Source organism: Dysidea avara, chromosome 6 (assembly GCF_963678975.1).
Source record: "Dysidea avara chromosome 6, odDysAvar1.4, whole genome shotgun sequence".
Lineage (NCBI taxonomy): Eukaryota > Metazoa > Porifera > Demospongiae > Dictyoceratida > Dysideidae > Dysidea > Dysidea avara.
In genome coordinates this window covers 31,225,177-31,352,325 of record NC_089277.1, presented here as the reverse complement: position 1 = coordinate 31,352,325, position 127,149 = coordinate 31,225,177, and the positions used below count along the sequence as shown (strand labels likewise).

Here is a 127,149-nt window from a genome sequence, read left to right as displayed (position 1 = left end):
AATGGTGCCAACATCACTGCTGGTATCAGTTTGCTTGGTGTTCTTCAACTACCATGTTTCAGCCATACTCTTCAGCTTGCAGTGGAGCAAGCATTGAAGTTGCCAGATATATCCTAACTTACAGGTCTATGTAAGAGGCTAGTGGCTCACTTCAATCGATCTGCTAAATCCTATGCTTTGTTACATCAGAAACAAATTGCATTGGGCCACGAGCAGCATGCACTAATCAATGATGTGGTAACTTGATGGAACAGCAGCTACTATATGGTAGCAAGAGTTTGGGAGCAACAGTAGCCACTCTATGCTACATGCACTGCTTGAGCTCAAGAAGGGTGATTTGATGCCAACCGATACGGTAGTTTCTAACATGGAGTTGTTTGTGAAAACAATGAAGCCCATTGTTGAAATTACCGAGGCCCTTGGGGCACGAAAGTATGTCACTTTTTCATTGTTACGGCCCTTGTTATACAAACTGCTCAATAAGGTTCTTTTAAACTGTGACAGTGTTGTAAAAATGATGAAACTAAAGATGAAGGAACATCTACATGATCGTTATGCTGATTCTGTCCTTGATTTATTGATTATAACTGCATTTTTGGACCCACGTTTCAAGTCCCTTACCTTTGTCACAGATTCATGTGTATTGAAGACCAGATTATTGTGGAGGCTGCTAATTGTTGTGTACTACAGACTGAAACTACTACATCTAGTAGGTCAACGTTCTGTGGAGAGAGGAAGTTGTTACATATCTTAGATGATATAGTTCAACCACAAGCTAGCAGTACAGATGCCACAGAGGGTGATGATGACAATGAGAAGGCCAGAAGAGAAGTGGCACAGTACACTGCACATGTACTCTTGAAGATGATTCATGGGATAATCTCAATCCTTTACAGTGGTGGGCTGGTTCAATGATGCATTATCCCCAACTGTCACAATTAGCCACCAAGTACCTTTCCATTCCAGCCACTTCAGTGCCTTCAGAGCAGGCCTTCGGTGCTGCAGGTAACATTGTAAACATCAAACGATCCTGTCTTTTACCAGATAACACAAGCATGCTGGTCTTTTTGGCAGCCAAATTAAAGTAAGTGCCTGACGGTATTGACACAGTAAATTTTAATCGTATGTAAAATTGATTATTGTACAATTCACTTTTGTTTTGATCATTACTTAAACAATAAACACCTGTATTGGTGTGTGTGTGTGTGTGTGTTTACATCATATACAATTATACAACTGTTTTGAAGTATATTTCATCAGCTTCATATTCCTCAGCTAGTATCATGATGGTATTCATAATCATGAATACTCTACCACACACTATCGTGAATCCTAAAAATGTCACTATCACCCAGGTTTAGCTTAGTAGGACATGCAAGCTATACAGATTTGTATATTTTCCATAGGAGAATTACCTACAAAGTACTTATACATATTATGCACAGCAAGCATTGCATAAAACACAATCAGTAATCATGTGACCTTTATTTTACAAAAGAGACTATTATATAGACCACATTTTTGTGTGTATGTATTTCATCACACCATTGTAGTGGTTGATGATTTCTTTGTAGCTGAACTCTCTACAGGGTGATTTCTTTGTAGCTGAACTCCCTACAAGGTAACTTCTTCTAACTAATCTTTCTACAGGCGATTTGTTTGTAGCTGAGTTCTCTACAGGGTGTTTGTTTGCAGCTGAACTCTCTACAAGGTGATTAATTTGCAGCTGAACTCTCTACAAGGTGACTTCTTCTAGCTGAGCTCTCTACATGGTGGTTTCTTAGTAACTGAACTCTCTACATGGTGATTTGTTTGTATCTGAACTCTCTACAGGGTGATCTGTTCGTAGCTGAACTCTCTACAAGGTAACTTCTTCTAGCTTATCTTTCTACAGGGCATATTTGCTTGTAACTGAGTTCTCTACAGGGTGATTTGTTTGCAGCTGAACTCTCTACATGGTAGTTTCTTTGTAGCTGAACTCTCTACAATGTGACTTCTTCTAGCTGATCTCTCTACAGGGTGACTTGTTTCTAGCTGATCTCTCTACAGGGTGACTTGTTTCTAGCTGAACTCTCTACAGGTGATTTGTTTGCAGCTGAACTCTCTACATGGTAGTTTCTTTGTAGCTGAACTCTCTACAATGTGACTTCTTCTAGCTGATCTCTCTACAGGGTGACTTGTTTCTAGCTGATCTCTCTACAGGGTGACTTGTTTCTAGCTGAACTCTCTACAGGTGATTTGTTTGCAGCTGAACTCTCTACATGGTAGTTTCTTTGTAGCTGAACTCTCTACAATGTGACTTCTTCTAGCTGATCTCTCTAAAAAATGACTTGTTTCTAACTGAACTCTCTACAGTGTGGTCTGTTCATAGCAGAACTTTCTACTGGGTGATTTATTTGCAGCTGAACTCTCTACAAGGTGACTTCTTCTAGCTGAACTCTCTACAGAGTGATTGATTTTTTTGCAGCTGAACTCTCTACATGGTGGTTTCTTTGTAACTGAACTCTCTACATGGTGATTTGTTTGTAGCTGAACTCTCTACAGGGTGATCTGTTCGTTGCTGAACTCTCTACAAGGTAACTTCTTCTAGCTGATCTTTCTACAGGACATATTTGTTTGTAGCTGAGTTCTCTACAAGGTGATTTGTTTGCAGCTGAACTCTCTACATGGTAGTTTCTTTGTAGCTGAACTCTCTACAATGTGACTTCTTCTAGCTGAACTCTCTACAGAGTGGCTTGTGTCTAGCTGATCTCTCTACAGGGTGACTTGTTTCTAGTTGAACTCTCTACAGGTGATTTGTTTTCAGCTGAACTCTCTACATGGTGGTTTCTTTGTAGCTGAACTCTCTACAAGATAACTTCTTCTAGCTGATCTTTCTACAGGGCATATTTGTTTGTAGCTGAGTTCTCTACAGGGTGATTTGTTTGCAGCTGAACTCTCTACAATGTGACTTCTTCTAGCTGAACTCTCTACAGGGTGACTTGTTTCTAGCTGAACTCTCTACAGGTGATTTGTTTGCAGCTGAGTGGTTTCTTTGTAGCTGAACTCTCTACAAGATGACTTCTTCTAGCTGATCTTTCTACAGGGCATATTTGTTTGTAGCTGAGTTCTCTATAGGGTGATTTGTTTGCAGCTGAACTCTCTACATGGTAGTTTCTTTGTAGCTGAACTCTCTACAATGTGACTTCTTCTAGCTGAACTCTCTACAGGGTGACTTGTTTCTAGCTGATCTCTCTACAGGGTGACTTGATTCTAGCTGAACTCTCTACAGGTGATTTATTTGCAGCTGAACTCTCTACATGGTGGTTTCTTTGTAGCTGAACTCTCTACAAGGTAACTTCTTCTAGCTGATTTTTCTACAGGGCATATTTGTTTGTAGCTGAGTTCTCTACAGGGTGATTTGTTTGCAGTTGAACTCTCTACATGGTAGTTTCTTTGTAGCTGAACTCTCTACAATGTGACTTCTTCTAGCTGAACTCTCTACAGGGTGACTTGTTTCTAGCTGATCTCTCTACAGGGTGACTTGTTTCTAGCTGAACTCTCTACATGGTGATTTGTTTGCAGCTGAACTCTCTACATGGTGGTTTCTTTGTAGCTGAACTCTCTACAAGGTAACTTCTTCTAGCTGCTCTTTCTACAGGGCATATTTGTTTGTAGCTGAGTTCTCTACAGGGTGATTTGTTTGCAGCTGAACTCTCTACAATGTGACTTCTTCTAGCTGAACTCTCTACAGGGTGACTTGTTTCTAGCTGATCTCTCTACAGGGTGACTTGTTTCTAGCTGAACTCTCTACAGGTGATTTGTTTGCAGCTGAGTGGTTTCTTTGTAGCTGAACTCTCTACAAGATGACTTCTTCTAGCTGATCTTTCTACAGGGCATATTTGTTTGTAGCTGAGTTCTCTACAGGGTGATTTGTTTGCAGCTGAACTCTCCACATGGTAGTTTCTTTGTAGCTGAACTCTCTACAATGTGACTTCTTCTAGCTGAACTCTCTACAGGGTGACTTGTTTCTAGCTGATCTCTCTACAGGGTGACTTGTTTCTAACTGAACTCTCTACAGTGTGGTCTGTTCATAGCGGAAATTTCTACTGGGTGATTTATTTGCAGCTGAACTCTCTACAAGGTGACTTCTTCTAGCTGATCTTTCTACAGGGCATATTTGTTTGTAGCTGAGTTCTCTACAGGGTGATTTGTTTGCAGCTGAACTCTCTACATGGTAGTTTCTTTGTAGCTGAACTCTCTACAATGTGACTTCTTCTAGCTGAACTCTCTACAGGGTGACTTTTTTCTAGCTGATCTCTCTACAGGTGATTTGTTTGCAGCTGAACTCTCTACATGGTGGTTTCTTTGTAGCTGAACTCTCTACAAGATAACTTCTTCTAGCTGATCTTTCTACAGGGCATATTTGTTTGTAGCTGAGTTCTCTACAGGGTGATTTGTTTGCAGCTGAACTCTCTACAATGTGACTTCTTCTAGCTGAACTCTCTACAGAGTGACTTGTTTCTAGCTGATCTCTCTAGAGGGTGACTTGTTTCTAGCTGAACTCTCTACAGGTGATTTGTTTGCAGCTGAACTCTCTAGATGGTGGTTTCTTTGTAGCTGAACTCTCTACAATGTAACTTCTTCTAGCTGATCTTTCTACAGGGCATATTTGTTTGTAGCTGAATTCTCTACAGGGTGATTTGTTTGCAGTTGAACTCTCTACATGGTAGTTTCTTTGTAGCTGAACTCTCTACAATGTGACTTCTTCTAGCTGAACTCTCTACAGGGTGGCTTGTGTCTAGCTGATCTCTCTACAGGGTGACTTTTTCTAGTTGAACTCTCTACAGGTGATTTGTTTGCAGCTGAACTCTCTACATGGTTGTTTCTTTGTAGCTGAACTGTCTACAAGATAACTTCTTCTAGCTGATCTTTCTACAGGGCATATTTGTTTGTAGCTGAGTTCTCTACAGGGTGATTTGTTTGCAGCTGAACTCTCTACAATGTGACTTCTTCTAGCTGATCTCTCTACAAGATGACTTGGTTCTAACTGAACTCTCTACAGTGTGGTCTGTTCATAGCGGAAATTTCTACTGGGTGATTTATTTGCAGCTGAACTCTCTACAAGGTGATTTCGTCTAGCTGATCTTTCTACAGGGCATATTTGTTTGTAGCTGAGTTCTCTACAGGGTGATTTGTTTGCAGCTGAACTCTCTACATGGTAGTTTCTTTGTAGCTGAACTCTCTACAATGTGACTTCTTCTAGCTGAACTCTCTACAGAGTGGCTTGTGTCTAGCTGATCTCTCTACAGGGTGACTTGTTTCTAGTTGAACTCTCTACAGGTGATTTGTTTGCAGCTGAACTCTCTACATGGTGGTTTCTTTGTAGCTGAACTCTCTACAAGATAACTTCTTCTAGCTGATCTTTCTACAGGGCATATTTGTTTGTAGCTGAGTTCTCTACAGGGTGATTTGTTTGCAGCTGAACTCTCTACAATGTGACTTCTTCTAGCTGAACTCTCTACAGGGTGACTTGTTTCTAGCTGATCTCTCTACGGGGTGACTTGTTTCTAGCTGAACTCTCTACAGGTGATTTGTTTGCAGCTGAGTGGTTTCTTTGTAGCTGAACTCTCTACAAGATGACTTCTTCTAGCTGATCTTTCTACAGGGCATATTTGTTTGTAGCTGAGTTCTCTACAGGGTGATTTGTTTGCAGCTGAACTCTCTACATGGTAGTTTCTTTGTAGCTGAACTCTCTACAATGTGACTTCTTCTAGCTGAACTCTCTACAGGGTGACTTGTTTCTAGCTGATCTCTCTACAGGGTGACTTGATTCTAGCTGAACTCTCTACAGGTGATTTGTTTGCAGCTGAACTCTCTACATGGTGGTTTCTTTGTAGCTGAACTCTCTACAAGGTAACTTCTTCTAGCTGATTTTTCTACAGGGCATATTTGTTTGTAGCTGAGTTCTCTACAGGGTGATTTGTTTGCAGCTGAACTCTCTACATGGTAGTTTCTTTGTAGCTGAACTCTCTACAATGTGACTTCTTCTAGCTGAACTCTCTACAGGGTGACTTGTTTCTAGCTGATCTCTCTACAGGGTGACTTGTTTCTAGCTGAACTCTCTACATGGTGATTTGTTTGCAGCTGAACTCTCTACATGGTGGTTTCTTTGTAGCTGAACTCTCTACAAGGTAACTTCTTCTAGCTGCTCTTTCTACAGGGCATATTTGTTTGTAGCTGAGTTCTCTACAGGGTGATTTGTTTGCAGCTGAACTCTCTACAATGTGACTTCTTCTAGCTGAACTCTCTACAGGGTGACTTGTTTCTAGCTGATCTCTCTACAGGGTGACTTGTTTCTAGCTGAACTCTCTACAGGTGATTTGTTTGCAGCTGAGTGGTTTCTTTGTAGCTGAACTCTCTACAAGATGACTTCTTCTAGCTGATCTTTCTACAGGGCATATTTGTTTGTAGCTGAGTTCTCTACAGGGTGATTTGTTTGCAGCTGGACTCTCTACATGGTAGTTTCTTTGTAGCTGAACTCTCTACAATGTGACTTCTTCTAGCTGAACTCTCTACAGGGTGACTTGTTTCTAGCTGATCTCTCTACAGGGTGACTTGATTCTAGCTGAACTCTCTAAAGGTGATTTGTTTGCAGCTGAACTCTCTACATGGTGGTTTCTTTGTAGCTGAACTCTCTACAAGGTAACTTCTTCTAGCTGATTTTTCTACAGGGCATATTTGTTTGTAGCTGAGTTCTCTACAGGGTGATTTGTTTGCAGCTGAACTCTCTACATGGTAGTTTCTTTGTAGCTGAACTCTCTACAATGTGACTTCTTCTAGCTGAACTCTCTACAGGGTGACTTGTTTCTAGCTGATCTCTCTACAGGGTGACTTGTTTCTAGCTGAACTCTCTACATAGTGATTTGTTTGCAGCTGAACTCTCTACATGGTGGTTTCTTTGTAGCTGAACTCTCTACAAGGTAACTTCTTCTAGCTGATCTTTCTACAGGGCATATTTGTTTGTAGCTGAGTTCTCTACAGGGTGATTTGTTTGCAGCTGAACGTAGTTTCTTTGTAGCTGAACTCTCTACAATGTGACTTCTTCTAGCTGATCTCTCTACAAGATGACTTGTTTCTAACTGAACTCTCTACAGTGTGGTCTGTTCATAGTAGAACTTTCTACTGGGTGATTTGTTTGCAGCTGAACTCTTTGCATGATTGTTTCTTTGTAACTGAACTCTCTACAAGGTAACTTCTTCTAGCTGATCTCTCTACAGGGCAATTTGTTTGAGCTGAACTCTCTACATGATGGTTTCTTTGTAGCTGAACTCTCTATTAGGTACATTCTTCTAGCTGATCTGACTACCGGGTGACTTGTTTGTAGTTGAATTCCCTACAGAATAACTTGCAATGTAATATAATTGAGTAAATTATAAATGCAGCTGAATACTTTATTAGGGTGACTGTTCTATTAGAGTATCTCGATCTCGCTTTTCTACACGAAGTTGTCTTTCGAATCACAACTCAGTGGTTTGTAATCCGATTCTTCTGTACTACTGCAAGGACTTTCTATGATGATTATTCCAGCTACATACTGATTTTCAGTTGCCTGGTAGACACGAAAACTAATAGTTTTTTTTATTCATAAAAATCGATCGCGTAATTTTGACACAGGTCGGGTTTTGTGTCATATCTCCATGGTCTTTATCCCGATTCCTTTCAAACCACAAAAAGGCACTCCTACGATGGTTGCTCCACCTACATATCAATTTTCAACTGATTCCTCAAAGGAGTTTACCCTGTAGGCGTGACAGACCTTCGACCTTATTTTACGCAAATAATCGGTCATAACTCCGTGAATGTTCATCGGATTCCTACTAAAGTTGGTACAGAGATCCGCCTGGCTTAATGAGCCCTTTAAGTGTGCCAAATTTCAGCCCGATCCGAGCACGCATTCGTGTTTTATGGCGGATTTTACGAAGTGACGAAATGAAGTAGAAGAAAAAAAAACGAAAAAATTAAAACGAAATTTTGTTCGCTCGTATCTCGAAACTGGCTGGAGCGATTTTCTTCAAATTTGGTGTGTAGACTCCCCTTGCTGGCTGGCACCTCTCTAGCAAATTTGGTTCCAATCGGATAAGGGATCACAGAGCTACATAGGTGTGAAAATTGCATTTTCTTTCTTCCTGTTAATATACTCACGGGTGGCACGCCGGCTTCTTGGGCCGCACGACACACTACCGTGTGTCTTGATGGAAGTAAACTGTGTATTTGCTCGGTGACTTTGTCTTTGACTTACTCGTGGCAAAGTTATGGCAATGTTTGATTTTGCTGCAATTCTGCTACTGTGCTCGAATATTCTATGAGTATACTCATCTGATTTTTCCCTCAAAGAGTTTAGGTTTCTGGATGCTTCTTCAACGTGTGCAACTCCAGATACAATATCTTGATTTTTCCCTTGAAGTTTTACTGCTACTTCTTTCAAGTAGTAAAGGGAACGTTGCAATGCTACCAAGCAAAAAATAAATTCAAACGATTCCAAGATCTTAAGGTAAGCCATGGCATTTCTTTTATCATCAGCAGTCCAATTGTCATTAAACAATTCAAAATTGTCATTACCATATATAATGACCTCACACATGTGAAGCAAGAAAGGGTGACTTAAAGCAAATCTCTCCCAGCCATCAATATTCTCTACCCAGCGAGTTATACAGACATTCAGCGGTGGAAAACGTGACTGAACAGCCCCACACTGAATTCCTTTATGATATACTGCTTTCAAGAGCTCTTCTCGCTTGGGAGAAGACTTGATTCATATTGTAATTCCCTTCACTTGGCTAATGCAGTTTTGTATTGGCGAAACAGAGCAAGAATTTATGATTGCAAGATTCAGTGAATGACCAGCACAATGAGTATATAAAGCTTTGCTCTGAATTTCTCGGATTTTTTTTTGAACACCTGATTGTTCTCCGGCCATAGTTGATGCTCCATCATAACCTTGACCTCGCAGTTCAGTCAGTGAAAGTCCAGCCCCCAACAGCATTCCTTTGATCACATTTGCAATATCTTGTGCTCTAACCCTCTCTAATTTCGCATAACCTATAAAATCCTCCCTGATTTCAAAATTGCCATCAACAAACCTAACACAAATTGGTATGTGTTCTGTATTGTGAGAAGACACTTCATCAGCAAGCACAGAATAAAATTCAGCTTTTTTAACTTCTTCAATAATGTTGGCCTGTATTATATCAATCCCTATAACATCAATGATATCATTTTGTGATCTTGGGGATATGTACGTTGCTTTTCTAGCTTGTGGATGTTGCAAATGAGCCTTTAGTATTTCATCATGCTCCACGTAGTCCTTCAATAGCGCCAAAAAATTCCCGGGATTTTTTTATGAGTTTATGTCTTCTTTGTCCCCGCGAAATGCCAAGCCTTGCTTTCCCAAAAAAAGGACAGCACGGACAATTTGTTGGAGAATATGTTTATTCTGAATTATGCAAGTTTGAAGCTGAGTATCACTGATAATGCCAATTCAACATGATGTTGGATTGACAATGGAATCCTTCAGAGAATCAGCAGCCTGCATACAGTCACGATGGTAAACAAGATGCAGGGGCGGATCTAGGATTTATAAAAGGGGGGGGCTAACTCAAGGTACTAATCTCTTGGGTAGAGATGTGTGAGGTACACTTCCCAGCATGCGAAGCATGCTGGAACTAGGGGGGTCTGGGGGCATGCCCCCCCAGGAAAATTTTGAAAAATAGATGCTAAAATACTGCAATTTGGAGACATTTCCACATAAAATTCATAATATTTTCTGCCTGTAGATATTTTATATACTGCCTTTAGATTGTAGGTATGGCTCTCTGAAGCATTTTGCTAATGGAAAAGTTTGGTAGGTACAGACAACCAAGTACATGATGCACCCCTCTCACAATTGCACAACACTGAATAGGTGCATGTTAGAATAATAATGTTGAAAGTGGAAAATTTTGAAATTTGAACAATACAAGATTGAATCTGAGAGCATTTTCAATGGAAATTGTGTACCTGAATTAAGTATTGCCATAATATAAGCACTTTAAACAGACCAATGCACTTCATTGTATGTATAGGTGCAGGCAGATTTGGAGAAATTTCATAACAGAACCAACTACATGTTTCCAGTGAATGTTCTATTAGAGTAATTAGCTGACTGCTCTATTAGAGTATCTCGATCTTGTACAACTCTAACGCTGATCCGGGTCCTTGTTGCATAAACTTTAGCATAAATCCACTGATAATACCTTGGAAAGATGTTTATAAGGTGGTTTTATGAGTATTTGTATTATTAGTGATCATATAATTATGATAAGACAAAATTTCATTATATTGATCAAGTAAAGCCTAAATATGAAGGGGGGGGGGGCTTCAGCCCCCAAAGCCCCCCCCCCCCCCCCCCCCCCTCGATCCGCCCCTGAGATGGGAGTGCTTTGTGAGAGTATCACTGATTTTGACCCAATTGTTAAATGGTTTATTTACAAGAATTCCTTTGTCATGTCGACTATTTGATGACAAGAGTATAGCACAAGGACCACAAAACACACCATCTAATTTTGTACTATACCATAACCATGGGTACTTGTTAATCCAAGCTATTTTAAACTTGCGATTGCATCCATGTGAGAAAGTAGAACTCGTAGTGGTGGATTGTGCTTAAAAATATAGGAATACTTTTCAGAATTTGATAAACTGTTGAGTGTGTGGCATTTTTCGTCTATTGACTTCGTTGGTGCTAGCAAACCACCAATATCTGTGCATGTCTCTGGAGGTAATTCAGAGGTATGACATTGCCTTAGTGGCTCTGCTATTGCAGTGGTACAGCCCTCCGTCACGGCAACATTGTGGACTGTTGATTGAGCTTCTGCTTCACCACTAGTATCTGGTTCTTCATCACTAATCACGAAGAGAGAATCGATTTCATCGGGCTCATTGTCACCGATATCATTATCACTATTATCACTACCTAGGGAAGACTGTGATGATGATGATGACAATATTTCAATTGCAGGTTGGACATCATCACCCTCGGCAAGCTGGGAACTGTCACATTGTATGTCTACAAATGAATGCATATCAATGATAGCAGCAACTCCATAACATTTTATCACTACGTTATAGAATAGTTATGTGCAAAATTACAGCAATATAGCTACATACACAGCTGCTGTATGTATAGCTGTTATGCAGCTGGCCGGCAGTACCATAGATAATAAGGACTATATTATCTATGGCAGTACTAGCTGTACAATGGCTTACCTTGATTTCCTCCATTTTCCACTGATTTCTTTGTAGTAGGAAAGTAGCTTCTTATATCAGAATCATTATTGCGAATCCGCTTCATGAAGGCACTTATATACGTGTATCACAACCACCACGTGCAGGTCATTAAAACTCTTAATTGATTAAACGCCAAAAGATATATTTATAATAATTATATTCGTGCGCGATGGATTATGGCTTCCACCTCGATCGTGGCATCTCGCGTGGCATCGTCAGGCACTGATCCAGAAATAAATGAAGGTGGGTGGCTACCCAGCCTAGCCCAGATTTTAAGTTGAGAGTCCTGAATGTCTTATTATTTACATCAGGAAGAGCTGACACTGTTATTGTTTGGCTTGTACAGTGAAGTGCATGCACAGTAGCATGTGCACTGTGCTCTTATGCACATATAATGTCTGATCATGAGTTAACACTAATGGTTAAAACAATACATCTGTAACACCTGCATGTGTACATACTACATGCACATTCCTCTCTTTTGTATGTGATATGTAGGAGTCACTAGGAGATGATAGCTTAGGTTTGCTCCATTAAATAACTTAATGTGAACTCAGTATCATCTCCTACTGATCACATGTTCCTGCTGGTATAAACATTCCTTAAAAGTTATAGCTATAATATTCCCTGTATGCTTTTCACTACTTAACCAACTTTAAAATTTTACTAATTTTCACCTGTGCACATATATATACCAATAGGAGATGCAGACACTGATCCAGAAATAAACCAAGGTAGGTGGCTGGCCCAGATTTTAAGATGAGAGTATTGAATGTCTTGGTATATAGTTACATCAGGCAGGAAGGGCTGACAATATTATCATCTATAGCTAGTACAGTGAAGCACATAGCTAGTAGCATGCCCTTGTGAACATAATAAGGCCGGGAAAACTTGATTAATTGTTTCTCATCCCCACCCACATCCCTTTTTACCCCAATGCCTCTAATTTCATTATTGCTGTTATCAATCACGTGCACACGTATTTTGATGTTAGGAAGGCTGGTTATCATTTTACAGCACAGCAAATGTCACTTGCACCTCAGAAAAGGTGGTAGCTAATACGTAAGTAATAGTTCTTAAAAGGTTTTAGTTAACCTTTATAACAGACAGCTTGATTTGGAGTATTTTCTTTACTAATGAATAATGAAAATGACCTCCCACCCACATGGAAATCTGAACTGATTTTTGTGGATGAGAAACTAGTAATCAAGTTTGCCTAGCCTAATGTAATGTATGGTTAAGACAAAGTGTAATACATCTGTAACACCTGCGCACATACTGCACATTCCTCTGTCATACGTGATATGTAGGAGATGATAGTTTAGATTTACTCCATTGAATAACTAAATGTGAACTATCATCTCCTACTAATGACATGCCCCACAAGAAGAAACATCACCTTAAAGGTTACAGCTATAATATTCTCAGTATGTTTTTCACTACTTAGCCAACTTAAAAGTTTGAGGCAGTCGCATTATTCCACATTTTAGGGTGAATTGCTGCAGACATAAAAGTAAAATTGACTCAATCCTAAAGCAGACCCCATAATATTATTTCCTTCAAGAAGTCCTCTGCCTGGTGATAGTTAATACTGCCCATGATCCGGCATAGATAAATTCATGTAGCTATACTGCTACCATCTACTGTAAGGTTATAGCCAGCTAGCATTGGAATCTGATGCAATGTAGGGATTTAGTTTATATTGATATAACGAAAGAGTGTTCATGATCAGTAATATTCGGCATTATTAAATAATGCAAATCTGAGTGGCTGCAAGGCCATGCATGGTGGGTGGCTAGCCACCCCATCCACCCCCTCTGGATCAGTCCCTGATCGTGGCGAGACGTTCCGAACCGTTCACTAGTTGCCACGTATGAATAGCGTGATGTACAGCGAATAAGGTTTTTATCAAACTTTACGCTGACCTTCCTGGTTATCTAGCTAGTTCCAGCCCCCCTAGTACCATCCCAACCAATCTTTCCTCCACCCTCAGCAGGCCTGACTTGGTATTGGTTTCTAATGATTCCATTTGTTTGTTCGAATTGACAGTACCAACTAATACCCAGCAACATCTTCTTGCTGCTAGAGCTAGAAAGGAAGATCGATATAGCTCCTTGCAATATGACCTCCAGCTTTCTGGGTTAACTGTCAATCTTGTTCCAATTGAAATTGGTTGTTTAGGCCACTTTTTGCCAGAAACAATTGCTCAAATGGCTACTGCTTGTGAAGTGCCAAAGAAAACCATAAGATCCTTGTTTGAGCAGGCAGCTCGCATTGCTGTGTCCTGTTCTTACAGAATTTTTAATTCTAGAGCCTCCCCGGGCTGGGATCTTTTAGACCACCTTAGGTAAACTTTAAGTATTACATATATGTAGATATAGTTTTTTTTGTGTATTGTAATTTAATTTACCTTTAGTTAATGTAAGTCTTGCCAGGGCTCCTGTACTGATCCATCAGCACATGGTACCCCTGTGTCTAGGCCCCTGTATGCTTGTAATGTATATTTTGTCTTAATCATTAAGACGTTTATTCTCTCATTCTCTCTTATAAACAAAGTTAATTTAAGACCACCAAAATAGGGGGTTCGGTCGAACCCCCCCTGTGTACGGGCCTGAAGGAAGAGCAGTATCAGCAGTTGTAGCTCGATAGTGGTGTCCGCGAAATACATTAGGCCCATAACAATGGAAGGTACGTCTTTTTTTAGTGGTGTCCGGAAACCCCAGCCACATAAATTTTTGACAATTTCTCAAACTACAAATTTAAACTGCTCTTTCTCCTAGTATGAATGGTTAGTCATGCAAAATACCTTGATGTGATATTGGACTCTAAGATGAACTTTAACAAACATATTACCACTATTTGCAGAAAAGCTAATAGTGTATTGGCGCTTCTTAAGCGTAATCTATATCATTGTAATTCTCAAATATGAAGCCAAGCCTATTTCTTGTATGTGAGACCAATACTAGAATACGCATCAACAGTTTGGGCACCATATACTAAGACTAACATTGAGAAGCTTGAAAGTGTTCAGCGACGTGCTGCCAGATTTGTGGTGTCTGATTATGATTTTTCAAGTAGTGTTACCAGTATCCTGAATGAGCTTAAATGGTGTAGCTTGGAGGTTAGAAGACAAGTAAGTAGACTGATGATGTTTTATAAGATATTGCAAGGTTCTGTCGCACTAGAACTACCCTATGAGATATCTCTCATCGACACTGTTACTAGAGGGCACAATAGAAGATATCAAACACCTTTTTCAAGAATTGATATAGCTACATAAATTCAGTTTCTTCCCAGCTACTGTCAGATTGTGGAATAGTTCACCCGACTCAGTTGTTAATTTGGATTCCTTTGAAGTGTTCCGTAGATCTGCTACTGATTTCTTAAACAAATTATAAATTATAATTCTTTTTATACTTAATTAACTACTTAACTTAACTACATACTACATTGCACGTATACTCTTTCAGAGTCCTGCAATTATAATAATAATAATAATAGTACCCTATACTTCACCACCCACAATTTATACCACCGATAGTCTAGTTCAATAGCTACAATTTGGCACTAAGCATTTTAAAATCCGTTATTTCTTTCGAGGAGGAATGAACAAATTTCTGATGCGTGTGCAAATTTTGTCCGGAAACGTTCGCCCCTACCTTACCCCTTGCACAAATACTGTACAAACATTTACTATTAGAGTTACGTAAAAGTCTAACCTTTCTTTTCGCCATGTTGTATGAAGCATAAGGAGAGCTGCTATTAGATACGCACCACGCCCAGCGATGAATTTCACGTGATTTACTGAAAGGGCAGGCGGAAGGATGTGATCATTGTGATGATGGAGGTTCCTCGGGTGGTTCTATGATATCACTTGTGCGCCAGGTTAGTTACGCAAGATACATGTTCACTCAATTTAAATTACAGTTGCACCGGTAAATCTGTATAATTTTTGCATAGCTAGCTGTTTTCGTAGTTAGTACTTGAAATCAATGGCGGATCTAGAAATTCCAAAGGGGGTTCAGGCTTAGGCGACAAGGGTAGATCTCAGCCTGCCAGCCCAGTAGACAGAAAAACCTCAAAACTTGGTCTTTACATCCACAGTATCTGCACATTATATAGCGGGCAGACACAGCAAATTGCCTGCAACAGCCGCCATGCCCATACAATGAGCAGGTAGGCCACCTTTACCATGCTATTATACACATGCCCATATTCATATGGCAAGTGGTAGTCACTTCCATACCGCCAGTTGATACACTTGCAACCGGAATCACAGCACTGAGAATTTTGATTGTCAAAATTTTGCCTTGATCACTTGATTTCACCTATAAAAGATCCTTGATTCTTGATAGTCTATACTGTAAAATGCTAGTAAATTCTTGTGTATGCTAAAAGTTAGCTTTCAAATGTGCTTTATCATCCCTTTTGCAGATGTCTTGATTGGTTGATTCACTGTACAAAACATCCTTGATTGCTTAATTGAATCTTGACCCAAGTCACAAGTGTTTCAGCAGACAGTATTGAAGTGACTACCCCTTGTATTAGCATTTAAAGCATGTTGTGTGTCACTAGTCTATGCTTGGAATAGCTAGACCTGCAGTAAATGTGTGCATGTGAGTCTTATTTCACCAGCTAAATGTACTTACTCGGAAGCCACTGTGTGTTGAAACAGTTACTCTTTTCATAGATAGTACTACGTAGAATATACTATATCTATGCTCTTTATGGCTGTGAAATTGTAACAAGTGACTGGATATGGAACATTCTCAATATAAGTCACTAGGTGCTGATATTATCATGTGATGATTTAGAGATGTATTAATTTCATCCTAGAGGCTAAAAGCAAATAAAATGTGACTGGGCCTGTGAAAATAGGGCATGTGGGAACATGATTTTTGCTTTTTCAATCTTTCATCACTTATAACTTTTTTACCAAAATGCCATGGCAATGCAATTTTCAGTTCTTAGTAAGCATTTATGATGCAAGTTACAGAATGCAAATATTCTGTTCCAGTACTGATCATGAGATATGACTTGTAGCACAACAAAGTGTAGCTTGTGTCCACATGCCCTGTTTTTGCAGGCCCGGTCACAATTACTAACCAAACACATAGTACCTACCATTTGTAGACTACAAACCCATGAAAACAGGTGCTGTTGCCTCTTGTGTAATGTGCAAACCAAGCACTTCAGGGTTGGTATATTCTGATCAGAGTTCTGACTGCTTAAAATCAACTCCAGTTCTCGCTCCAAATACACTCCAATTAAATAGAAGACCAAAGGTGAGTTCTTGCAACAATTCCCGCCTTTATAATCATGTGATCTTGCCTCTATTATTAGTTGTGCCACAATTACATACCCGGGAAATCTTTCAATAACTGGAACAGGTTGGAAAAGTTTTATAGTGATGATCCATGAGAATTGGAAGGCTTAACTAAAAATTTGTGAGTTTAGAGTTACTGCTTGTGGGACCTTGAGCTTGGTAGTGAAGTTGTGAGTCTCATGGTAAATCCATGAGGGTTGGCAGGCCTGAGATCTAGGATATTCTTATGTGGGAACAGGTGTGTGAAGCCAGAATTTCCAATATCTGAATAGCTTTGAGTGCATGAATCTACCCTTAACTCCCTGTAGTTAGCAAAGTGTATGCAGAGTCCACATTCATGAGGGCTCAAAAACAAGTATTCATCATACACAATTAGACTAGTATTGCATTGCCCCTAGCTAAACCTATACACTGCTGTAACTGCAGCTTATTCACTACTGGATGACTTAACTACAAACATCACAGCTACGCATCTGCCATCCTGTATGATGTCCAGTTTGCATCACGTGATGTGGATACGACTGGACTTTCACCTTATCAACTCCCCTCACCAGGTAATATTCCTGTTATGCTTTTAACACAAAGTGCTTCAGAGACTCTGTGGTCATAGCTCACACCTGCACTGTCCTTTGTTAGAATTCCTCTCAGTATTAATACTCACACAAAATCACATCAAACACAGAACAGTTGAATAATCGACCAGAATATCATCATCATAAACAACTCCCATCATTGGTACTCTGTTTAACATCTTCTCATGTGGTTGCAATTTAAACCCACAATCATATATAATAGTGTCTCATCTGATGTCTACTAGTTTCAGTAGGTCCTGAATGTTCTTATGTTTTAGAAGAAGTCTTTAGTGAGTTTCTGACTGGCATGTGGGTGATAATTCAATTATGCAGGTGGGCTGGTGAAACACCCTAAATGCTGGGTCACCTGCAGAATGCTGGGTCACCTGCAGAATGCAGGTGAGTTGGAAGGTCTGGTGAAGCACACTAGGCATGCTCTAACTAGGGGAGTTTGGGAAGATTTGGGGGCATGCCCCCACAGGAAAATTTTGTGTGTTGACTTGTGTGTGAGACTTCTTTGGTGGTATTTATTATTGTTGTTGTTAATCTAAACTTCATGTGACCTGTCAGACTACTACAAAAGTCTATATAGACCATGTGTACACAAAGGCTTGGCATGTTAACAAAGTAAGTTAGGCCACTTTTTCTTTTTCGGGCCAAATCCAGCCCAAGTACAGGGTCAGATAAATTATTTTTGCCAGCTGAAAAGTGATTTTGCGAGTCAAACAGTGGCTAAGGTACATCATGATTGCTGTATCACTTGTTAGTAGGTTTAGATATTGAGTATTACTTACTTTTATGACAGCTTAAAAGTAACTTTGCAACCCCTTCATGGCATTTTCACTACTTGCAAGGTGATCACGTGATTAACATGATTTTTGTTGCTGTGAAAAATAGGGTTGGTCAGGCCCAAGAAACAAAAGATTAGTTGAAGTGGCCTTACTATGTAAAAGTACATAACACTATACATGTTCCATGGCGAGTTATTCTACATAGAGAAGGTTTTTGCAATAGAATACTTGGTACTTTTCCCTTTCCCCCGAGATTCTGGTAGATCAGCATGAAATCTGAAGCCATAGCAACTTTTTACCAAATCATGTCTTAGTGTACACTAGTGATGCCACGGTATATTGTACATAGCGATAATTGTTATAGAAATGTGATAATCGTGATAGAAAAGAACTTATATTATTGTGATATATAAAAATGCACAAATCATTTATTGAAAAATCACTTGCTGTTTGCAAAATATGAGGATATTTCTCTGGCAACATGTAGTGATGCATAAAAAACAAGTGTCAACTTTGTCACATCACTGTTATAACTAAGTATTATGTAGAATGACTTGGTGTTAACACATTCAATTCATTAATATTTTCACTATCATGATAAATCTCATGATATCGTGATATTTCATATCATGGCATCACTAGTGTGCACAGGGTCTATAATAGTTGGACATCAAAACACAGAGTTCAAAGGAATTTAGAAACCCTAAAGACCCTTTGTTGAGGCACAAGAGTGAAGCGAGGGTGCTACTACAGGGCCTGAGGGTTTATAAATTCTGTAGAACCCTGTGTTTTGTTTTGATGTCTAACTAATTTAGACCACAACTTGTTGTTGTACCTTCGCTGCTGCTTGTTGTATCCTCACAGCTGCTTGTGACATGAGAAATGTAGCTCAATACACCTCTCCCTGTACCTTAGTCTCATGTGGCCAGACCTTATCTCGTGACCATAGACCATAGAGGTCACAAAGTTTGGCCACGCGAGACTACCTGTACCTTATAATGCTTGTTACGCATGTTATGGCACTTGCTATCCTGTTAAATGCCCATGTGTAGCCAATGTTACAGGCCGGTTAAGTGTTGCCAATGTTACAGGTGTTGCTAATGTTACAGGTCAGATTATATATATACTACGTTCCCGGGATTGGAAACGCCACGTTTTTATCCAAACTAGCTGCATTGGAGTGCACCCTTATGACAGTGAAGCACCTAGCCAGACGAGTAGTTGATTCTTTTCATTTTCTCATAGCTAGCTAATAGATATATAAGGGCTACTTAACTCAACATTTGTATTTCGTAGGTTTACTAAATGAAGGAATTATTTGGAGTTACAGTAGCTGACCACGTGAACTCAACAGGTGGGGCAGGGCGGCCAGCGGCGAGGTCACCAGTTCATTGAATTCGAGATTGAATTACTCAGATTATGCTCAGACACAATGGTACGTATATTATTGTTACAGAGCAGACAGCACAAGTGATATGGCTAGGGAAATTACAAAGCAAATTAAATTTTATGTAATTACAAAATTAGAGTGCATTTCTAGATGGAAAGTAGCCCTTAGAGTAGAAACTTTGCTGGTGTGAATAGGTAGATGAGTTTGGGAGAATGAAACAACGACATTGATGGTATAGCCTGGTGGATCTTTCCATTGTAATGAAATAGTTGAACCATCCAGTTGGTGTCTAAAGTTTTTGAAGTCTTCTGGTTATTGTTGTTTTATCAAATGTAATGTAATTTAAGCACAAGGGGTCACTAATACTGCACGCTTGTGGTGTAACTTCATGACAATTGGGGATTTGAAATAGATCATTTCTCTCCCTACCGAGTGACAAAGAAAAAAAGTGGTCTGGCCTAACAGTATGGGTACCAGTCCTAAAACAACTGCAGCATGTTCCATTGATAAGTTAACAGTAACTGTAGCTATGGTTGCAAGGCCTATCTTATAGTGCATTTCCTGTACAATTATATGTTATTGCTGAGGACAAGCTAAGTGTCCAGAATTACCTGCCCTCACTTACCTTAAAGTGAATGTACCATAGCAGGTAAGAGTAGTGGTGATAAACGTACACGGCATCTCTGCTTAGCACAGTGCAGTATATGATTACTGTGATTTCCCTCTCTTTTTGACTGTTGCATTGTGAATGCATGACATCAATGTGTTTGATGTACAGTGGAACCTGTCCTAAGCCGGTCACCTTCAGGCCAACATTTCTTGATGTTTGCTTTATTCAATTGGGCTAGTGTATAGCTGCCTCACTAAAGGGATTAAAGCTGGCCAATTTCAGAGAGGAGACCTTTTTATACAGAACAGGTTCCACTGTACATTGTACAATGTTAATGTTGCATTTGCTAAATAAATGTAGCTGAATCTTTATGTAGACTTGTTTTTGTAGGTCAACAAAACTCTTCCTGTGCTGTATCTTTCTACCACTTGTCAAGGAATACAATGACAGTGTTTTTTGCTGTGAAAGCTTCATCTCACATTGAAACTGATAGGATTTTTATAGCGGACAACTTGACTATAGAAAAATTATATAATTGCTATGCTGTACCAAGTTCAGGCTGTTCTTAGTAATAAAATGGAGAAAAGGTTTAGTCTACTGTTACAAATGACAAGTTACTGTTTATTGTTTCTTGAAGTCACTGTTTATTATTTCAGAAGTCAATGTTTGTTGTTCAGATTTATTTTCCAGTGCTGCCCTTTTTGAAGGCTACTTTTTGTCATAGTATAAATAGAGCAGTACTATAACACTTTTTCTCTGTGCTAAAGACTCTGTAAAGGTTGCTCCTAAACTCTACAAGAAGTTTTATTGATAGCTGAATTCTACAAGACGTTTTGCTGAGGACTAGCTGAAGAAGAAGTGAGGCTGAACTGTTTATTGTTGTTATCTTGGAACTAGAAATAGCTGAAGAAGAAGAGAGACTTAACTGTTTATTTGTATGCCACAAGATTATTAAAATCATTCTTAAATTAAGTTGTCTTGAAACCACACTTTCTGGTAACAGAGGATGGTCTTGATCCATCGACCTCTGGGTTATGGGCCCAGAAAGTGTGGTTTCAAGACAACTTAATTTAAGAATGATTTTAATAATCTTGTGGCATACAAAATAACAGCAATAAACAGTTAAGTCTCTCTTCTTCAGCTATTTCTAGTTCCAAGATAACAACAATAAACGGTTTAGTCTCACTTCTTCTTCAGCTAGTCCTCAGCAAAACTTCTTATAGAATTCAGCTATCAATAAAACTTATTGTAGAGTTTAGGAGCAACCTTTACAGAGTCTTTAGCAGAGAGAAAAAGTGTTATAGTACTGCTCTATTTATACTATGACAAAAGGTAACCTTCAAAAAGGGCAGCACTGGAAAATAAATCTGAACAACAAACATTGACTTTAAGAAACAATAAACAGTAACTTGTCATTTGTAACAGTAGACTAAACCTTTTCTCCAAAATTAACAACATGACAGTACGGCACAACAGTGTATCTTGCAACATATTGCTAGAGGGATGGTTGTACTTATCCAGCAATGGAGTCATCTATGACATTATGTCACTTATCTATAATCTGTATAGTTGCTGTGAATAGCACTGCTGTGAAATTGAGTATAGTGGTAGGAACCATATAACATACAAAATTCATTATGTACATATGTACACTCAAATGACTTTCTGTTCCGACACAGAAACATGCAAAACATTGTACACTTGGAGATATATGTTCTATACCATACGCATATAGTACAAAATACGCATAATTATGGTATCACTACTGGAGATTTTGTCCATGAAAATCCAATGAAAAAAATGTTCACCCTGTGAAAAGTGAAGTTTTCATTGGGTAGTCCCAATGAAATTTTATTTTTATAGCATTTTCATAGGAAAATTTATGAAAAACCAATGAAAAATTACCAATGAAAATTCCATGAAAAATAGTTTCACAGAGTTTTCAGTGGTAATTTTTCATTAAATTTTCTTATGAAAATGCTATGAAAATAAAATTTCATTGGGACCACCCAATGAAAATATCTCAATCAGTGCTCCAGGTGACTCAAATGTTAAAAATGTGTAGCTATTATTAGATCTTTGGATAAAGATTTTGACTAGCTGAAGTACTATTCAAGTTTGAGAGCTGTACAGTACCACTCTATACAGAATTGCCTATCATTTTAACTTGTGAAATTGTCAGGTTTACAAATGATTGAGACCAGAAGCACTTAAGAGTTTTACCATATTCTTGTACAGGCTACAGGCCTGGGGTAGGGGCAAAACAGCTAAGAAAGGGACATAATTACTTAGTTAGCTAGTACCACTTAGGTAACTAAACACTGATCTTGTATACATTTTTTGTGGGTTGGAAATGTTCCCACTACACTGAACACCTCCCAAAACTTTTTGAGTCCATTGGCTAAATGGTTTCAACATGAAAGAACAGTGAATTCACTAGGTATGAATTTTGGCCCCGGTAGGCGCTTAAGCAACTATTGACCTACCAGTATTAGTGGCTTTAGGCATATCTCAACCTGGATGTTAAGCCTTCTCCTTCGTCTTCTACCATACAAACACTTTGAAAAATGGGCAGTTATTTGGGGGGGTGCGCTCCAACGTGGACTGATTTGAGCAAATGTACACAAGTAATAGACAAATTTCATAATAAGGTTTTGTAGCATATAGAAGTAACTGTTGCCCGTAGCAACCTGAATTTCCCATTATTTTCTAGGTGATGATGTCTAAAGTAACTTCTCCAAATTTTGAAAGGATAGCGTATTATGTCAAAAGATATGACATTTTGAAATTTGTGGTTTTCCCATACATATCTATGTGAGAGGGCTACAGTTGCCCCTTTTGGGCAATCACAAAAATGAGGTATTTCAACATAATTATGCAAAAACCAAAAATTCAAAAGTACATATATTTCAATTTTACATAATGTAATTTGTAGGTGTGAATGTCAACAATAATCTCTCCAAGTTATATATGGATAGTGTATATAGGTCATAAGATATGACATTCTTTGAATCCCATGATTTGTGTAATTACCGAGAAGGGGCAACTGTTACCCCCTCTCATTGACAATGTATGGGAAAATTGCAACTTCAAAATGTCATCTCATGACTTATATGTGCTATCTTCTTCAAAACTTGGAGAGGTGACTTAAGACACTAACACCTACAAATAATGTAAAGTTTAGGTTGCTAGGGGCAACGATCAATTTTTTGATTATTATGAAATTTTTCCATTGGATCACATGTCTCCATTTCCAATCCTGGGTACGTAGTATATATAATAGGTGTTGCCAATGTTACAGGTGCATAATAGCCATCTTTATATCGCCCCAGAGACAGGGATCTAGTGAGACATAAACAAGGGATCTGAAGGATTTAGATACCTGTAAGTAGCCAATGAAATTCTAGCATTTCATCTTGCTGTGGTCTAAAACAGACTAGTGAATAGGATGCTTTTTAAAAATTTATTTTCTCTACTTGAAAACCTTGAAATCTGGTACCAGCAAATTGTGCATTTCATTGTCTTGTTGTTGTAGAGTAACTATATAGCTATCAGCCAAAGAACTTCATGTGGTATTGATAATTTCCTAATATCAGGTACTAATATACTAGAAGTGTAAGAGTATGGCCAGTCTGCTTTCTGGTGAAACTGCTTTCAAACAGGTCTACTTGTGAGCTTGTGTGGTAAGCCTATTCTACTTTTTTCATACCTAGATAAGGAAACAAACACAATGGAAACTGTAAAATGGCCCGCTCTGGCTTTGTGAGCATGTCAGCATTAAGCAAACATCTAATGTAATAATTATTGGAGAAACCAAAAATACACAAGTTTTAATTAAACCATTGCTCAGGGATGTCAGTCTCAAACCAGTTAAACTGTAGTTATCATAATTTATTTGCCTGCTTATCTTTCTGTAGCCCCAATGGTATGTGTGTGTGATAGACGTAAAGAAGTTTGTCATCATCTCTTCAATAAAACCAGCTTCATACATGTGTATGTGCAAGTTTCTAAGATACCTTTACTAATTTTTCAATGAATGGTGGACATTTGTGCAAGAGTCCCATATGTTTGTGCAAGCCTAATTTTACAGTAGAATGCAATAAACGCAATGGGTAGATTATTTACAAAATCATAAAAATATCCATAAATTTTTAAGCCCTTGTTTTGCAACGAAGGAAGGAATGCCAAAAACCTTGGTAGCATTGCAATCCCAAAAGCAAGAGGAGTTCCAAAATCTTTGTTACGTGTTAGTACTAGGCTCACAATGAGATGGAAGATATGGGCATTAATCTGCTTTGGGTTGGACAAGCGGTTCACTATTGCTTTTTTCCTCACATTTTCGCCTTTGCCCTGGTATAGGAAGAGCCCACTTACCCAGAAATGGATTTGCTTGTTCATGGAGAACCTGATGGTGTAAGTTGTATGTCACCTGTTAGCTGGTGAAGGACAAGGTAATCTATTGACCTTTTGTCCTAAACTTGTCACCACTACCACAAGAAGATCACAGTGGTTTCATGATTGATTTTTCTTTTGTTGCGACTTCGTAGTGCTGTAACTTTGAGAGTTCTTGGGCTTCTAGAGCTGAAACTTTGACAAATGCGCTCCATATAGGGTTCTTGCAGATCCAGTCACATTTTAAAGATGAAAAGTCCACTGAAATGGTAAAATACACTTTGGTTATTATCAGTCCTTGCTACTAGTGGGCAGAACATGTTATATAAGTAACGTGTTACGTAATATTTTTACTTTTGTGGTAACTAAGTAATATAACGAAATACGCTATAAAAACAGGTAATATAACTCAAGTTACTTTACTTACAAATGTAATGTGTTACCTAAGTAATATAATTACTGTAATATTATGGAATATCACCTAATATCATTACTACATGTAACAAAGTTACTAATCTCGTTAGTAATCCACTGAGTAATGCCTAGCCACAACAAATTAATGAAGCCTACTGAATGAAGCTTATTCGTCAGCTTCTTACATATAACAAGATTTGCACATTTTCCAACAACGCAATCATGTCATGTGATAAGGTGGTATGTAGTTTCACACATGACAGCTTAAGGCTGTGGACACAAAGTAATACATTAATATAGTTACTTTATTTTATGAGTAATATGTAACCGTAACTAAATAGTTTGGTTGCAAGTAATATGTAACTAGTTACTTGTAAAAAGTAACTTGCCCAACACTGCTAGTGGGATAGGTTGGTGCATGTGATTTAGTCAGATTTTGTTTTCTATAATGTATTGTGGTTATAGTCAACTATATTATGTCATAACACATCAGACAAAGAAACTTTAGTATGCGTGAGGTTCTATTAAAAGTGACAGAAATGTGCATGTACTGGTAGATTCAATTTAGTTTCACATCATATCTACCACAACTTGAAATGCATTAAGAAATTCTGCTACATTGTACATCCAGTTACAAGCCTAAAGGAGGTAGTTAGTGAATTTACGCTGGTCTTGTGGTGAAGAACACTCAAGAATTCCTGTTAAGGGGGCACACTACTAATTCATATTACTTCACATGCAAAATCTTGGTTTTCGTTGATCTGTGCTTGCTTTCCATCCCCTTTTGTATCAGATGTGTTAGTGGTAATTAAATATCACCATCTCCAGTTAGAAGTACTGGTTTAGTATTTTAGACCTAAAGAATGATAATTCTACAAATTTTGGATCTAGTCTCACAGTTTTAATTCCATGCTTCTTATTCTTTGTCATCTGCTACCTAAGTATGTTTGTAACAAAAGTATGGAAGTAATTTTTTGAAGTATTTTATCAATTGAGCTATTGAACTCTCTAAATTTTCTATGAAAAACAGTAATCTACTTTTTTGAAGCCATAGTAGTCATTCCTAAAAATCTGTTTCCATACTTTTAAAGATAATGTTATTACAAGCCACTATAAGAATTTTTGGGGAGTTTCAGAATTAGCTGTAGGAGAAGAATCAATTTTAGTGCTAAAATTACAGTGTTTTGTAACCACGCCATAATTTGTACGTACTTCAGAGGATTTCACTCAGATTTGCACAAAACAGAAGTTCAATGTCTCAACTACAACATGTGTTATTCATCAGGTGGAAAACAGTATCTGTGTTGGTTTCACAGCTTCATCTAAAACACATAATTTTATTCACAGAAGCCATAGGACATAGTTGCTTGCCCCCTTAAAGGGACTATAAATCAACAGCACAGCGGTCAAACCACATCTAAGTTTATTTCTTGGATATTTTAAGGGTCCAATACAGTGAATGGAGGTAGAGAAATGCAAGAAAGAAACTATTTCAATGGTACCACTGGCAAGATATGCATGAGATATTATCCCTACCAGGTGGAGAAGTGACTCAGGAAAGTGTAACATTGATAACATTGTTTGTTTCATGGTACTGCTAACCCAGCTTTGTAAACAAACCGAATTAATCTTACTTCAGTGAAGCATAATGAAACCAGTGAGCTTTGATATTGTGAAGCACTACAAGTTGAGCTACAAGCAACTACACAATTAGTTGTTTTCCAGCAGAACATTCAAGTAATCTTAAGCTTGGAACACTATAAAGTTGAAAAGGAGATAGAGCTTGGTATTGCCACCTGCACATTAGACTTTCACTACCTTTCCCATTGTAAAAAGTCTAATAACAGTAATTCTGGTTCTTTGTATTCTGACATATTTGTGGCTTAATATCTCAGTATAACATTGTAATTAAATTATTAAAAGGTGTTTTTGTGTAATGCATGATACAGCCCATTTGTCAAATTAAAAGTTTCATTTCAGTATTCCAATGCTATACATATGTGCTCCCAATAAGAATTCTTAAGTGTCAGGACAAATCCAAACTTGGCAGGACACATTATACTTCGCATGGACACGGGTGGCCTATAACACTGCCTGTAGTAGGCATTCTTTGATGTAAGGCACTCTAGCCATAAACATGATGTGTTGAGACACTATTATGATTTTGTGAGGTTTCTGTACAGCAGAGAGGTTGGCATTGGTACACTAGTGGTTACTCTCTTGGGTGACTTGAATGTTTAATCTCCTAGCAACCAAGAGACAGCTACTATTAGTAAATAGTAAACCAAATATGCACACTCTGGGCTTTTTGGGCTCCTTTGATAGGACATTACTGTATATGGCAAAACTTTTGAGGGGGAAAGCATTCGCGGTTTTCGCGATTATGCTGCCAACTGCGAATGTTTTCCCCTCGAATATTTTGTGTGTAAAAAACCTAAAAACTATACCCTTTTGCATTTTGTAGGTCTTCATAGCCAGAGCAGCAGTTTTACAAGCTCACACATTTGACGTTCTTTAATTGGAGAAAAAGATAGTGTTTGTTTGGGAACGCTCTGTTTTTTTAACACTCAACACATTGCGCTGCTTAAGTGTGTCAAGCTCAAGAAATCGACCTTGCCAGATCTGGTGGGGAGTGTATAAACAGTGGAATGGACTACTGGAATGGAATTTTTTAAGGTTCAATATCAGTTTTTACATCCAAATAAGTACAACTCTACCCCTTAAGTAAGCAAATAAATAGGATTCCCCTTGAAGTCAGCTCTTTTAGCATACTTCACCTCACCATAGACAAAGTTTACCGATGTAATGTACTATAAAGTCAGTTATGAACATGCACAATAGCAGTTATTGGGAATACCAAGAAGACTCCTGACTTAACCCTTGTTCCCAAATGATAAAAAGTTAGCTACTGTAGTTAGCTGATTACATGTACAGCTGTACCCATTGTAAAAGTACATTTGAATTATTTATTCATATATTTTCAACTTTACCAGTTAGGCACTGGAGGGTGAAAATGAAACAGAAGGCAGAGCGGTACTACTGTCCTAGGAGCCTAAGCATAAATATTTGGGTAAAGTGAAACGGGAGTATCTTGTAAGCATTTACAATGAGCCTTTTCCACAATTGTCGAAAAACAAAATTTAATCCAAAGTTCGTTGTGGCAGTGCCACATTGCACACTGAACTGAACCTTCATTAAGACAGTTAGTTTCAGACAAGTAATAAAGTATTGAGTTATAAGTCATACAAGTGTTGTGGTGAGGAAAAATATGCTAAATGAGCTGACTTCAATGGGGAATACTATTTATTTGCTTACTTAAGGAGAGGAGTTGTACTTATTTGGATGTAAAAACTGACAATGAACTTTAAAAAATTCCATTCCACCATTCCAGTAGTCCATTCCACTGTTTATACACTCCCAACACTAAACTGATATTGGCGCAATGTTTTTTTTTTAAAATGCTTTACTGGGTATGAAGTGTGTCCTGTTGACCCTTTTCATGGTGGATCTCTGATTAACATTCCAATTACTTTTACATAATGAAACCACCTGGGTGTTCCCCTGTGATGATATTGTCTTGTGACATTGCTAAACAAAATATTGACTAGTTTGCAAACTCTATTTCTGAATAATAATAATAATAGCATTGAAATAGTAAAAGTTGCGTACAATTATTTTAAAGTGAAAAAATATTCGTATCATTACAGTTTATATACCAGCAGTAGATTTGCCTCTTTACTAGAAACAGCACATCTTGCTCTACAGTGTATAGTGGAACAAGTAGAGTAGAATGTGGTCTGTGTGTGACCTTCTGTGAAGTGTTATAATAGTATGAAGGAAAACATAAAAGTTAATGTATACGTACCTTTCATCTATGTCTCTTCTTCTGAGCAGGTAGTGACAATGTTGGTGCTGATGGAATTGAGTTGATTTTAGTGTCTTCTATTGCTAGTGATGACCATTGTACTGTGGACAACAACTAATGAACAAATACATCTGCATATATGCAAAGCACAAGTGGAAGGAAAAATATTTTGCAGTCTAGTAGGGACTGTTGCAATAAAGTGAAGAAACTATAGATACTATGAATAGTGTATAAGCAACCATTTATCAGATGGGCTCAATTACCGGAAATACATGCTTCAGTTATCGGACGGGTGTTATACTAATAAAACGGTGGAATTCCGTGGTACCAAGAAGAGACATGGTTGACAAAGAGTGTGTTGCTTGTTAAAGGTTGTAATTCTAGTGATAAAGGAATGGACAAAGATTAACTGTTTGTATAACTTCCGTGCTGTAGATTTGGGGCTGTTTTCAGAAGCGAGTTCAGCCTAGCACTTTTTCTTCGTCACTTTGAAAGCCCATGGCAGTCTACTGTTAATTTCTACTTCATTGTTAGTTACCAAACAATAAAGGAAAAAAGACAAGCCATGATCAAAGCCAGCAGTCACTGGAGCTTCCACAGAAAAACATGGTACGGCTAGTGTCGAACTTTCCAGTTGAACTGGCGTAACTTATGATGACATGGCGGCTGTAATGAAGGCAGAGATTGGTGAGAATGTAGTCCAAAATAGTGTCTTGCCATCTAGCCAACTGTTGAGAAGTGTAAGAAACCTAATATTCATCTCCACGACTGAAGTTCAAGTATGCCACCATGCTTTCCCTACAGGGCATCTAGAAATCACCAAGAGATCAAGAACACAACCAACAGAAGAATGTATAATTGATTGGGAGCTGGTTGTTCCACTATTAAATACTGTAGAGCCCTTAAAGGACCATTGTGTGTTCAATTATCAAGCAATTTATGTGTGCATTTTTACAACAACAAAAATCATAGCTCATACATTACGTGATCTGACGTGCTGAAATTTTACATGGATGTCAGTTAGACCTTCATAAATATACAGAAATTTCTTTCAGATTTTTGTGAGGTTCCAGCACAAGGCCATGACCAGCTTTGCACTATTGTTTGATAAGTGAAACACACAAGCCTATAGAGTTCTGGTGATTGAGCCATTGTTCCGATAAATGGTTACTTCCAACTTTTCACATTTTCAGCTGTTACTGGTCAGGAGGAGCACCTTTTGACACCAAACTTGGTATATACACAGGAAGATGAAATCAAGTGGAATACCTCTGCCAAGAATAATGCTCCAGGAATGTTCTGACGAGAAGGAACGTGTGGCAGGATTAAACGCTCTGTTAATTGGTTGCTTACGCTATCTAAATTTAATCCATAAATGTCAGTATATCAGTGGTATGGGTAATGTAAGGATTAAATTTACACATCATCAGGTGATGATTTGTTGTAACAGTTGATCACTCAGGTAGGTCCAGGATTGCCCGGACAAGTCCTTTGGTCTGAAATTGTCCTTTACAATATATAGACACTAAAGGACATCCAAAGGAAGTCCTTGTATTCACCTATAGCATCCCAAGTCCAAGTAGTCCCTGTACACTAGAAGACATCCCAAGACATGTACAGTCTCTGTATATTAACCTCTAGTATCTCAAGTCAAAGTAGTCCCTGGAACACTAAAGGACATCCCAATACAGTCCTTGTGTCTCTCACCGATATATAGTGTCCCAAGTTCTAATAGTCCCTGGAAGACCTGGGACAGTAAAGAACATTCCAAGACAGTACCTGTATATTCACCTCTAGTGTCCCAGGTGCAAGTAGTCCCTGCAAGACCTGGGACACTAAAGGAGATCCCAAGACAGTCCCTGAATATTCACCTCTAGTGTCCCAGGTCCAAGTAGTCCCTGCAAGACCTGGGACACTAAAGGACATCCCAAGACAGTCCCTGAATATTCACCTCTAGTGTCCCAGGTGCAAGTAGTCCCTGCAAGACCTGGGACACTAAAGGACATCCCAAGACAGTCCCTGAGTATTCACCTATATATACAGTATATACAGTAGTGTCCCAAGTCCAACTAACTAGTCCCTGCTTGACTTGGGACACTAAAGGACACCTCAAGACAGTAAATGATCTATATCAAGACCATCCTCAATTAATCTGCATAGTTCATTTAAGATAGGGACATGTAATGTATTCTTACACGTTCCCAATGGTCCTTTTTATCCTAGGATATGTTGAGAATTCCTCAAGTGTCCTTGTCATAAAGACCCTCTCTAGTCCCAGTCCCCAATGGTCCTTTTTATCCTAGGACATGTTGAGAATTCCTCAAGTGTCCTTGTCATAAAGACCCTCTCTAGTCCCAGTCCCCAATGGTCCTTTTGTATCCTAGGACATGTTGAGAATTCCTCAAGTGTCCTTGTTGTAAAGACCCTCTCTAGTTCCAGTCCCCAATGGTCCTTTTTATCCTAGGACATGTTGAGAATTCCTCAAGTGTCCTTGTCATAAAGACCCTCTCTAGTCCCAGTCCCCAATGGTCCTTTTGTATCCTAGGACATGTTGAGAATTCCTCAAGTGTCCTTGTTGTAAAGACCCTCTCTAGTCCCAGTCCCCAATGGTCCTTTTGTATCCTAGGACATGTTGAGAATTCCTCAAGTGTCCTTGTTGTAAAGACCCTCTCTAGTCCCAGTCCCCAATGGTCCTTTTGTATCCTAGGACATGTTGAGAATTCCTCGAGTTTCCTTGTTGTAAAGACCCTCTCTAGTCCCAGTCCCCAATGGTCCTTTTGTATCCTAGGACATGCTGGGAATTCCTCAAGTGTCCTTGTTGTAAAGACCCTCTCTAGTCCCAGTCCCCAATGGTCCTTTTTATCTTAGGACATGTTGAGAATTCCTCAAGTGTCCTTGTTGTAAAGACCCTCTCTAGTCCCAGTCCCCAATGGTCCTTTTGTATCCTAGGACATGTTGAGAATTCCTCAAGTGTCCTTGTTGTAAAGACCCTCTCTAGTCCCAGTCCCCAGTGGTCCTTTTGTATCCTAGGACATGTTGAGAATTCCTCAAGTGTCCTTGTTGTAAAGACCCTCTCTAGTCCCAGTCCCCAATGGTCCTTTTTATCATAGGACATGTTGAGAATTCCTCAAGTGTCCTTGTCATAAAGACCCTCTCTAGTCCCAGTCCCCAATGGTCCTTTTGTATCCTAGGACATGTTGAGAATTCCTCAAGTGTCCTTGTTAATTGTAAAGACCCTCTCTAGTCCCAGTCCCCAATGGTCCTTTTGTATCCTAGGACATGTTGAGAATTCCTCAAGTGTCCTTGTTGTAAAGACCCTCTCTAGTCCCAGTCCCCAATGGTCCTTTTGTATCCTAGGACATGCTGGGAATTCCTCAAGTGTCCTTGTTGTAAAGGCCCTCTCTAGTCCCAGTCCCCAATGGTCCTTTTTATCTTAGGACATGTTGAGAATTCCTCAAGTGTCCTTGTTGTAAAGACCCTCTCTAGTCCCAGTCCCCAATGGTCCTTTTGTATCCTAGGACATGTTGAGAATTCCTCAAGTGTCCTTGTTGTAAAGACCCTCTCTAGTCCCAGTCCCCATCAATGGTCCTTTTGTATCCTAGGACATGCTGGGAATTCCTCAAGTGTCCTTGTTGTAAAGGCCCTCTCTAGTCCCAGTCCCCAATGGTCCTTTTTATCTTAGGACATGTTGAGAATTCCTCAAGTGTCGTTGTCATAAAGACCCTCTCTAGTCCCAGTCCCCAATGGTCCTTTTGTATCCTAGGACATGTTGAGAATTCCTCAAGTGTCCTTGTTGTAAAGACCCTCTCTAGTCCCAGTCCCCCATGGTCCTTTTGTATCCTAGGACATGTTCAAAATTTTTCAAGTGTCCTTGTGTAAAGACCCTCTCTAGTCCCAGTCTATAGTGGTCCCTTCATTTCTTAACATTCTGCAAGTGCCATTACTCTCTGTATTATGAGTCTCCTTGTATCCAAAAACATGCATGTTGGGATTTCTTGACTGACCTTGTTGTAAAGACTCTCCAATCCTCAATGATCATACTTTTACCCTTAATGAGCATTAATGTACTGACGTAGTATTAGGTCGTATACAATTTATTCAGCATGCGTAATGACAAGTTGTCTAGATCAATAAGCTTTTAAAGTAATTTGCTTGCTACTAGAACAGCTAGTTCAAATGTGCTAAGATCTACAATACCAATCATGATATAATGGCAACTTCAGTCCAACTTCCTAGGAGATCTTCTTGGAGTGCACATCCCATCCTCCATATCCTGGATAAGTCTCTTACGTTTCATTCCTATGCCCCTGTGGAAAATGTAAAGCAGTTATAACCAAATATGTTTGTCAAATTCATGTAAAACAAGGAAACGTGTAGTAATCAAGCTTAAGCCACACACACACATGCATGCACACAAACTATCTTGAACTGCAAATACACATACGTTAACACATTTTTTTAGTTAAGTACTTACTTACACATGATACTTACATTGGCAAAATTTCATCTTGGACAAGGGTATGTTCATATTGTGGCAATGAAGTACCTACTTTAGATAGTTTCTTTACAAAACACATCTTTTCTTCCTTGTCACTAGGTACTAATGCCTTCTCAAACTCGTAGTGCTAGAAAATTATAGTCATCACAAACAGATTACAATACAGTTGATCCCTATATTATAAGGTAAATGATGATGATCTTGTTTACGTTTACCATATTGTAAACAAATGCATGTGACATGTTTACTATTGAAGCTACAGAAACGAAACAAAGATTTGTGAACTCTCCATGAGCAGGCGAATAAGATGGTATGTAGTTTTAATTGATTTGAGTCTTCCTTCTTATACATGCTTGTGCAAACAAGTCGGGTTTTTGCTGAGACAGTCACTAGTATATTTCAGGTGTAGTCTCTATACCACCCTTGTTTCAGTACTTCTTATTTCTTTGATCCATTAAAATTCCTTGTGTATACCTATTGCATGCATGCAAATGTACACATGTACGTGTATTCTTCTAACCGTAGCTGAGCCTTTGCTGCCACTAAGCTCAATGACTTTTCCTAACCCTTCATTCTCCAAGTAATAAAATGCCTTTACTGCACCATGCTTATTTCCCTTGTTTCTAAACTTCTTCATAGCTAATAGTGGCTTCAAGTGCAATTTTTTGCCAGGCAGCATCAAACAAAACAATGCGGTAGACTTTGTGCAGTCTGTATCTTGATTGGAAGATGATGACTGTTCTAGGCTATTGACTTCCTCCTCCTCCTCATTATCATCATCATCATCTATAATGTTAACAAGCACACATATAAACAATTAATTATGCCATAAAACCGCTGTGTTATAATAACACATGCATATATGTTGCAAAAGTAAACTATTTGCCAGCAATTTATAGCTGGTCTCGTATATAACAGGAAAGTTTAGATTGAACAACTATTTTGCTTAGCAAAACCCCTCAGTGATTCAATGAAGGCCTATATACAAAGGAATTCTCCACTTTTTCTTCACCAAATTTGCTCACTGTTTCATATGACATTTTTGGTAGTTGCTTTTCAAATAGTAAACAGCTGCAGGATGACAGTGGGCTCGTACGTCTGATCTACTTAATAAATTTTCCTTAAAGTTGTGTGTATAAATTTATGTGTGTTTGCATGCATGTCCATAACTGTGTGATCAAGTACACTGCTTCCATTGTACATGAAGGGTACTAGCAATAGCATAGGACTTCAATTTGTTAAAGCCCATACCAGAGAAAAAAACAAAATCCAGCCTAGGGGAATAGCATTTCAGCTCAAAACATGAATTACCCAAGACAGGTACTTTCTTAAACACAGTGTTGCTTTAGATATTGAGTGTTTCTTAATTTATTAGAGAAATTATTACAAATTCATTTCTATTAGAGTCAATTACACATTTCATTTAGCACATTTTCTGATATAGTCTACCATTTTGAATGATAGTTAGACATCAACAAAACAAAGATTTATGCACTTGAGTTACCCAAAAGCCCTGCTTGTGGCACTTGAACAAAACAAGGGTGCTACTATAGAGTGTGAGGGCTTTTATATTATGCAGAACTCTGTGTTTTGAAATCAGATCGTACTACCTTCACAGCTACTTGTTGTAGTATAAGAAATGTAATATTAATTGTAAGAACCAAGCAAGTCCATTACACCTCCCTCTGGTCAATACAACTTTTACTGTCTCTATTTGTTGCCAGTGTTACAGGTGCATAATTTACCTTTTTTTGTATTGCCATGGATCTATTGAGATGAAAAAAGAGATCTAAAGGATTTATATTCCTGTAAGTAGCAATGAAATTCAAGTATTTTATCTTGCTGTGGTGTAAGTTAATTTGAGCAAATTTTCTACCAGATGCACACTCTTTGATACTGAAGATCACAACATTATGCTTTCATAGATCATCGTCTGAAATGTCTTGAGAAAGATCGTTGTTTTGAGGTTGCAAAGCATTAGCAGCAGGATTTGTAGTTGGAGGATGTGCTGTAGAGTTTTGGGAAGGTAAACAAGACAAAACAGAATTTAATGAGTCTTTTAATTGCTTAATTTTGGCTGCTTGGTTAGCCAAAACACAGTAGACATAAAGAAATGGCTCAGATTCATCTGAGGTGTTGGAGATTTCGGCACAAATATGAGCTGATAGACCTGCACAACATCTGTGCATCCAGCCTTGACACCAAGATAGGTCTAGGACGTCTAGGACTGGAAGAGTATTTGCCAAGACGTACAGTGTGACGTATGGCACTTCCAGAAGTTCTTGAAGTGTCAATAGCAGAGCAATCATCTAACACCTTACAAAAATCATGCTTTACTCTTTTCTAGTTGGTCAGTATTGATCAATACCCAACTTATATACCTTCAAAGCATAACAAAAGTGAAGAAAGGTCCCATATTTGATAGCCAGTACCCCATCCTAATTTTACATAGTTAAACAGCAACAATATTTTAAAAGTGCAATTTTTAAAGTCACATTTTTGCACTTAACTACATATATTACCATACAATACAGGTGTACTGGGGTGGTGGAGATGGGAGGGGGGGCAAGGGGGGCTGTAGCTCTGTCAAAAGGATTATGGTATGGAAGGGTTTAGCCACCCTAAAATTATCCATGGCTGTCATTGAGAGCCTAGTTCAATAGCATCAACAATTCGAGATACTCTAATGGAGCAGTCACAGTATTCTTCAGAGGAGCAGTGTAGCAAGCTACGTGTGTAGTTGTAAATAAGGAGATATAGTTGGTGGGCAGCTCTTGTCAGTAGGTAGTTACCTTTTTTTGGTTTTCGACTTACAACTAGGCCATGGCAACACCAAGCTAGACCCCCAGCCCCTCCTAAACAAAGGTGTTTCCACCGTCCTGCAGGTGTATGATGTCTCACCTGCACATTGTACTTCATCACTTAATTGGCTCCTACCAGAGATGTATAAAGAGTGTTGAATAGATGTCTTGACAAAGTTGATTGCAGCTTGAATGTCTTCTTCATTGATCTTTATGTTATCATTTTCCTTAATGCCATCTTCCTCATTAGCTTTGTCGATTTCCTCATTATCATCATCAGTATTGCCATCACCATTAGCCTTCTCAATGTCTTCATTATTGTCGTCACCATTAACATCATTGTTACCATCATTGTCCCGGAAAATACCAAAAAGGATGTGAAAAATTACTGCCACTCTTAGCACCTGTCCACGACTTTTGCTGAGTATGCCTATACAATTAATGCATGGGACCTCATTTATATGCAAATGATGCACCTGCTATACACACTTATAATTTTAGAAAAGAACAAGGTACTGAGGTAGTGAATTAAACATTAACACATATCAACAGCACACATACTTTGATTTTGTATACATGTTCTGAGTTCAAAACAAGAGTTTGAAATTGAGTACCCATTTTTAAAACTTGTTTAATCATCTTCTAAGCACCAGTAGTTATTTAAAGCATTTGAACGTCAAATGAATAAGAGTGCTATTATTTCCATACAATACTGAATGGAAAATACTGCACTGCATATGGAAAACACAGCACTGTTGATCACATGTGTAACATTTTAAATCACCATAAGTAGCCAAAATGATGCTATCTGTTTGCTTTATGATCAAACGTGTACTATATAGACACTTACTGATTGCCTGATGGCCGAAAACTGACACAGTTATAGTCTACAAAATGAACGCTCTGAACAAAGACGACCAGAAAATGCTTTAAGCACTGCCACACTCATGCAACATAGGGAAAGTAACACTTTTGTGTGATCTTGAGCCGAATAATACAGCCTCTCGCCCACACCTTTTGTGAGATTCTACAGTATCAGTCTTGAGGTGATGTTGTCTGTAGCAAGCATGACTCCTCCGCCACGAGACTGTTGATCGTTTCTATAAATGACATAACCAGTTGGCAAGATTTTGTCGTTTAAAATGTAGTCCTTAAGCCAGGTTTCAGTAATAGCTATAATCTGGAAATCAGAACTATACACATAATGCTGAAAATTGTTCAGTTTATTAACTAGACTACGAGCATTCCAAAGACAGAAAGGTACTGTACCATGGTCTTGACAACAGTGACCACCCTGAGCTAGTCAGGTGGAATTCATGGTTTCAGTGCCTGTATGTGAACTTTGGTCTGGGGGAGAGGCACTAGCAGATCTGCTTTGACTGTTAAGTACTGGAGAAAATGACTCAATATTTACAGCATTAGAATCCTTTTGAACCCTACCATCAATAACACTAGTAAATATCTTTCCATTTAGAAAAAAATGTTACTCCCTCTGATTCTAATTGATTCCAGTCGCAACCATTCTGTATAAGTTGCCACCTTTCTTTCAGGAGCAGAGATTAAATTTGTCTGACTTGAAGTGGTAAGTCAGGTTCCTTCACGGCATTGCTTTTTATTGCCATACAGTAATTGTTTGCTCTTGATGATACATACAGTGTACTACACAATTAGAGTTACAATGTAAATTAGAACCTGAAAGCATTTCATCTAATCCAGCTATCTTTTTCAGCATCATTTGTACTTCATCATAGTATGCTGCAAACTTATCTGTAGACTGCAGTTCAAAGATGCAGTCTGGCAGCTCCTTTTGCGATTCACTGGGTTTCCTCCACAACTTTGCCAGATTGATCACTGTTATAAATATAGATTATTATACTGTACTGTATACCTATGTACATACCAAGGGATTCACAAAAGTCTTTATCTATTGTTGTCAAGTCTTCAAACTTCTGATATAGTGGCTTTGGAAAAAACCATAGGAATCGGTGACTGAACCCCTTCTCAATGCTGCTGGGCATTTCAATGACGTTTCGAGCCACGTATGGCTGTGTGAACCCTCCCACAGTTAAATAGGTCGATGGCATAGAGAAATTAGCTTCACCACTGACTGTAAAATACAAGCAAGTGCAAATACACCTGTTACACAATCCTGGTTAGTTAAACACATCAGAATATTGATAATGTAAAAATAAACCATGCAACCATTACTATAACACCACCAAAAAAGTCTTTAAAAGGGACAAGACAACAATAAATGTTACAGCGTGTAAAATTTGAGCACACATGTGCCCACATTCATAACATGTTCTAGCACATATACCACTATGAATTTACTCTATGCCAAAGTAATAATGACAACCCATTGCATCATTCATAAGGGAGGTTAAAAATTTCCGCTGTTCATTTCTTTCACACAGTTTGACAGTGGCTCATACGTATGTATAATTTAGTCAGTGTTTTTGCATGTATTCAACTGAAAAGTGTAAGTGTTAAATATTTATGCTGGTGCATGGCTATAAAAAAAGCTCACTTGTATCTCTTCTCCAATGTTGACCATTGTATAGTTGTAAAAATACTGACATCTCGTGGGTATCTTGTAAGCCCTTGCAACGATACAGATTAATTTGTGACAAAAATGCAGAGAGCTCATCATATAAGCCAAACAATCTGCATGAATTATCAGACATTAATGCCCCCATTTTCTCGAAAGATCCATCATCAAACATCCAAGAGGGATCGTTATCTTCAATTTCACATTGGGCTCTAATCTTCTTTAGTAGGTCAATAAGGTGTCGGAAGAGGGTGGACTTTCCATTTCTAGTGGACATTGATATTGTTAGCCACATGATCACTGGCTCTGTCCAATCTTTGCCATTTACCTTTATTACCGATGGTGATAGAAGAAAGCCACAAAGGTGCATGTATCCGCATAGTACAGCAAGGGGTGGCACATTTAAAGCTGAACCAACTTGTTCACATCCCTAAATATTATAACAAAAAACAACAATTTGTATGTTCATTGTGAAACATTTGAATGGAGTTAAGTGTAATGGATAACATACACCAAGAATGCATCTGTAAATTAATCTACTATATTACTGGTTGATGTATCTGTTGACATGGTAATTAAAACTGAACCAAATTACAACACAACGCTTTTAAAAAATCCGGCCAAACACTACAGCTCTATTTTATACATAGGTGCATGCATATTAGATGCTTACTGTTTGTAAACGTGCTGGATATGATGACCAATCTACATCAGTGTTCCAACACAGCTTTAGCCTCCTCCTAGTACATTTTCTATCATTCACAGTACAGTTGCTTGGACTGAATGCCATGGCTAAGTAAAAGCTACTGCTGAAACAGACTAGCCTCTCTGCAGTTGAACCCTTTTATACACAAAGATTACATAAGCAATAATAAGTGAAGCCAAACAAATAGGATTGCATCAGATTGCATCATGTAATAGATTTGTGACACCCTGTGACCTCCAACAGGGAGGAAAAATTTTAAGAATTGAGTAAGAAATCAAAACATCAGTAGTGTAAATAAACACATTTTAAATTCTTAACTCAGGTCTTTGTTGTAGTGCTCTGTTGTTGCTTATTCAAGATGCTTCAGGAAGCTTGTGATTTTACTACAGAACATTCTGTGCTAAGAAGACTGTCATTTGCAGCAGCTTCATTACCAGAAGATACTCCAGGATATTGGGAATTTGTTTCAAGCTTTGGTTTTCGACATTCTACTGACAAAATAAATATTGAGAAAGTTAGGCTTTATTTGGAAAATACAAAATGTCTGGATGCAAACTCATTTTGTGATGATTACAGTCTGAGGAAAGAGCTAATAACACATGAAGGATTTCAGGGTCATTCAATTGGCATTGTTCTCATATCATGTAACAATGCTTGTAAGATCTGCAGTGGCAAACTTTTGGTTAAGAAGAATAGACCAAGCTTTCCTGTTGTGTACGATGATGATTTAGGAACTGTTAGCAGTACCCATTTTCGAAAGTTTTGTCATAATTCTGCAAAGGGGTGCACATTTACTCAACATTATGGATACTACACTCTTGGGAATGACTCTGAAATGTTGTACGATAATAATTGCCTTGATCTTCCTTATTTTCTTTCAACAGGGATGACTGCCATATCAACCAAAATTTTGACTAGCTTGTCAGCAGAGATCCTACTAGGCCAAATGTCATATCGACAAAAGGCAGAGGTTTACAACTATATCCATGGATATGATGCGGCCTTTGCAAAGTCTACTTTTTCTGCTGTAAACGAAAAGTACGTAAGTGTCCTGCATGTTCACAGGCATGCACATGGTAAATTTATTCTGCATCTTAAACCTTAATTATGTGTACATCTGTTATAACTGCATGTGATGGTATCTATGTATGGATACATCTTATCTTATGTGCATAGCGTATAGGGGACTTAAGTTAATAACCTGATTGTCCATTAGGTAGTGATCTTATTTTTTATAGATGCATGAATGAAAATAAGTCCACTGAAGCTAGTAACAGAGCAGTGCTAGACAGGAGAAGATTGGAAGAGGCACACTTGAAGTTTTGCCTACTTGATGTCTTCAAACGTTATCCAGATTATTTCCCGACATGGTGCATCCACACCAATTTTCAAGAATGCCTGCACCATTATACACCGATTTATTATGATGCTTTTATTCGATTATATGCTGGTTAGTAATACCAATAGCAGGCAATGCAGGAATATTAACTTCTTCTTTGGTGTGTACCTGACCGTAGATTGTAAGATGTCAAAATTGGGAGAATTGGTTGGAGCACTGAAGCCATAACATATGACCTTTTATCTGTCACATGAGATCATGTGACTCTCCAGGGATTAGGCATGGTAAATGTGTACCCCAAAATCTTTGATTGGGCTTTCATATTTGGAGGTGTACTAACTTACCCCACACCAGGTGCTCTATACTAAGCTGATTTATACATAATTATCCTACAATGCGACCCATGTCAGTAGTGACATTAACTAGCTGTATTTTGGTAATATGACTGAGTAAGTGGGAAAAAGAAAAAGGGGTCTCAGCTATTGTTCAGCTACCATACATTAATTACCACCCAAACCTGTTGTTAGTAGATAACCCGAATACCATACATAGTGTGCAACCTAACCCTATTCATAGTTGTTTACTGACACCTTCTAATGCATACTATGTTTTACCTCAGTCCCATGATGCAATGTTGCCATGGACAGCACTGTTTAACCTTTGCATTAAATATGTAGGTCACATGTGCAATTATCCAGGATGCCAAAGTGTCATTGTTGTTGATGGTAACATGAAAAATCGAAGAGACATCTGTGCAGCAACAGAAGCAGGCTATGTAGAATATAGTGGTTTACCTGGAAAAATTAAATCTGGTTGCCAATTAACACCAATGCAAACATCCAAGTACTGTTACCAGCATGCTGAACGGGTTTGCAAACCAACACCAGCATCTCTACAAGAAGATGAAGAGCAGGGAAGAGCTTCCAGTAACAGAAAGATGTTATCAGAAGAAGGGATAGTAAAAATGATTTTGTCGAAGAAGCAAACAAGGAGTGGAGTTTATTATCAGGTATTTAATTTGCCAGCTTAATTGATAAAGCACACCATATTATTAAATCTTGTACAAGAAAGTTTGGCAAATGATCAATAATCGGTCAAATTTTCTATTGAATACCATTTTTAAAGATATAAATATTTGTGTACATATAGGTGGCATGGCTTGGATCAGAAAACAAGATTACATGGGAGCCATCTACTTCACTAACACAAGCACTCATCGATGATTTTGAGAATGGCGTGGTTTGCAAGGAAGCTATTGCAACTGACACTAGATTTGGATCTACAAATCATATCTTGACTGTGACATCAAGTGTAGAAGAGCCAAGTGTAGAAGAACCTTCAGCAAAGCGAGCAAACATAGCTGCTATAGATCTCACTGCAGGGTAAACAACTATGATGTCAAGTTACAAATAATATATCCAACACAAAAAAATTGTGTTCAAAGTACATACATATACTCTTTGTTTTATTTACAGTACTGCACAAAGGTGCAAGTACATTATAAGCTAGATCAGCCAATCAAAGTAATCTTTATCTTCATCTTATTTTTGTCATATCATTAGTGTTCCTTCAGCAAATTTGCAATAGTGTAACTAGTGTGAAGTACAGTGTATGTAAATTTTCTGGGCATTTATTGCTTGTTCATAAATAGCAGGTAGTAGAAAATATATAATGATAATCATTGACAGCAATGTCCAAAATTTCAGTGAATGAACAGTGATTCAACAATGTTTAATAACTTTCCTTCTTCGTGCAAAAATTTTGATCCATCATGAATAGCCATTTTCTGTTGTTTCAATAAATTTACTAAACCTACCTGATGATAATTCCACCATATGTGCATCCGATCTAAAGTGATGCTAATTGGCTTACAAAGGTTACAAAACGATTTTTATGTATTAATTTTGATGTTGACTGTTTGGTAGCCTGCAGCCCACTATTACGGGCTGTGAAATATGCAAAAGTGTCTTTTAGTAATTATGTTACTGTTCAGGTATGCTACTATACAGCATGAGGCTCGACAGCACTTACTCCTTACCATTATACTGCTACTATGTGACAGCGATTATAGTTACTCAGTGATCGTCTTGCCAGTTGATGAAGATGTCCTTAGAGCAAGTTCAACAAGTGAACTATGTAGTCTCGTGTGACCTCTATTACAGCACAGAGATTTAGGCTTTCAGAACAGGGGCTTACAGTTTCTAATTATTAAGCCCCTGCTTTGAAATAGACATCTGGTCACATGAGACTATCTAAATAGCTCACTCACTACTAGACATCTTCGGCAAGATGATTGCTGATTAATTATCACTGTCACGTACCAGCAGTATACAGTAAGATTGAGCCTCATACTGTATAGCAGCATACTGTACACTAGCATAGTTACTAATAAACAGTTTTTCTATATTTCACTGCCCGTATTCAGTGTTTTAATAGTGCAATGCAGGCTACCAAACAGCCATTAGCTGGTGAGATGCAATAAATCCTAAAAGTCCTTCAATGTGTGTAAAGAAGTAATGTACAGCCATATGAAGAATTTGCATCACTTTTCTACTATATCTGAACAATATGTTTAACCATCTAGTTGACATTATTGGCCATGTAGTCTTAATTGTTTTTTATATCATGAATAAGAACTACTCAAGCTAAAATAACTTTTACTATTGGGGCTCTTACTCACAACATAAAGACTTAAGTACTTCAAATCTTTTTTTTTTGGTATTATAAATATATTATATATGCATGTTAGGGTTGTGCAACAGTGGTAGAGTTTGTTTCTTGTGACAACCATTTAGTCTTGATAATTGATATTATATCAATAATGATATGACATCATAGAACTGTTTTGTAAACATATTTGTTGACATTAAGTCAAGTAGTGGTTGTTCAAGTCAGAAATTTTATTACGTACTTTCCCAATTAGTTTGATACTTTTCCACAAATTTTCCATCTGACTGTAGTTGAATTACAAAGATTTACTATCATCTTGATAAACACATTATTTATGATAGGCAATTTAGGTATCCGGAGAGAGTACTTACATAGTGATGCTGTATTCCCTTAACAATAGCCATTATTGAAAAATTACAGTTTAACTTTTTTCATGTAGAATATTTGAAGATGACAAAATAGAATTGTGCTGCAACACTGAAAAAGATAAGCAGAAAAGCCACTATCGTACAGCAGGTATGTGAGTTCTATTAGTACACACAATATGCCGCATTGCTGTACATATTATATACAATACAATGCATTTCTGATCAATCATGACTCCAATGGCAATGAACAGACAATGAAACCAACTACATTTATACTGACTTCAGTTTAGAATAAATATGCAGCATTATAAGCTCCATTTTTAAAGCAGTGCTGGCAGCACCATTATAAATACATCATAGTAAGGACATAAGGCTTCACGTAGGGATGTAAGGAGAAATTCTGAATTCAAAATACATTGATAATTTAAAATATGCAACACATACCTCTGCCTACTTTATTCGGGAAATGGAAACCAGAAATGGAAATGGTCAAATTGTCATATAAATGCACCCTAGAGTAAAACCCTTGTTTAGTGGCCACCTCTTAAAGACCACCTTCTTATAAAGACCACCTCTGTACAAAAGACCACATTGTAATTGGATATCAAAGATGGCTAAGGACCACTTTGTGGTCACCTTTGATAAAAACTACCTCTTTTACATGGTAATATTTGGTAAGCTTCAAACATGTAATTCATGACTCATATCAATGTCATCTCTTTGTCCACACTTTACTCAAGCCATATACCATCATTGTTTAGTTTGTACCAGCATAGATAATACTATATTACCAGAATGTGTCATACAAAAAATATATTTTATACAAGTGAAATGTAGCTAGTACACTACAACCTACCGCATCAATGAAAAAATTAATGAGTTCTCATAGGAAATGATGACCTTAAGAGCCTAGTCTTTTTAGTTGTTTAGATAAAGGGTCATGACCTATGTAGGATGTTTGTAACCTAGCTATTATTGCAATGTGAAGAGGTGGTCTTTGTAAAGAGGTGGTCTTTATGAAAGGTGAACATGAAGTGGTCAGTATGCCTTAGCCATCTTTGATATCTAATTACAATATGGTCTTTGTACAGAGGTGGTCTTTATAAAAGGTGGTCTTTATAAAAAGGTGGTCTTTAAGAGGTGGCCACTAAACAAGGGTTTTACTCTAGGGTGAATTTATATGATGATTTGGCCATTCCATTCTCCGTTTCCGGTTTCCATTTCCACTGTCTCCAATTTCCCACTTTATTCTGTGTGAATGTCAAGAGAATCAATGGTACATGTAGAATCAGTTTTAATGCCATCAGTATGAATTACGCAAACTTCTTGATTTTTTTTTGGAATAAACTGAAACACATGGATGATGTACAAAATGGAACCATTGTCTTGTTAAAGAATGTACACCCAGTCACCCACTTAGCACCTCAATGCTGTGTGCAAAATTTGTGACCACGCCTATAACAAAAGGCATGTGGGCACAAACTATATACACCCAAGCACAACAAGTCATATCTCAGTACTCGAGTAGAGTAACTTGTACTATATTGCCAATTAAGTATAGCTAATAGGTACTAAAAATTTCATGGCCATAGCTTGATGGTATCAAAAGTTACAAGTCATGAAAGCTTGATAATTAGGCATTTATATGTGCCCACATTCCCTATCATTTGCAAGCCCAGTCACATATGGTGTACACGTTTCACTGATATTGCGTAGCACCTTTATTAAAGACCACTTAATTACACGAATCTAATTGTCCCAGCAATCCCCGACCACTTGATTGTTGAAATTCATGTGATGTTCCAAACAGACCAACAATCTAGTTTATATTTTCAAGTAGTTGTCTAAATGTTTCTGCCCTCCTGAGAGAGTACTGCAGAGATAGAATTTAATTTAGTATGTACTGTTAACACTGACAGGTACAGATTCTTCACATAAATTTTTTTCTGCATTCAGTATAGTTTTCAGTTACATGTTTCTGAATCCCTGCTTCACAGGCTTACTGTTAGCCTCCTTGCAGGTCCCTAGAGGGATAGTTGTCTAATAAATTAATTAATTAATTAATTAACAAGTAGAAGGAAAAATTAGGAATTTTAAGCCAGATTAGGGATCAAAGAACAAAAAAGGAGGGAAACAAGGGAACAGCTATGCCGGTTGTGAAACAAGGGAGGTTGCCTATACCTGCAGATATACTAGTGGACATGTAATCCCTATTCTTCAGTCTAATACATGGCTGAATTAGAGATTACATGTCCACTAGTATATCTGCGTGTATAAGCAACCTCCCTTGTTTCACAACCACCGTAGCTGTTTCCTGCTTTTTTTGTTCTTTGATCCTTAAAATTCCTAATTTTTCCTTTTACTTGGTTGTTTACTTTTTTAATAACACAATTAATTATGACTACTGAATCCACATGTATCACATTAAAAGAAAGAATGGCGCCAGGCACTCAATAAAATAAAATTTTGCGTCTGAACGTGCACCCCAATAATCAATTACGCACTGAAAAGTGAGGTGGCCATTACGCTTCGTTTGTAGCTATGCGCTGCTTGTTACACAGCGTTACAAATGCAGAACAGTACAAGAAACATCTCTGCAATGAATTCAGTTGCTACAGAAAATGTGGGCAAAAAGCATGACAGAGGGAACCCATACTGTATGATAAAAAGGTTTTCTTTTCTTAGCTAGGACATTCCTATTCCAACAGTGACCCTTAAGGCCACAGGTGACCAGTATAGAGGCTTCCACACATCTTTGAAAATCAACATACCCAGAAAGCTTGTAGTGTAGTAACAGTTACCAGGATGGTGATATGATTTATAATCATTCTGTGGTTAAGTGTTTAAATATAGATGTGGATGTCCCATATTAAAATCTTGGAAAACATTGTAATGATATCTAAATTTGATGCATAAGTTACTGTATGTTAGAGTTAAAGCACCGCCACATGTGTGTACAGAAAATACAGTACGAGGGGATGTGTCGAGAGGCTAATACAGCATGAGGCAAAGGAAAGTGCTGTATTTTCCTTGAGACACCCCCGAGTACTGTATTTTTCATACACACAAGCAAGGCGGTGCTTTAAGTGTTACATTGTAGCTACTTCCTGATCGTCTGGCTCGGAGCGATTTTCTCTAGTACTCAAACCGCTGCGATTTTCAGTGATAAGGATATCAGTATATGTTTAACTAGTCGTAGAATGAAATAATAGGATTAGTTTGGCTAGTTTTAGCGATTTATAGTGTCACGCATGTGATCAATCGTGCTGCCTTAGTGGAGTCGTGTTTAAAAAGCTTCGTGATCAGACGATCAGTAAGTGTTTATACAATCTATTCCTAGCCATAGAATGAATTCATAGGATTAGTTTGGCTGGTTTTAGCGATTTACAGTGTGTTGTTTACGTAACATTCCACAAATAAATTCTCTGCATAACTGTACTGTATTTTCATAATTAGCTGCATAACTGTACTGTATGACTCATGCAGTACAGTTATGCAGCTGATTAGTACTGTATGGAGAATACAATACGTGGCATAGCTTTGATCCTCCCACGCAAAGTACAATATACCATAATAGGTCATGTGTTTTGTGACGTTGTTTACCTGTACTTTCTTTATAAGTAATATTGTGATAATTCGTATGCATAATACTGAACATTGCATTTAATTAGTACTACAGTTACCAACAAAACTAATAACTATTATTTTATTCAATTACAGGGATTCTAGTTGGAATGAAGCCATGTGGAATGATAGTCTTGTTTTCAGAATTATTTTCAGCTGAGTCAAAGTCTCAGGTGTATGCAAATTTGCATGAGTTTTTGAGGACTAATCCCACTGCTACAAGTAAACTAGGTTCGTACACTGCATTTTATAATATAAGATTGATGTATGAAGTGCACATAATGCACAAAAATATATTAAATGTATAAGCCCTTTATGCTGCAATTACTGAATGTGCAATGGGAAACCTTACCTGAACAAATTTTCATGTTTAAAGGTACATATTACACAAAATTAACTTTAACGATCTTCAGGTTTATCCAGGCTTGCAAAAACACAAATTCATTTCACGTAAACATTTGTAGACGTTCGGCAAGCTACATTACATACGTATTATACACTCAACATCATATTAACAATTTATTAATTAGCATTTGACTTTGTCAATACACATTTTGTAACAACTCATAAAGCATTGTAACATGAAAAGAAATTAAGTACATTTAATTTATGATTGCAACCAATGTTTTCTACTAGAGTTCATCTGTTACGATGATGGATGTCATCTTCGAAAATATGCTCAAAACAAATCAAGAAAAGATGTAACTCCAATAGCACAGCCGCTTGCGAAGATTGAGATTGTGGTAGACAAATTGCATTTCACTGGACACAAAGATAAGTGGTGTACAGACAATTGCAACCCCAACAAATTTGAAGCACTTAACAAAGTATTATACACTACACCTATTGGTGGATATTTTAACACTCAATATTTTTATACATGCAGGTTGATACTGAAGTGTGTGAGCAGGTCTTCTCATGGTTATCCCGCTACTGCCATATAACCAGGCACATGGCACGGAGCACTTTCTTTTTCTTTTTGCTATATATGTGTGATTTGCACAACCGAAGAGAACAGACGAAGCTTAAAAATAGCAACTACTTATAAAATGTTTTAAGGACATAATGTAGTTAAATAAGTTCTACTGTTGCTGAAATAAAGTTTGATGAGAAAGACTGGCTTAGGATTTCCTTTAGTATCCTAGGTCTTGTAGGGACAACTTGGACCTGGGATACTAGAGGTGAATATACAGGGACTGTCTTGGGATGTCCTTTAGTGTCCCAGGTCTTGCAGGGACTACTTGGACCTAGGACACTAGAGGTGAATATGCATGGACTGTCTTGGGATGTCCTTTAGTGTCCCAGGTCTTGCAGGGACTACTTGGACCTGGGACACTAGAGGTGAATATTCAGGGACTGTCTTGGGATATCCTTTAGTGTCCCAGGTCTTGCAGGGACTACTTGGACCTAGGACACTAGAGGTGAATATGCATGGACTGTCTTGGGATGTCCTTTAGTGTCCCAGGTCTTGCAGGGACTACTTGGACCTGGGACACTAGAGGTGAATATTCAGGGACTGTCTTGGGATGTCCTTTAGTGTCCCAGGTCTTGCAGGGACTACTTGGACCTAGGACACTAGAGGTGAATATGCATGGACTGTCTTGGGATGTCCTTTAGTGTCCCAGGTCTTGCAGGGACTACTTAGACCTGGGACACTAGAGGTGAATATTCAGAGACTGTCTTGGGATGTCCTTTAGTGTCCCAGGTCTTTCAAGGACTACTTGGACCTGGGACACTAGAGGTAAATATTCAGGGACTGTCTTGGGATGTCCTTTAGTGTCCCAGGTCTTGCAGGGACTACTTGGACCTAGGACACTAGAGGTGAATATGCATGGACTGTCTTGGGATGTCCTTTAGTGTCCCAGGTCTTGCAGGGACTACTTAGACCTGGGACACTAGAGGTGAATATTCAGAGACTGTCTTGGGATGTCCTTTAGTGTCCCAGGTCTTTCAAGGACTACTTGGACCTGGGACACTAGAGGTGAATATTCAGGGACTGTCTTGGGATGTCCTTTAGTGTCCTAGGTCTTTCAAGGACTACTTGGACCTGGGACACTAGAGGTGAATATTCAGGGACTGTCTTGGGATGTCCTTTAGTGTCCCAGGTCTTGCAGGGACTACTTGGACCTGGGACACTAGAGGTGAATGTGCAAGGACTTCCTTGGGATGTCCTTTAGTATCCCAGGTCTTTCAAGGACTACTTGGACCTGGGACACTAGAGGTGAATATGCATGGACTGTCTTGGGATGTCCTTTAGTGTCCCAGGTCTTGCAGGGACTACTTGGACCTGGGACACTAGAGGTGAATATGCATGGACTGTCTTGCAAAGTCCTTTAGTGTCCCAGGTCTTGCAGAGACTAATTAGACCTAGGACACTAGAGGTGAATATTCAGGGACTGTCTTGGGATGTCCTTTAGTGTCCCAGGTCTTTCAAGGACTACTTGGACCTGGGACACTAGAGGTGAATATGCATGGACTGTCTTGGGATGTCCTTTAGTGTCCCAGGTCTTGCAGGGACTACTTAGACCTAGGACACTAGAGGTGAATATTCAGGGACTGTCTTGGGATGTCCTTTAGTATCCCAGGTCTTTCAAGGACTACTTGGACCTGGGACACTAGAGGTGAATATTCAGGGACTGTCTTGGGATGTCCTTTAGTGTCCCAGGTCTTTCAAGGACTACTTGGACCTGGGACACTAGAGGTGAATATTCAGGGACTGTCTTGGGATGTCCTTTAGTGTCCCAGGTCTTGCAGGGACTACTTAGACCTGGGACACTAGAGGTGAATATTCAGGGACTGTCTTGGGACGTCCTTTAGTGTCCCAGGTCTTGCAGGGACTACTTGGACCTGGGACACTAGAGGTGAATATGCATGGACTGTCTTGGGATGTTCTTTAGTGTCCCAGGTCTTGCAGGGACTACTTGGACCTAGGACGCTAGAGGTGAATATGCATGGACTGTCTTGGGATGTCCTTTAGTGTCCCAGGTCTTGCAGGGACTACTTGGACCTGGGACACTAGAGGTGAATATGCATGGACTGTCTTGGGATGTCCTTTAGTGTCCCAGGTCTTGCAGGGACTACTTGGACTAGGGTGAACACAGGTTTATAGGACAGAACAGGTTTGTCTTGGGACATCCTGTAAAAATAAAGGACAGATTAAGACAATGGGAATTGTCCGGGAAATCCTAGACATTTATGCACTACTAGGTTGTAATATTACTCAGTTTTCCCTTCCATGTATTTGTTTGTCTACTCTACCTTTATACCCAATCATTGTAATAGTACATAAAATTTAAACAAATTCTGTACAAAGCGCAAAGTGCACAACTTACCACCTCAACCTGACATTTAGTGAAAATAGCTCCACCCTATGCTAGCTGAATTATGTTTACTTGGTCACCCAGGGTAAAGCCATAGGCACTTTTGAAAATTAAATTCTTCCAGGGATATAAAAATACGAGATACGACAGTAGCAACATTTGCACAAGTACACTGTATTCCTTTGGAATGCCACTTTTCAATTGTAAGCAACAATCTTCTTTTGGGCATGTAGTAGTTTATACTGTAGTGCTTTCTAGATTCGACAATGAGTGAGTGAATTGAGTCAGTCTAGTAGAAATATCCATAATTTTGCAGATTTTTGCAACTCTCACTGGGATTGTTTCAACCCATTTCATGCATTTATAGACTGGAACAATACAGTGTACATCTGTATATGGTGATAAGTTTGTTATTTGTTTGTTTGGTGGGAACAAATGTAATATAGAGTAAGCCGGTATTAAAGTTTATAATTTAAAGTCTGTCAGTGGGTTTGGTTCCACGTAGCTACTGTGAGTTTACAGACAGCAGTTGGGTGTGGCTTCATGCATACCTAGTATTACAATTTCCCAATCTATTAAAGTGGGTGTGGCTCACAAAAGTACTTACCCTGCTGCAAGACTAGACTATATACAACTTGTACAATAATCATCTAGTGGGCGTGGCTCCACATAAGCTTGCAGACAGCAACAGACACAGTTTTGTGCTACAGACTGCACTTACTAATAAATGGGTGTAGCTGAGCATATGTTTGTAACGCGATAAGTTGGCATGGCTCACGAAAGAGCTACGTGATTAATGTTTATAAGTTTCCACATCATCATATGAACGATTTTGTCTCGCGTGATCCATCCAGGTCAGACCCGGATAATTTGTAAACCGGGTCGGACCCGGATGACCTGGAGAAAATGTGACCTGGTCGACCCGACCCGGTTTCAACGCTGGTACATACACACACAATACACACATGTACACAATATACAGTACATACCTGTTCATTACAGTGATGTAATAACTATCTGGTGTTTCTTCTCTAGTAACTTGTCCTCCATCATCTTCAACCTCTTCTGTACACTATAACAACATAGACTGATCACATTAAAACTGTATGTTTGTGATTTGTGTCATGCCAATACATAACAAGCATAGTGCATTGTATGTAGACATATTGGGGCCACTTAGCCAGGAACTTCAAAGGATGGTTCCATGCACTCTCTCTTAGTACATAGGTGAACTTTCAGCAAGGGTCTGGTGATGTAGTCACCTAATGCTGACAACACGTACACATCATCACTTCTAATTAGCCTCAAATTGAAGGTACACACTAATGTCTCCCATGTATATGTGCACTTCATCCACAATGATGTCACAAGCACAAATAGCCATGTTATTTTGGCGACTAATTTACAGTTTCCTAAGCAAAAATTGAGCCAGTGTTGTACCTATTCCCACTTTTTAGGTTAAACTGATATCCATTATTATTTTACCCTAAGCTAACTGAACCAGATTGTAGGTCTCTAAGTTATATCTAGTTGTACGTAACTAGTGCATATCAATTTTATGCTTCAAAGTTTTGAATGCAACATTCAAAGATTTGATGAATATTTTATGGTGCTATAGCTACATATTATGTAGGTGGCATAATTTTAAGTGTATTGTAGCTTAATGCAGTTTTTGTTTTGGCTCCCTTTGACAAACGAAATTTCTCACCATTATTTGTCTGTTTAACAAGATATAGCTGCTGGAGAAAGCACAAAACAAGATGTAGTTGCTGCTAAAAGACCTTACAGTAGTACACAACTCAATATTCTTCCTCTACAGCTTGTCCCAACTGCACTTCACGATTAGTGGTGGGCGTGACCACTCGTGTTGCGAGCTAATTATCTTGTTAGACACCTAGTACAATCACCTTCCATTAATACTTTCTAGTGTCTCAAGCGTAACTGCCCACAGCGAAAATTATTCATGGCATGATGAGCAGTTGGATTCTTACGGTCCTCTGCTCGCTGCAGTACATTTGTTTATGCACTAGTTGTAACACACCCATGAGGTTTGTATCTGATTTGTAAACCGCTTGCAATCAACTCTCGAGCAAGTGCTACATTGCATTTGAGCGGTACCGTAAGTGTCAGTATTCTATAGGAGAAGATTACAACAGACCTAGAGCTAGTGCAGCCATGTTTTCTACAGTGCCATAAGGAATAATGAAGTGAAAAACATTCTGTGGCCTTCAATCTACAGAGAATACATTTTACTAAGGAGAAACAAAACAAAAGTGATTACCAGGGAATATGTTGATGTTGCATATTAATGTCCACCTCATGTGTGACCAAATTTTAGAAAACTATTGATATACACACATCAAAATTCATTTAATTGGTTCTTTGTTGTCTACAGGGACAGAGGAATGGACTGGCTAAGTTTCAGTTTCATGAGATAAGCGGTATGGGAAAAACAGCGGACGAGCGAATAAATCAATATGTACAGAAGATGTCCAGAAAATAATCTGCAGACGCTTACATAAGCCATCATAACTTACTGATACAACGGCGTACGGAGTTGAATCTGCTCATTGTATTCATCATGAATTTGTGAATCCACTAAGGTATAGTTTTTGCCAAAGGTATTTTTCTGTAATCAGGAAGAAAGGTGAATTCATTGAAGAAAGATCGTCATAAAGTCTTTCGTCATCACAATGTAAAAAAAAAAAACATCTGTAACTCAGAAATCCATCTGTGTATGAAGATGAAACAAGGATTTTTGAACTCCCTATAGGGGAACACAATGATGCCCAGGATTTATACACTGGAGTGTCACTTCACCGATCAGCAAGGTGATAAAGTTATGTAATATTTTTTCTGAATCTTTTTTAAATGTGTTTTATTACAAAAGTACTATTGTCTGTAATTGATGGTTTTCTAATATTAGGTCACATATACAGTGTATGGAGGTATGTAGCTGTTGTGGTTTAATGGGTGGGAAGAAATGACTTGATATCTAAACACTGGGCCAAATATCAAATACCCACTTCATATTGTAGGCTACCAGTATGGCTGGCTGCCTGCCTAGACATGACACTATTACATGTCACATAAATAGTTCATGTAAAACAGTTCTCATGTTTAACACGAACTCATCTCATGTTTTAATAGTTTGTGTTGTTCAGTACCTGCTCACTTTTAACATGGTCTCTCCTGTTCTCTTCATTGATGTTTCTTCATCTAACTGTCTGAGCTTAAAGCTACGTCTTTGTAAGTTAATTCTTCATCCAATTACTTGGCCTCAAGTTGTCCCTCAGGACCAGCTTATCAGATCCTTCTATACCTCTTGATGTTGTCTCTGGAAATATACAAATTACACATGTAATGTACATGTGTAAATCACACACTTTGGTGCATACTGTAAACATTATTTGGTGTATTGTAATAGTAAACATTATTTGGTGTATTGTAATAGTAAACATTATTTGGTGTATTGTAATATACAGTGGAATTGGCCACCTGTATCAAAGCCCAACTTGTAAAGAAACAGAGATATAGTAATCACTCTTTGTAATAATTATATAGCAAATATTAACAAACACACACAATCCACTTAGTGCCAACACGACTGTTGCTAATACAACAATGTGGCCACATTGTATCATAAATTATGGTAGCACCATAAATAGAAAGCATAACTGCTCATGTAATAACATGCACTTAGAAGACTTATACAATCACTGAGCTCAGATAAATGGTGGTAATGCAGCATAGATATATGACTCTCAATAGGGACTGGAAATAGCATCACATGCTAGAAATAGCCGTCTTTTAATTTGTAAGTTTAGTGGCATTGATAGAGGTTTGCAGGTTTAGTGAAAGAGAGACTAGAACCTTTGAGCAAAGTGTGCCACAACCTTACTAGCCTTGAGCATTACATAAAAGCTTGAAACACAAACAGTTTCACTAGACAACAACTGTACGTAGTTACAAAAACAGAAGCACAATAGTATAAGAACACTGAGCAAAGTTGTAACTAAGGAACAGCACTTAGACTAGGGGTGTGACTTACGTACCTAACCAATACTGCCTGGTGCTACCAGGATGATATTGTGAAGCTGGTGACTTGTTTTGACTGTTTACGCTGTCCAGCTTGTTGACGAAGACAATAGAACTTAATTTCAGCAGCTGTCCTCTCTACTTTAAGTGAATGTATCTTGTCTTGTTATAGTAATGTCTTCAACACCTTGATCATTGTTACAGTATTAATATCATTAAGTTACATACTTCCAAAACACATGTACAAACTTTCACACAGTTGATCCCAGGTAATTGGTATACACAAATACTCCGGCAATATATGAGGAGAATATAATCATACCATGGCATGATGGCATCATAACATCTTGTAGGGAGAATATATCATGGAGACATGAATCATGAGTGTACGAGTCACTGTGACAGTATAGTGAAACCCCTAGCAACGAAGAGGTATTTAGTATAATTACTATGTAGAATAAACAAGCCACTTAACCAGTAAACAACAACTTTTAGACTCCCTCTGTGCTTTCATCTCATCCTAACTTCACTAACAAGCCACTTGACTAATTTGGATCTAATGTACATCTCGATATGAGAGGTACCTGTACAGGCATCCTAAATTTAACAAATAAGCTATAGAGCGTGCACACACACATATCAGGTTACACACACGTTATGCATGTACACACGCATGTACATACCCATACAAATGTATACGTAACACACTCACTCTCACACACACACAACCTCACACAAACAAACACAACAATTGGTTGCAAGGCTGTATATCCCCTTTTCAGAAGCAATTCAGATGAGTTGTTTAGTTTCCCTTTGACGTGTTGTTGTCATTGTTTACTTTGTTCAACAACTTGCTGACCAGGATGACAGAACTTCTCAGCCTTTATAGCGCAAGTGATCATATATGCCTCAAGTGATCTCTGCTATTATCTATTAAGTTATAGACTTCCAAAACACTTACAAAAATGCAGACAGTGGAACCTGGGACATTGCTATACACAAATCCTAGAAATCATACGAGTAATGTACGTATATGAAGAATACAATTTTACTATGGGATATGACATTTGCCACCCTGTAGGGATAAAGGAATGAACCTCGAGTGTACAAGTCAGAGTGACAGTACAGTACCTATTTGAGCAAACTGGTGTACACTACTACTACACTGATGCTTTCATCAGTGTTCGAATGAGTACAATAATGTGCATGACTTTGATGTGGTTAGCATAATGCAGTAATGGAAAACTCAACAATCAAAGCTTACAATAAGCTCACGCCCATGCGATCGTTACAGTTGTTTGAACACTGATGAAAATTTCAGTACATTTCTCAGAAATGTCCACAACTAAGAAATGTAAAGTTGTTATTGCTAGTGGAAGAGAGCATTCATGGTCCATCCCCTGGACTCTAAAAATGTATTATCACCTAGCAACCAAGTTGTAGTTAGACAAAAGAAACTCTCCTTGTGCTTTCATCTCACCCAAACTTCAAAATACTATAATCCACTTTTTAGGCTGCATATATATCTTAATATGAGAGGTTCCACTGTATAGGCATCCTGAACAAAATTTATTAAGTGACACACAAGAATACACACACACACACACACACACACAAGCACACACACACACACATGTACACTCACACATGCACACCCAGAGTGAATGTGAAGGCTTTGGTTGTTGTATTCACACCACAGAAACATAAGGACATTTGTGCATTACAGAGGTGATATGTCAGGTAAATCCTCCTGGGATCGGACTACTACCCCACATATCTCCACTATATACAACCAGCCACATGACATGTGGACATCACTAGCTACACTTGTTTTGCACCGATAATCGGTTGAATTATCGATAACAGCTGATATCAGCTAATTTTACAAGTATCGGTAGTGGTTACAAAGTGGAAAAATTTGCCGATTAACCGAAACACGCAATCAGTCATTAATGACAGCAATCAACATGTAAAAGTAAAGAAAACGGTGAATGCAGCAGTAAGTATTTATTTGCTATAACTGTTGTATAAATTTTTAGGCTTGTTTGTTTGCGCAAAATATGGCTGCAAGGCTATATAGCAGCTGTGCATAATATTTATTAGCCTCCCATGGAAGTAGTTGATCACTCTTTACAAATGGCCTGGAAAACATTTGATAAGCTGCTATATTTGATAAGCTACAATATCAATGGTAATATCCCCAACCCGTAACAGCCAAAATATACATGAACATACATGTTGTACATGGAAGAGTTGATGGTCTAGTTCCAACTGAGGTCATCGCGTTGCATTGTTTCTGTATAGATTTTACGTTGTACAAAAGTTTGCGATTTTTCTTAGTAGTAGGGCAGGATGACTGTTTTGGTTTAACTGTTGTTATAATTTCTACCTCTCCATCAGCAGGAATGGTGACTGAAGAGCTTCTACGATGAGTGGCAAGACGTTTGTATTGATGATGTTTAAACTGAGTGTTGATGATTTTGATGTGTTCAGCCTTACTAGTCAGTCTGACTTCAATCTTATACAATTCATCTTTAGTTGTGATAGTTCCTCAGGACTCCACTTGACTCTTGTTGTTCACTACAGTAGAACACAGTCATGTAATGTACCATCACAACTTGTATGAATATAATATAGTGGAATTGTTGTCATACCAAAAGTAGTGGGAGCTACACTTGTAGTGATACAACAATTAAACACAAATACCTAGCACATCTGTTGTCTCAACAGTCACAGATGGTAATCTTACTCACAAATGTGATAAACACTTGTACTATACAGAATTCTAAAATAATTATGTATACTGGCAACCTATACCCTTTCTAAAGGCACTCTAACATTTAACAACACTGACTTAGACAATGATAATTACAGTCTCAAACTCAACTTTTAGCCTTCATAACCTCCCTTTCTCCACCTCTCCCTAATGTTTCTAGTGTAGTACCATAAACAATGAAGTGAAAAAACATCCTATGCATACTTTAATAATCCAAGAACATACAGAATTAATACTTTAATGTCAAGAAACATTATGGAGCAAAGGTATGAAGAGATTCTAAGGAAGCTGCTACTCTCTAAGTATAGGTTAGGAACCTAGACCAAGGCTCTGCGTGGTTTTTAAAACACGAAGAGCAGAGGGTGTGGTTCCTAACCGACTTAGAAAATGCGGGCGTTATATATATCGCTATGTAGGTGTAACCATTGTGGGATTGAGTTATATGTCGTTTCAAAATCGTCACAGTGTTAAAACAAGTCATGCGACCATGGCCAGTAGAAAAGATTGAACGTGTTTTCGAATTAAAGCTTGTAACTAGCTACATTATCGCTGCTTCTGTTAGCTGGTGGATCAAACAAAGAGTGATAGCTACTAGCTGTGACAATAAAGTTAAAGCCAGCACTACCAAGGGCTTAAAGTAAGTGGTAACATTGTTGTCAATGGTTAATAATACTTGGTCTGGTGCTAGGCCTTCTGTGACTAAACCAGTATATACACGATTTCATACCTACATAACTTTTTTTTTACAAGAAACAAATAAACATTCTACAAGAAAGCTTACCTATTTAGTTATTTTAATAGGGAGTCCGCTTAAAGTACAGTAAAAGCATATTAAACAGACTTGAAACATTGACGGGCATTAAATAGAACTCCACTATATTTCTGGAATTCTCCGCTTATGATAGCAAACGTACCTACAACGTTATAGTCTAACTCCCATAATCGAATTGGCGTAGGTGTGCTTATAAAAGGAATGGAGTAGGTCAAGCTCTGTTGGTCTATGGGCTCTTAGCCTGTATATGCTTTGCAGAGCATGCATAGCAAATCAATGATCAAAAGTGAGATTTACAATGCTGAGGTCTATCTGCTAGCAGGTTTCTAACCATTTTAGAAACCTACTAGCAGGTTTCTTCATGATTTTTAAAGACCTCATTATCTGCCAAAGATCAAAGCATACTATGCATAGCATTTTCTAAGGTTAGTCATGAACTTTGGTCTCGTAGATTAATGTGTCAACCTTGTACCTGTGTGTGGTAGCTGCTGCTACTGTTTAGTGGCTGGGAAATTGAAATCAAAATCAACAGGTCACATGTGGAAGGAATATGGTACATAGTTTATGTTGTATGCTCACCTTATAGTTAGATGCCCTTATATAGACACATACTACACATGTCACATGCTGTACTACACACACTACACAATATACACACTTACCATCAGTGGACAACTTAGAAGCAATGTTTAGTTTCATGTTGTTTTTGACCAAAATGATGGAACTTCTCTGCCTCTCTAGATCAAGTGATTGTATCTTGTCTTGAAATTCCTTGATCATTACTATTAATTACCATTAAGTTACTTGCAGAGTATACAGTGCATGTACCTCCAAAACACAGTACAAATATACATACAGTGAAACCTTTTAACACTATACACAAATGCTAGAAATCACACAGGTAATGTATGAGGAGAATATAACCATATCATGGCATGATGATGCGTAAGGAGAATATATCATGGAGGCATGAACTATGAGTGTACCGGTCACTGTGACAGTACAGTGAAACTTCTCTCTTATTTGAGCAGTCTGGAGTATACTACAATACTAATGTTTTCATCAGTGTTTCAATGGGCGTAATGACGTGTACGATGGCATAGTGGTTAGAGTAATGCAGTAATGGGCAAACTCAACGTTTTGTGGCAATGATCAAAGCCTACCATCATGCTCATGCCCCATACAATCTTTATGAAACTCAAACGCTGATGAAAACCTTAGTGCTTTTCCCAGAAATGTCCACAAATAAGAAACGCATACAAATTTGAATACAAGTAATGTTGTTATTGCTAGTGGAGGAGAGTATTCATGGTCACTCTCCTGGGCTGTAAAATATCACCTAGCAACCAAGTGGTAGTTAGACAAAAGAAACCTTTAAACTCCCTCCTTGTGCTCCAAACGTCAGTATACCATATTGTAGTTTGCATGGGAGGATCAAAGCAATACTGCGTACCATATTGTCCACACAGTACTAATTAGCTGCATAACTGTACTGTATGAGTCATACAGAACAGTTATGCAGCTAATTGGGTGAATACAGCACACTTGAGGAGCAGTAAAACCCGGAATAACGGAACAGCGGAATAAGCAAAAGTCACATTCTTAACATTTTACTATTATTTATACTGTCTATAGCATTTATACAATACTCACCTCATAGCAATTCTGCCCAGAATGCAATCACAATGGCAGGCAGCACTAAGGCGATCCTCAGGGCGATCTTTAAGTACAACAAGCACAAAACTAACCACTCTAGAATAACCTAACTAAGCTACACTACTTTCTATTACACTTTACTACACAATCGCTACAACACTATAAGTTCTTTCTGCTACACTTGCTTATACCAGCCATCAATCACAAGTAACTGCCCGAAATTAGTAGTGATAAAACACTCCATCCCCAATTTTTTTAATGAAGAAGAACCGGCCCAGCGATTGTGAAGACTTTGGTTGCTGTATTCACACCACAGAAACATAGGGACATTTGTGCACTACCAAGGTGATATGTGTCAGGTAAATCCTGCTGGGACAGGACTAATACCCCACATATTATCCACTATGATATAACTAGCCACGTGGACATCACTAAACTACACCTCATCACATAACAAGTCATATCTCAGTACCTAATGGAATATCTGTAGCTTTGTACACAAAAACAATACTCATGTGCGTATGCACACACACACATTATCGGAACAGTTGATGTGACTGTTCTATAAGAGTATTTGCTACATGTTCACAATGTTAGTGTATGTTCTATTAGAGTAATCTAACTGAGCTCGGGTCTTTATCTATCTGAACAAATTCACTAATTTGTAACTTGTAATTTGTAACTTGGCACACAGGTGTTCAAATGTGTCACTGTTGATGTATGCATAGTCAAGTCATAGTAATCCATATTGTATTACAGTGTAACCTCTCTGTAATGGACACAAGAATTTTTGGAATACTAGCATGATGTATACTATCCATCAAAACATCCTCAGCTAGCAAAATTATTACCATCTCCTAGTAAAAACTGATTTTAGTACAGCGTATACAGTATGATCTTTACTCTACTTACTGACTTTGGTATTGCATCTGATAATTACTGATGCATGCCACACCAATCTATAGGAGTGTTACTTTTGTTACAAGAAGTAAGACACAGGAGCTGTTTCCATGCAGCAAACATTATAGTGCCCGTATAACTACTTTAGATTTACTTTTTTTATTACACTCAGATTATTTGTCTTAAGTTGATACAGTGAATAAATGTATATACCTGTGCATCGGTGAAAGCATCAGTTTGTTGGTCAGTTATACATGTTTGGGCTTGACGATGCCTAACCACACTGCCAAGCTGTTGTGAAGGATAGTTGGCCTTTGGTTAATACTTTTTGGCAGTATAAAAATCCTACAGTACTGTTGTGTTACTGTATGATTACAAAATTTACACATAATTTCCTTTGATGTCTAGCGGCTTAATGAGGGTATTAAATCCAATATAAACCTGTAGCAGGGTTACTAAGTAACCTGTGGTCTAGCTCATGGTTGTTTACTACACTGATCAAACGAGCATTGGCAAAAGCCAAATACACAATAGCCTTACTGTTAGCTTACTTTCTGGACAAGACACGCATCATTTGGGCTAATGCACTAGTGCCACAAGTTGTGGTGCTGACACCATCAACTCAAAGAGTGTATCTTGATGCCAGTTTGCTAGTTTCTTTCACTCCTTCTATACTTGCTTCACTCATACAAAGTTTCTAAACTACTTAGAACGAGCCGACACACCGCTTCAGTACAGCTACTATACATCATGCTGCAATGTTAGTGTGCGCTGACACAATTAATAACCTCGAAGGGTATCTCTCTATGCTAGCAGCCATTTTTCCACTTGTTATAGCTTACTCTCTATACTAGACAAGTGTCATTGGTGCTCATCCAAGCATAGTAGCTACTATGGTGTGGTGCTGGCACCTCTAAGGATAAATCTCGATGCTAGTATCCAGTGTCACTTTCTCTCAATCTTTCTTTGCCTGCTTTGCTCAAAGAAATTTCCTAACTACTTAGAATGAGCCAACATCAGTTTCTACACTATTTAGTGCTCCTTTGATGATGTGGGTAGCGCTTGCCACAATGTCATCGGGTCACTAAATAGCGTAGAAACTTTGTAGGCTCATTCTAAAAGGCATGAATATGGCTTCTATCTTACAATGGTTAGTACAGTAACCCCTCGATTATCCGAACTTATTGGGCCCTGGGTATGTTCAGATAATCGAAAAGTTCAATCAAAGCCCATTCATTTATATACAGAGCCTTGCTCAATTACTCTAATAGAACGCACACTTTATATAAAATACTCTAATAGAGCAGTCATCGCTACAGTTCGGATAACCGAAAGTTCGGTTAATCAATGGCCGGATAATCGAGGGACCACTGTAGTACTATTCCAGTCAAAATGTATACCAAACAATTAACCAATCAGATCACTTGTTAACATGTTAACCACACCTCTGTAATTAAAGGACATCTCCTCAGAGCTAAGACCATTTTGTTTTTATACCATTACACTACACGTTGCTATGCTCTTATTAGCCTACCATTTGGCTATACATTACAAGTTACAGATATTGCATTAGGCATTGAGATATGACCTGTTATGTGATGAGGTGTAGTTTAGTGATGTCCACATGTCATATGCGGATGGTCATATAAGCGGGATACCAGTCTTGCTCCTGACGGATTTACCTAGATTGACTCTTGACTCCTCAGTAGTGCACAAGTGTTTTTGTGAATGTGTATATGGCAACCGAAGCTTCACATTTGCTCAGTGTGTGTGTGTGTGTGTGTGTGTGTGTGTGTGTGTGTGTGTGTGTGTGTGTGTGTGTGTGTGTGTGTGTGTGTGCTAGTGTGTGTGTGTGTGCTAGTGTGTGTGTGTGTGCTAGTGTGTGTGTGTGTGTGTGTGTGTGTGTGTGTGTGTGTGTGTGTGTGTGTGTGTGTGTGTGTGTGTGTGTGTGTGTGTGTGTGTGTGTGTGCTAGTGTGTGTGTGTGTGCTAGTGTGTGTGTGTGTGTGCTAGTGTGTGTGTGTGTGCTAGTGTATGTGTGTGTGTGTGTGTGTGTGTGTGTGTGTGTGTGTGCGTCATTTGAAAGGATGTCTATATAGAGGAACCTCTCATATTGAGATGTACTAAATTAGTCAAGTTGGTTGTATATTGAAGATGGGTGAGATGAAAGCACAAGGAAGTATGAGCACAAGGAGGTAAAGGTTATTGTTTACCTTTTAGGTGGCTTCTTTTCCCCTTGGTTGCTAGGTAATTAATACATCTTTACACTTTATTTTCGACATTTCTTATAGCATTTGAGTTGTATAATGGTTGCATGGGGTATGAGCATGATTGTGGCTTTAAGTTTACCAGGACACTTATTTACTTAAATAAACATAGAGATTAATACCATATAGATACGAGAACACTAGTAATGAGTATTTAAAGTACAGTGCGGAACTATTCGAGGGTCTGGTACAATATAAATTATTTTTAGAAACTAAGATATTACCCTTCAAATAGTACCACACTGCCATGCACACTGTGGTACTATGTATTCGTGAGTGCATACAAGCTAGTAAATATGGTAAACAAACACAAACACTTACCCATTGGTAACAAGTTGATCTTTTCTTCTCTACTGCAGCCATTTCAAGTGCCATATTATAGCAAGACATGTTGTATCACATCACCAGGGGCATGATTCATATGTAAAGTACAGTGGAACTTTTCTTATCTGGGTGGTCTGGTATATATCCACTGTCTGTATCCCAGAAATGTCTGTAACTAACAATAACATGCTAATGTGCTAAAGTGACTAACTTAAATGTTATAATTGCTGTCAGTTAATGCTATGCAGTTTAGAGGGCAGAGGGGAAAGTCACTACAGAGCATTCATGATCACTCCCCTGGGCTGTAAAAATGCATTATCACCTAGTAATCAAGTGGTAGTTATTATTAGTAAAATAAACAAGTCACCAAACAGGTAAACAGTAACCTTTAGGCTCCCTCCCTGTGCTTTCATCTAAACAAACTTCATTATGGTTAATAAACTACAAGCCACATGACCAATTTGGGCTGTCTGGACTATGGAGGTGCCCCAATAATAGAGGTCCAGATAAGGGAGGTTACACTGTACAAAGGATTTCTAACTACAGTGGTAATGTCATTTAGGAAGGTTCGTGAGACTCATACAACAATTATGACATGTAATTCACATATTAGAATACTTGATATTGATACTGAGGTCTATACCAGACTACCTGAGGTGTTGGGGTTGAACTTATTATGACATGTGACCAAACCACAAACACTACAACATGTATACACATATTCAGGATTACTCTAATTAACACTCATCAATACTCTAATTAATACTCACCAGTAACATTTTTTCTCTTCATTACATGTGAGACATTTGTGCTGTTATATCAGACAGGTGTTGTGCTGAAATCAACTACAAGGAGAATTGCAACATTAGAAAGTGGTAATATTCCAGACTGAAAATTGACAGTCAAAAATCTAATGCAATAATAACTTAATGCTATACAAGGGGTAGACTACCAAACTAAACTTCCTTCAAACGAACGTAGAACAGCTTACCAAGCTACACATCTCCCATTAAATGTTATGAACATAGCTCCTTATATCACCAGGTCCCTGACTTGAACTCATCCTGTGTGTTAGATGACAGTGTGGCTATTACTATTATTTACTCTTGGTAGTAACAATAACAAGTTACCACTCGGGATATGGAAAAATAGTCTATACAGTCGATTGCAGAATTGTTGAAATTCCTCTTCCCGTGCCGTAAACATTCCGTGGGCTGGAAAACTATTTGTAGTGACGCCGGATCACCCGGATTGAGGAAAAAGATTAGTGTGGTTCAGTTGCTGTTGAATCCGTGGCAAGGAAAATAAAATTTACTCACAGGGAGCCTTATGGAAGCACTCACGGTACGGCATACTTTTTTCAAGAATTCTGCAATTGACTGTAACTAAATGTCCACCAGTATACCTGCAGGTATAGTTGACCTCCCTTATTTCATTGTTTTTAAACCAGGCATGTTCCCACAGCTGGCCAAAAGGCTACGGCTGTGGACACATGCTTGGTTTACTGAAATTCTTTTCATACCAACATGTGTGTGCTATCTACCTATCTATGTTTATCCGTACACACCCACGTGAGAAAATTGTTTTAGTGGTAAGAGCAGTCAGCCTATGAAATCAAACACTAAATGAAACCTGTATTAAACTTGGGAAGAAGCAGCATTTACACTAAGGCAGTTTGAAATATGGACGTAGCAACTATCTACGAACTTTGTGAACCACCTTCCCATTCGGCTATTCATGTATTTAACTACCAAAAAACACCATAGCAGGCCTCATAGGCTACTAGGATATTTGTATCTCTTCGACTCAAAAGGGGTGTGTTCCTACATATGCAAACAAAAATGAAGGGTAGCCTTGAGGTTTTGTAGAGAATTTGCAGGAAAAGACACTATAGACAAACTATAAAACTGTACAGAAGATACTTCTGTGCATAATAAGTTGTTGAAAGTGGCCTACTTCATTCAATAATTCAGGAATTATCCATCTCTTGTAACACTGGAGACACCACTATCAAACTACAATTGCCGGTACTGCTCTTCCTTACAAGTCATATGGATACGACACTAGCGCATGCACATGTACTCACAGTGATAAAGCGTGATAAAGGATATTGTTGTAGCATAGATGTTTTCCTTTGTTGCTTCAGTACTTAACACTAGCTAGCGTTAGGGCTGTAGTGATGAGCCAGTTTATTCACAAAGCCCCTTTACCTCGCCTGGTGGTGCCACCTAGCTACCTGCTAAGAATAATTACTGGTTCATCTCTACAGCTGTAACACTAGATAGTGCTAAAGCAACAAAGGAAGCCTCTATCATGCTATATCACTGCTAGTGTACATGTATTGTAAGTGTATTCTAATTAATTAGTACATGTGCTAGTTTCATGATTTGTGAGAAAGAGCAGTACCAGCAGTTGTAGTTTAATGGCAGTGTCTCCATTGTTGCAAGAGATGGATAATACCTGGATTATTGCTTAAAAGCTGTTCCAGATCAGTCCATGAATCCAGTCTGTGGAATAAAGTAGGCTGTTGAAAGCAGTTTGTTCGATGCTCTTCATTTAGCAATGCATATATAGCAATGTAATTAGAGAATCACAAAACAATCCACCAATCTTATATTACACTATCTATGCATAATTGTATTATTACAAAACAGAAGCCTTAGGTAAAATGCATTTCCAGCTATACAACTAACATCTGGCTTTTAGAAGTAGCACAACATCAACTTTTTTTATTATATACTTGTTTGTTTACATCTTGTAACAACATGATTCATTACTGGTAACCAGTACATACCACACCAGAAGACACCAAACACATTATAACAACTAGTTGTTGTGTGACTGAATATGTCTCCTGATAACAATCACTAAACAGCACAAAGTGACTATTTCACTTCATTATCAGTTATCTACCACCTGTTATACACTGTTAATAGTGAAGGACAGTATGACAAGTGTCTCTGTAATCAATCCAGTTACTATGGAAATTACACACTATTCTCATTATAAACAGTACTGTAGCCATGACATGTTACTACACAACAACATTTAAACAGCATAAGAAATGGGTCACAAAGGATGACTACGGAAAGTCCCTGATTTACAAGAAGCAGCTGAAACGATGTAAACTTAACCCAGGCCATATAGTCATAACAATGTTTGACTGATAGTTTTTTAATTCATTAAAATAAAAATTAAACTTCATACAAACTTGTTGGAAGGGCTGTGGATCTTTCTGAAGGCATTTTAGGGTGTGACTATGCCTAACCAATACTGCTATGCTATCATAAAAGAAAAATGAGGCTATTCTTTAATAAAAAACCATTAGGTTCACATACACGCCTCCAACTTCCATCAGTGTAATAAACACCACATACACGTGTAATGCTATAATTACAATCAACGCTATTTCCAGCTTGATGTAATTCTAGCATAAGATGACAACACTTGGACAAGTGGTCATTAATTGAAGTACTAGAAAACCACAAATATGTTAGCTTCCAGGGGGAGGGTTGGACAAGATCATGTGCAATACAAAGCACCGACAAGAATATTTTTTATTAAACGTGGTCATATGTAACTACGTACCTGTTAAAAGCAAGGTTGGAATAAAGCTTTGAAACCTTTGAAGGTAGTTGCACATACCCCTCCAAAGCTTCGTAACCATGGATACTGGCATGTCTAGTTAGTCAAAAAGCCTTGTGCATCCTGGAATCATGCAACTATCATTGATAATGTTTTGCTGTACTTGTAGTCTAAACAGAACCTTACTACTGTACAACTGCAACAAAGAATAGGACACACCCATCAGTTGTGATTGGAGTAATTACTAACATGATATAATCAACAAAGCTTCAGTTAGCTTTCTTGCAAGAAGCTTTGGAGGCTAAAATTTGACCTTCATTTCAGGACTAGTTGAAAGCAAAATATGCCACACAATTGTACTGTAATCATTGATGACCACTGTTACTGTTTCTGCGAAAGTCATGATCACCACACATCATCATCGTTGTAAGTATAATTACTCTATAATGGCAATGTTGTTCCAACAAACCACTGCAAACAACAAACTAAATAGAATTATAAGATGTATCAAGCCCCTCCTCTACTTTTTTGTAAATTGGTCTATTCAGCTCATGTGAAATACTTTCAGTACTTGCACAACACTATTACAAACATGAGCCTGTCCTACCCTCTGTATCAGATCTGATTATCAGTGGAACACTATCACTAACTCTGTGCTGTGAAGTCTAACTAATTTAGACCACCTCTTGTGCTACCTTACTAACTGCTTGCAAGGTCATCTCAACATGCAAGCTCTAAAGAAGTCACAACTGGATGCTGTGGTTGAATGTCAAAATGTATTGAAGCCAATGGGAAAACGATGATAACTGATGGTAAAATCTTTGTTACTTACAAAGTATACAGTATGTTCTAATTATCTGTACATGGAAAGAAACTATAGTGATGTCTCTATTGTTTCGTGGTTATCTGCGGTGAATACAACGAAAGAAGCCCGAGTTATAAAGCCATAAAGTTAGAAAATTTACCAAACTGTGACAAGGAGTTTCATAGTTGTATTTGTAATTTCAGAGTCCGAAAACCATTCAGGAATGCTACAGTAGCTAATCTCAACAATAGCATTTGTTGTGAATTGATTGAAGAAAAATGCTACAATCACCATGATGAGCTAACAAGCTAACAGCATGTTCAGCAAGCCCAGATACACTGTACAGGTGATTCTAACACTTGTTCATGAACTGTACGTCATCTAGACTATGGAAACAAGCAGCTGCTTTGTCCTTCATCTCTAGAAAACATTTTTTATCAGGTGAAGTAGGTCATAACTAGTGCTGAGCGATAGTAAAAATTTTACTATCATGATAGTTACTCATTAAATATCGTGATAGTGAATACTATCCCGATAGTTTATGAAACACTTTGCTCTTAACAAAGTCTTAGTTGTATAACTATGATTTGTAGTCATATAAAAAGTTATTTTGCATGCACAGGACATTTATTAATTAACTGTGTGGCGGTCGATGAATACGGACTTTTGGTATAGCTTTTACAGGCCACTCCTTTGTAAGAAAGATACCAACTGTAATACAATATAGAAGGGTTGTTGATACCATTTTTATGCAGATCTGAGCTTTATCATAACTATCACGATAGTGATATACCTACTATCGCGATATATCGCACTATCGATACTATTGCTCAGCCCTAGTCATAACTCCTAGTGGTTTAGCATATTTGCAGTGAACAAACACTATAAGGTGGAGAAATCAATGTAGTACCCAGTGCTGCATTCAAAACTCGGTTATCTTCTTTAGATTCTACATGACAATGGATTGTGTCCATTTCTCAATGGTTTCTGTACATTTTAATGGCTAACCACAGCACCCTGTGTTTGCACAAATGTAATTAAACAATCCTTTAAAATATTATTATTAAATTTTGTTTCTCAGGCCAAAAACAGCAAGTACAGAGTTAGCATGTAGCTACCTTGGTAAAAGAAATTTATTATTTTTTACTGGCTGAACAATAACCTACATGTCAAACAACAGTTAAACTACATCATGATTGATGCCACATGTCAACAGCCTGATGTATGGTGAAAATTGTCACTTTGATGTTTTGTATCACCAGAGACCAACTTGTTGTGGTCTAATTATAATTTAATACCAACAACCTTAGTAACACTCAAAAGTATCACATGATGTTCTCATGTTTACAATCAGCCTAACTGATAATCTCTATCATCTCTTGAAATCTTCCTCCACTTCATCTTGATTGCTGACAGTCACCTTGACCGCTCAGGGTGTAAATATTATTGAACTACACTGTAAATAACAATAATTACATTAAATTAATGAATTACATTGTAAATATGGTCTATATTCACTACTAACCCAATAGGGACAAAGGCTACAGATAGCCTATAAATACAGGAAGTGAGAAACATAGAAAAATGAAAAGCAAAACATTATGACTATCTGTATTTGTGACTGGATTTTGGAAAAATGATCCAATTAAATCGCACATTAGAAGTTTCGAGATAAACGGTTTTAATGAATTCAAGTCAGTATAACTTCCCAAGGATAACAACCAAGTGGTAGTTAGACAAAAGAAATCTTTAGACTCCCTCCTTGTGCTTTCATCTCACCCAAACTTTGATATACTATAATCCACTTTTTAGGCTGTATATATATCTTAACATTAGAGGTTCCACTGTATATGCATCCTCAACAAAATTTAATAAGTGACACATAACCATGCATGTACACATGCACGCACAGACACACACATACACTCACGCATGCACACATGCACGCACAGACACACACATACACTCACGCATGCACACCCACAGTGAATGTGAAGACTTTGGTTGCTGTATTCACACCACAGAAATATAAGGACATTTGTGCACTACAGAGGTGATATTTGTCAGGTAAATCCTACTGAGACAGGACTAGTACCCAACATGTATCATACAACCAACCACATGATATGTGGACATCACTAACTACACTCTAGTGTTACATCGATCATTGGTTGAATTATTGGTAACAGCCAATATTACCTAATTTTACAAGTATCTATATCAGTTACGAAGTAGAAAATTTGCTGACTAACCAAAACTCACAATAAATCATTAATGACGGCAATGAACAGGTGAAGCAGTGAATGCAGCAGTAAGTGGTACAACTTTCATTTGCTGCAAATGTTTTATAACTGTTTAGACTTGTTTGTTCACGAAAATATGGCTGCAAGGCTATAGCGGGCTATGCATATTTATCAGCCGCCCATGTAATTAGTCGATCATTCTTCACAAATGGTCTGGAATCCCACTAAAAAACACTGTTTGATTAGCTGTTTTATAACATGTACTTCTTCCTATGAAAGGGGTTAGTGGCAAAACTAGAAAACATTATAAAAACTGGCCACCCACGCAATTAATCACATTACTACAAAAGTAACTGAAGTTCAGATGATTTTCTGGTCCTCCTTCCTTGTCCTGAAGAAATATCAGTTAATATCGGTATATTGGTTATAAGAAATGGAAAATAATCGATATCGGTAAAAGTGAAAACATGCATATCGGTGCAACACTAAACTACACCTCATCACATAACAGGTCATATCTCAGTACCTAATGCCAATTTCTTAATTTATATGTACAAGTAAATACAAGACTAGAATCTTATTTGCCAACTATGGTGAACAGTTTAAACTAAATCCCATCTTTTTAGATCAATGCAAACAAAAACCACAGCTGTGCCTGCAGTTTATTTTCAGTAGTCACTGTACAAGTTGACTTCTTTACTCTTCTGCTACAATTTCAAAACTACTCACCATAACCCATTCAATGGACATGGTAGATAATGCTGAGACAATAACAAGTAATTCAGAAATTGTACAAACTAGGCAGGTCTTGCTGAGACGGCCACACATACCCTCACTACTATAGTCTTACTTTCTGGTACAAAACATACGTCATAATATTGATATGGATAAGAACACTAATGATACTGAAACTATAAACTGATGTTACATGCATATACTGTACCATGTGACTTCTATGCATATTTACTGTAACATGAGTGCTCCATGTATGTGAGGTGCATGTATCATGCAACATGTCATCATGTTACAGTGAGAGGGACATGATGTAGCATGAGTGAAGTGACCATGTTCCAGTGCCATACATGTATCATGTATAGTACATGTTGGTGTGGTGTATGTAGAAAGCCTGAAAACCGACACTGGGTTGTATATGATGGTGAGAAACAGTTAGCAAGTCAAAGCTGTATGACTCTTCTACATACTGTAGGTGTTCCCAAGTAGTTAGTAATGCTTCACATAGCAGAGTGGTAGCCATTAGATACAGCAGTAACCATAGTGATGACAAACACCATGCATGTTACATGACATGTTAGTATTCATGTAAAAAGTGTCACAAATCCATGTATGTTACATAAAACATGCATCAGCATGTATGTTGTTTAGGAGATCTGTAGCTTGCATGTAACATGCATGGTACATGTGCAATAATTCAAGCTGGATATTGTCATGCTACTACTAAGGACCATGACATGATTGTTGGTATTTTAACTAATTAAGCAACCAAGTGAAGTAGCGTCCATTGAGTGTTGTCTGCAGTGACATCACTGTTGTAAATCCCTCTATTATCAATGGCTTTACCATCCTTTTAATACCCATGATTGCATCACAAGGATATATTGGCATTTTACCTTGTTGTGATCTAACTATATTTACACTTATACTACTGCTACTATATAACATATGTACCTGAGGTAGCTCCCTTAATGTTACCAAATGATCTCTTCTCGATGGTTGTGATTTGAGTGCTGACAATTGCCCCATCTTCACCACCTTAGTCTGCAGTGTGAACATTGCTGAATTACACTGTAAATACACCTGTACCATGTACAGTAAACATTACACTGTAAAAATAGTGGAGAAGATAAACAAAATCTTTATTTAGTAAAAAAAATATGGGAGTTTAGATCAAAGATGTGGTGATATTTCACTCATCAAAGCTTTGAAGTAGTAAGGACTAGTGACCCACATGAGGCTGTGTCGTGTCTCACAGGTAAAGTGTGGGCATCCAAAGGACCTCACCCACTATGTGAAATATGGACAGTTAGCATTTGCTTCTTTTCGATGTTATAGCCGGGTAACACCAGCCCACCAGGTTGCCATCAGATTCCATTTACGTAAACAGCTGGGTAGACTGGGGCAATGTGAGTTTCTAACAACAAACACCAACAAACACCAACATACACACACACCTCAACTATTGGTAGAGCCTCTCTATCCATAACATCTAAGTGTGATGCGACTCAAGCCTACTGCACTGGCTATAAAGTGATGACATCATAGTAGTAGATACACTATAACAGGTTATACTGTATCCCCAAGCTCTTTGGCTGTATTATACACATCTTGTAACATCATCATAAAGAATCTGTATAATGACATGTGTGTAAAGTATTTCCAACAATGAAATTTTGTAAAACAAATACTAGCTACTAAGTAGCAACACAAGGTAAAGATATACGTAAGCATACATGTACAGGTACACAGATTATAGCATAATAAGGTTGATAGCATTTCAGTAAATTGAACAAAAAATGCAAGTACTGTGTGGTACGAATAAACTACTGTCACTATATAATTTACATTTATTTTGAGGTAAAAGTATGTATTACAGGATACTTGTAAGCTATCCATTAACCATTACAAAGATGTGTCTAGTGTACAGAGGATACCAGTGTACTTGTATAATGTAGGCAATGAAACTGTGACAAAGAACCATGTCATAGTGTCCATAATAAGGTGGTGTCAGTTACAAGGAGTGTCAGTTAATGGTTCTACAGTATAATATGCTCCTGGCTGGTGAAATATTGTACAGAGGCTTAGGAAGATATTTAACTTATAGGTGTCCAGTGATAAAGCTGAAGACAAAAAAAAAAAAAAAAAAAAAAAAAAAGGTCACGAGTGTGACTGCTTTACAGGGGTTTGCAAAGTTCTTGCAAATTCCGTAATTCAAATGTTCGCACATGCGCGTTATTGTTCCTACATTTATCTCGAGAGGAATGTTGTCTACTACAACTGTACATATTGATGGTGTTTGAATATGATACGGTAGCAACAGTAGTTCAAGTAGACATGGCCTTATTCACTTTTGTGCCTAGGAATTTGAACTGCGTTGTATGCGCATGTGCAAAAGTTTGAATTACAAGGTACAAAGCCGTGTCTACGCTCGTGTCACTGTATAGTGTTTGCTGAATCAGTATCTACCAGTAGATACGAGTAGGCAGTTGTAGTAGGTAACACTCCTGTATTAGAGTCATTGACTGCTCTATTAGCGTATCGCAATCTTTTCAGTAATATATAGTACAATGTGCTGACACCCCATTAGTTATGCAACTGGAATTATTTATGGGTGCCCAAGCACCCACGGCACCCATGCTTCCTACACCCCTGTTGTACATGTTATCTCACTAGGGACTAGCACTAAAGCCTGTTAATACAGATAGTCATAATCTTTACACTAAAACTGTTGACTACATCACAGACCAGTTGGTGATCCTCTAACAACATGTAGTCATAGATATGTACCAAAAGAGGCACAACAGTTATGATCTGGAGCTGCCTCCACCTTCAACTTATAACAAACATATCATGTGATGTACACAACTACAATACATTTGAAGGACAGAACAGTGAGTAGCATACAATAACTTGTTGTGTGCAAACAATTACACTGGCTGTACATGGTACCGTTACTAACTTGTCCTTGGTCTCCCAAAAGTTCTGCTTCAGTAGATAATTTATGCACCAGAGAAAATCAGCATCATTGACACTTATAGTTGACATGGCAGTTGAACTGTCGCGGGTTAAAGGAACCACAATACGCCTGCGGCATGGTGAGCACTAAATAGAACATTACAGAAACATTGTTAACAACGAAGTTAACAACATTGGTCTTGTGTGTTATCACTTAGTACGAGTTACCAAACTCCATGAGTTTAATACCGTGACTAACCAAAACAAAACACTGGGGAGGGTATAGCGAGCTAAAGACATACATGACATACAGCACAGGTAATCTCTGTTGATACGGATGGAACGGCAAACAAGAGCAACAAGGGAACGTACCGGAGGCCACCTCCTTCGTGAAGCATTCGGTGAAGCAGCTTCTTCATTGTTGATTGATGCACACGTGCCAGCACGTGACTTGTTGTCTCTTGCACATTTATTATTTGCGATTCTCCACGCAGTTGCATGCAGCATCCTTAGCAGCTTTCCGGCTGTTAAGCCGAGCTACATTTGAATGCACGTTCATCGAAATGACTGCTCTATTACAGTATTTTGTCTAAGATGTATATTTTATTGTATTGTATTAATGCTTTACAGTGACCAGCACTGAAGGTCTGCAGCAACATGTGCTGCAGCCTTAGGATTACCTAACCTAATTTCAAGGACTTAGACTTAGTGACTTATAGCTGAAAAGGTGTAACAGAAAAGGGGCCAAAGTAAGGAAAAAAATCCCTCCAACCCCAGGAATCGAACTGCAGGTCACCCAATGTCTAGTCGGGGCCACACTCAGTCTCCTCCAGGAGGGATGGATTTTCTTCCTTAATCCTATTGTATTAATGCTTTACAGTGACCAGCACTGAAGGTCTTCTATTAGAGTACTATTTGACTTGGTATTTGAACAGGGCTCGGTAGCTAGCTATATAGCTAAATGAATGGACTTTGATTATCCAAAAAAAATTTAACATGCCTTGGTCCCAAGGGGGATAATTGAGGGATCAAAAGTTAGCAGTTGAATCATTTAACTTAAATGTCAATTATATAATAGCTTCTGAATGAAGCCGCTATAGCTACAGCTTCATAATGTGTTATATTTGAACTTCATTACGCTTTACTAACTTATAAGTTAAATGCTAAAGTTTGATATATACATGTTTACACATTCACAACACATAATAAGCTGCTGCATGCTGTGACAACATTCATGGCTGTATCCTCCACATGGAAATGCATGGTGCATGACCAATCAGAGACATGCATGTAGAGGCCGCAAACTGAGAAAATTAAGAGTACAATTATAATGGCAGGTGATACTTTTTTGTGTGTTCTATTAGATTAGTTAAGTGTTATATGCATTTAAATGTCAATTATACACTGTAAAAAATAAGTAGTAAATACTAGGTGGCAAATAGTGAGTGTGACTACAAAATCTTAATGACATGCAGTCAGAGAAAGGTACAGTATTAGCTAACATTGTAAAAACTGAAGTGTCCAAAATATCCCAATATGGACACCATTATCACCAGTAGTGTCCATATTAGGTCAACATTTTGGTGTCCATGCAGTGGTCACTTCAGTTATTACAGTGAATTGCCACAGTATTCACTACTTATTTTACAGTGTATAGCTATACCTCGAATATATTCTGAAGCTATATGCTAAAATTTGGTACACACATGCAAATTCAAAGCACTGAATCATATAATACTGTGTAAGCATTTGTGGCTGTACGCTCCAGACAATGAGGAATAATTATAATCTGCGTGGAGAGTCAAGAAGAAACTATACGTAAACTATTAGCTACATTAGAAATTCTTTTGTATGTTAGAGTAGTTGCATGAGTGCATGCTCTATAAGAGTATACTTAGGACCAGTAATTATAAGTATCTTAATAGATTGCAAGTTGAGCACAGCTACACAAGAAGCTGCTTGAGGAAACTATATTACAATAGAGTTATATATCAATGTAACCTGATTTTCAGTGAATATTATTATTATAATAATAGCTACTTAATTGTATAGGTGATTAAATTACAATGTTGATTAAGTAGCAGCCACATAATTAGTAGGCATAAATAACAGCGAGAACGGACTCAATTTGATCACAAGTCTCCAAAATCCAGTCCAGTGTCCAGTCCAAGTTTAATAGCCTCCCATTCATGATGGGGTTGAGAACATGTACTGTTAAGTGCCTGCATGTATACTATATATAGCTACTGCCAAGAAAAATTGTGTTAGACAGATAAAGCCATGAACCCATGATTGTTGAGCAAAAGCAGATCCAGTGTAAGGCAATAGTTCCTCTCCCCTTCTATGTTACAGCTCCTTTAGTGTAGCTATATGTGCTATCCATGAATGAGACTATACAAAACATGCACAGAGAAGCTGTAATTGAGATACATGTGCACACTACTAGTCATTTTCTCTATGAAAATAGCATGAAAATTCACAGATTCACACCACTGCAAAATTTTAATTTTCATGCAAATTTCATGCAACGTGCTTTTTGTGTATGAAAACATTTTCTTGGCATCATTTCATACACTTTTACCATGAAAATTACATGAAATATGACTGACACACATTTCATGTAATTTCATGGTATAAAAGTGTATGAAATGATGCCATGAAAATGTTTTTATACACAACAAGCATTGCATGAAATCTGCACAAAAAAGTTTGCGATAGCCGCATGTGATCATGAATCTGTTAAAATTCATACTATGGCGGTATGAATATTCCATGAACATTACACGAATTTTCATACTATTTTCATAGAGAAAATGCCTAGTGATGTGTTTGAATGTTGAAATTGTTGAATTGATACTCAACAGCATTGGCACTGATTCATATACATAGCTACAAATTGCAAATCAGTGTCGACAATGTTGCTTGATAGTGGATACTAAGGATATTTTTCAGTTATACTTAACTGGTTTAACACATGCACAAGCTATAAGCTTGGTACATACTTCCCTCAGAAAGGGTTATAATTATTGTCAACACCTTATCCCATGTCATAGTGACATTGAGTCAAATGAATATAGAATTGCCATACATGTACTTTATACACATATCATAGCTATATACGTATTTTTGACATAGATAAATATTGAGATAATGGTATATATAATAATTATCATGGTGGCCTGGTATAATATTAAGGAGTTACTCACCTATTATCCCTTAGTTGGAAAGTACAAATTTATGTGGAAACTGATAAAATATTTAAACAATTAAATAAAATAAATAAAATATTTAATAATAAAATATAAATAAAATATTTAAGCCATTTTAGACTATTACCTAGCCTGCACATTAGCTTTATTATCGAAAGATTCATTGACTAGGAGAAAACATCCTGACCACGTCGCAGGCTCCTGTTAGCATTCAAACATTAATTGTGACTGAAAAAGGTACCTTTTTCACGCACAAAATTTGACTCATTTTTTGATCTTTGAAGCTTCAAAACGTTTTAGTCATTGCATAACATTGCCTGAAATTTTCCAAGAGTGTAGCTGATGTATCTGGCTACATTTTGAAACTAAGAGCAAGTTGATCAGTATACGGAGTCAAACGTTACATTGTTTTGTTTGCTCGCCTGTAAAATGTGTGGAAAAGGTGCCTTTTCGCAAATCCAGTCACAATTGGAAGGCTGCAGGTTCGAGGCTGCCCAGATTCAGTCATGGATTTTTTCTCCTTTCCAAACAATTATTGTGTAACAATTAAACATGCTGTAGGATCATGTGTTCTACAGACCTTCAGTACTTGTGCTGTAAAGCCTTAATAAATAGAAAAAAAATTGTAAACTAAAGCCTAGGAGGTCTGGAATACACAAGCTGGCCATGGGAATTATTTATCATAGTACACACATGATGTACGCACCATATAGCTTGCACATAAGCTATAGTATATTATATCAGTAGTTATCCAAGTGAACATTATCACTGTAATTATGTGACCTATATATAACATCTCATGAGCTCTATAATACTAATTATAGGTTATCAGTATATTGACTGATTGCTTATCAATTACAGTAGTAGTTTTCCTTACCAACTAGTTAATCATACGTGCATAGCGGCTATAATTTGAAGTGTCATTTTTATTCTAGGAAATAGATTCCCCAGACCTATTTTTCTTCAAACATTATTCCCACATTTAAATAATAATTTGATCAAATGTTCAGTAGAAATTATTTTCCTATGTAATATTTTTGAATTTGAAATTAGCTGTTGTGGTTAACTTGTAGTCAATGGCACAGTAACCAGAGTGGCATCTATACCTTGACTTTGAGTTACGCACTCTTTGAAATTCTCTCCTGTTGTACTAATTTGTAAGTATTTTGCTTGTATCTGTCTGTAACGCTCCTTACTGCAATAACTGTTTAAACCAACCTGCTAGCTACATGCATGGTAGTGTATATACTGTAAGCAAACATAACATGATAAAATATATTGCTGAAAAGACATTAAGATTATAATAATATTATTACTGATATAAACAAGGAATAATCATAGATAGGTTATATTAGCTATAGTGGCCAGAATGATTAAAGCAAAATACTACATAAACCATTAACTATCCATCATCATCCATGGCAAATGATGCATGCACACATGTAGAAGACTCAAAACAATGATTTTGGTGAAACCTTACAATGTACATTTGGTACAATCCTGGTACGTAGAGTAAATCTATCAGACATCTGATACATGTTGTAAACACAGATTGTTCCTAAAAGAAATATTTGATAGATACAATAAACTATTTCTGCCAGTGTACATGTGATGATGAACAATAATACTTCACAATACAATGATAGTCAACAATTGTACTTTATGTGATGGTAAGGCCTTCATCAAATCTTCATAATCAGCAATAATACATGTACACTCCAATTGTGTGTATTACAGTTGATGGTTGTTGTTCTGTATACATTTTATGTAGTAGTCATGATAAAACTAGAGTTAATACAAACATTTGATGACTTCTACTGACAGAGGTCTCCTGATGATTAGACATCTGCCTATTATGCTGGTTAAACTATTTGAGAATAGTGTGTATGCCTAAGTGTTCAGCATAATGCTAGCAATTATCCTGTGAGTGTGCATGTCACAGGCTGATGGTAAAAGATTAATCTACTCTAATAGAACAGTCAAAACTCTAATAGAGTATTCAGGTAGTTGGTTGACATGATCATGCTTTATTAGAGAACATTACCTTTAACCTTTTAATATTACATTTTACATTGTATCATTTACCTATATACGTAATTTTATAGCTTTTACAATAATTATTATTACCTTTACACTATCATTGAGAAGTGCAAAATTATTTTTGGTACATAGACTTGTGCCAATTGTGCTGGCATGATTTTGAGCATAATAGGGATCAAGCATTAATATTATGCCAGCATAATTTTAAATAGGAATAGATTTTTAATAAAAAATACACAATGCAAAAAAACTAATAAAAATACATACACACTACACATTATTACTTCATTGCATATCAAGAAAATGTGCAATATTACTTTACATTGTTTGAAATTGTTTTTTGGTCAATTATTCAACATAAGATGGAGATACTCTGATAGAGCAGTCAATATACACTAGTTAGGAAAGGCTGATATATACAGCCAGCCATAGAGCATAATCTTGATTTTCAAAGGATAATTTCGGGACTACTCAAAAGCATAATAGGGCTATTTTCAAAGTATAATTGGCTTAAGCCTATCCATGAGAACAAAGACAGAAATAATGATCACAATTAATATAATACTGCACGGAGATGGATTCATAATTATAGTATGGAAAACAAATAATTACTAGATAAGAAGATAATGTATGTATGTTGAGTCATGAGTGAGTAAGTGAAGTGGAGACTGAGGGGAACTTTGTCTCCATTGATATATTCCTCCTGTGATGGGATTGGTTCAGCTGCAACTGTTGTCACAAAAGGCTTGCAACACTGATCCCTGAGAAACATGGTCAACTTTATAGTCTTATTCCTTACTTCGGTCTGCAGTGGTATGTAAGAGGATCCAGATCAAGCCATCACAGGTGTAATTTACAAGATCCAGCCATTGACTTGGCCTGTTCCAACAGTTTGGAATTGGAGAATTTTATGATTTTTAATGTGCAATGGTTAAAAGAAAATACCTATATCATTCATAATTAGGTATGTATGCTGTACATAGAAAAAAAACTAGGTGATTGCATTCAAAATAAGCACAAGCCTTCACCTGTGCTCAAATATCCTGTCTATTACACTGTATGCTCATAATTATGCTCAATATTAATTTTATGACTTTTTAGTCATGTTCGACTATTAAATCTGCACTTTTTGAATGACAATAATATCGCAACTGTTTAATAGTTACATTGCTACAAATTAACCTAACTAACCTTCAATCAATTGATAATCAAAAAAATATGCTCTAATAAACCATGATGAATAGTTAGTCACCTAGTGCCTGTTCTGTTCATTATCCCATGCTTTCCCACCAATAGTTTCTGCCATACATTTTTTGACTTAAGAGTGAAACCAACTTTGTTCATAACATATAATGTCATATTGGGTCAGTAACTTCTAATCACACTTAAGAAATAAAAAAAATCTTTATACAAATCTATTAGAGCAAGAGCTTTTTATATTTTCCTCATCTACGTCATGGTAGTATTTTTGTTGTAAAACCATCATACAACAATCTTTTGTCTTTTCTGCCTATGCCTAAAATTAATGGTGTAGCAATCCAACAAAAATTCTCAATAAAAGTTGTAGAGTGGCATCTATTGTAATAAAATCATACACATTAAATTATATACCCAATTTGCAAATTCAATGAAATCATATTAGATCTAATAATAAAATGAACTGAGGCACTACATTTGTCTGAGTTGGTAAGGTGAGACCAAAAAAAAAGTCACAGCCAGCTGACAATAGCCCATTGATGGCATAATTTTGGAAATAATGGGAAATTCTCAAAAGCATAATAGGTAATTTTTGAGCACTGCTCAAAAGCATAATGCTCAATTTTTGGAGCTTAATAACCCATACCTAAATAGCTGCCACTGCTTGAAGGTTCTTAGTTTGCTAATTTGCTAAGCTGCTTTACTGTAGTTACACTGATAGTGAAATGTCAGTAACTTTAAGTATATGGAACATAATTATTTTACTGAGTTGTAAACTCTCAGTAAAACATCAGTGAATGCGGGTTTACTGAAAAACTATATACTAAAATAACAAACAATTAACTGTTCCATACACTGGAGATATACAGGGGCGGATCCAGGGGGGGGGCACAGGGGGCACATGCCCCCCCCTCCCCCCTCCCTTAAAAAAATGTATATAAGATCGAGATACTCTAATAGAGCAGTAAATCACCAATCTCTCTAATAAAGCAGTCACAGTGTTCATGGGGAAGTGTAGCTTACTTAGGAAGCTATAAATAGGATTTTATTTTACATAACATACGTGATATAATATATTTGGTAAAGGATAACTAGGTATTATTGTTGTGACCTTTTTTTTTTTTTTTTTTTTTTTTTTTTTTTTTTTTATTTTTATTTTTTTGCTCTTCAAAACTTTTTTTCAGCAAGGTGCCCCCCTCTTTCCAGACTCTGGATCCGCCCCTGATATACCACTGTAGTAAACTAAGAAACTTCAAGCAGTGTGCCAACTACATATTTATTATTGATGAAGTACATAAAAATCCTTAAATAGCTCACTACACACTGCTCTAATACTGTGACTGCTTTATTAGAGTGACTGCTCTATTAGAGTATCTCGATCTTAGTATACTAAAAATTTTTGGAGGGGGATCAAGAGCCCCTTTGACCCCCTTGTATCCTCCCCTTTTTACTATGTGCTATCAGCGGCGGAGGAAGTAGTTGATATGAGGGGGGGCTGGGCTGACCCAGACTTATTTCTATAGTTTGGTAAGGTGAGACCAATAAAAAAAAAAAAAAAAAAAGGTCGCAACCAACTGACAAGAGCTTTCCACCTCACCACCTACCATTTCTAGCTGATAAACTACATAAAAATCCTTTCATAGCTCGCTACACACTGACTACTTTATTAGAGTGACTGCTCTATTAGAGTATCTCGATCTTTATCACGGTTTTCAGCCCCACTCCAAGAAAGATAATTTAGGTGTGATATCATTCTGAGGGGGGCTAAGCCCCCCTCAGCAGACCAAGGGGGGGCTTTAGCCCCCTAGCCCCCCCCCTTTCCGCCGCCTATGTGTGATATATAGTAGAAGCTACAGTACACGGCTGCTAAAAATATGCATTGCAAAGATAGAAAGAGTGAAAAGAGAGAAGACCTATAGCTAAATAAATAATAATCTCTTCTAGAATTCAACAAGAGGGGAGCAAATGTAACTGGGCCTGCGAAAATAAGGCATGTGGGCACATGATTTTTGCCTACTTTTTCAAATTTTCATCACTCATAACTTTATGCACCATTAATATAAACATCCATCATTATAACCTATCAGCAGCGGAGGAAGTAGTTGATATGAGGGGGGGCTGGGCTGACCCAGACTTATTTCTATAGTTTGGTAAGGTGAGACCAAAAAAAAAAAAAAAAAAGGTCACAACCAACTGATAAGAGCTTTCCACCTCACCAGCTACCATTTCTAGCTGATAAACTACATAAAAATCCTTACATAGCTCGCTACACACTGACTACTTTATTAGAGTGACTGCTCTATTAGAGTATCTCGATCTTTATCACGGTTTTCAGCTCCACTCCAAGAAAGATTATTTCGGTGTGATATCATTCTGAGGGGGGCTTACTCAGCAGACCGAGGGGGGGCTTTAGCCCCCTAGCCCCCCCCCCCCTTTCCGCCGCCTATGTAACCTATAACCAACTCCTAGACCTCTTGGACTTCAACTTTATATTATTGAAGCTGCAGCTGTTAATGAAAGCACACTAACAGCCACAACAAGTTATTATGTAGCTAAAACTGAAAGATTTTATAAGTTTCCTTTGGAGTAGGGACCCGCCGATTATGCTGGAATAATTATGAGCATAATAGGTGCCTAAAAGCATTGAGCATAATGCTAGCATAATAGGTAGAATATTTGTGTAATAGTATGAATTCTTGCTTATTAAAGTATCTATCACAGAAAGATCGATACACTCTAATAGAACAGTCAGTAATTCTAATAGAACAATCACATAGCTGACTGTTCTATTAGAGTATATCGATCTTTTCTGTGATATGCATTTTGACAAGTAAGTTTGTGCTTCAGCCACTTATTATTTACCCATTAACTGGAAATTATTAGCAGAGTATGAGAACTGAGGCATAAATAATTGGGCATAATAGGTAAGTATTGAGCATAAATTTAAGCATAATAGGTAAATTTTTGAGCAATGCAGCATAGCATAATAGGTAAAATTATGAGCATAATCGGCGGGTCCCTACTTTGGAGTGGTGTTCCAAAAGCTATTAATAAAGATTTACAAAGCATAAGAATTAGAATTTCAACATCAAAATAAAACAAGGATGTTTGGTACTATTACTACATATATTGTGCACATACAATGCAAAGGTCAGTTAAGAGAAGTTTAAGGTTCAGAAATCAAAGGTAACAATATTAGATGTTGTATGCATTGTACTATATAATTGCAAGTGTTGATTCAATAATTTATTATGCTCAAATTATATAATTGTACTGGAATAATGTTTGATGATTTTCTCTCCCATGCCATGTACAATATTATCATGCCATATAACAACTAGCCTTTCATTATAACTGCTATAATTAGCTGCTGTAAGTTCCTGAATAAACTTTGTGAATAATTCCAGAAAATTAAGCTGAATATACTGTATTCTCAATGACTCAATCTCATGCTTTGTCAATTGCATGAAGGCTCTGCAACTGTGCCAATATGGGTGACTTTCAAAAGTTCACAATTGGTCAAATATTGTAGCTTAAAGATCGAGATACTCTAATAGAGCAGTCACACTGTATTTGGTTGACTGCTTTATTCGCATGTGGCACTGTGCTGCAGTAAGTATCTGATTATTAATCTTTTATTTCGGGTATATGCTATAATAGCAATGTTTGAGAAATATTTTCAAGAGATATCATAATGCAAGTAAAATTTATTATGAAACTATTATTGAAAATTGTCCTAATACTCTGGAATTATTCTTGCCACTTATATTATAATATTTGTAAATTATTCCAGCATACTCTGTGGGTCCCACTCCATGGGCATCATTTCATTGCTATGCTTAAAATGCAATTGTAGCTTCCTTGCTAAAGTTTTGGAGGAGGTGTTTCTGGACCTCATACATCACCAATATCTACTAGCTCACGTATAGTAAAGTTTTTAAGAGTCTGAGGTATTTAATCACCGAAGCACCCTCCACACTAAATCTTCCCCTGCATAAGTAGATTTCTTTCATTTTAAGTTTTGATATAGATACACAACTTGTAATATAAAGTGCAACTCAATAACATAATTATGTGAGAAACAATAAATAATTACTATAATGGGCTGTAGGTATATGTTACTATAACAACAATATATTTTTGTAGGAAAAACCTCAGCTGAGGAAAAAACCCTTTACAACTAAACTAGCTAAATAATGTTTGAACATGCGTAAAATATTTTAGTTATGATTATTTGTTGTCCATCAGTGTGGTTAGTACTGCACTCTTATCACCACTACCTGTAATACACAATGATCACATATAATTGAGAATACCTTCAAACCTACTATCATTGGTGCATATGTAATGCTTCAACAAGCACATACTTGTGGAAAATAATATAGGCTTCCATGCAATCATTTAATTGCATAATATATAATGTAACATTGAATATCACAAGTAATGCTCAGATAATGAAGTGCTATTTGTTTTATCCAGGTGCAGTTCAAAGGAGTTTTACTGGTTTCTGGAAACTAGTCAGCTATTTCAATGAAAAGATCGATATACTCTAATAGAACAGTCAGCACAATGTGAAGCCAAAATTCTTGGCTACGGCTAAGTTAATGACTAAATACAGCAGATTACTTATTGTACAAAATACCTCATAAGTATAACTTTGATTAATCACAAAACTGCTTTGCTCAGAATCAAGGGGTAGGTAAAGAGCTAAAATTGTTTATGAACTTTTAAAGATACGTGGGTGCCCATTTTCACCCTTCAAGAACATTTCAGTTCATCTTACTCCATTACTCTAAAATATAAATTTGTTAATTACAAAATTACAAAATCTAGAATGATTTAAAGACATTGGGCCCTGCAAGGCGGTGATCCAGTTGTATTTTCTTAATTGTAGTATAGTTTGTTTTGTGGATTCTAATTGTAGTATTCGTTATCATGCATTTGTTTTATATATTAAAAATACAAATTCATAATTAAATTTTTGTAAACTCCCGTTACATTCATTCAAACATCAACAACTTTCATATTTCAAATGTACAAAATTTCAGTCAATATTTCATCTTTCAGAAATAATTTCAGAGGTGACCTATGAATTTCAGGTCATTACCTACCCCTCACCCAGAACCTTCCAATGTACAAGCACCTCTGAAAATAGTAATCATGTTATTTAATGTATTAATAAAGCTTCCAATAGTTATGACTTGCATGAGTGAAACAGCAACTGTTCTGCTTCAGTGGCAACACTAATGCATATCACGAGATTATATGAGATACACATAGAAAGCAGATTTCATTTTAAAACCAATTATACAAAATTTCTGTTACTGACCAAACTATATACACATGACTCTTTATATGCTAACAATTGACCAAGTATTTGCATTATACCAGCAGATATTAAAATGGTTCAGTATCAATAATTAATCTTAAGCTTTAAAAGGTAGATGGGTGGGATCCACACGGATTATGCAAAGGTTACACAAACTGTATATTTACTTGCTTGTGAATAAATATATTGGAAAATAAACAATTATCACAAAGTACTTGATTTGAGGCCACATTACACATACACACCTTTCACTTCAGCTTCTGTTTCCATCTGATTCACTTTCTTTCTGATGGTTGTTGATAGATGTCTAGTATCCTCATTTCCATATTGCTCAGTGATGTCAAGAAATATGTAAAAATTGTCAGTACAATTTTCAAACCCTGCCCTCAAGGGATTAATCACCCTACTGAGCAATAGAGTAGCTGCTCGTACTGATGATGTAGTAGGTTTTGTGATTTCTTCCTCTTCTTTTGTTGATATGATCTTGTGTGACACAAAGTAATGGCTTAGTGTCTTAGCAGTCAGAGTATCAACCAGTTTACTGTAGTGTTTGATGATCACCAAATACTCTGGAGACTGGAGGTCTATAACAAGTAGAGTTGAGGATACCCAATTATTTCACAGTCTTTACAACAGTCCTCACCCAACACCCACTTAAAGTACAATAAATGTAATATTTCTTGAGGTACAGTAGTTTAGCAGCACAAGTAATGTAAATAGATACTTTCAAAATAATTCACAGCCTTGCACACATTTATATTATCAACTCAATATACAAGAAATTACTAATAATGTACATGTACAGCAAGCAGCCTATTATTTTGGCAGATTTTTGAGAATAATATAGGTACCTGAAAGCATGAAAAATAATGCTTGCAAAATGTTTAGAATATTTCAGGAAACATAGTCTGTGTACATGCATCTCTGATTGCAGAATTATCGATTATCTTAAAATAACAACCAACTAATTTGTTTAATTTGAGTGCATAAACCAATTTCTAACCTAAAACATAGCAACTGCAAGGGTGCAGCCAGTGGGGTTTAGATGGTTAGGACAAACCCCCGTTCAGAAGCAGATTTTAAAAAAAAAGTAATAATTACAGCAAATTTTATACAGCCCTGGAGTCCTCCAGTAGCTACTTGCACACTGGCGCAGCTCTTTACTACTTTTGAGGGTCGCATTAATCCTGAATCAATCATGAATCAAGTATTGTATCACGTGATCAATTGCACACGCGATGCATGGTGGTAATGGAGAATGACTATTGAGACATATTACAAGGTAGCAGCTGCGATGAACTTGAGTGGTCAGATTATGCATGTGTTACGTAGGTTAGCACAAATTGTGAATAGTTGGTTTACATGATGAATGTTTTGTTTATTTTATTTGTCACATGTTGCAGGCACGTGATGTCTTTAAAATAAGTATTGGAGTACAAGCCAAGTGTGAAGTTGCTGACCATCAACAAGAGGACTGACTGAGACTAATATATACCCAGAAGAATTTATTGCCAACTAAGGGACTGAAATGTGGAGGGCTACCTTGTGCTAAGGAGTTCAGTGAAGCTGGCTGTCAGTATGTTGCCATTTGGAAGAGAAGATTAGTATTACAATAGGTTTATAGTTTCTATAAGCTGCATAAACAACAGTATGTAGGTTTAGCTAGTTATACGACAACAGACGCTTTCTGCCCAAGGGTACAATTTGTGTATGCATCATTTTCATTCAAATGTGGTCCAGGGGAAGCACTCAGACTTTCCACAAAGGCATCCATGCTCGAACTCCTTCCAGAAACGCCTGGCAACACCTCTGAACTGTAACTGCCTTTTATTGCATATTGCATTAAAGACATTGAATGTTAAATGTAATGTGATACGTATTGAGAGCACAATACTTAGTATAAATTTATGAGCACTACAGCAAACAGGAGAAAAATAGGCATAAGAGGCTGGTTCCTACTGTAGCTACATAAAGCATCAGTTATGTATAGGCAGTGTCAAATCCAGAAGTCTATAAGTGGTTGTTCACACTATAAGGTACATGGAATGCTGGATCAAGGGATAACCAAAAACGGGATATATGATAAAATTAATTATGATTTCTGATAGGTCAATATGTAGTAGAAACACGGCTTACATGTATAATTGTTGTTTATTAAAAGAAATTCTATTATGACCATTTCCGTTACATAATATTATTTCATATAAATATATATTATTATTAAAAACACTAAACCCATTAATTTTTGTCCATTTTTCTATGGTGTGGGAAACTAAGGGTTAATAGAAACTGTAAAATCAATTACTGCTCATAGAGATTTTTGTGGTTGTTGAAGTGTTGAATTCTCTGACTGTAGTTTTCATATCTGAACAAGAGGAGAAATGGCTATGTGTCACCAGCTATTCTGTCTTAAGTATAATATTATGGACATCACATAGATGGACTGTCATAGTTGTGGATTTAATAAAGGTGGTGTGCACATTCTACCTGTAACCACAGCACCTATAGTGTATATACACCTTATACACTCATTTATACTTGATTTCATTATTCTGGCCACAAAATATTTCACATACACTGGTATAGTTACACACCAAACTGACCTTCAGTGATAAGTTGGCCTGGAACAATATTAAGTGGAGGAGCTGCTTCCAGAGTGGTAGAATGTGGCTCTAACAAGTCTAAAATATTACATACAATAAGTAGTTTCAATAATGCTGATTAGTACAGTGTATAATACCTTGTTGACCACTATTAATTTTCAAAAGTCTTGATTGAATTTCTTGTGATAAAGCATGAGTGGCACCATCACCATGATGTTCCATGATAGAAATCATCCTGTTAAAACAGTCAACACTTTTATGTTCCTTTAGCATGTATAACACTTTATTCAGTAGCAGTTGAGCAGCTCTGTGTGATGGAGTTGTTGGTTTAGTAATCTCCTCATGATCTGTCAGTGAGATCACATTCTCTGACACAAAATAATGAGACAGACTACAGGCAGGTATGGTGTCCACTAGTTTACTATAATAGTCGGTAAACACCTTGTATTCTGGTAATCCATAATCTGTAAAGAAATCACACCAATGTACATATCCATTGCAACATGTACCAATGCACAACCATACATGCATAAGTACTGCACACATTCATGTATACAATGTATCATGCGTACTGTATGTATATGTATATGAAGACTAGTGATGCATAACTTGCCTGCATACTGGAGTCACAATGCAAAATTTACTATACTAACACTATTTTTGTACCAGAATCCTATTGTTACTAAAATTACACAAAATTAATACCTACTGGTTATATGAATACTCATTCTTTATGTCACATTATTACTGTAAATCCTTATTTGTATATCATTCTCTATACGGAGCAATGTTATAGCCAAAAAGTAATCATAATTATTTCATAATCAAAGTTATAATGGAGGTTGAATCCTATTGATAGTACTCTGAAATTATGTTATGAAAAAACCTTCAGACAAGCTCCAATAAACACTAGCTCCTTTATCTATCCTACTGTACATATATTCATATTTTAAAGAGTCAGAGGTGTATATGTGAGATGGACATTTTATAGAGATAGAATGTGTGTGAGGCTTTTAACAATGCATAGCTACTGTGTACTTGTTAGTATAAATAGCATCCCAATAACTGACCATTTTGATCTTCTGCTGCTCTGTTTGCTGTTTCATCAAACTTCTGCATAAAAAACAGTTTATCATAATGTGAACACATAATTTGTAACACTTCACCTCTGTGAGCCAAACTATGTGAGAATGCTGCAACTTGGTGGATATTACTCTACCATGACTGCACTGAGCATAATCAAATGGAGGAGACAAAGTGGTGAGTATTGCTATATGTTTATCATCTGACTTTCCACATTGACAATGGAATCCATATTGGAGTCGACCATTGTTAAAATTTAATTGCTCACAAACATTCTCTAATGCACTAGCAAGAATATCCTGTACTGACAAGTGGATAGGACACTTTTTATGATAATCTTTTTCTTCATGTCGTATTTGAACTTCCAAATATGACAATTTGTCCAGTAGTGACAGAAGGTATGCATGTGGCAAACGAAATGTTATCAAATTACTGAAAGAATGGCAAACTTCATTTTGGGTGAATAAATGACTCCAGCCTCTTGGTAAGTGTTGCATTATCTCAACTATTAAACAACAGAAAAATCCTCTTGGGAGAAGGTTAGAAACAAACTGAATCAGTAGTGGTTCACCTTGTAGGCATCCATATTGGGATAGTATGAGATCACCTGTTGGTTGACTGGTGTACGTTGGTAGAACGTATGGAATAAAGTAATCCTCTCCATCACCATCTTCTCTTGGTATTGGAGATATTATTTTCATTACAACAAGAAGAGAAACAAAATAATCTTGTTTCAAGTCATCCTCCCACTGCAAACTTTGTAGAAGTTCTTTTGACAATATTCCACTGTGCTTAAGCTTGTTTGTAGCTGACTGGTTTGAAAGTGATTTCTTAAAGGTAAAACACACTATTTTACTAAGCCTATCAAAAAGCCACTGGTGATCAATGATGATATAATCACACAAACCAGACACCTCAGGGTAGTACAACAAAACTCCTAACAGGTGATGATAGAGTAGAGCACTTCTCACTTGCTCCACATCAGTGATCAGGTTACTTTGTGAAGCAATTGAGACACATTCTTGAAAAGAAATATAAGCTGTTCCTCTTCCAGTGCACACCTGACGTATTTCAAGTTCTAATAACATCCAGGTAATGGGTAATTCATAGACATCTTTTTTCAAAGACAATGTTTCAATTTCATTGCGAATTAATTTTGCCGTTGGGTCTTCTGTATTCTCCCTTCCAGCAGTTGTGTTGTCTACTGGGAATATGACACCACTATCTTTGTTTCGCCATACAGTAGCTTTACAGTCAAGCTTCTCAACCATGTTTACCAGCCTACTGTTAATCTTATGAACAACATCTGAACAAACTTTGTCAGCATGAGTCCCCACACAACATAGATATGAATTAGTATCATTTCCAGGTACTGTCACCAACTGTGGAACTTGTGATGTAGGTCTTTCCAAAGCATCATTGTTTGATGACATGAGAAATTTGATCATGTCAAAGTTGGAGTATTGGAGATGATAAGGCTCAAAAATGTGTTTTCCATGTTCACTGTACTCCACCAACACTTGATCTTCAAGATTTCTGGATAAGTCATGGACAATAAATGTTATCATTGGGTGTATATTTACTGTGGGCAATAATTGTATATACTCAGGCTGCCCACCTGTATCAAGTATTGTGATAATGTTCAGCACTTCTCCAGGGTGATATGTTAGTGGAGTGGAATTGCTTGTATGTGTGCTAATACTAGAAGTAGAATTTTTTGCTAAAGCCTTAAAACTTTCTAATTTTTCACTTTTCACTGAACTTTGAAACAAAGCAGCAAATCGTTGGGTGATTGAAAGCTGTGTGACTTGTTTTATTTCATATTTTTGTTTGATATTAGCATCAATTGCACTTATCTGCCTATTATCAGTTACCTTAGGTTCATTATGCCTTTTCTGTGGTGGTGTTTTCTGTGGGTGAAGTTTCTGGTGTTCAGGAGTGCTTGATGGAAGTAGCACTTGTCTCAAGTGAGTAATCTGAGCATTATCATCCATTTCAAGCCAAAGAATCTCTTGACCATGTGTATGTTTTGACTCAACTAATGCAGCTTTTCTGATTGATATGGCATGTTTGCTTTGAACCACTTTAGTGCTGTGATGATCTTTATTGATTTGTTTCTTCATTAGTAAATTACTGAAACTTGTTTTACCAGCTGCTCCAGAACCAGTTAGTAAAATCTTAATAAAACGGACGGGTATTTTTCCATGTTGATTCTTAGCATTATTTAAGCTTTTCTGAAGTGATGCAAGCAAATTTCTTCTCTATAGAAACAATGATTACAGAATATTACTTTACTGTATGGTACATACATAGGAATACTAGCAAAGATATGACATACTGTATTGGAACTGACATTGTATACTTAACGTAACAACATTTGCAACTAGATCTACAAAAAGAGGTCTTGGCCTTTCAAAATTTCAAAATCTGACTAATCAAAACTTTTAACATTTTAACAAACCATCTTAAAATAACAAAATAGCATGACCAAATTTCAATCTCAGTGGTACCTCATTCACAAGTCAAGTTATGAGTTGCCAAGCACATGTTATTAGAAATGCTATAAGATTTCTTTTCACAGATCTGGTCATTTCCTTGCACGCAATTATGGGGTATTATTTTTGTCCTGTGTAGTTGCCACTGAAGCACATAATGAATGAAGTAACCACAACACAAAACTTTTACGAGCACAAAACTATAATGAGCACAAAATTTTAGAGCAGTACTTGTGCCATGCATTAATAAGAAAGCATTTGGACTTTTTGTAGCAGAAAATATATTATGCATATGTATGTACTTGCCACTTGTCAGAGCTCAGCTCATTATAGTAGAATGGCAAAGTGTGTAATATGTGATATAATTATGAGTCATTCAGTCAGATTCGTCAAATAAAAATCCTGCAATAAGTTGTTTACATGTAGCAACAATTTTGCAATCGTCACTCAAGAGGGACTTTCAATGCCTTAATCCATGGATTAAAAACCTTTCAACTCGATACTACACACAAATAATCTGTATATCTATAGTAAGTCACTCATCTAATACCATATAGCGGGTTTTTCCTGCAGACGAATTTGCTTACGAAAATAAAATCATGTGATACTTAATCTCGCGAGGTGACAAATTCGTGACATTAAATTCCTCGCACGAATTTATTACTCATTATAATAAGTGTTCACGAACGAGATGGAAAGTAGCAAAATTTGTTGTTTCTTTGTATCTGTGCTTGTATCCACGATGAATTGATGCAGATGCCTGAAATTTGCTAGGAAACAGGTAGGGCAGCCACGTTCAGCGATGTTTGGTGACAAAAGACGTGTTGTGTAGGAGAACAAGCCATTACAAAACAACCAGCAAGCTGTTATGTACACAAATAAACACCTGGTTTGCTGAACACTATAGTTCTACAGGTGCTAAAAACCTAGTGATAAACAAAACTCTACGTGATAAAATATGTTGCGAATTTTAATGTTGCAGAGTGCTCAAAACATGAGATTAAAGTCCTTGCGATAAAAACCTGCTATATGGTGTGAGGCTAATCATTGCTTTGACAATTCTTTTACTTGCCCATGCTAAGCACATTGCCCATTCTAAGCATAACAGCCTTGTCATTATTTTTTTCCTCAAAAGTAAAACATTTTTATTGTCGTCAGACTTCACTTTCTATTGCTATACCCCCTTTATCGCCATTATCATATGTGACTGGGTCTGGGAAAAGTGATCTTATTGTCCATGACAGCAGATTTGATTATTTGAACACAAAGATACACAATTAAACTATCACAAAAATACAGCTAGACTTGAGTCAATGATTGGTCTGTATTTTATGCTGTTTTTCCCAAGCACAGTGACGATCTGTACATCTGTACATGCAGTCTGGGGCTTTAATGGAGCTGTGGTCAGCCTGGGGATGGCTGTGTGTGGCTGTAGAACTCTATGTAATTGAATAAAGAATCTGTGCTGTATAAGTTCCCTTTCAAATTAGCCAGTTTGAGACCTGGATGGCCAATGACTTGGCTTAATTCATCCCTATGCTTTCGTCTTTAATCTTTTAAACAGCCTCTTGTCCTCCTCCAGCCACTGCCTCCTACCCCTTTTGGAGCTGGCCTGAGTGATCATGTCAATTTAAAAATTATTTAAAATGGCAGGAAACTTAGCTGTTGGCTACTTGTACAGTGGATGCTCTGTAAAGTAAGGAATTGGTGTAAACTGTGTGAAAATATGGTACACATAGCTTCAACCATTGGCATGTTACAATACTCTAAACACTTAAAACTGGATACTTTAAATAGGCAATAACACCGGTTTTCCCAGACTAGGTCACATATTGCTACAATAAATTTTACTTATACTAACTCTATGAAGGGTACTATAAACTGATTCAGATCAGCGAATTTGCCATCTGTAACTTCAAATTCCTACACATTAATTTTTGACAGGATTAATTTAGTATATAGTCACATAACACACAATCACAAGTTTTGATGTCCAATTCTCTCCATGACAGTAATAATTATAAGACATTACTGTACTTATAAAGTGAAACTTAAACTCACAGTGTGTTTTGGTCTTCATACTTTGTACTGTAAATCCCTAGGAATCATTTAATGCTTATTACATGATTAAAATGACATTGATTGCATAGCCATAGGATAAGCACATCAAAATTTATAGAGCTTTGTTTACAACCATCATCCATGTATAGCGATGATACTTTGGCCTATGTGGCTTTAAAAGTTAAAGGTACTACATGCAGTTTTATTCCAGTAGAATTTTTAAATTCACACTTGATGCAAAACAAGTTAAGGTTGCCTCGCTTACAATAAGAATGTATAAATGAAATTAGTAACATGGAAGAATAAAGCTAGTCAGCTTACCATGTAAATATTGCTGTTTTGAAACTATTATATACTGCAGTGCCAAAAGCTTATGTAGTTCTGGTGTTATTTAGCGATATTTGGTCTTTGCTACAAAATGATCAATTTTTCAGAAGAAGTATTATCCAGCTACATATAGTTATAACAATCCCACATTAGTTCCAAAACTGACAAAGCTTCTTCAAATATGTATGAGATATTGCAGGAAAGTTGGGAGTAGTATTAACATGTATATGTACGTATTAAGTAATTTTTGGAAGAGGCATATGCTTAACTACAGTCATACACAGTATATCGTACACTTGTATATATGTGGTCCAAAGTAGCACTTATACACATACCAGACATACATGCAGTACAGATATTACACACATTATGGTGCTGCACTAACCTTTTGTTCATGGGACTTCAATAGCTGTATCATGTTATCATGTTTTTCCGTTTTTGCTATATCAATTGGTGTTTTATTGTCCTATGTATAATATAGTGAAACATGATGAATGTACTGTACAATGTCATAAGTATACTGCTACTACAGTTCAGACTAATGGCTATATACTGAGGTATGCCTTATGAATATATATGTTGTGGTGAACACAACACATTTATCTTCATATTACATACTGTGTACAAACATAGGAACTTTAAGATCATGGCCATAAAATGCAGTGAAGCAAGGGCAGGTCACCTACACCTGCAGATATACTAGTGGACTGAATTAGGGATCATTTAGCCACTAGTATATCCTCAGGTGTAGGCAACCTCTCTTGTTTCACTACTTAATATCCTTAAAATCCCTAAATTTTACTTACTTGTTTGTCACTTTCTATTATGACTGGTAAACCAGTATATATTCCGCATAAAAAGAAAGAATGACGACATGTTAATGGTTTCACTTGAACGTGCACGCATGATTTCAATTTATGAAAAAGTAAAGTAGCCATTATGCTATGTTGTTTTAGCTTTGTTTGGCCCATTACATATAGCATCAAAAAAGAAGACGGTTATGAGAAGCACCTCTGCAATTAGCTTAGTGAGCATGGAAAATGTGGACAATTGCTGTTACGAACATAAGGAGGCCATCATGTGATAGCTAGCTACTGCAAATCGACACCTTGAGCTGTCAGCAAGAACAAAGGAAAACAAATGTTAAGTCCATGATGCATACATTGGATGTGTGGCAGTATACAAAAAGTACCCATCAGATGCATTTAAAAGTAAAAAAATCAAGCCAGTAGCCTTAGTGGTATGCTTAATTGGCACACATGCAGGCAGGCAGGCAGGCAGGCAGTCAGGCAGGCAGGCAGGCAGGCAGGCAGGCAGGCAGGCAGGCAGGCAGGCAGGCAGGCAGGCAGGCAGGCAGGCAGGCAGGCAGGCAGGCAGGCAGGCAGGCAGGCAGGCAGGCAGGCAGGCAGGCAGGCAGGCAGGCAGGCAGGCAGGCAGGCAGGCAGGCAGGCAGGCAACCTACACTCAACTAGGATACCTACATGCAATTACACACTCAACTTATATAGTGTCACGAATCACATTTATATTTGGACACAATAATGAGATCAAATTAATGTAGTTCCACTATGGAGGTCTTAGTAGATGTACAAAATTACTAACAGAAGCACATGTGTACAATATGTTTTATATCATAATTACATGCTTAAATGGCTGCCTAAGCACCCCATCTTCACTTACACAACCAAGGCGACAAAATCAATAAAGACAAGCACCTCTCCATGATGAAACCATTTGCATACAAATTAAACAGACAGAAAATACTTAGTAGCATAGTAATATGGTCCCTCTTGGTAACATGATACACCAGCTACTACACTGGCACATCACATTGTTTGACTTCTTACATCAGGAGCCTACAACATCCATTTGTACTGTACAGTAAAACAGATAGCACAACAGGTTTATGTGTATTCCTTTTGTAAATACAGAAAATGTCTTGTCCTGGAGGTTGTAAATAGACAGTCTTGTAACAGTTGTATACAGTGTAAATGGGTTGTTCAGCACCACTGCTAAGGTGGGTTGCTAGCTTTCCATAAGATAAAAGAAAACTGCTCAACAAGCATCGTAGAAAGTCATATAAGGAAAAGTGTGCATAGTTTGTCACTGTATAGTATGTGTAAACTGTAACAGGATATTTGTATACTTTCCAAAAGAAATGCTTTAAATGTAACTTTCTTAACATTGCTCCATGAGCACTATCGTCCAATGCACATAACGATGTCTTTACTAAAACAGTCCAAGCAAGATGAACATGAAACACCATATTGACCATAACAGTTCAGTAACAAAGTACTGTATTAAAAATTATCATATGAATGCAATGGTAGCATAAAAATAAATGTCTACAACACATAACAAAGCCCATCACAATGTTTACAGGGATTTGGTACACCAACAAAGCAATTAGTTATCAAACTGTATGTATGTATGTATGTATGTATGTATGTATTTGATTGTACCATTTGGGGCTTTCACCCCCTGGAAAACCAGCTGAGCTGACTACCCAGTACCTAATCTTAAATCTTAAGTACAAATAAACTACCTCACCATGATTTTTGATACACCTGTAAGTATTTCGACTCTGATCCAAACTGGCCCAACCCAGATATCTACTATAGTATACCACCGGGCCAATCAGCTTATGTTTGATGTGTATTAGTTACAAAGTTGAGAAAATTGGAGCAGAAGTCATTGGTCATTTTATGCTCAAACTGTTGTAGAGTGGCTATAAGCAACAAATTTTGATGAAATCATTTACTTTGTGATAAAAGCACCAAATTTTCTGTGAAAGTTGAGTAAGGTATACTAAATCATTTGAGATATGGTGCCATGTCAAAATCATTGCCTTAGGGCATGTTTTAAATTTTAAACTAGGTTATAAGCCCATTTCTAGCTGGTCAGTAAACCATACAGGTGCATATAAAATCTTTGTTTTTGTTTAAATCGCATGAATGTATTTCAAGTTTACAGGTGAAATCAGAAAATCTTACACAATGTGGTAAAATACCCTGTATTTAAACACTTCTAATAGAGCCAATATTTCAGTGTTAAAAGTACAGACATGATCCAATAAAAACAACATAATGCACATCTATGGCTCTGTATATTATACCTTTAATATGGTAAGCTAAAGACCTGGATGGACACCTTCCTTGATCAGTTTTCAGACATAACCATACCTTTCTCGTCTATTCAGATGAAAATTTAAATAATTATTATTTACTATTGATCACTTTTATGATTTCCCCAATTCATTTTCTATGATTCGGACTGAATTTTGGAAAAAAGGTTCCAAATAGCACATTAGAATTTTCGAGATAAACGGTTTTAAAGAATTCAAGTCAGCATAACTTTCCAAGGATAGCAAGCACACGTATGAAATTTACACAAAAAAGATGCATCGATCTGTTGCCTGGCTTTCAGACCATATCCAGTACTTGTAGGTGCTTGTAGAGATTCTCACCAAATAAGACAGAAAATCTGAGCAGTTGGATGAGCAAATTAGTACCATGAGTGCTCACAAAGCTAGGGGAGGAGGAGAGGTGGGCAAGAAATGAATGATTGGAGTCCAGACACAAGATTACGGCTGTGCTGGCTTCTTAGTGGCTGATATGTAGCAAAATCAACAGAAAAATCATTCAGCCAACATCATCAGGCCACCCATCAGTAATCCGCTGGTTCCTGCCAAGCCAGACAGTTTACAAGGCCAAAAACCATCATTCGAGCTTTCTACACCACCCGGACAAGACATCTGTTAAAACCAGCCTTGAGTAGTTTGAGTAGTACTGAAGGTCAAAACTAGTAGTACAATAGTGTGTCTATCTACTGGTGGTGTTAGTTTGATTTGCAATTTGGATCAGTTTTCTAAAATTTGGTCACATAAATTTTTACTTTTCAGGTTCTTTGAGCATGATATTGGTAATTTTAATGGAACCACATCTGATATGAATTAAGCAAACATTAATGTTGTACCAAGTTCGGCGCTTTTATCAAAAGTGAACAATTTTATCAAAAAAGTGAACGATTTTTCACTTAGCCACTCTACTACTGGACCAATGGAGTGCCACATTGCCTTATCAAATACTCTGTACCTCACATGGTCAAACATTTATTACAGCTGTTATAATAGTATAAGATTCTATCTTCACAAGTTAGGACAAGCACGCAACATACATTCAGAGTCATTGTAACAATGTACAGTACAGCTCACGGGTAACGTCGCATGTACACGCATGACGCGCGTCAGCTCGAGTGACCCGTGTGGATGCAGCAAGGCTACAGTAATATACTCCACGATAGCTAACTTTACTCGAGAGCGTCACGCAAGACCAGATAACAGGTATCACCTATGGTCTTGGGAGGCGGCACTGGCTCAGTTCCGCCAGTTGTGAAGTCTCCTATTGCCTGTGTTGTGGCTACCGAATACTTGGTAACTTAGCTACTGACTTGACCTCGACTCTGTCACGGACTACAGTCAGTACTGTAGCTAGCAGTAGCTACCGTAAATCTAGATGTATTGGTCGCCAAGTAATGCCACAGAACCCCAGTTAGTGCAGTTTTCTAATTCGTATTTTCTTTATCTAGATCGTTAAAGGAATGGTCAACCGAAGTTTCAACTCTAGAAGCCAAGAAAGTTCGAAGTTACAGCGCCCCTACGAAGCGCTAACAGCAAAAAAATCGATTTGTACAGTGACAATAAACTACAGGCGTTTAATAAAACGATCATAACCAGTGGCGTAGCCAGACTTTTCGCCATGCCTGGGCAATGGGTGGGCAAGCCATTTCCTATGTAACACAAGTACACATGCCCATCTTTATATGGACATCAATATAACATTTTAAAAATGCATTATGTATCATCCTACACTACTGCATGCAAGATGACTAATAGAAGCGAACGCCTAGCTAGCTATTGGCCTTCTAACATTACATACATCTAGCTACATGTGTCTTAATACCAGACTACAAAGATTCTTGAATTAAAGCACGAGGCGCTCTATCACGTGATGACTATGCTCTGCCACTAGTTGTTAGCCTAGAAAAGTGGAAACAAAAAGAAAAGAATTGCTGACTGAACAAATACTCCATACCGTTTGAACTGAGCAGTATCCACACGGATAGATGGGTGCTAATTTCACAAATACCTCTAGACTGCTTTGCCTCCCGAGTTTTGACCACACCAATAACTTCCGTGATCACTTAATCCAAATGTAAATCGTCCAGCCCACTATTGTGAAACCAATTCTTTGTCCTTCACTCCTTGCCACAATGCTGCGCGGTTTTTTGTAATCACGTGATCTTGCTTCTATTTATTGCCGTGCACAATCAAGTTGAAAATCCCTTGGATAACCCCATCTCTGTTTAGCTAAAAAGAAGGAAACCATCGGCGAAAATGGCACGGTGAGTGTTGTATAAGTTGTGCTATACTTATTCTTGTGCAGTGACTAGTTAAGTAACTTTAGCAAAATCTCGAGCTATCCAGCCCACGTCTTTATAATTTCTCTAGGAGCTGATGGTGGGGCAAAGAAGTCTGATGCCCGGGCAATGCCCTGGCTTGCCCGGGTTTGGCTACGCCACTGATCATAACATACGGATGCAGTCCTCTACCAAGATGAAACTTGCACCATTGAATTCTCCATGACGAAGCAAATCCATTGCTGGGTACGTTTTGTCTTCCAGGCCCATATGAAGAAGTTTTGCTCAAAAACGGAACTTTCAGGCCAGCTGACATGACTAATTAGGTGATTTGTCCAATCAAGATCAAAGCAATTAAGCAGCTGTAATTGATTCAACTTGCTATATTTCATTTATTAAAGGCTTTACTGTTGCTGATTTTTCATTTTATAGGTTTTGGGACATCTCTACTGCACTGAGCGTCAAAGATTGGCTATTCTTCCATAGTGCCAGTTCATGACAGATGTATTGGTGTACTAGAACTTTTGCACACATACAGTGTTTCATTAATAAAATAGTTTTAAAGCACTGGATTAAGTGTGGGAAGTTATTTATAGTTAAAGATTGGCCGTGCGTTGCTTGTCAAACCTAACTCGACGAACTCCGTGCCAAAACACAGCTTTAATCTCGCTCCGAATTGCCCGCATATTTTACCTCCGACTTTAGCATCGTTTTGACGAGATATACTTTACGCTGGAAGTGCTCACTATGGCTTGTTAGAAACGCTCAAGAATAGGCTACCAGAATCTAGCAGCGAATCCTGAAAAATCCAAACATGTCACGAGATATGATCGAATCTATAAGAATAGTGAAAATGCCCCATAGGAAATGTATTGAAACCAATTGTGTTCCTGTATTGTCAAAATGACGAGCGGGTTTTTTGTGTACCGAGCTTCATTTAGTATCATTCTGTTCACCATGAGTTGCTCTTTCTCATGCTACTTGCGAATCTGAAATACGTATTTGGAGTGAAAAGATACGTGAGTATAAAGTGTCTGTACAATAGAATTTATCCACTTTATAGTGAACAAATCGGTGAGGCTGGAGCAAAAACGTAGCAAATTTCCGCAAACTTCTTGATATGTTTCCTACGTCCACGGGGGACCCGCGAAGGCAAACGAACGTGAGAAAAAGCGATAGTGAACCGCTCGTCCAATGCAAGGCAGACTAACGCTGATATCTTCTGTCTCCTTGAGAGTACTGACATGAAACAAAGATTTTGGAACTCCTCTTGCTTTTGGGATCACGATGCTACCAAGGTGTTTAGTGTTATCACTTTCCTTCATTGTGAAACAAGCGCTTTGGAATTTACGGATTTGTTTTTCGTTTTCGTACCGGGAATTTCAGTTCCGTTTGAAAATTTATGCTGTTTGCGTGATGACGTCAACCGGTTCAAAACAACGTGATTACATCATCACGCAAAACGTCTGTTTTCAAACGGAACTGAAATCCCCGGTAAATATTCCACCCTTTGCGTTCTGCGGGCCCAGCATGAGTTTATTGCATTCTACTGTATTTTTATTTATTTATATTTATTTATTATTGCTTTATGGTGTAAACACACCAAAGGTCTGTTGGTAACATGTACCAACAGCCGCGAAAGTACATTACATTACATTACTTATTTACCTACTTACTTACTTATATACACACATACATACAGATTCTACAAGTAGTTCAGGTTTGAGGTGGGTGGACGTGACTGGTGGCATCTTGAGCAAGGACAGAGATAGTGCAATGAGCAATTGTTGTTATCTTCAAAGTTAGTTTTAAAAATGATCCCAGAGAAAAGTTTTTAGTTTTGATTTTAGCAGAGGAAACGTTAGATCCAAGTTAAGGATAGGCATGGCATTCCAGAGAGTTGGTAATCTATGGAAATAAGAATGTCTAGATACGTTATTTAAATGATGAGGGATGATCAATTTGTTGCTGGTGCTGGATCTAGTATTAGCTGAGCTGAAGTTGATATGATCATGAATATTGAACTGTTTAGATTGTACCTTGATTGATTTGATTGCAAATAATATATCTTGTAACTCGAACAGGTACATCAGAGGAAGGATCCTTAGTTTTACTAGACGGGTTTTGTAACTACTTGTGTAATCATTTAATAGATACTTAGTGGCACGGCGCTGGATTTGCTCGAGAGTTAAAATGTCTTTCATCAGGTGTGGACGCCATAGTTGGGTGCAATAGAGCAGCTGAGATCGAACCATTGAAATATATAATGTGACCAATGTAGAAGTAGAATGGGTAGAAGCAATAGTACGACGTATTAATCCCAATATCTTGTATGCACGAGCAGAGATTAATTTGTAGTGTTTGTCCCAACTTAGATTCTCAGATAATATGAGCCCTAAGTCCTTGTGTGAGTCATTATGTGGTATAGTAATATCTGAAATGGTGTAGGTGGTTTCTAACTTGCATTTAAATGATAAATGTACGAATTTTTTAGATTAAAATTCAGATCTGTCTCTCTGGACCAAGTAAATAAAGCAATGATATCTTCTTGCAGAGCGTTGTAGTCAGATGTAGTACAGATGTGCATGAAACACTTGGTATCATCGGCAAATTTTAGGAGTTGGCTTTGATGTATATATGATGTCATGTCATTTATATAAATTAGAAATAGCACGGGGCCAAGTATGCTGCCCTGGGGCACACCTGAGAGAACTGGCAGTAAATCGGAGTAACAGTTGTTGATGCAAACACGTTGATATCGATCAGTCAGATATTCCCCGAACCAAGCCCAGAGTGTACCAGTTATTCCAGCAGACCAAAGCTTGTTGAGCAAGATGGCATGAGATACGGTATCGAAGGCTTTACTGATATCGAAGTACACCACATCAGTTTGTGAGGGGCTGTTAATTATGTAGTCTAGGAACATTAGCATTTGTTGTAAAGTTGAACAGTTTTTAGTGAAACCAAACTGAGAACAACTAATATATTTACTAATGTGAGTGATAATTTTGTTGTAGATTAGTCTTTCAAGAACTTTAGATGTGTTGGATAGGAGCGAGATGGGACGATAATTTCTTACAGAACAATGGTCGCCAGATTTGAAGATGGGTATTACTTTGTGAATTTTCCAGCTAGAAGGTAAGGTGGCATGACGTAGTGACATGGAAAACAGATGATGTAGTGGCTCACACAGAGGTCCAGCACAGCTGTGAAGTACTTTAGGAGCAATTCTGTCAATGCCGCAAGATTTCTCAACATCTAATGAAATGAGAGCTTCAAAAACATCAGTGACAGTAATAGTTATGGAGTTTAAGGATTCATGTGTGGCTGGGTAATTGTCATGGTTTGCTGGTGAAGATGAATTGTGAAAAACAGAGTGGAAATATTGATTAAACAAATTGGCCTTGCTGGAGTCAGTGCTAGCAGATGAAGAGTCAAAGTTCATGATAGGAGGATTAGTATTAGACTTAGTGATAGATTTTAGATATTTAAATATTTTGTTGTTGTTAGTTGGGGCAAAATTGTTTATGAGGTGAAATTTATAGTTCTGTTTGGCTGCTTTTATTTTGTCTTGAAGAGAGTTCTCAAGGGAGTCAATGATATGGGAAATGTGATATGTTGGGTGCCGCTTATTTCTACGTCGAAGAGTTCTGAGACGTTTGATGCAGTGCCTTATTTCTGAATTGAACCATATGGGGTGTTGGTCTGAATGAACTTTATTTACAGGAATGAACAGTTCCATGGCTGTAATTATCTGATATTCAACAATGAGCCATATATACTCAACGTCATCACTTGAATAGCATGATGTAAAGTCAGAGCAACATAGGTAGTCATGTAAACCTTGGTAGTCACCTTTGGAATAACCAAATGTAAAGTAAGTGGTTGGCTTGGAAGACATTGTAGTACTTGTAGACAGTGAAAAGGTAATGTTGAAGTGATCAGATGGTAGTAGTGGAGTTGAATGGACTTGTAAATTGGAAATATTGTCATCTAAATTAGTAAGAACCAGGTCTAGTATGTTGCCATGATTATGGGTAGGTATGTCGATGAGCTGACTTAAACCAGTCTGGAAAACCAGATCACAAAACTGATTGGAAGGAAGAGAATGACTTGACAATGAGTCCCAGTCTATGTCTGGAAAGTTAAAATCACCAAGAATGATTAATTGATCAGAAGCATTAGATAAATTTGAAAGAAAATCGAACAGGGTTTCGTAATAAGTAGCAGTACTGTTGGGAGGTACGTAAACTGTGCAAACGGTGACAGGATTAGGTAGATTCAGTATGACACATACAGCTTCCAAGTTTACAGGTGAAGTTAATTTCTGGGAGGAGATTTTGTCGTTGACTGCAATGAGGACCCCACCACCACGAGATTGATGATCGTGACGAAACAGGGTATAATTGGAGGGTAGAATTTCATTATCAAATATGCTATCGGAAAGCCAAGTTTCTGTTAAGCCAATTATATCAAACCATTTAGAGTAAACTACAGATTGGAATTTCTGGAATTTATTTACTATACTTCTGGAATTGGTATAGAAAAAAGAGAGTCATTGAGAGGTAGGTGTGACAACTTCCATTGTAGAATTACTATTAGAAGTGTTTGATGCTTCAGATCTAGATTTAGGTACAAAGGTTGAATCAACTAGTTCACCATGTATTTGGTTTTTAACGTAAATTTTAGTGCCACGAATTTTAATGTGTTTTTTATCAGTTCCTGAACTAATCAGGCTCCAACGTTCCTTTAATAGTAGTTGCTCTCTCAGCTTTTCTTCTTTGCTCATATCCGGTTTGACTTGTGTGCCTTCGGGGATTTTGGATCTATTGTAAAGGATAGTATTTACATCAAAAGCACGAGATAATTTCACAAGTAGAGGTCTTGGCTTTGTTCTAGTTGAATCGAACTTTCCCAGTCGGAAGCAGTCTCTAATAGACTGTTCAGTGATGTCATTATTTGCTTCCTTCAAAATGTGGACACAACAATCGATATCTGACTTAGTGCGGGCACTCCTAGGAGTGCCAGTGGGATTCTCTTTGATGCCATAAACCACGACATTGAATTTGCGATCTATGGGATTGTCAGGCACAGCTACATGTTTGTTGTTTGGTGAAGGAGTAGACTGTGATTTGCTGGTAGAAGATTCTGAAGTGATCAGTTGTGGCTCTGGAATGATATGTTGAGTGATACCAACAATTTCCTTGGGTTGGGGACTTTCAGCTTTCAAGTCTGTGACTTCTTTTTTGAGGCTATCAATGGCGGATGTAAGCTCATGTAGTTGCTGCTCTTGAATGGCTAGGCGACAGTGGGGACAGTAGAATGGATCATCTCCATCTTGGTAGACTTTATAAAGTGTTTGTGAGAGACCGGCACACTGCCTGTGAATCCAGGCGTTGCAAGTACTTTCACAGTATATAGCTTCTTGTCCTTCTGCATCTTTTGTGGCATCTATGATAGGGTCCAAACAGATTGGACAGATCGTTGCATCAGAATCACCAGGTGAGTTTGGCGGTGGTCGCTTCCTCTTGGAACGTGGGGTTGTCATTTTGCCGCCTCAATCTTAGGTGGTACCATTATTAATAACATGCCACGGTACAACAACGTCTCAACGTAGTGGCGGAGAACACGAGAGGAAACAGTCCTGAGCAAAAACAGCATAAACGTATACTTAGCTAGCTAGGCTTGCACGAACATAATTATGGGACCGATCACAAATGTTTATGTGATTTAAGTGTTGTATGAAGTTACTAAACTCAGTAGACATTGGGTGGCCTGCAGTTCGAATCCTGGGGTAGGAGGTATTTTTTCCTTTCTTTGGCCCTTTTCTGTTTCACCTTATTGTTAGCTAGGTTAAGTAATCATTTAAAGTCTCCAGTTCTTGTTAGGTAATCTAAAGGCTGCAGCACGTGTTGCTGTCAGACCTTCAGTGCTGGTCACTGTAAAGTACTACTAATAATAAATACTTAGGTTTAAAGGAAGAAAATTCATCCCTCCTGGAGGAGACTGAGTGTGGCGCTCGACTAGACATTGGGTGGCCTGCAGTTCGAATCCTGGGGTAGGAGGGATTTTTTTTCCTTTCTTTGGCCGTTTTCTGTTTCACCTTATTGTTAGCTAGGTTAAGTAATTGTTAGCTAGGTTAAGTAATCATTAAAAGTCTCCAGTTCTTGTTAGGTAATGCAAAGGCTGTAGCACGTGTTGCTGTCAGACCTTCAGTGCTGGTCACTGTAAAGTAGCTACTACTAATAATAACTAATAATAATAGTAGCGAGCAGTGGCGTAGCCAGGAAAAAAGTTTTACCGAGGTAAAGTTTATACATTGAAATAATTGAGAGGGTCAGCTTCTGACTCAATTCAGTGATTCATGCACACTTTCAAGCATGGGTGATACAGCATTTGCAGGTTGATTCTCTGGTTGGATGGAAGAAATTGTTTCAGAAGACTCTGAGCATTTTCTACATGTCATAAGTAATGTTCCAGCTTACAGTATGCCATGCTTCAATTACAGTATTAGACTAGTGTAATTACTAGGGACCCGCCGATTATGCTCATAATTTTACCTATTATGCTATGCTGCACTGCTCAAAAATTCACCGATTATGCTTAAATTAATGCTCAATATTTACCTATTATGCTCGATTATGCTCAATGTTCATACCTTAGTTCATATGTTTTGCTATTAGTTTAACACTGTATAGAAAGAAAAAAAATGAGTGGCTGAAACACAAATAATAAATTCTTGCTGCATGTAAGAGAAAAGATCGATATATTCTAACAGAACAGCCAGTTTGATGATTGTTCTATTAGAGTTACTGACTACTCTATTAGAGTATATCGATCTTATTTTGCAATTGTTATTTTTCAAGCAAGAATTTGTACTATCGTACAAATATTTAACCTATTATGCTGACATTATGCTCAATGCTTTTAGGTACTTATTATGCTCAAAATTATGCAAGCATAATCGGCGGGTCCCTAGTAATTACACTCAACACAAAAACTGAATTACTCCAGCAATATTTTGAGTGATCAGGTCACCATGCATGAACTGCAAGTCATAGTCATGCACACAAATTTTTTCAGTATTGATCTGATATATGTGATGTTTAAGTCAGAGATTATCTCTTTGATGCGATGCTCAATTGCATGTGCTAAGCATGTCAAGCTAGGGATGCTCCCTTAAGGAAAATTTTGAAAATATATGCTTTGAAATGGCATGTGGAGGCTATTTTTGTATAGTAACTGCTAATGCATGATATGCATGATCAATTGATTAACATAAATGTAAATGATTTAGACCAAGCAGTGTAATAGGATCAGTGGTTATAATCTGTACTGAATGTTCTATTAGAGTATATATTACGATGACTGCTCTATTAGAGTATCTCGATCTTTTTACAAATTCAAGTAGCTGAAAAGTGAATGCCGGACTGTGTCACCATGGGTTCTGGCCCTGCTTAGTACTACAGCTATAGATACTATTGTGTGTGGTACAGTAATGCTGTCTAGTAACGTTTGAGTAGAAAATTCGGGGTGCCATAACTCAGACCTGCTCAGCCTGTTCACTGAGTTGAGCATTTTTTTTACCGAGGCAGCTGCCTCGGTTGCCTCAATGGTAGCTACGCCACTGGCGAGTGTTCTCATGTGTGGCGAGTTCCTCGCGCGGCTAGTGCATATCCACGCGATATTCCACCGTACATTGCAAAAGAATTATCCCGTGAGAAGATGCGAGCATTACTCGCATGTGTATACTCGCGACGTTACCTTTGAGCTGTACTGTAACACTTCCATGAAAGACGTGAAATTGCCAAACTCGACCAAGACCCATTTTAGTGAAGTTTCTTCGCAGGATTGATGTCAGTACTATTTTATCAAACAGAAACCTAGTTAAAAAACCTGTCATCATCAAAGCTGATATGTCTAAGGATGAGAGAAAGATCGAATCCATGCTTTTACAGGAACGCTGGAGACTTATACAACAAGGCACAAATCGCAAATATATTACTATCCGAAAAAATGAAACCTTTGTGGGCAAACTACTTCATGGAAAAGTCATCGACCAAAACTTTGTAAGATATGGACCACAGGTCAACACTACTGAAAATAGTTCAGCATCATCCATTTCTGTTGAAACTGAAATGGATCAAAATGGAACAACCTCATGACTAGCAAATCCAAATCATTATCCTGCACCTACTAACCTTAACCACAACTGTAATGCAACAAATCAAGAACATTCAAATCGTAATGAAATATCTCTAGTGATTGCAAACTTTTGTAGTGTTTACAATAAGCAGGCAGAACTGGAAGCCTTCCTATCAACACATAATATTGACATCAGTGGCGTAGCCAAACCCGGGCAAGCCAGGGCATTGCCCGGGCATCAGACTTCTTTGCCCCACCATCAGCTCCTAGAGAAATTATAAAGACGTGGGCTGGATAGCTCGAGATTTTGCTAAAGTTACTTAACTAGTCACTGCACAAGAATAAGTATAGCACAACTTATACAACACTCACCGTGCCATTTTCGCCGATGGTTTCCTTCTTTTTAGCTAAACAGAGATGGGGTTATCCAAGGGATTTTCAACTTGATTGTGCACGGCAATAAATAGAAGCAAGATCACGTGATTACAAAAAAACCGCGCAGCATTGTGGCAAGGAGTGAAGGACAAAGAATTGGTTTCACAATAGTGGGCTGGACGATTTACATTTGGATTAAGTGATCACGGAAGTTATTGGTGTGGTCAAAACTCGGGAGGCAAAGCAGTCTAGAGGTATTTGTGAAATTAGCACCCATCTATCCGTGTGGATACTGCTCAGTTCAAACGGTATGGAGTATTTGTTCAGTCAGCAATTCTTTTCTTTTTGTTTCCACTTTTCTAGGCTAACAACTAGTGGCAGAGCATAGTCATCACGTGATAGAGCGCCTCGTGCTTTAATTCAAGAATCTTTGTAGTCTGGTATTAAGACACATGTAGCTAGATGTATGTAATGTTAGAAGGCCAATAGCTAGCTAGGCGTTCGCTTCTATTAGTCATCTTGCATGCAGTAGTGTAGGATGATACATAATGCATTTTTAAAATGTTATATTGATGTCCATATAAAGATGGGCATGTGTACTTGTGTTACATAGGAAATGGCTTGCCCACCCATTGCCCAGGCATGGCGAAAAGTCTGGCTACGCCACTGATTGACATACTGCTTGGATCAGAATCTCATCTTGAAAACACCATACTAAATAGTGAAATATTTCCAAATTCTTACAATATATACAGAAAGGATAGAAATAGGCATGGTGGTGGTGTATTTATCTTGATCAGAGACACTTTTTCAACTTCAGAAATAACTTTAGAGTCGCCTTTGGAAATTGTTTGGATCAAAGTGCATATTAAAAACTACGATGACCTTATAATTGGATCGTTTTACTGTCCACCAAACTCTCCACCAACAGTATTTGATGATTTAGTGCAAAATTTTAGTGAAATCAAGGAGAAACATCCTCACACCAAGATTATTATTGGAGGTGATTTCAATTGTCCTGGAATAGACTGGGAACATGGTTTCTTATCAGCAGAGTCATACACATCTAGATTACTCCGAGAAAAACTTCTAACATTTTTACAAGACTTTCATCTCAACCAGATTGTCAACTTTCCAACCCGTGGCATAAACACCCTAGACCTGTGTTTTACATCTCACCCTAATATCATCTCCACTTGTAACTCCATACCTGGCTTTAGCGACCACGATGCCATATTGGTCAGTCTATCTGTCTCATTTTATCAACAAAAGCAAGAGCCACACAGAGTACCTCTTTACAAAAAAGCAAATTGGGACATAATACGAAGTAGACTATCTGATCTGTCACATGAATATTTTAATTTAAACAGCACCTCAGTCAGAACTGTCGATGAAAACTGGTCCCTTTTTCAAGAAAACTTCCAGAGCATTATAGATGATCATGTCCCTTTTAAAACAGTACGTAAAAATACTCGTCTCCCCTGGATGACAGCCGAACTCACACGCCTTATAAGAAAAAAGAAACGAGTATATAAGAGGGCTAAACTTCACAAGCGAGACTCAGATTGGTCAGAATACAAAGATTTACAATGTAAAGTACGTCAAATGTTAAAACATAAGCACAGGGCTTATATTACTAACATTATTTCATCCTCAAACGATAACAAATTGTTCTGGAGATATATTAAAGCTAAACAACAAGATACTACAGGAATTACTACCTTAAAAGGTCCTGATGGTGAAGCTATAACAGAGTCAATAGATAAAGCAAATATCTTAAATGAACATTTTAAATCTACATTTACCACAGAACAATTTGATAACTTCCTTCTAAGTCCAATTCTCCGTATCCATCTATGCCACATTTTGAGATTACCACACAAGGAGTTTACAATATACTAAATGAAGGTAATTCAAACAAATCTCCAGGTCCTGACAAGTTACACCCTTATGCCCTAAGAGCCACAGCAACAGAGATATCACCTATGCTTACCCACATCTTCCGACAGTCTCTCAGCTCCAGTAGATTACCAACTCAATGGAAGCATGCATATGTCACACCAGTTTATAAAAAAGGAGACAAATCAGATCCCAAAAACTACCGTCCAATATCACTAACTTCAGTAATCTGCAAAACCATGGAGCACATCATTGTCAGCCAATTAATGAAACATCTAGAGTCAACCAACATCTTAACAGAAGATCAATTCAGCTTCAGAGAACATCACTCCTGTGAATCACAACTGCTTGTGACTGTCAATGATATAGCCAAAGCAATAAACAATAAACTACAGGTAGATTTGGCAGTACTAGACTTCTCCGAGGCCTTTGACAAGGTTGCACATGCTCGACTTCTAAACAAACTGGAGTATTATGGAGTGAGAGGAAGTTTGCTGGAATGGTTTGAATCATTTCTACACAACAGAATACAGCAAGTAGTAATAGAAGGCCGTTATTCCATATCTTGTGACATAGCATCTGGTGTCCCCCCAAGGCTCAGTTCTTGGACCTGCCCTTTTCCTAATATATATCAACGACATAACTACAAACATACATAGTGAGTTGCGATTGTTTGCAGATGACATTTTAATTTATAGGTCTATACACTCACCAAGTGATCAGAAGATTCTGCAGGATGACTTAACTACTCTTATAAAATGGGCAAATGAATGGCAGATGGACTTTAATGTATCTAAATGCAACATCTTACAAGTTACTACACACCATACCACCAAAACATTTACATATCAAATGAATGGAGTGCCCTTGAAATCAGTAGAAAAGATTAAATATCTTGGAGTTTACTTGAACAATAAACTTTCATGGCACGATCACATTGACTACATATGCAACAAAGCAAATCGATTACTTGGTTTCCTAAAGCGAAATTTACATTCCTGTCATAAACACTTCAAAGAATATGCCTACAAACAATTTTTGCTACCATCTATCGAATACTGTTGTGCCATCTGGGACCCACACCACCAAAATGACATTTCTAAACTTGAAATGATTCAACATCGAGCTGCTCGTTTCGTCTTAAATAAGCCTTGGAACAGACACCACCGTGACAGTATCACAGACATGTTAAATGAACTAAATTGGCCATCTTTACAAGAACGCAGAAAGCAAGCACGCCTCATCCTATTGTACAAGATAGTTAATCATTTATTATTGGTCCCAAATCGCTGTCTGCCATCATTAAATCAAACTGCTACCAGAGCCCATCATGATCAGAAATTTAATCATATACAATCTTCAGTAAACACGTATCTCTATTCATTCCTACCCAGAACTATTCCCCATTGGAACGATCTATGTATCCCAAATCTATCTACCATTGATCTTGAAACATTTAAACAATCAACTACTCCTACTTTATAACTGTAACTTAGCACTTATTGTATTTATTGTAACTTAGCACTCACTGTAATTTAGTACTCATTGTAATTCTAGCACTTATTGTAACTTACCACTTACTGTAATTTAACACTAGTTGTAACTTAGCACCTATTGTAACTTAGCACTTATTGTAACTTAGTACTAATCATTATTGTAACTTAAATTATAGGCACTTATGTTATTGTAACTTAAACTAGGCACTTATGTGTACGTACCTTGTACATTAGCGTAAAAACCCTGTTGGGTGTTTGCTAATCAATAAATAAATAAATAAATAAATGTTCTTGTATACATCAAGACACACGGTAGTGTGTCGTGCGGCCCAAGAAGCCGGCGCGTAACACCCGTGAGTATATTGACAGGAAGAAAGAAAACGCAATTTTCGCACCTCCGTAGCTCTGTGATTCCTTGATGAAACAAGACGATTTTTGCTGTGGACACTCGCTCCAACTGCAGCACACCACATTCCAAATTTGAGCGAAATCGCTTCCCGCGTTCCCGAGATATGCGACTTCAAAAATTGGCTCAGTTTCTTCGTTTTTTTTTCCTTCTTCTTATTTTTCTTTTTCTTGTCGCACACTTACAAAATCTCCTATAAAACTCGAACGCCATATCCGATTGCCTTGAAATTTGGCACACAGAAGGGGGATATAAAGACGCATCTCGGTACCAACTTTGGCTGGAATACGATAAACAGGCAAAGAGTTATGAGCGATTATTCACGAAAAATAACACCAATATGTTGTCACGCCTACAGGGTAAACCGCGTATGGGAAGAAGCTGAAAATCGGTGGGTGAATAGGTTAACTATTGAACCTCAAACATTTTGTGGTTTGAAAGAAATCGAGCTAAAAAACAGGAAGATACAACAAAAAAACCAACAGTGTGTAACAATTACGCAATCGAGATTAGCTAATAAAAAAAAACCACTGCTTGCCACGCCTACCAGATAAACCGCTTGGGGTAATGCTTTGAAAATCGTTGTACAGATGGAGTAATCATCTTAGAAATGCTCATCAATGGTGTAGAAGAATCAGACTTAAAGCCACGGAGTTATAACATGAAATCCAACTTGGTGCAGCAAGTGCGAGATCGAGATACTCTAATAGAGCAGTCATCCTAATAGAGCAGTCACCCTGAAGAGAATTCAAGAGATCACCTAGAAATAAGAAACCTATATAGAGATCAACTACACACAAGTCACCCTGTAGAGAGATCAGCTAGAAGAAGTTACCTTGTAGGGAGTTCATGCAACTATGGAAAGAGATAGTTCAGCTAGAAAAAATCACCTTGTAGAGTTCAGCTACAAAGAAACCACCATGTAGAGAGTTCAGCTACAAACAAATCTCCCTGTAGAGAGATTAGCTAGAAGAAGTTACCTTGTAGAGAGTTCAGCTACAAAGAACCATCATGTAGAGAGATCAGCTGCAAAGAAATCACCTGTAGAGAGTTCAGCTACAAACAAATCTCCCTGTAGAGAGATTAGCTAGAAGGAGTTACCTTGTAGAGAGTTCAGCTACAAAGAAACCATCATGTAGAGAGTTCAGCTACAAACAAATCTCCCTGTAGAGAGATCAGCTAGAAGAAGTTACCTTGTAGAGAGTTCAGCTTCAAATAAATCACCCTGTAGAAAGATCAGCTAGAAGAGGTCACCTTGTAGAGAGTTCAGTTACAAAGAAACCACCATGTAGAGAGCTCAGCTACAAACTAGTGACCTTGTAGAGACATCAACTAGAAGAAGTTACCTTGTAGAGAGTTCAGCTACAAAGAAACCATTCTTTAAAGAGCTCAGCTGCAAACAAATCACCTGTACAGAATTCAGCTACAAATAAATCACCCTGTAGAAAGATGAGCTAGAGAAAGTTACCTTGTAAAGAGTTCGGTTACAAAGAAACCACCATGTAGAAAATTCAGCTACAAACTAGTGACCCTGTAAAGACATCAGCTAGAAGAAGTTACCTTGAGAGAGTTCAGCTACAAAGAAACCATTATTTAAAGAGCTCAGCTGCAAACAAATCATCTATACAGAATTCAGCTACAAACAAATCACCATGTAGAGAGATCAGCTAGAAGAAGTTACCTTGTAGAGAGTTCAGCTACAAACAAATCACCCTGTAGAAAGATCAGCTAGAAGAAGTCACCTTGTAGAAAGTTCAGTTACAAAGAAACCACCATGTAGAGAGTTCAGCTACAAATTAGTCACCTTGTAGAGACTTCAGCTAGAAAAATTACCTTGTAGAGAGTTCAGCTACAAAGAAACCATTCTGTTTAGAGCTCAGCTGCAAACAAATCACCTGTACAGAATTCAGCTACAAACAAATCACAGTCAGCTAGAAGAAATTACCTTGTACGTAGTTCAGCTACAAAGAAACCACCATGTAGAGAGTTCAGCTGTAAAGAAATCACCCTGTAGAAAATTCAGCCACAAACAAATTGCCCTGTAGAAAGATCAGTTAGAAGAAGTTACCTTTTAGAGAGTTCAGCTACAAAGAAACCATTCTGTAAAGAGCTCAGCTGCAAACAAATCACCTGTACAGAATTCAGCTACAAACAAATCACCCTGTAGAGAGATCAGCTAGAAGAAATTACTTTGTAGAGAGTTCAGCTACAAAGAAACCACCATGTAGAGAGTTCAGATGCAAAGAAATCACCCTGTATAAAATTCTGCCACAAACAAATTGCCCTGTAGAAAGATCAGTTAGAAGAAGTTACCTTGTAGATAGTTCAGCTACAAACAGATCTCCCTGTAGAGAGATCAGCTAGAAGAAGTTACCTTGTAGAGAGTTCAGCTACAAAGAAACCACCCTGTAGAGAGATCAGCTAGAAGAAGTTACCTTGTAGATCGTTCAGCTGCAAACAAATCACCCTGTAGAGAGATCAGCTAGAAGAAGTTACCTTGTAGAGAGTTCAGCTACAAAGAAACCACCATGTAGAGAGTTCAGCTGCAAAGAAATTACCCTGTATAAAATTCTGCCACAAACAAATTGCCCTGTAGAAAGATCAGTTAGAAGAAGTTACCTTGTAGGGAGTTCAGCTACAAAGAAACCATTTTGTAAATAGCTCAGCTGCAAACAAATCACCTATACAGAATTCAGCTACGAACAAATCACCCTGTAGAGAGATCAGCTAGAAGAAGTTACCTTGTAGATAATTCAGCTACAAAGAAACCACCCTGTAGAGAGATCAGCTAGAAGAAATTACCTTGTAGAGAGTTCAGCTACAAAGAAACCACCATGTAGAGAGTTCAGCTGCAAAGAAATCACCCTGTAGAAAATTCTGCCAGAAACAAATTGCCCTGTAGAAAGATCAGTTAGAAGAAGTTACCTCTAAGAGAGTTCAGCTGCAAAGAAACCATTCTGTAAAGAGCTCAGCTGCAAACAAATCACCTGTACAGAATTCAGCTACAAACAAATCACCCTGTAGAGAGATCAGCTAGAAGAAATTACCTTGAAGATAGTTCAGCTACAAACAAATCACCCTGTAGAAAGATCAGTTAGAAGAAGTTACTTTGTAGAGAGTTCAGCTACAAAGAAACCATTTTGTAAAGAGCTCAGCTGCAAACAAATCACCTGTGCAGAATTCAGCTACGAACAAATCACCCTGTAGAGAGATCAGCTAGAAGAAATTACCTTGTAGAGAGTTCAGCTACAAAGAAACCACCATGTAGAGAGTTCAGCTGCAAAGAAATCACCACTGCCCAAATTTCAAGGCAATAGCTCTTTCCAATCTGAAGTTATCAATTGTCAAAGTTGGCAAATTGGATGTGTGTGGAAGGCCCCTTTTTGCAAATCCGGTCACATATGTATTATATATATAATTTGTACATTTACTGATAAAATATTTAAAGTACATCTACTTCATCTTTTCTTCTTCCTGTAGTAAAGAAAAAAAGATAGGTTAAAAAAGTTCCAAAGCAGGCCATAGGCCGGCTTTGGGGTATACAAATACAAAAAGAAATGAAATCTAATCCAAAACAGCCAAGCTGTAAAAAAAGTGTGCGGCCCTCAGAAAGGCTATGGTGAAAAAAGATGTGAAATCCAAGGTGGCGGCCAAGAAATGGCTGTGATGGTAGGTTAATGGTAAAAATTTTAATAATGACAATTCAGGTAAATTTTGTGAAGTAGCACAAAAATTCACCTGAATTGTCATTATTAAATTTTTTACCATTAACCTACCATCACAGCCATTTCTTGGCCGCCACCTTGGATTTCACATCTTTTTTCACCATAGCCTTTCTGAGGGCCGCACACTTTTTTTACAGCTTGGCTGTTTTGGATTAGATACATTATACTGTAGTAAAAATGTGAAACTTGTAATAAACTAATTAATGAGGTGTCCAATTATTGATACTAAGAATAATTAACCATGCAGATAGTGTAAAAGTTAATTACATTTTATTAGATGTTTGCAATTAATACTATTAAGCATAATAAGAACTCACAAAATATGCTTTTTAACCCCTCTCTTAGAATATCTGTTTCTTCACTTATTATTCCAAAGAACATTCCCTAAAATTTCCTAGAGTGCTTTGAGGTGGCATAGCCAAAGATGGGTAAGAGTGCCCAATCCTTGCCCAACCATCATCAACTTTTGCTTAACCATCATGACTATAGCTCAGCGCTATTTTGCTAGACTAGATTTGGGCAGCACACAAACAACTCTGACAGGTTAGCACATGTAACACATTGTTGAGCAACGACAAAACATAGAGATTATGTGATATGTTTAGGGGAAGTCTCTTGAAAAGTCCCTTTCACAACTCCAGTAGACACACATTAACACAGTTGAGGTTTTTTAAAAATGAATTATTATGCCACAATTCAACACAAGTACAGATCTGAGTCAGTCAGATTGTAGGAGTAAGATACTACATTCCATGACATGTTAGTTGTCAAGCATATTTTAGTCTATGATGGAAAACTCCGCTGTCTAGTGGAAAAGAAGCAAATACTCGTCTAGAATGATGATACACTCGATATATTCCATGGAGGTTGACTGGAACAGGGAATGAAGAGAAGGTCAAGTCACTGTGAAGTGTCACATGTACCACACACTGTTTATGCAGTTTATGCAAAGTATACATTTGTTATAATTCGGTGATACCAAACTGAATCGTTTACTAAACTGCCTGCTGCATAAGGCGAATGCTACTTATGTCACGTTCATACATTAGCGCCCCCTGACCTTCATTAAAGGCACATTGTTTATTTAAGTAGGCTTTGTATATTGTAGCCAGTTGTAATTCAGATATGACAAATTGCTTATATGCTTGGTTCTTGACCCAGGATAATGTCATGTGATGTTCAACTACAATGATCATTGCCAATGGATACTGTAGCTACCTGTGAAGAAAACCACAGCTATAAGTTATAGAATAACATGTAGTAAAAGGTGCATCAATTAATTTGCATACCATGCAAGTAGCATTATAGCACAGTTAGCTGCAGAATTTGCATGCATACACTTTCATAAATGTATTCCTCACATGAGTGTGAGCACGTTTCTCTCTTTGTGCTGGCTATGCTCAACCATCAGAAATCAGCTGGCTACGTCCCTGGTGCTTTACATTATTCATAGAGAAAATTACTAGCATGCATGGATAATATAGCTTGAAAGATCACATAACAGTCACTTCACATTTAGGTGACTGCTTTATTAGGGTAGACGAATGCTATATTAGAGTCTCTCAATATTTCATTCTGATTTATGCTAGCAGCAAAAGTATAATAACAAGTATGCCAAAAAAAGGAATTTTCAACTAGAGCAGGGACCATAGCACATCGATAAAAGTACTGAAACAAGTTGTAAGTAGTCCATGATATTAGATCACAGTAAAACAATGAAAGTGTTATATGCCTACTGTACTCAAGATACCATAACGGAAATACACAGTAGTGATATAACACTTTTTATTATTATACTGTGATATAATATCATGGACTACTCCAACTTGTTTCAGTACTTTTTATCAATGTACTGTACTATGGTCCCTACTCTAGTTGAAAATTCCAAATTTTTGGTGCACTTGTTTGTAGACTTTTTTGTAAATAATTATTATGACTGGTGAACACACGCATGCCGCATCTGGAATGGTGCCGCATGCTCCAGCTATGTTAATTATTATCTGAAAAGTGAAGTATCCACTACACTTTGTTGTTGGCTATGTTCAACCTGTTTCACAGTAGTACGAATCAAGAACAGTTTGAAAAGCATCTCTTCTAACAAAATAGCCACCATGAAATATATGAACAACTTTAGTTACTAAGGGAAGGCATTACAACTACCACCAAATTGACACTTTTCGCTGTCAGCAAAGATGAATGGGACACAAAGGAGGACACTGGTAAGTCCATGAAGAATGCATGTACGTACTGCAGTATGTCAAAAGGCACCTCTCGGACTGAAGCGACATCGAACATTGAAAAAATCAAGCCCGTACCCTTACCTGTTATTAAGTTACGCTTGTCTGAAGGTATCAGTCAGTTACTCAGTCAGTCAGTCACTAGAAAATTCTGTTAAATAAATATATTTTTAAAAATCCGTAGCAACTTGTTTCGGGTTGACCTGCGGCTGTTTTTTGGTGATGTCATTTCGTGGGCAGTACTAACGTACTATATGATATGAATCATTTCTGAAAATTGATCTATTATTTTAGAATTACTCCTGATTAATTAATCTATTCCCAATATTATTTCATCATATTCTATAGGTCCCTGCATATAAACTTCCAGCTGGACAAATATTTAAAACAATTTTCATCACACATTAGTGACCATCATGTTACAAGTGAAACTTCAAACTGCCAACTGTTATGCTTCAAAATTCAAGCCTGGCCATATTATGTATACCAAAGTTCACAATTACAGCTTGTCATTCTAAGACAACACTTAAGAAAATAAATCCACTACTATTATGCATTCTTTGTATATATTTGCTCACAGCAGCACATTTACTGCCAAAAGTGTGGTAGAACTAAACAGCCAAACAATGTTGGACAGTATAGTTATTATTGTATATATTCAGTGAAAATACATTATAAGAAGTTCTTCTGAAACATTTGTAACCTGGATGTGAGGGTTTCCTCCACAGCATGTGAGAATCCAATTTTAATTGCCACAACATTGCTGACATAGGGTAAAAAGTATACAATTGTAAATTGAATACTTATAATAATATCATGTTTTGTTGCTCATGCAAACAGACTTAATTGAGAAGTGATGATACCCCCTTTAGATCAACTCAAACATTTTCGTTAGGCCTGAGCCTATTATGCTTTTGAGCAATACTCCAAAATTTCCTCCATTATGCTCCAATTATGCCCAGTTGTGTTCCATTATGCTCGAAAAATGCTCATATAAAATTGTGCCTTGACTGCTCTATTACAGTATCTAATGAATCTGTGAAAGTTCTATTAGAATATTTCAACATGCGGTGTCTGTTCTATTACAGCAAATAGTTGTAAATCTGATTTTAATTATTTAATTATTTTACTGTGTTAGCACCCCATCCCATTCTGCATCATGCAAAATATGCAGTGTTTAAGCTTATCTGATAACCAATGCACAAAAATTGTGCCTATTATGCTGTCATTATGCTCAATGCTTTGGCTACCTATTATGCCCCACATTATGCTGGCATAATACAGGTCTAGTTTTCATCAAGTTGCTATTGCACAGAATTAACATTTTTTTCAACAGAATTTTCTACTGCCTTCCTGATGCATTCAGTCAAGTGTAGCAGAAATGTTGCCATATCTACGGCCCTACTTCTTTCACAGAAACACTTTGAATTCACTTTAGAAGAAACCCTTTTCATATTGATTGATAGCCATACAATTCATGCTCTATTATCTTACTTTTTTCCTTCCATATATATATAATCTAATCCAAAACAGCCAAGCTGTAAAAAAACAGTGCGGCCCTCAAAAAGGCTATGGTGAAAAAAGATGTGAAATCCAAGGTGGCGGCCAAGAAATGGCTGTGATGGTAGGTTAATGGTAAAAATTTTAATAACGACAATTCAAGTGAATTTTTGTGCCACTTGGTCTTGGCAAAAAAATTCACCTAAATAGCCGTTATTAAAATTTTTACCATTAACCTACCATCACAGCCATTTCTTGGCCGCCACCTTGGATTTCACATCTTTTTTCACCATAGCCTTTCTGAGGGCCGCACTGTTTTTTACAGCTTGGCTGTTTTGGATTAGATTTCATTTCTTTTTGTATTTGTATACCCCAAAGCCGGCCTATGGCCAGCTTTGGGACTTTTTTAACCTGTCTTTTTTTCTTTACTACAGGAAGAAGATAAGGTGAAGCTGATGTACTTTAAATATTTCTGATTTTATCAGTAAATGTACAAATTATATATATAATACATATAATTATCATAGAACTCTCCATGGTGGTTTCTTTGTAACTGAACACTCTACAAGGTGACTTCTTCTTGCTGCTCTCTCTACAGGGAATGTTTGTAGCTGAATAATCTACAAGGTAACTTCTTCTAGCTGATCTATCTACAGGGTGATTTGTTTGTAGCTGAACTATCTACAAGGTAACTTCTTTTAGCTGATCTCTCTACAGGGTGATTTGTTTGTAGCTGAATTCTGTGCAGGTGATTTGTTTGCAGCTGAGCTCTTTACAGAATGGTTTCTTTGTATCTGAACTCTCTACAAGCTAACTTCTTCTAACTGATCTTTCTACAGGGAAATTTGTTTGTGGCTGAATTTTCTACAGGGTGATTTCTTTGCAGCTGAACTTTCTACATGGTGGTTTCTTTGTAACTGAACTCTCTACAAGGTAATTTCTTCTAGCTGATCTCTCTACAGGGAGATTTGTTTGTAGCTGAACTCTCTACAGGTGATTTCTTTGCAGCTGAACTCTCTACATGATGCTTTCTTTGTAGCTGAACTCTCTACAAGGTGAATTCTTCTAGCTGATCTTTCTACAGGGAGATTTGTTTATAGCTGAACTCTCTACATGATGGTTTCTTTGTAACTGAACTCTCTACAAGGTAATTTCTTCTAGCTGATCTCTCTACAGGGAGATTTGTTTGTAGCTGAACTCTCTACAGGTGATTTCTTTGCAGCTGAACTCTCTACATGATGGTTCTTTGTAGCTGAACTCTCTACAAGGTGACTTCTTCTAGCTGATCGATATCTTTCTACAGGGAGATTTGTTTGTAGCTGAACTCTCTACATGATGGTTTCTTTGTAACTGAACTCTCTACAAGGTAATTTCTTCTAGCTGATCTCTCTACAGGGAGATTTGTTTGTAGCTGAACTCTCTACATATGGTTTCTTTGTAGCTTAACTCTCTACAAGGTAACTGATGTCTCTACAAGGTCACTAGTTTGTAGCTGAACTCTCAACGTGGTGGTTTCTTTGTAACTGAACTCTCTACAAGGTGACTTCTTCTAGCTGATCTTTCTACAGGGAGATTTGTTTGTAGCTGAACTCTCTACATGATGGTTTCTTTGTAGCTTAACTCTCTACAAGGTAATTGATGTCTCCACAAGGTCACTAGTTTGTGGCTGAACTCTCAACGTGGTGGTTTCTTTGTAACTGAACTCTCTGCATGCAAGGTGACTTCTTCTAGCTGATCTTTCTACAGGGAGATTTGTTTGTAGCTGAACTCTCTACATGATGGTTTCTTTGTAGCTTAACTCTCTACAAGGTGACTTCTTCTAGCTGATCTTTCTACAGGGTGATTTGTTTGTAGCTGAACTCTCTACAGGTGATTTCTTTGCAGCTGAACTCTCTACATGATGCTTTCTTTGTAGCTGAACTCTCTACAAGGTGACTTCTTCTAGCTGATCTTTCTACAGGGAGATTTGTTTATAGCTAAATTCTCTACATGATGGTTTCTTTGTAACTGAACTCTCTACAAGGTAATTTCTTCTAGCTGATCTCTCTACAGGGAGATTTGTTTGTAGCTGAACTCTCTACAGGTGATTTCTTTGCAGCTGAACTCTCTACATGATGGTTCTTTGTAGCTTAACTCTCTACAAGGTGACTTCTTCTAGCTAATCTTTGCAGGGTGATTTGTTTGTAGCTGAACTCTCTACAGGCGATTTGTTTGCAGCTGAACTCTCTACATGATGGTTTCTTTGTAGCTTAACTCTCTACAAGGTAACTGATGTCTCTACAAGGTCACTAGTTTGTATCTGAACTCTCTACGTGGTGGTTTCTTTGTAACTGAACTCTCTACAAGGTGACTTCTTCTAGCTGATCTTTCTAGAGGGTGATTTGTTTGTAGCTGAACTCTCTACAAGGAAACTTCTTCTAGCTGATCTCTCTACGGGGAGATTTGTTTGTAGCTTAACTCTCTACAAGTGATTTGTTTGCAGCTGAACGTATCTTTGTAGCTGAACTCTCCACAAGGTAACTTCTTCTAGCTGATCTTTCTACAGGATGATTTGTTTGTAGCTGAACTCTCTACAAGGAAACTACTTCTAGCTGATCTCTCTACAGGGAGATTTGTTTGTAGCTGAACTCTCTACAGATGATTTCTTTGCAGCTGAACTCTCTACATGATGGTTCTTTGTAGCTGAACTCTCTACAAGGTAACTTCTTCTAGCTGATCATTCTACAGGATGGTTTCTTTGTAACTGAACTCTCTACAAGGTAATTTCTTCTAGCTGATCTCTCTACAGGGAGATTTGTTTGTAGCTGAACTCTCTACAGGTGATTTGTTTGCAGCTGAACTCTCTACATGATGCTTTCTTTGTAGCTGAACTCTCCATAAGGTAACTTCTTCTAGCTGATCATTCTACAGGGTGATTTGTTTGTAGCTGAACTCTATACAAGGAAACTTCTTCTAGCTGATCTCTCTACAGGGAGATTTGTTTGTAGCTGAACTCTCTACAGGTGATTTCTTTGCAGCTGAACTCTCTACATGATGGTTCTTTGTAGCTTAACTCTCTACAAGGTGACTTCTTCTAGCTGATCTTTCTACAGGGTGATTTGTTTGTAGCTGAACTCTCTACATGATGGTTTCTTTGTAGCTTAACTCTCTACAAGGTAACTGATGTCTCTACAAGGTCACTAGTTTGTAGCTGAACTCTCTACGTGGTGGTTTCTTTGTAACTGAACTCTCTACAAGGTGACTTATTCTAGCTGATCTTTCTAGAGGGTGATTTGTTTGTAGCTGAACTCTCTACAAGGAAACTTCTTCTAGCTGATCTCTCTACAGGGAGATTTGTTTGTAGCCTAACCTTCTACAGGTGATTTGTTTGCAGCTGAACGTTTGTTTGTAGCTGAACTCTCTACAAGGAAACTTCTTCTAGCTGATCTCTCTACAGGGAGATTTATTTGTAGCTGAACTCTCTACAGGTGATTTCTTTGCAGCTGAACTCTCTACATGATGGGTCTTTGTAGCTGAACTCTCTACAAGGTAACTTCTTCTAGCTGATCTTTCTACAGGATGATTTGTTTGTAGCTGAACTCTCTACAAGGAAACTTCTTCTAGCTGATCTCTCTACAGGGAGATTTGTTTGCAGCTGAACTCTCTACATGATGGTTTCTTTGTAACTGAATTCTCTACAAGGTGACTCCTTCTAGCCGATCTTTCTACAGGGTGATTTGTTTGTAGATGACCTCTCTACAAGATAATTTCTTCTAGCTGATCTCTCTACAGGGAGATTTGTTTGTAATTGAACTCTCTACAGGTGATTTTTTTGCAGCTGATTTCTCTACATGATGGTTTCTTTGTAGCTGAACTCTCTACAAGGTAACTTCTTCTATTGATCTCTCTACAGGGCAATTTGTTTGTAGTTGAACTCTCTACATGGTAGTTTCTTTGTAGCTGAACTCTACAAGGTGATTTCTTCTAGCTGAACTATATCTTTCCATAGTTGCATCAAGAGTTTATAATATACAATATTAAGGAAGAGTGTCAAACTGCCAATATAGTCTGTACAAACACACTGAGTAAAATTAGACTTTTGAAAGTTTTGATCCAATTGACACATTTACTGGTGGAAGGCAAGTGTTGATATGTGTTGAGATGGTGAAACCTTTGTACAAACCAAGGTGTTGATATTCTATCTTACTCAGTGTATTTGCTGGAATGTACTCCTGTTGGACACTCTCTCTTACTACTTTATATTATGAACTCTTGGTTGCATGAACTCCCTACAAGGTAACTTCTTCTAGCTGATCTCTCTACATGGTGAATTGTTTGTAGCTGATTACTCTACAGGGTGAATTATTTGTAGCTGATCTCTATACAGGTTACCTGTTTCTAGCTGATCTCTTGAATTCTCTTCAGGGTGACTGCTCTATTAGGATGACTGCTCTATTAGAGTATCTCGATCTCGCACTTGCTGCACCAAGTTGGATTTCGTGTTATAACTCCGTGGCTTTAAGTCTGATTCTTCTACACCTTTGAAGAGCTTTTCTAAGATGATTACTCCATCTATACAGCGATTTTCATAGCATTACCCCAAGCGGTTTATCTGGCAGGCGTGGCAAGTAATCGTTTTTTATTAGCTAATCTCGATTGCGTAATTGTTACACACTGTTGGTTTTTTCGTTGTATCTTCCTGGTTTTCAGCTGGATTTCTTTCAAACCACAAAAGGTTTGAGGTTCAATAGTTAACCTATTCACCCACCAATTTTCAGCGTCTTCCCATGCGCGGTTTACCCTGTAGGCGTGACAACATATTGGTGTTATTTTTCGTGAATAATCGATAATAACTCTTTTCCTGTTTGTCGTATCCTAGCCAAAGTTGGTACAGAGATGCGCGTTTATACCCCGCTTCAGTGTGCCAAATTTCAAGGCAATCGGATATGGCGTTCGCGTTTTATAGCAGTTTTTGTAAGTGTGCGAAAAGAGGAAGAAAAATAAGAAGAAAAAAAAAAAACCAAGAAACTAAGCCAATTTTTGAAGTCGCATATCTCGGGAAAGCTTGAAGCGATTTCGCTCAAATTTGGAATGTGGAGTGCTGAAGGTGGAGGGAGTGTCCACAGCAAAAATCGTCTTGTTTCATCAAGGCAGTACAGAGCTACGGAGGTGCGAATATTGCGTTTTCTTTCTTCCTGTCAATATACTAACGGGTGTTGCGCGCAGGCTTCTTGGGCCGCACGACACACTACCGTGTGTCTTGATGGCAGCCATAGCACAGTACGGCTTTGATTTCTGGGCATGCACATTTCACTAAGTTTTTGTATTGGAACACACATGTCTGGGTAGTTTGGTGAGCTGTGCTCCATTGTAGACAAGAAGTTGCCTGCCATCAGGAGATGGACCTGCCACCAGGAGATGGTCTGCTTTTGGAATGGTATGATGCACAAAGAAAGTGAGCTGTTCTCTGTTGTTGACGAGAGGTTGCCTACCACCAGGATCGAATACTTAGACTGCTTTTAGAATGGTTTGCAAAAAGCGTATGTATGAAAGAGATTACTGTTGTAAGTGAATCAGTTTGGCAGTTTGGTGCTTGGTGTGTATATATCAGTAATAGGCTGGTGCAGCTGGAATGTAAGTGAACAGCTCTTGCGTATATTAGATTCATACTACTACAGATCATGACCTCACTCATGAATATGATCAAAACTAGCATTGTATTACATATGTGGAGGTAGCGAGCTACTGAATAGTGGTCATGAATTGCCAAAAAAAACTTCACAAACAAGTATAAGAAAATTAGGAACTTTTAAGTAGAGTAGGGACAAAGTGCAACAAAAAGTTGAAACAAGCTGGATTGGAGTAGTACGTATTGTCCAGTTACTGTAAAACAAAAAGAAGTGAATGTCCCTACTGTGCATTTTGATTGTAGAATCTATGTAGCACAGTAATGATATTCACTTCTTATTGTTTTATTACCATAATTATTTCAACATTTCTCCAATTGTTTTACCATATTTGGACATTTCTCTAATCCAGCTTCATTCACTACTTTTAATGCAGTGGTACTACATTGTCCCTACTCTAGTTTAAATTTCCTTATACTTATACAATATTATATATTCAGCTTGATCTTAGTTTGAATCATACATCTAAGTAATGCATGAATTTTCCATGAAACAAGTGCACAAAATAGTGTTACAATATCATAACATAATGTCCACACTGTTTCTAGTCAAGTACAGCAGGAAAACAGGTGCTTAAAGTTGTTAAAATAAAACTTCATGCATCCCGTAAATCAATTGTAACACTGGAAAACATAGTCATAAATACATTTTGCACTTTCCTAGCTGATAGGCACAAGTAGACTGATATAGTACTCAAAGTTTGTTTGTGTGGCCTCCATAAACCACCAACAAATTCCTTAATAAAATACTAAATACCACCACTACTTTGTAAGGCGGCTATTGTCGTTGAACAACAATGAAGTTGACCAGATAAAAAGACTCATCACATGTAGTGGATTGTACAACAACCTTTGCTGCATTACATCATCCAACACATTGCACAACACCTTGCACAACACATTGTACAACACCTTGCATCATGCACTTCCATTGCAGACAAATGCTGTGGCTACATGTGCAACTGAATAAATAAATAAATAATATACAGAAACTTCAAAATACACTACTAGATTACTTGCCTCATGCTAAGGCTCTCAACAATAACAAACCCACAAGACCTCCAAGCTGTAAAGTATCACATAAAAATGTTTATTAGCTATTCATTGACTTCAAACATTTTATACGTATCTCTATTTATGATTAGTGAGACAACTAAAAGAAAACAAGTTAGGAATTTTAAACTAGAGTAGTAGTACTGCTGCAATAAAAAGTACTGAAACAAGCCACATCAAAGTAGTACATAATGCACAGATACTGTAAAACAATAAAAAGTGAATATCCCTACTGTGCTACAGAGATTCTACAATCAAAATGCACAGAAGGGATATTCACTTCTTATTGTTTTACAATATCTGTACATTATGTACTACTCTGATGTAGCTTGTTTCAGTAATTTTTTATTGCAGCGGTACTACATTGTCCCTACTCCAATTTAAAATTTAATCTTTTCTTTACTTGTTTGTGAACCACTTATTAAAAGCTAGCTACAATTCTCATATTCATGAGTGAGATTATGATCTGCAGCAATCATGAATCTAATATTTATATTCATAAAAGCATAGGGGCTGTTCACTTACATTCCAGCTACACCTATGTATTACTGATCCACACCAATGGCACCAAGGTCAGCATAGCCACCAGACTAATTCACCTACATGCAGCTATGCCAGACAATGTAACTCACTTACAATAGTCTACTTTCATACATATGTCTGTACATAAATACCATTACAAAAGCAGTACATCTCACTGCTATATGGAAGGGTAAAAGTAGAATAATAGTGCAAGTATTGTATAAGTATCAATATGCCAAAAGTTTCTTCTTAAGTGAATTTAAACTGTTACTGTGTAAGTAGAATTGTAACTGTAGCCACTTTTCCACTACGCTTGCCTGAACGCATCAGGCAGGCAGGCAGTAGAAAATTATATTGAATATTTTTTAAACCAGACACATGAGCCAAAGGCCGGCTGCGGGCATGCGCCTAGTTTATTGAAATTGTTTTAGTAAAATGTGTGTGTGTACCAATCTATCTATCTATCTATCTACCTATATCTATGTTTGTCCATACACACCCATGTGAGCAAATCCTTATAGTGCAGCAGTCAGCTATGAAAATTAAACACTAAATGAAGCCCGTATTAAACTTGAGCATAGGCAACTTTTGCACTGAGGCGGTTTCTTTTTGCTGGTTTGAAATACGGGTGTAGCGACTCTACAAATTTCGTGAATTACCATCCCATTGGGTTCTTCATGTATTTAACTACCGAAAAACATCATAGCATGCCTCTTAGGCTACTAGGAAATGCATATCTTATCGACTAGAAAATGGTTGTGCCCCT

The 127,149-nt window shown here is 37.6% G+C and overlaps 3 protein-coding genes across 3 annotated transcripts; 1 reads left to right on the top strand and 2 right to left on the bottom strand.

The window, feature by feature from the left end:
- Window positions 1-28,416: 28,416 nt before the first annotated feature.
- On the bottom strand, window positions 28,417-74,105 carry LOC136259403 (uncharacterized). Its single transcript, XM_066052893.1, has 18 exons — window positions 73,971-74,105; window positions 73,603-73,745; window positions 72,216-72,273; window positions 72,098-72,166; window positions 71,928-72,039; window positions 71,595-71,684; window positions 68,971-69,121; window positions 64,267-64,339; window positions 64,046-64,120; window positions 63,273-63,450; window positions 58,793-58,912; window positions 56,972-57,162; window positions 54,905-55,000; window positions 54,600-54,769; window positions 53,720-53,881; window positions 51,534-51,616; window positions 28,668-28,768; window positions 28,417-28,613 (listed from the first exon to the last, which is right to left on the bottom strand). Exons 1-4 carry the CDS (start codon window positions 74,103-74,105, stop codon window positions 72,155-72,157), a joined length of 348 nt encoding a protein of 115 aa, XP_065908965.1. The 3' UTR covers window positions 28,417-28,613; window positions 28,668-28,768; window positions 51,534-51,616; window positions 53,720-53,881; window positions 54,600-54,769; window positions 54,905-55,000; window positions 56,972-57,162; window positions 58,793-58,912; window positions 63,273-63,450; window positions 64,046-64,120; window positions 64,267-64,339; window positions 68,971-69,121; window positions 71,595-71,684; window positions 71,928-72,039; window positions 72,098-72,154.
- Window positions 74,106-84,102: 9,997 nt separating this feature from the next.
- LOC136257876 (uncharacterized) lies at window positions 84,103-94,402 on the bottom strand. The gene is made up of 7 exons (XM_066051193.1): window positions 94,328-94,402; window positions 89,143-91,320; window positions 89,047-89,089; window positions 88,114-88,440; window positions 87,977-88,054; window positions 85,619-85,957; window positions 84,103-84,324 (listed from the first exon to the last, which is right to left on the bottom strand). The coding sequence occupies exons 1-7, from the start codon at window positions 94,358-94,360 to the stop codon at window positions 84,275-84,277; spliced, it is 3,048 nt and encodes a 1,015-aa protein (XP_065907265.1). The 5' UTR covers window positions 94,361-94,402; the 3' UTR covers window positions 84,103-84,274.
- Window positions 94,403-108,522: 14,120 nt separating this feature from the next.
- Window positions 108,523-109,782, top strand: LOC136259402 (uncharacterized). Its single transcript, XM_066052892.1, has one exon. It carries the CDS (start codon window positions 108,523-108,525, stop codon window positions 109,780-109,782), a length of 1,260 nt encoding a protein of 419 aa, XP_065908964.1.
- Window positions 109,783-127,149: the final 17,367 nt, after the last annotated feature.

Excerpts from the sequence above, each read along its gene's own strand:
- LOC136259403 (XM_066052893.1), bottom strand. The coding sequence starts at position 74,105 with ATGCTGCATGCAACTGCGTGGAGAATCGCAAATAATAAATGTGCAAGA. Across the intron at positions 73,746-73,970 it reads CACGAAGGAGGTGGCCTCCG|TGCTCACCATGCCGCAGGCG; the intron begins GTACGTTCCCTT and ends TGTTCTATTTAG. Across the intron at positions 72,274-73,602 it reads TTTTGGGAGACCAAGGACAA|ATTCTTTATGATGATGTTAC; the intron begins GTTAGTAACGGT and ends GTCATTATACAG.
- LOC136257876 (XM_066051193.1), bottom strand. The coding sequence starts at position 94,360 with ATGATACAGCTATTGAAGTCCCATGAACAAAAG. Across the intron at positions 89,090-89,142 it reads ACATAGTTTGGCTCACAGAG|AAGTTTGATGAAACAGCAAA; the intron begins GTGAAGTGTTAC and ends TTTTTTATGCAG. Across the intron at positions 88,441-89,046 it reads AGCAGCAGAAGATCAAAATG|ATTATGGATTACCAGAATAC; the intron begins GTCAGTTATTGG and ends ATTTCTTTACAG.
- LOC136259402 (XM_066052892.1), top strand. The coding sequence starts at position 108,523 with ATGGCGAAAAGTCTGGCTACGCCACTGATTGACATACTGCTTGGATCA.